General features: G+C 42.4%; 3 protein-coding genes across 13 annotated transcripts; 1 reads left to right on the forward strand and 2 right to left on the reverse strand.

Annotated features, from left to right (window-relative positions):
• Nucleotides 1–2090: 2090 nt before the first annotated feature.
• On the reverse strand, nucleotides 2091–9391 carry fbxo16 (F-box protein 16). Of its 3 annotated transcripts, none has more exons than XM_034579883.1 (10): nucleotides 9047–9391; nucleotides 6863–6960; nucleotides 6116–6151; nucleotides 5688–5894; nucleotides 5424–5588; nucleotides 5045–5310; nucleotides 3820–3931; nucleotides 3283–3354; nucleotides 3102–3240; nucleotides 2091–2419 (listed from the first exon to the last, which is right to left on the reverse strand). In XM_034579883.1, the coding sequence occupies exons 1-10, from the start codon at nucleotides 9150–9152 to the stop codon at nucleotides 2364–2366; spliced, it is 1257 nt and encodes a 418-aa protein (XP_034435774.1). In that variant the 5' UTR covers nucleotides 9153–9391; the 3' UTR covers nucleotides 2091–2363. The 3 variants fall into 3 exon arrangements, with proteins under 3 accessions (XP_034435774.1, XP_034435776.1, XP_034435775.1); XM_034579885.1 differs by lacking the exon at nucleotides 9047–9391 and adding an exon at nucleotides 7425–7576; XM_034579884.1 differs by lacking the exon at nucleotides 9047–9391 and adding an exon at nucleotides 7425–7575 and having other exon boundaries at nucleotides 6863–6989.
• Nucleotides 8995–30815, forward strand: fzd3a (frizzled class receptor 3a). The gene is made up of 9 exons (XM_034579882.1): nucleotides 8995–9115; nucleotides 10018–10589; nucleotides 21878–22074; nucleotides 23012–23474; nucleotides 23560–23859; nucleotides 24402–24653; nucleotides 27927–28075; nucleotides 28673–28930; nucleotides 29015–30815. Exons 2-9 carry the CDS (start codon nucleotides 10389–10391, stop codon nucleotides 29271–29273), a joined length of 2079 nt encoding a protein of 692 aa, XP_034435773.1. The 5' UTR covers nucleotides 8995–9115; nucleotides 10018–10388; the 3' UTR covers nucleotides 29274–30815.
• Nucleotides 30816–30869: 54 nt separating this feature from the next.
• On the reverse strand, nucleotides 30870–108021 carry cdc42bpab (CDC42 binding protein kinase alpha (DMPK-like) b). 9 transcript variants are annotated; one of them, XM_034579874.1, is made up of 44 exons: nucleotides 106512–108020; nucleotides 77080–77171; nucleotides 71865–71948; nucleotides 70103–70198; nucleotides 68991–69139; nucleotides 59765–59858; nucleotides 58707–58907; nucleotides 58479–58617; nucleotides 57442–57551; nucleotides 57217–57296; nucleotides 56260–56438; nucleotides 55933–56055; nucleotides 55632–55765; nucleotides 55326–55447; nucleotides 55063–55183; nucleotides 54575–54685; nucleotides 53656–53903; nucleotides 51993–52098; nucleotides 50863–50987; nucleotides 49447–49552; nucleotides 49091–49239; nucleotides 48838–48929; nucleotides 48229–48305; nucleotides 47920–47967; nucleotides 46179–46217; nucleotides 45367–45486; nucleotides 43850–43933; nucleotides 43332–43437; nucleotides 43024–43160; nucleotides 42609–42748; nucleotides 41968–42049; nucleotides 41606–41825; nucleotides 41196–41258; nucleotides 40807–41060; nucleotides 40484–40608; nucleotides 40154–40368; nucleotides 39914–40011; nucleotides 39561–39645; nucleotides 39080–39203; nucleotides 38874–38991; nucleotides 38228–38330; nucleotides 37966–38123; nucleotides 36949–37023; nucleotides 30870–34160 (listed from the first exon to the last, which is right to left on the reverse strand). In XM_034579874.1, exons 1-44 carry the CDS (start codon nucleotides 106687–106689, stop codon nucleotides 34029–34031), a joined length of 5442 nt encoding a protein of 1813 aa, XP_034435765.1. In that variant the 5' UTR covers nucleotides 106690–108020; the 3' UTR covers nucleotides 30870–34028. The 9 variants fall into 9 exon arrangements, with proteins under 9 accessions (XP_034435765.1, XP_034435763.1, XP_034435766.1 ...); XM_034579872.1 differs by having other exon boundaries at nucleotides 38228–38345; XM_034579875.1 differs by lacking the exon at nucleotides 47920–47967 and having other exon boundaries at nucleotides 38228–38345.
• Nucleotides 108022–113246: the final 5225 nt, after the last annotated feature.

The following is a 113246-nucleotide window of genomic DNA, read 5'->3' on the forward strand; positions in this document are numbered from 1 at the left end:
TATTGTTATTAATGAACTCATAAATATATGGTATACACCTGATTTCCATATTTTATTTGATCTAAAACCATAAGTTACCCTGTGGAGGATTAGGTTTGTATTCTACGTCTTTTTCCATTGCTTATATTAATTTCTTGCAAAAAGACTAGTTTGCAGATGCATCAACACGTTCCCCAAACTTCACACTTTTTCCTACCGTATTGAAGCACTGGTATCGACATACACCTTCCCGGAAACCTCAGGCACTTTGAACAAAATCAAAAGCAACTAACCCACCGCCAATGTGAACCATATGTTGCAGCACATGCTCTAAAGACAGCACTTGATCATTCATTGATGTATTCAATACATTCAAATTCAGCAACGCTGTGTTTTCAACCTTGAGAATGCAGAAAGTGCAAATGGAAGAAGAATAAAAACCAGAAAAGAGTTCTGCTCCACAGTGAATCCTTTTTAATGTTATGTAACACAGAAAAACACTGCATCTTTTTAGTCAATATCATACAAATACTTAAGCACTGAAGCCTCTACTTCAGCTTGAGTGTTTAAAAAGCATTTTCCCATCCAAATTTCATCCATTCAATATGTTTCACCAACAACATTGAGATGATATCTTAAAACCGTGTGAATGTAACACAATACAACATAGAACTGCTGAGTGTAGAGAAACGTGCTGAATATATATATATCATTTTAGGCTTAGCTGCTATAACTTCAATTTAAATTTGTAAAACAAATCTGGAAAACACTAGTCCATGATGACCTCATGGAGCACAAAAGAGATTATGCAAATGCAGAAAAATATTGTATGGACAAAGCCTCCGAAAAACAAATGTCCAACACGGGTGTCATCCACCATTAGAGACTTAGATGGTTAATAGAGAACAGGATCTTTCTAAGCCTAATGTATTTTCCCTCTGACACACAAAACAGCAAATAATACCTTATACCTTAGAATTTGAGTCTGCCTGCCTGTCTGTCTGTCTACCTCTCTGTCTGTCTGCCTGCCTGTCTTTCGGCCTGTCTGCCTGTCTTTCTGTCTGTCTGTCTGTCTGTCTGCATGCCTGCCTACCTGTCTGCATGCCTGCCTACCTGTCTGTCTGTCTGTCTGTCTGCATGCCTGCCTACCTGTCTGTCTGTCTGTCTGTCTGTCTGTCTGTCTGCCTGCCTGCCTGCCTGTCTGTCTGTCTGTCTGTCTCTATGCCTGCCTACCTGCCTGTCTGCCTGCCTGTCTTTCGGCCTGTCTGCCTGTCTTTCTGTCTCTCTGCCTGCCTGTCTGCCTGCCTGCCTGTCTTTCTGTCTGTCTGTCTGCCTGCCTGCCTGTCTTTCTGTCTGTCTACCTGCCTGCCTGTCTGCCTGTCTTTCTGTCTTTCTGTCTACCTGCCTACCTGCCTGCCTGTCTGCCTGTCTGCCTGTCTTTCTGTCTGTCTGTCTGTCTGCCTGCCTGCCTGCCTGCCTGTCTGCCTGTCTTTCTGCCTGCCTGCCTGCCTGCCTGCCTGCCTACCTGTCTGTCTGTCTCTCTGCCTGTTTGTCTGCCTGTCTTTCTGTCTGCCTGTCTTTCTGTCTGTCTGTCTGTCCAGTTGTGCATATTTGATGGTACCTGGGTAATATTGGTTGGTTTGATATCATTTAATAAAACAATGGTACTTTCAATGCCACAACCATGTTTCATGTGATATTCAGTGAATAAACTCTGGAATAGTATAACAATAATAGTATAGAAAGAAAAAGGTGATGAGGAACAGAGGCTTAATGTAGTTCGGCCTAAACTTGCTTATCCATCCCGTGATCAGGGTGTTTCCTCGCAAATCTGCTATGCAGATATGATTATTGCCTTATATCTGGAGGAAGGGTTCTTAATTGTCCATAATGATGAGTCTGAAGCCTTAAAGACAAGTAAAGGAAAACCAAAAATTATTTTGTAATTTGATTGATTTGACCGATATTACTAATAATAAAATATTAGCTTAGAGATTGTAAGAGTCAGCGATTTGTAACCCAATTTGTAATAAATTGTTAAATATCATACATCAAGAAAATATACGTATGTATGTATTATAGTCAGAAGTTGAAATTCCACAAACAACATGCACCCCTGGCAAAATGATTGATGTATGTATTAATTCAGCCAAAATAATAAAGAAATATCAAATGAAAATCTTGTTCATTCGTGTATTTTTATTAGAAATAGATTGAAACCTTGTCATCAGTCTCAAAAAAGTGAATGTAAATGTTCTTTACAATTGTTTGTCTCTCCATCCATCTAAAGAAATGGCACCTGTGAAACACAAAGTGCATTGGATTGTGTCCTAAAAACGTAGTTCTGATGTCTTCCTCATGGGGGCGGTGTGCTTTGCTCTTCATCATCTGGCTTGTGAAGCAGGCCAAATCCACGAAGGAACTTCAAACAGTGGTGCACCTGGGAATGATTTAGAGAAATCACAGAAATAACTATAAGAAAACTTATAGTTTAAAGAATGTACACAATAAACCAACATCTGAAGTAATTGTATCAACTTCACAAACATAAATGTGTGTGATCACAATCGACTTCCTGCTGTAATGATTTTTTTAGGTAAAATAAAACTAGCATACAAGAGAACAGTGAAATTATCATCTACTGTACCTGAATTAATTAAAGTTAACATTTATACAAGTACAAAGCAGAGACAGTGTTGTGCATGCTCTCTCTTCATTTTGAAAACTAAACTATATTTTTTGGAGGTGTGGATGGTTGATTGATGCCGAATTTAAAAAAAACTATACTCATAATTGTGTAGGGTTGTTTTAAAAGGTCCCATATTAAGACATATTTGCATTACAATTATTAACAGCTCAGCCTAATTGGACATCAATTTCTGAAAGAAAACCACTAAATATATATGTTTTTAATGTAATAACTGAATAACATCTGAAATTGGTTGCCAGATGCAGTATTCAAATACTTATGAAGCCTTAAGTTATAAAACACACAAACCGCATACAGGCTGGGACTTTCTTGCAGAATCAGTCATTTTTAATCCACAATTTTGTCCTGAATGCGTTGCTGTGTGGTTGCATCATATTCAGCCCAGAGGAGTGGAGGAGCTGTGATTACTCACTGGGAGAGCTCCGGTGTGAGCGTTGGGACGCCCTGAGAGCCGCCGCGCTCAGCCGGGGCACCGCCGACCTCACCGGCCCCGGACGGACCCCAGCATTCCACTGGGCCAGGCTCAGCAGGCTCCTGGTGGTCTCCTTGATGATGGGGTGGTTGACCCCGCAAGATGCTTGTCGAGGTTGAGTTTTGGCCTGATGAGGAGGAGGAGGAGGAGGAGGAGGAGGATGTTGGGGTTTGCAGCCAGAACTGAGGAACATCTAAGGAGGAGGATGAAAGCTCTCAGAGAACTGGGGTTACCTTGACAACCATGTGTTCAGTTAAAAAAGAAAACAAGTACTAAATTAAGTATCTAAGTGTGTTGGTATATTGGTTTATTTAACAATAGTTGCTGTGGGCTTTAAAATAAATGTAAGATGATTTCACCAAAGCCTGAATATTAAATTCGGTGGTGTCCTCTATCTCACCCTTTAACCCCCCCCCCCCCCCCTTCCTCAAACCCCATCATCAGCATGATTTGTGACCCCCCCTCCATCACCTCCCTCTCTGAGCAGCTCATCATTAACATGCATATCTGTGTAAATTCTGCTCCATAATACATGATGCCTGCTGGTTGCGCGGTCTCCAGAGAATCATCCACGTTTAATCGCCTCCTTTTGATTCAGGCAAGGAGGTCACAGTCACGGTGGGGCTATGGCGGCGATGATGAATGGAACGTGCTTTACCAGAGATTTGGCTTTGCGGAGCTTGTAAGTGGCCTCAGACAGCGATTTCCTTCTCCCGTCGACTGACGCCGATGTGTTACCTCTGCAGGTGGTAGCTGTGATGTTCGTTTGCCTGTAGAGAGAAGACAGCAGGATATGCACCGTCTTTGGAAAAGAATATGGCCTCTCAGCGATTTATTTCCATCAATAATATATTCATTATTTTGCACGCAACAAAGTTAAAACTTCTGTGACTTGAGGAAGGTGAAAACATCAGCACAGTGATACGCAAAGATTTTGGGACTATAGAACAAAAGTGCCCAAACTTTCCAGCCCAAAACCCCTACAAGGATCATGTCAGAGACTTGCGACCCCCATCACCCCAAAGGATATTGGAGATATTTGAGTTCACAAAAGAATTCCCCTACATGCTCATTTTGCAGTGTTTCTTGTGCTGCTGTAAATTCACCTGATGCAACTGATGCTGTCGTAACCCCCTTTTAGACTAAAAAAATCATAAGGCGGATGATTATTTGTGTGGTTTTACTTTAAATTTGACTATTGTGTTTTATTTTTGGAGCAGTTGTTGCTAAAATATGCTGATAATTGTTTTTAAATTGTATTTGAGTCCTGCAAATCATCTTGTGACCCTTTTTCTTGTCTTGTCTGACCCCTAGTAAGGGAACCACTGCTTTAGAAGACTACATTTATGAGCAGCACTTTATCTCTGAAAATTATTTTCCTATTCAGGTGAATGTGAAAGTGCACCCACTGTATGTAACTGTTGGTTGTGCTGTAGTTCATTCAATGTGTATTTATCTGGGGCTATATTGTAGAAATGCACACAGTCAAAATTCTGTTCAACATCTTTCCTTATTGGAACGAAAGTCAAATGTCAGCTGTGGATTGTATTTTGTGCTCTGAATCTGAATACCTGAGAACAAGTGGAAAACAGTTTCCTCCATCCAGTGTTTTTTTAATATATATTTGTTGCTGTTAGAACTTCTGTGTGCAGAATGATGGACATAACTGACACTACAGAGTTTTTCACGTTCACTACAAATTGTTTCCTTAAGGATCAATGTAAATTTCCACATCATATCACCGTTTCAAATGTTTTTATTCTGAAGAACTGGATCCTGATGTTATCCCTGAATTCTATCAAATGAATGTAGCTGTAATGTGCTTCATCAAGTCGATATGAGTTTATAGATGGTAAGTTTCTACCTGCTACAGACAGTCTTACCCTCTCAGGGCTTGTTGGACAGGCTCCAGGTTGTCCAGGTAGTTAAAGCGCAGTGTGTCTTTGGGACGTCTGTCTGAATCTCTCCATGGAGGAAGTGTAGTCAGCTGCTTGTCTTTACTCAACCCAAACCTGAGGCTGCTTCCAGCTGGGTGGACAGTGGAGACTGGACGCTCCTCTGTGAGGAGGGCCGCCTCTGCCAGATCTTCATGTCTGCTGTTGTTCGCTGTTGCCTCTGGAATCACAAACTGCTGTGGGGAGGGAGCAGTCTGGAGGTGGGCACAAGACTTTGTATAAACATTTGATCACTGTATTCTTACCCTGTACCGTGCATTATTATCCTCCTGAGCCACAGTATTGTTGGCATGTGTGATCTCCTGACCTGCAGCCGGGTGAGTCGCAGCTCCTGCACAGACTGGATGTAGTGTCTCTTCCAGGCGCCTTGCTCGAAGGGCGTGAGGGAGAAACTGATGCACCAGCCGAGCCTCAGACACTTGGGCATCCACAGCTGGTCCAGCTCCACGATGCTCTTCCAGTGCCAGCTCACCTGCCCACAGATGGGAAACGGGGCCAGAACGTTAGTTTTGACACCATTATCATCCATGTCTACAACCGTAGACAAAATATCATGTTCAGGCTGTGTTACCTGTGCACATCGACAGAGGCTGCGGGGGTCCAGGAAGGAGAAGATGTAGAGGCAGAGGGCTCTGGGCAGCTGGCAGGTGAAGTCTGCGGCCTGAAGGGGGAGCTGTCTGCTCACACTGACACTCAGGAACTTCAGCTGCTCCTGAGAACAGCTCAGCACAAAGTCCTGCAGCACGGCTCTCCTCTGGCTGTCAGACCATCTGTCGAACTGACCAACAAGAGAAAAAACACGATCCATCTCAGTTTAATTGAGTTGGACTCACAACAGACTCCACAGAGCACAAACTGTGATTCTGAGACACAACTCAAACTGTGATTCTGAGACACAACTCACACTGTGATTCTGAGACACAACTCACACTGTGCTCACTTACATTAACAATCCATCAGTGCAGTTAATAAATATCTGCTTGTGTGATTTAAGCTTACCCACTTTTTCAGCAGGGTCCGTCTCTCTTCAAACAACTGATGGAGGAGAGGATACAGGAAATTGTTTTAAATGGCATCAAACTTCACTGTTAGGATTAATATAATGACTAATTACATGCAATAAGGTTGATTTATTAAAAATAAATGGTTTCCAGACATTTGGACTGATCTATATGTGTAAAATTCAATTTTTTCAGTTCAATTTGATTTCTAAAGAGCCAAATCCCAACATGTGTCAAGGCACTTTACATATTAACATCGGGTGAGGCCGCCTGGCTCGACCAGTTGGGGTGAGTGGAGAAAAACGGGTGAGCGAGGAGAGAAGAGAGAGATAGGGGGGGGGGGAGAAGAGGGAGACCAGGGACAGCTGTGTATCTGTCATGTTTAAGCTCAAAAGACCTTTTGTCTCATACTGGCACAAACTGGAGACAATTTTTGTTCCTCATTACTGCATGAAAATCTTGTTACTAAAGTTTCTGAGCTTAACTTGACTAAATAATTGACTAAAAATTTAATTAAAAAAGCTTTTAGTTTAATCTTCAAAAATCTGTTGGCTATACTGAAAAGTCAAACTGCACCAAACTAGCAGTTTAACTATTTTCCACAGATGGTAATGATTCATATGATCTCTATGATGGGATCAAAGAACAAAAGAACTAAAGACTAATTTCATTGCGTGAATTTATTATCTTACTGCAAATAACGTGCTGTTTAGGAAATGTCCCAGGGGTGATGAGTGGCTCTAACCTTGCTGTTGGTCAGCGGGTGGTTCAGAGGAGTCCAGGCGCTCAGTTTTGTTTGCATCCCGGCACAGTTTGTCGGTGACCTTGGTGCATGTGGCATCTCTGGGTAATAGCCAGGGATTAGTGGTGGGCTAAATTACACAAAAAAACAAACTTCATTCTTGTGTTTGATGCTTTTTCTCACATTTTTGAGTGTGTGCAGCATACGTCTTACATTTCCACCATTGTTTACGATAGAGCTATATGCCACTTAACAGCGAGCACTTAAAGGCTTATGCTTATCCTGCTATAAATATGAAGTTGCATAACACACTAGCTTCTATCACTCTTACAATGGTCTTATAAATAATGCCAGATGTTTATCCTGGATCCCTGTCAGATGCTTTTGTTTAAATACCCTCCCCTGTTACCTAATAAACAATGCAGCTCAATCTTTATTTCTGCAGAATTCTGGGAAAAAACACTTGACACGCTCTCACAGTCAGACACACACACACACACACAAAATGGCAGTGTGATCAATGTGAATAAGACAGTAAAACACACTCCTGCGGTAGTTGACTCACCATCACTTCTCCTCAGCCGACTGAAAGAAATATATCCAACTCCTAAACATACTTTCTGTTCATGTTTCTCTCCGGACGGCCTCCTTTGTGTCCCTGCACCCAACTCCCCTCTTCTCTTCGGCTTCCCTCTTCCCTGTGCACAGTTTACTTGTATCCATAGTAACAGTAAGTGTACTCTGTCCCGGCCTGTCACACACAGAGGGTGGTGGGGGGGTGGGGGGGGTTACTGAAAAGCAAACCCTGGTGGAGTGGGCAGAGTGTGGAGTGTGCAGGCTTCAGCAGCTCTAATGATGACAAATGTATATCTCAGGAGGCCTGACACTGCATATAGAGACCAGCTGCCTCAGATACTCTGATGCTGCAAAAATATTATCTGTAGACGAGCCTTAGAATGTATTTATAGACATTGGATATACATAATGTTCTTATGCACTGTTTACGTATATCAAAAATCATCCTGAAGGTCGGTCGTAATAAATACCACATGCACAAATACAGTGGGTGAGTCTTGCAAATGTTTGATTTACAATTATTTATTTTAAAACATGTTATGTTTGTGTGTGTAATGATTACTATTGTATTATTAATGTTGTTATTATAATATTGTTATCATTATTATTAGTAGAGGTAGTAGTAGAGGTAGTAGTAGAGGTAGTAGTAGTATTAGTAGAAGTAGTAGAGGTGCTGTAGTTTTCCTACTGCTCGTGCGCGGATGGTCGATCGCGCGCAAGACAGAAAACCTGCTGTGAAGAAAGGAGGGTAGGGGGAGGGTGGGGGGGCGGTGTCAAGTTAAACATGCACAGACAGATCACAACCGGAAACCTGGAAATCTGTCCTTCAGAATAAGATTTGGAAATTTTTTGATCTTGAAATAAGGCAGGTGAAGCAAATATATATTTCCATCCTTCTAATACTGTCAGTATAAATATATATACTTCGTCTTTTTAACTGACAGTAAATACATATTTAAGTAGATAGTCTAAAGGTCTAAAGGTATTAGTTTGGTGCTCGTTTTTTTTTAATCTTTACTTTTTTCTAGATAATAAATAATTATAAATAGGTAAAAATAAAACAAAATTCATATGAAAAGGGTGGGGATATATATAAATATATAAAGACATAACACTGCTTCACCTCATTACGTTTATTTAGTACTGGTTATCTTAATTTTTTTTTTTTATGATGATGATAATTATAATAAAATAGTTATAAATAAACCCTGATTCAATTTCTATGAAAAGGGTGTTAATACATTAAGAAACATAACACTGCTACACCACCCTACACTTATACGTTTTATTTACAGTAAATAAAACTGTCAGTAAATGATCATTTATACTTCAATTAATTAAATGATAATTTTGCTGCTGGTTCTTGTTTGTTTGTTACTTTATTTAAATTCATTTTGATGCTGATTGTCTGCATATTTGAACCATGGAGTCAAGAGTGTCGGGGGGGGGGGGGGGGGGGGGCAATTTTTTTGAAGGTTTCGATTGGAAGCCATTTTTAAAATGTCTCCAACTTGACCGCCCGGAGGAAAGGAGGGAGAAAGAGGGAGAAAGAGGGAGGAGGAGGAGGAGGGAGGAGACCGGAGGAAGGTGCTGGCTGAACGGGACACTCACTCATTGTTAGCGGGCTGAGGAGCAGCGGAGAGCCCGGAGCTACACGTGAATTCCCGGCACAGCACTCAGGTAAAGTTGCAGCTAGTTCCCCCGGCTTGGCTAACATTTGTACCCGGTGTGTGTCTCGCTCGGCTCGGCGGCTCGCGGAGCCCCTCCACGCTGCACATGCTCCATCAGTTAGGATGAAGTCATCTTTTGTCTGCGCCGCTTCACGTTGAAATCGTTTTAATTCAACCAACCACTTCTCCTCCTTCCTGTTCCGGGGATAAACCGCGACGACTCCTCCGGTCACGTTCGCTAGCTTCTCCTTCGCGAGCAGCTGCGAGTCCGCGCGCTGCAGCGGGAGCCTGGTCACAGTGACTCAGGTAGAAGAGGATGAAGACCCCCCCCCCGACAACTGCGCTGGTTTAGTAACGTGTGTGTGAACAGACGAGGATTGTGCATCAGGACCGATCCTGTGTTGTTCTCCTGTTGGTCAGTGGACGAGAAGGTGTTGGCTTGTTGTGGGTGTGAACTGGCTCCTGTGTTAATGTGGCTGTTGTGAAAAAACTGCTTATTGACTGTTAGTAATCTATAAATAACAATCAATCAATACAGGAAAGTAATAACACCAATTATAATAAGCCACTTAAACAAACTAGCACAAAAGCCTTAGATATATATTTTAATTGACTAATGATTTGACTTTTCTTTAGTTGACCATGATTTATTGCTGTTAATTATTTCTGCTAATGTTCTAATTCATCCACCACCACAGTGACCTACAAAACAATTACCATCCCTCTTAAAGAATGTCCTGTGTGTGTTTTCCCCCTGTGGTCTGAATTTAGTCACGTTCTTCTGTAAGAAGAAGCTAATTTCTGGCTTTAGAAAAATGAAAATAGGTATACTATATATATATAACCTACTTAAAGGATTTATACAAATATGCACAACACATTGATTGACATTTTGTGGTTTTTATTTTTCAGATTGGAGACTGTTCATCATCTCTGTCCCTGCCTGTCATTGATAAGAGGCGTCATCGCAGAGGGAGGAGTGTGTGAGCCGTTCGCTCAGCATCTTAAAGGACCACAGCATCTCGCAGGTGATGGAGGTCCTCTGACACACAGCGATGGATGTAGCCAGCTTCCACCATGGCCGCCGCATTGGATTGTGCCGCCCAACCCAGGCTGTTTCCCTGTGAAGCTGACGAGGAGGAAGAGACAACCAGACGGTCCTTTAGCCTCGCAATTCCACCACCTTCCCCGTGAATGAGCCTGACGCTAACAGCGCTCAACCCCTTGTCCTAACCAGCCGTCACCTGGGTCCTTTCTTCCCCCCCTCCTGTAACGGACCAGTCATGGATCTCCTGTGGGTGCTGTCAGTGTCCATGCTGACGGTGTGCGTCGCCATTCCCATGGACGGGGCGGCAGAGAGCCACAGTCTGTTCACCTGTGAGCCCATCACCCTGCGGATGTGCCAGGGGCTGTCCTACAACTCCACCTTCATGCCCAACGTACTGAACCATTACGACCAGCAGACCGCCGCGCTCGCCATGGAGGTACAGTAAACGCTTTAATCAGGCTTCAGTTTGATTCTGAGGGTTAATATGTATATTCACTGATTTGTCGTGCTGATAATCAAATCAGAATATTGTTATTATGACCAGAAAAATATATTTTCCTCCTGTTAGTGTGGGACAACCTTTTCATACATGATCAGGGGACGGGCGTATGAAATTGTTTTAGGTTACGGCCTTGTCATCCACCACACGCGTAGAAAGACACATTGCATCACTTGACGCACTCATCTAAAATTTTGAAAAATAGAAAGACAATAAAAAAATCCGTCAAAAAATATAATTGCAAGGGTTTTGACCAAGTCACAGATAAACCTTTTAGCACATATTTGAACCTATTTGTATTTATTGCTTGTTCCAGCCTATATCAATTTTGTTAATTGCTTTTTTTGTGAAATTATTTTAGTTAAATTATGGATTGAGGACATAAATAGATGATTAAATGGTCAAAGTAATTTTTTTAATTCTATTTAGTCACATTTTGAGCAATGTAATAAAAACAATATTATTACTCTATTTTTTTTTTTAAACTCTTTTCATATAATTGCCTATAAACTCATTCAAAATCCTAGTGTGTAATTTAAAAGTATAAACTAGTTTTATTGCAGCTTTTCTGCTCCAAAAAAGCTGAAAAAACGATTGGATTTAGATGTGAAATAGTGTTTATTGTTCTCGCTGTTACTCGCCTTTTCGGAAAGATCGTCTATTCAAGAGCTGGAACATTTTCATTTATCAGTATATTAGTTAAATGACAGAAAATGAATTGGCTACTGTTTTGATCATCCATAAATAGTTTCAGTAATTTTCAAAGCAAAAATTCTGAACATTGAATTCAACTTGAATGACAGGTATCTGATACAGTACAAATATCGGCTGTAGATAGATTTTTAGCCCGCTTCTGCTCAAATTTATGGAATTGTGTTAAACCTGTGGATGAAGAACACACTTGGGAAATATATCCACTCTGCCGGCACCTGCACAAAGTAACAGTTTTACTCCAATAAATCATAATCTTATCTTTGGATCATATGCGCTCGAGTGTCTGCTGCATTGCCGGCCTCATGTGCCTCTCTTACACCAAAATTAGCAGGTAAATGCAGAGTTTTTTAAACCCTGGTAAACCCACTGATTACACCAAAATTAGCAGGTATATACATGTTTTTTAAACTCTGGTAAACCCACTAAAAAGGCGATTGAGTCATTTTCCATTGCTTATAGAGGAGATTGTCTTCCTATGTTTCCCCCCCCCGGTGAATCACGAGGCACTCTTTCACCTTGCTATCTTTCCAAGTTCACCTGATTGTCTCATTTCTAACACTGCCGATCGGAGCTGGAGCAGATACAAACCTGTGGTTACTGCGTAGTCATTTGACCCGGGAGTGAGTGCAGATTATATCCATTCTCTTTGCAGACAAAAGCCAGATGTTAGCGGGTGTTAGTGGGGTTTTTGACCAGTGGAAATAGGGGCTACAGACATCAGTAGCACAGATAGCTATTAACACAAAAACTTGGTATTTGCTGAGAGTTGGTTCTATGAAAGTGCTAGCGTCTTAAATTTGTTTCCTGTAGCTCCAGGGAGTGGAGGTTTATTACCAAAACATTAGGCAAAAAATTAAGTTTTAATATTTGTCCCTGAAGGCCATGAGAAACGTGCATTATTCAACTAGTTGTCCTAAAAAGATTTCTGGCCTGATGTCAGACAGAGCCATTTACCACCACATACATAAATCCTTTACACCAGAATTAGAAGGTATATGTAGGTTTTTAAAAATTTGGGTAAACCTGTTAAAAAAAGGCATTTCCCCCTTACCTGGCTATCTTGCCTGTGATCCATCTTGTATGATATGAAGAGAAAAATTGCTGTTGCACGTTGTTTCCAAGATGTAAAAAAGAGGTTCAGGAGAAGAGGTACAATCATGCACTTCAAAATGTCGCATTCACCCAGGTGTCATGTGTCCGTTACTGACGATCGTAGCCGGAGCTGATCAAAAACCTGTTTGACACGGCAGTGAATGCCGATTGTATCCATTCTGATCACGGACATTGAATCAAACCCATTTTACACAACAGGCTTTTTGAGCGAAGATGGCAAACTTTGATTCAGTTTGGTTTGTCTGTTGGATTAATGCTCATATTTCAGTGTTTAGTCCATGTTTTATTGTTTATACCGCTCAGATAATCTATAGATTACCAGCCACAACATCTGACTGCGTTTATCCTCTTTTAAATGTCATGTTGGGAATTCAAACACAATCACGGAGCAGATGCATCACCTCGTTAAGTTAATCCCGTCCTTTATGTAGGCTGATCTTTCTGGTAGCACAATCTATCGAGCAATTACTGGCCAGACTGCTCCAAAACTAGATTGGATGCTCCGTTCGCTGAACTATCTGCCCAACTGTGAGTGTGTGTATTTATTAGTCCATCCGTCTATATTTATCTCAGTTTATCCGATCTTCCAAGCTCCCGTTCCCTCTATCACTTTTACCCCTTGACCACACCCCTCCCCTGCCTGGCACAGCACTGATGTTGATGTGCGGAGCCCCGCTGACCATCTGTGCCTTGTCCACTTCACAGTGCTCAGTGTTGAGTACACATTGAGAGAGATGGAGGATGGGAGGAGCTGCGTGGCATGAAAATCCAGGGTTATGTAACCTCCGAACATGCCCTGCCCGGCTGAGGGAGCATGCAGCATCACAGGAAAATCGCACCACACCACAGCTGTACTTGGAAAAGATGCAAACATACTCCCGCTGTGTCCTTTCTTGTCATTGCTGATTTCTTCTGTCTCATCTGCTGCGTCTCCTCACTCTGCCATGTCTGTTTAAGATCTCCACTGTGTGGTTTTTAATGGAGACCTTCAGGAAAACACAAGTTGAATTTTGATGTGCAGACCAGATAGATGCGTGCAGTGTTGGTAGAATCACTTTCTAGCTGCTGAGATGCTATTAACCCGGCACCACGTTGTTTTGAGGCCTGGTGAGCTTTTTACACCACATCTCATTGTGTTGGTTGCAGCGAACAGAAAGAAGCACTCCTGGTTGAGACGGTGTTCACTTTGATTGGTCATGGATTTACAATTAAGTCTCTTTTAGTGCTCAGAAATGCTTGTTGGAAAACACACGAACACCAAATAGATTCCAAATAACGGAGACTGCGCCTCTGTCTGGCTCTTGTTTTCCAGATAACTCGCCCTAGATCCAGTTCATGGGAGAATTCAAAGCCTATAAGATGTTGAGGGCAGCCAAATGAGAATTGACAGTTGATTTTAAAGGGAATTAGCTCCACTGAATAGCCATGGTAATGATGAAGAATGCCTCGCACCATAGAGAAACTGGGATTTGGACGAGAACCAACGCCTGCGGTTCTTGCATTTTTTGCCTAAAAACCCCTGAAGTGCTTTCTTTTTGGATCTCTCCTTGCTTTTCAAGGTCTTTTCAAGGTTTTTGTCTTTTGGGAAAGTGGTCATAGTCTGTCTTAATGTTAGTTAAGACAGACTAGTTAATTTCTAAAACTAACGTCTAGTGGTGCTCATTACAATAATTGTAGATTGTGTGGTGAATCAGAAACAGGTTTTTTTACTCAGTTGCAATAATACATTTTGTATGGCTGTTTGAACATGAAACACCAGAAGCAAGGTAATTTCTAAATACAGGACTTTCTGTTATGGCATTCGTCTTTGCTCAGTCAGTCATCGCTGACCGACAGATGACCTCGCAGCTGAAGTGGGGCAACGGCCCTCGGGGCTGGGAATCTGCTAATTCTGTGCCACAATGATACTTTTCCACTCATAAGATAAGTGGGAGCGTGGCGGATTTTACTGGCATTACAAAAAGAAAAAAGAAAAGGGCTAAAATCCCCTTTATAGATAGATGCACAGTGTAGCTACCGGAAGACTGTAAAGCAGCTTGGGTTCCTTATAGTGAATCAATTCAGCTGCTATGAACTGTCCCTGGCATTCAAGAGAGATGGCAGCAGGAGACAGTGATGATATGCAGTTTGTCAGCTCTGCTCAGTTGTTGGATTTGTCTTTTAAGAAATTGTATTTCCTACGACTTTCTAGTTGTATGAGAAATGTTCTAACCACTTTATCAATATATATTTACTAGATTGATATATTCTGCTAGAAAGAACTAAATGATGCTGAATATTAGCTTGAATAATTAATTAATTAATTAATTATTGCCAGGTGAAAGTTTTATATTGCAGCCATGTGCCTTTTTGAGCAGTTAGCAGAAGACATCTTTGAACTGTTTCCTTAGCCTGGGATTAAAGCCCGATTGTAAATATCTTGCAATAGCCAAACCCTTGCATATGTTGGCACACTTTTCTCATTTGGTATGCTTCAGATATTTAGCAGGGAAAATATTGAAATGCAATCAGGGCGAGGAAGGGCTGTGATGGAGATGGTTTCAGAAAGATGGGTGTTAGAGAACATGGATTGCTTCTCCAAGGACAGATGAGACAAGCGTGGGTCAGGGTGAACTGAAGATGTTAAATCGATTAGATTGATAAGAGCGTTCGTTTACATGAAGTCAAAGCCAAGCCTGCAAATCATTTTGAATGGCTGCAAGATACAAGGATACAAAACAGAAAGTCACGTGAATGTCGTCCTGGGGGGAATTCAGTGAGCGCTTTTCCTTTGTCACAACTGTGGACGTTAAAAGATGATCTCAATCTCGTCTTTTCCTGTACATGTCGCGTTTTGTTTTGTTTGGGGCGGGGGGGTGCATTGACACAAACACTAATCAATTGTCTCTTTCTAATCTGCTCAGTCCCACTTCTACTCATTTCCTCCTCCTTTCAGGTCGTTAAATCAGCCTCTTGTCTCAGGTTTACAACTCGCCCAGATAAACTGTGTCATGTTACAGCTGCTGTTTGGCATAACCTAGATACTCCACCCATGCAGTGTGAATGGATTCGTAAAGGAGTGGTGAGGTGTGTGTGTGTGTGTGTAAAATGCTGATGTAGCTGCAAGTCTGTTAAAATGTGCTGCGGTGAACTAAAAAGTGCACCATTAAACATGCTTATTGTGTTAGCTAGTAAAGATGTATCCCTGCTAAGCACACACACTCACACAAACACACACATGCACTGAGACACATGCAGACACAACATGGTCTGATAAATCCTACCCAGCGTGACCCAGGATATAAAAGAGCCTCTTGTTTTATTTAATGTCCAACACCGTGTTTGTTGGCTGTGGAGTGAAAGAGAAGCGCATCCAGAGAGCAAGTCGCTGGTCCACAACAACCTGTGCGTGTGTGTGTGTGTGTATGTGTGTGCGTGTGTCATTAACACACTGTCAGAGCATGAGTTTTTTAAACACTTTCTCAGTGGTGAATGACACGGCTGAATCGGTCGACCCATCCCTCCTCTCGCGCTCTCTCTCTCTCTCTCGCTCTCCCTCTCGACTCCCCCCCTCACCCATCTCTTTTGTCCTCCCCCTCCCCCTACGCAGGGCTCACCCGTTGCCCAGGAAACGGTCCCAATTGTGCTGCTAACAAAGGGAGCTGAGGCTTTCTTGCCTCCCGGGAGGTGGTCCCCTCCGCCCCGCACCCTGACCTCCTCGAACCCTGCTCTCCTCCTTTTTCCTCCTCCTCCTTCCTCCTCCTCCTCCTCCTCCCTGGTGATGCATCACTCGTCACCATGGCGCTGAGCTTGGAAATTTGGAGAATTGGAATGGCAGTATAGGAGAAAGGAGAGTAACGGGGGGGGAGAGAGAGGGAGAGAAATTGTAGGAGGAAAAGGGGCTGAGGTGACTGGGAGGTTTTTAGAAGAGAACACATGGACACAGACCAGTTGACCGTGGTGGGCTTCTTTGTCACAGATTCATCAGTCACAGCATCTTAGCAGCCGTCTCAGAGCCTTTATTAAAAAGTAATTACTTAAGCATTAAGAAGATTCATACAGCGACACTTAAATGCACTTCTTTGGACTAGGACCTATTAATAATTAACATCACAACGATCTCAATATGATTCAAAACATGCTGGTTAATCTGAAAACTGAGGTGAAACTGAGGTCAAGGCTGTGACCTAGTTCTTCAAAGATTAGACAGATTAAAAATGCTTGATTATGCACAATTACATGATACATAAACAATGTATGCTCACCACATTGAACTGCATGTTAATAACCATTCAAAATCATATTTCCTACTTTTTTCATTTCATTAAATTCCGACCAGTGGTTTTCTGTCTCTCAGAACCTCCGATGCTTTCTTATTAGTCACAGACGATTTACGTCAACAACTAAAATGCACAACTATAAAGAACAAACCTGGGCAAAGCAAACTAGTTCTGTACAGTTCGATCTTTTACTCATTAAGAGGCCTGTTTCACTGATGATGATACAAGTCTAAATAATGACATTAATGGCTAAATTCTATTTAGCTGCTTCAGTTTCAGGGTCCTTGTATTGTGCATGTTGGCTCACAGTCACACTGTCATGACTTACCGGGACATTTGAATAGAATAGAATGGAACCATTGTTAATGTAATTTTTTATTACCTTGTTTTTTCTTACTATGACAAGGTAAAATGTCTGCAGAGAAAAATGCTGGCTTGAAATGTTATATAGAAACATTCTGATCAGATGGATATACGTGGTGTTTTCATCTTTTGATTAAATATTTAACACAATGATCAAATTACCAACATTGTGGTGTCTTGTTCAGGGCCGTCTGAGGTCTGCCTTTGGCTTTGTTCTCTTTATTTTCCTTCAGTTTTGTCTTTCACTTTTGCTTTAACTAGTATTAACTAGTATAGTTATACTTTCTACTAGGACTTTTACTGGGGCTGGGATATAAGTCCAAAAATGTTATCATCGGTATATATATCGTTATGACAATAAATTCTATTATTTCTTTCAACTTAAAGACTGATATTTGCTCCTGAGTGAAGGTTTTGGTTTTTAACTCTTCATCGGCAGAAAATGACAAACACTTGATAAACATTTTACTAATGGGAGGCAGAGCATTAAACTAATTACGTACTATAACTATACCTCATCAAAGTACTTGGATGCCTGTGGCTGAGGAGGTGGAGTGGTTTGTCCACTTATTGGAGGATAGTCGGTGGTTCGATTCACAGCTTTAGTGGTTGCTGAGACTAAAAAAGCTTTATATAACTACAGACCATTTACCATACTTGCACAATGTATTGGCAATGTAATGTTTTATTGCTATTCATAAAAAACATGTTGGAAAATCTGTTTATTACCCATTTTAAAGAACATTTGTGTTTAAATGTTTGTCAGTTTATTTTTAAAAACTGTGTAAAACAAATCTGCACATATGGTCAAATTTACCCCCTGTGTGAAATCTTCGATGGCCTTTGTTTGCAGTCCCAGAATCCACTGCTTCTCTAACCGCCATGTCTGACTGTGTGTGCGGCTGCTACTTCCAGAGTGGCATATTATTCCACATTTTCCGAGATCTAAAAATCCCTTAACAAACTCCCATGAATACGTAATGACTGTAGCAGTGGGATTGAAGCTGAAATTACATTAGCATACCGCCCTCCAGGCCCGCACCATTCGACAGAGTGGTGTATTACACGCTTGATTCTCCTTACACGGCTGGCTCTGGGGTCTACAGCGCCCTGATAAACCCCTGGCCATTCATCAGACCAGTGGTTCACCAGCTGTTTCTAGTGAGGCCATTAACACGGAGTCGCTGTGGAGAGTGAGGAGCCTCCGCGGGGCCTCAAGTTGTTGGTGTTGGTTGGAATTGTTTGGGCTGCTGTCTGTGGGGGTGAAGCGGCAACCGGCCATATGTCCCATCCACCAGCAGTTCAGTCCTACCCACACTGGCTCGCATGATGGGTTGACTGTCATAAAATGGCTGAATGGTGATACTGAGGAGATGGAGGAGGGGTAGGAGGAGGGGTAGGACGGGTGATGGAGGAGTATAAAAATAGAAAAATGGGAAGCACGATGAATAGGAGTTGGGATGAATAAGAAGAGAAGCGGAGCGTTTTTCCCCTGGTAGAGAATCACTTCTTGTAACCTATATATTTATTCAAGCGTTTCCCATGCCATCTCAGTTCTCAGTCCACCACAGTGGAGTACATTGTGTTCTACGGAGCATCCCAGTGGCCTGCGGCCTTCAAAACAGAGTGGAAGAGCAAAGATGCAAGTTCGCTTTAGCTCCATTAGATCATGTTCGAGTGGTTCAACCCATGCTGACGGGGCACTACTGATGAACTCATACATGTCACAGGAATTTGCACTTAGAGCAAGAAGCAAAGGGAGTGACGGGGAGGATGATGAGTACAGTTAACATCTTCTTCATTGTCAGGGTGGAGTGAACTTCAGGATTTAGTGCTTTTGTATGTTACTTCTCCAGAGACTGAAACAACATACTCCAGTTTCCTGTCTCTCTGTTTCTTTGACCTCGTTCTGCCTGTAGCTGAAATTTAATAGTCTACAAGGATTTTATTCAAAAAACAAGTCATTATTGTAGATTTTGTCTTTGTGATGGTTGTGTTCATCTTTATGATACCAACCACGACTCCTCTGTCTGTTTTGATGAAGTGCAGTTAACTGTGGGTGTTTGTGTGTTTTGGGTCTTTGACGCCGTAGTAGCTCTCTTCTTATGTTACCAGCAATAATTGAATAAAGTAATTTTTAAGGTGTCAAAACTGTGTTTCCATCTTCTCAAAAGTGAATATTTGCCGGTTGGGTCATCTCGCCATTTTATTATTATTATTAATAAAGATTTTTTCTGGGCATTTAGCCTTTATTGGATAGCACAGAATTAAGTGTGTGAAAACGGGACAGAGAGTGGGGAAGACATGCAGCAAAGGGCTGGGACAGAACCACACTTTATGGACCAAATATTAACAAATGAAGAAAACAATTCTCGCTAATTAATTAATATAAAATGTATCAGTTGCAGCCTAGTAAAACTCTGAAGTCAGTTATATCAGCTACAGAGGAAAATATTTTTGTGACAAATATTGAACATCAAAACAAATTTTTCATCTTGGACTTTTGGAAATAATCTGACCACCAGCGATAATAAAACTTGAATGTGAGTCTTGGAGTTAACAGTCTGTTGCAGAGCAGGCTGCCTGTACTGTTGACAGGCATGAATCAGTGATCAGCACTGATTGACCCATTTCAAGGTTTATAAATCATTCTCATGGAAGTGGTTTTTATGCTTCATAGATAATTCCAGCTCAAGCTACGGCTCCCTGTGTCACTGTGTCATCATACAGTGGTGCCCAGTGAGACGTGATGACTCCATTTGTTCGTGAATTACACGATCGAATAGTTGATTCATCTCAGTTATGACAGGCGTGTAAGTCACCTAAGTAACCTGCGTTTTAGCGAGGATATGAATACGCCGCTGAGCTAAGACTCTCGTTATGATCGTAATTCCTTGTCATCACCCACCCGTCCCTGATCCCTCACAGTGGAAGTGTCTTCCCAGTCTGGGTGCGTCCTGTGTGTCTCAGGATCACCGTCTTTCCTTCCACAGCAGCTGAATGTCCTCTCATCAGGAAGGTGATGTGAATGAGGCGACGACAAAAGCTGCGTGGATGTGGCAGCTTTGTGCTTTGAGGACCAGGCCTAATGCCCATTATAATCCTTTATACATGAAGACCTCACATGTGGGTGGCAGGCAAACATGCTGTCAGGAGGAGGACGTGTATCGATGTTGTGGACATATGGTGCACACACATTGCAATAATCTGTGCAAATTTGAATGAGGTTAAGGTAGCAGACAACCGAGAAGATCAATCAACACACAGAATAATCACCGCTGCGTTCTGAGCTGGAAAATATTCAGCGCATGAAAAGAGGCTTTAGAGATGTTTCATTTCTAAGACTGTGTATTAAATGTAGGATTTAAAAAATGAAGTGTGTTTCATCGGCTTGTCGACTCTGTCCTATCAATAAAAAACGACTTTATCCCCCTGAAAAATCAGATTTTAAGATTTCCTGGTATGTGACTCAGATATGTTGTATTTTTCATAGTCATATGCTCGTCTCCATTGTAGAGGAGAAGTAGAGGAGTGTGGACACCAGGCGAACCTGTAGCAGTGTTTTCAAATGAAAACGTAGTCATGTGGATGGCCCAGCTGCTCTGCCGGTGAAGCAGCTCTTCAGTGTTGCAGAATGGCCTCATGAGCTCAACACTATCTCTCTTAAAGTGTCTTTAAAAAATACACAGAGCTAAGCGTTGTCCTATTTGACCATCACTCAATTAGTTCAACAAACATCCGTTTACAGTTTGAACGACTGTCTCTGCATTTCCACTGAACTAAGTGTTTAACATGCTTTAAACCACAGTGCCTTGTCCTTAAATATCCACCCCTCTAACAAATACAGAGACAAATTGCCCCCTGCCTGTCCTCTCCTCACCCCTCCCCTCCCTTCCCTTCCCCCACCTCATCCCTGTCTGTCATACAGGCCTCTGTCTTTAAATTCTGGGGGAGGGCGGGTAGCGTTTGTCTGACTGACTTGGGTGTGGCAGGAGGCCTTGCTGTAATACACACAGACACACTAACAAACACACACCAGAGGTAAATGCAAATTCATGCACGCAGAGACTTGTAATCATGTCCTCCTGGATATATGGATTTGTATATGTACTTACCATTCGCACGCACGCACGCACGCACACACACACTCCTCTAGATATTTGCATATTAACAACATTCCCCATAGATGCTCCCTGCACTCACGCCGCCTCTTGGCTCGGTTTATATGTGAGAGATCATTGTTGTGCTGCTACATGGGTGTGTTAGCATGTAAATAATATACTTCCGTCGGTACTGTGGCTTATGTGTGAGTGCATGCACATTACTACAGTGTGTCAGTCAGTCACAGCGTGGTCCTCCCTCTCACACAAAGACCCTGTCAGCACCAGAAGAAGCCCTGTGTGTGTGTGTGTATTGGTGGGGGTTGCCCAGCTTGCAGTGTTCCTCCTCTGTGGAGGTTGGAGGGAAGGAATGGAGAGGAGATGGAGGATGGGGGATCTGAAATGATTGGGGTGGAGGGGATTATTGGGAAAGGGGCCAGAGTTGTTTTTATGGTCTCATCTCCAGAAACTGTCAGAGGACATGCTCCACTGATCTCTTTGTGCCTTTCTGTGACTCACATTGTGTGAAGTTGGAGAAACAAACTCGGGAGCTTGGTTTGGGAGTGTGGCCTTATCTTCCAGAACGTCCACATAAAAGAAAAGCATTATTTAGCCCTGGTGTTTGATGTAGTCATAAACTAAAAGTCGGTGTCTTTCTCTCTGTCTCTAACCACAGCCCTTCCATCCCATGGTGAACCTGCAGTGCTCTCCAGAGCTCCGGATGTTTCTCTGCGCGCTCTACGCTCCGGTGTGTACAGAGTATGGCCGAAAGACGCTGCCCTGTCGCCGCCTCTGTCTGCAGGCCAAGAGCGACTGCTACAAACTAATGGACATGTTTGGCGTCAGCTGGCCGGAGGAGATGGACTGCAACAGGTTGTCACAACAGTAATAATTCTTTTCCCCTGGATTTATTTTGGCACTAACAACCCTGCTGCATAAGTAGTTTGAGCAGATGGTCCTTTTGTAAGAGGAGTAATAACACAGCAGCAAGCATGTAAAATGAATGAATGAGTTCCACTAATAAATACTGCATGGCCTCTAAATACAAATCTGTTTGTAGACGTAAAACCTAAAACCAGGTTGTTATGATATCGTTAAAATGAAATTGAGAAGTGATGTGTGTTGTGTGTTGTATTTGATTACTAATGTGGAGCTGGTTTGAAGAGAACTGGCTGCTGAACTTCCTCTGTCCCAGAGAATAAAACCAGTTTAACAGTCAGATAATTGATTAAGTCGTCTGCACATTATCACATAAGAAACATCAGTGGCAGCACAAAAGCAAAAACAACACTGTGCTCAGGTTGTCACAAATGAAACCTGAAAAAAAAAAAGAATAATTCACATTTAAGGGATTGATATCTAAGAAACCTATGATAAATTTAAGGGAATTGTTTGGCCTTGGCGGAGGAATGTGCTTGACTTAGTGCTATTCTAGCTGTAAATAATCTTTTTATTTTTTTAATCTAAAAAATATTAGTAAGAAAAAAGATTTTACAAAATGCCAACGCCAGACAACTGAATAACATATAACACAGACAAAAACCCACACATGCATATACTAACCCATAAATGACTAATCAAGAAGGTTGTCAACTGACAAATAATGATACATAGACAAAAACCAAAACCAGGAATTAAGTTTTTTTTTTTTAATATAGTAAAATATTCTTTAAACAGATGTATTCATGGTGTCTTGGTGGGTAAAGATGGTTCCACATTGATGGTTCAGGTTTGGCTGACAGCAGTTACATGCTCAATGCTGAACAGCTGAAATAACCCCCTGAGGTCATCATGTGTCTTCTGCTCCCAGGTTCCCAGACTGTGACGAGCCCTACCCCCGTCCTGTTGACCTCCTGTCCAGCTCAGACACAACCGAGTCCCCCATCTCCGTCCAGAGGGACTACGGCTTCTGGTGTCCCCGGGAACTCAAGATCGACCCTGAACTGGGCTACTCTTTCATGGGGGTGCGGGACTGCTCGCCGCCCTGTCCCAACATGTACTTCACAAAGGAGGAGCTGGCGTTCGCCCGCTACTTCATCGGGGTGGTGTCCATCGTCTGTCTGTCTGCCACGCTCTTCACCTTCTTGACTTTTCTCATCGACGTGTCACGATTCCGCTACCCAGAGCGCCCGATCATATTTTACGCCGTGTGCTACATGATGGTGTCCCTGGTGTTCTTCCTGGGGTTTCTGTTGGAGGACAGAGTTTCCTGTAACGCTGCGAGTCCTGGGAGGTTTAGGGCTTCGACGGTGACTCAAGGCTCCCACAACAAGGTCAGAAATCAGCCCTTGACTTTGTATCATTTTCTGCTCTCCTGCTGCCTACATACTGATACTGTTGTTTTCCCCTGTGTCGCAGGCCTGCACTCTGCTCTTCATGGTGCTGTATTTCTTCACCATGGCCGGCAGCGTCTGGTGGGTCATCCTGACCATCACCTGGTTCCTGGCTGCTGTCCCCAAGTGGGGCAGTGAGGCTATCGAGAAGAAGGCTCTCCTCTTCCACGCCGGTGCGTGGGGCATCCCTGGCGTCCTCACTGTCACGCTGCTCGCCATGAACAAGATCGAGGGGGACAGCGTCAGTGGCGTTTGCTTCGTGGGACTCTACAACTTGACGGCACTGCGTTGGTTCATATTGGCCCCACTGGGACTGGACGTAGTGGTGAGGAGTTACACTGCAGAAACGTCTACATATTTAAACATGTACATAAATATTTTAAGCGCAGATGACTCAGAACTGGAGCGAAGCCTGTGAGCTCGTTCAAGCAGTCGACTGGAGCCGCACTGCTCTAATCTTCAGACGTGCTTCCCTCTCCACCGCCCTCTATCATACACACCCCCCCAATGTGGCAGTTGATTTAAGCTGCAAGGATTTACCATTTCGCCCTTTGCTTGTCAGTGCCTGTGCTGCCCTGCGTCAGTATCGCTGCCTGTCGCTTCAGCCCCTCCTCCACCCCACATCCACCTGTTGGCTCCGACAGCGGGGTTCAAGATATTTGCCCATCCCTCAACATCATACCAATGTAATACTATCTGAGCGAGTGATGAAATCAGAGCCGAGACCCCAAACTGTAACTGTGTTCAGTGAGTTATCTGACTGAACTTATACATCAGGACTTCATCAAGACCTGTCTTTTTAATATGGAGAGAATACCGCAGGTGATTTCTGTAGTTTAACCACGTCCCTCTCTCGTGTCACCTCAGGTCGGTGTGGCGTTGCTTCTGGCAGGCATAGCAGCGCTGAACCGAGTCCGAATGGAGATCCCGCTGGAGAAGGAGAACCAGGAGAAACTGGTGAAGTTCATGATACGTATCGGCGTGTTCTCCGTGCTCTACCTGGTCCCTCTGCTGACCGTTCTGGCCTGCTACCTGTATGAGAGCAGCTACAGAGCCGTGTGGGAGACGACCTGGGTGCAGGAGCGCTGCAGAGACTACCACATCCCCTGCCCCTACCAGGTGATACACTCAACTCTAGTTTATTAAAGGAGCAGTGAAATGTATTTTTACATGAATAATTGACTCTATGCAGCCAGTACTGGTCCTACCTGAAATCTGCTTTGGGCACAGACTGAAAATATTTTTACTTTTAAGCTAAAAATAAACAGATGGTTTCTTTGTTGCAGGATAATAATAGCCGAGCTTGTCTTCATGAATATTTGCTTTCATCTGCTGGTGTCATCATTTCTTACACTCTTCATTAAAACAAATGCACAGTGTAAGGATATGATGACACATTTTTGCAACACATACATGTTCACATCACACATGAGTTACACATTTAAACATGAAATTAGTCTGCTTGTTATTATTGCAACAATATATTTCGGTGGTGCTGTATGTATGCATAATACACAAAGATCCAGAAAATACAGATGAGCACTTACTCACAACCTCAGAAAACCAAACACGATCACAGGTGCTAATAGTAGCTGAGATACTGTCGTCACCGTCTGCACAGATGTTCTCGCACATTAAATTCACCACTGGGACAAAGAGGCTAGAAGACGGAGCAGGAGGTAACAGCTGGAGAGCGCTGCTCACCGCCAGATGTGTTTGCACACAGAGATGTTGAGGAGCAGCTACTCGGGGAGGTAGCGTGTCCCAAATACACAGGCGCCGTCCAACATAGACCAAGATGCTCACACGCTGACTCGTCTTCACAGAGCTGCGTTAGCCTCCAGCATCAGAAACACACTGCAGCTCATTTGACAGAGCTGTGAATAATTCAGACAGCTCTCCCTCTCTGCTCTCCTCTGCTCCTCTCAGCCAGGTACAAGCTCCCGCGTGAGCAGCTGCCTCTGCACATCCGCTCGTACCGCTGCATGTGCACAGTGGATTCTGTTAGAGCAGAGAGTATAACAGTGTTGAAGGTGTGCAGTGGTGTGTACTTCATCAGGAACTCAGTATTCTGTGGCAGAAGTAAACGGTCTGTCTTGATGACCACTCAAAGCTCTTGACTGTACAGTTTATCCATTCACACACACATTCATACAGTGCCTCTGTTTGCAGCACTTCCTCTATCACACATCAGTCACACACACTGCTGGTAATTTGGGGTTCAGTATCTTGCCCAAGTACACTACTGCACAGAGAATGGTGGAGACTGGGATTGAGTGGATAACCCGCTCTACCCCCTGAGCCACAGCCGCCCCCAGTATCCTCAGTTTAGGTGCTGCCTCACTTAATCTGGACTTCAGCCATTGTAAAATTGGTGATGTGGCTTCATGTCTTTGTAGCTACTAGACAGTTGAACTGATGATAATAGTGACACAGAGGTGCAGCTGTGGAGAGAGATGCTGCAGCACTGAGCAGGACTAAGATCAGATGCATTTTGCTGCAGAGTCCTGCTCTTAATCTGTCCCATAAACACTGCATTGTGTAAGAGAGCAGCGCAGTAATCCAGTGTGTGTTCCTGCAGGGAGAGGACGGGGGTCGTCAGGGTCGAGCTGCTCCACATCATAGTTGCAGCAGATCTGAACACACACACTGCACGTTCTGCACAGCTCTTACACACCACACTGTACTGTGGAGATGCTCCTAGCTGGAACACCACAAAGACTCAACATTGCAGCCAACCCCCAACTCCACACGTACATGAAAGAACACACGTTTGTGTTCGCACACAAACATACACAAAGTCCATAACATGCCCCAATAGATGGCTCAGACTTAAAGTGCCGTACTATATTTAACTTAAAAGCCTTCCCTGAGGCTCAAACCTCCCTCTGCTGCACACATCCTGAGTGATGCTCGACCCATCCTCAACAAGCACGCACGCACGCACGCACGCACGCACGCACGCACCATGAGATAAAATAAGCAAGAAACCCAAAGACTGTGTTTTTTGTCTAACAGATCATTTTCGGCATAGTTATATTAAGTACATGTCACAGTTTGTGTGTTTTTGTGTGTGTGTGTTTGTGTGTTTGACACAGAAGCTTTAAGCCGCTCGTTGACATAATGAGGATGTCGTTCACTCTCTTATCTCTCCGCTGTAATGGGTGTATCTGTGGATGGCTGAGCCTTGGGGCTCTCTGCCTGGCCCCCTCATAATGAGGCCGTCATGACTACACGTGTGTGCGAGTGCATGTCTGAAGGCGTGTGTGTGTGTGTGTGCGCGTGTGTGACAAAGAGAGAGAGAGAGAGAAGGAGGGAGATGTGGTTCGCAGTTGAAATATTGTTGCTATGGCAGAAAGCAGCAGTGATGTAAATCTGCAATGTCTAAAACTTTGCCTGGAAATACATGACCTTATTTTTATTGACAAAAAAATCTTTTTAGATTTGTGGTTATGGGTTTAAAACAATATTCATAACTCGTGTAGGCTTTTCTCTGTGTCTGTGTGTGTGTGCGTGTGTGCGTGCGTGCGTTCATGTACAGATATCTTTGTGAAGACCATTTTGAGCTGAGAACTCAAAGGGCTGATTTTAGGTTTGGAATTAGGTTTAAATTGGGGTAGGGTAAGATTAGGGATAGGCATTTAGTTGCATTGGTTGGGATTAGGGGTAAAATGTGAAGTGTGGTTAGGGTGTTAGGGTTAGGATTAGGATTAGGCATGATTCAGTCTTAGTTAAAGTCAGGGATAAGGTTTTGGTTAGGCTGTCTACAATGAACGGTAAGATATTTTGTAAGCAGAAAAACCATAAAAAAAAGAAAGCCTACGAGTCAGATATGAAATTTAGTTCAGTTTTATTTGTGCTAAGTCACGACATACACTATGTTGAATGAATGACGTGTGTCGGCTGCTGTTGTGTTTACGCCTCAACCCGATCTGTTGTCAGTGATGATGTGGAGAAGACTGGGAATGACTGAAACCACTGTGAGCAGGAGTGAAGTTTTCATATGATGTTTACATACATGGTGTCTCTTGTGTTTCTGTGTCAGGTTTGGCTTGTTCACATATTAATGAAAATAACTGGATAATTTTCTGGATGATAAAGCTGCAGATAGTATGGTTTTTAAAGATTAAAATATGAGATTTGCAATAGGAAGTCAGTGTCTGCAACAACTATTCCACACACACACTCGTACACACACACTCGTACACACACACCTGCCTTCAGGCCATATGTGGGTGTATTAGCTGCATAACTTCTCTTATTCTGTCTCAACCTCCAGCTCTTCCTCCCACATCCAAACCTACAGAAACTGATGCAATATTCTCTGTTTCTGTGCTCAACACCAACCTATACCTCTCAACCAATAACCACATCTTCTGTGTGTGTGTGTAGGTGGAGAGCAACAGTCGTCCTGACCTGGTCCTGTTCCTCATCAAGTACCTGATGATGCTGATTGTAGGAATCCCCTCTGTGTTCTGGGTGGGCAGCAAGAAGACCTGCTTCGAGTGGGCCAGCTTCTTCCACGGCAAGAGACGCAAAGAGTATGTACTTTATATACACACGCACACACACAAGCTGTAGTGTACACAATAAGAATTGTTTTTAAAATATGATAAATATTTAATATTATATTTAATATTATAAAATAATATTTTATAATAATAATATACTAAATATTTTAGTGACAAACTACCTTTAAATCATCTTTCAAATCTCCTGTGCAGTAAAACTAGAAATGTTGCTAAATACTGAGTCGACATTGGAGCTTGAGATCAACATTACTGCTGCGACTCAAACATCATCCTGGAGTTTTGGAACTCAGTGTGTGTCTGTGATTGTTGTCAGTCACTCAGCTTCAGTCTGAGTGAAGTGTGTCTCTAGTGTGTGTAGACGTGTGTGTGTGTAGACGTGTGGCTTGTCGGTGAACACAGGCCCCTCTCTGCGCTCACTCCCCGCCCCTCCAAATTCAGAGCATTAACCCCCTCTCCCACCGCCTGCTCCACACATTCCTCCATCCTCCACTACTTCACCCACCACTCCACCACCTTCCCCCTCTCCCTCCCCACCCTCCTGCGCCTCTCCCTGCCCACACTGCCCCTCTCCTCCTCCTCCACGCCCTCCTCCATCCCGTGTTGCAGTGCGATGGTCAACGAGAGCCGCCAGGTGCTGCAGGAGCCCGACTTCGCCCAGCTGCTGCTCAGGGACCCCAACATGCCCATCGTGAGGAAGTCGAGGGGCACGTCCACCCAGGGGACCTCCACCCACGCCTCCTCCACCCACCTGGCCATGCTGGACGAGCCGCCCAGCGCCAGCACCAGCCGGGCCGGCTCGCTCCGCAGCGCCCGCTCCAAAGTGAGCAGTTACCACGGCAGCCTGCACCGCAACAGAGACGACAGGTGGGTTCACATTTCCACTTCACACTTTCTAATGCGCTCTACAGAACATTTCACCTCTGACGCTCGTCTCTGTTCTGATCTCAGATACACAGCCTCCAGTTTCCGGGCCATAGATGACCGACTGCCCTACGGTAGCATGCCTCGCCTCAACGACCAATCGCAGCCCAGGCACTGCAGCACCAATCGTCTGGACGGCCTATCGCGACACGGCTCCACGCAGCTCCTGGAGAGCCAGTCGCGGCACAGCAGCGTCAGGGACCTGAGCAGCGCCACTCAGGCTGTTCTCTGTAACCCTGGAAACGGGATCCACAAAGTCCTGGAGGAGGACGGCGCCACAGCCTGAACTGTGATTCTATCTGTGAAGAACACGTGACTGGAAGCTTTGAACTGAGGAGGAGGAAAAACTGAATTTCTGTCTTTTTCTAGAAGGATGAAGAATGTGTGAGGATCCAGTGTGAGCGGGACAGAACACTGATGTAGTTTCACTGTGGGATCCACTCTTGTGCTCAGAGCTGCAGCACCTGACTGTTGGCGTTAGCTCGGCGACGGCTCCATCCGTCCAAATTCAGGGGACTGAGTGTGGATCAATGCCTTAAAACGTTCTCTCACCTTTACCTGATCCACGAGCTGATCCCCAAACACTGAAGCTCAAAGTCCAGACTCCTGATGGTGACGACGACGCTTCACTGTGGGACCAACTGAGCTGAAACTGGGACCAACGCTGACAGACTGCAATGGACTGGCTCTTACTATTTCAATACTACTGTGTATAAAGGACTCTGAACGTAGGACATTACAAACCTCCTCCTCCAGTCGGTGCTCTGGGTCTGAGGCGCTCACTCATCCACTTCATCTTATTTCTAAGTGCTTTACGAAGGACACTGGACTTGGTTGAGGTTCTTTGAGACGTTTCCCTTGTGGACTTCCAAGTCCAGTCACCTTCAGAAAACACTTAGAAGCAAACAGAGAAGCAGGGTATTCTTTTTTTTTTAAACTTACCTTTTTTTAAAGATTTTTATTTTTTACTTCAGCTTCTGATGTTTCACAATTATTTTTCAGCTTCATTTGTCTTAAGTTCTGTTAAATTAACCTGCTGCAACTTTTATTTATGAAAGCACTCAATTCAAAAGGTAACACAACTTTACAGAACCAACAAGTGAGTGTGGATTTTTGCCTTAAAACGTCCTTATGTCAGCTTTACTTGACCCGCGAGCTAATCCCAACACTGAAGGTCAGAATGACGTCAGTCCAGGTTACAGTGGATCTTTTGGTCTCCATGGCGACGTCCTGATGGCATCTGCTCTCTACAAACACTGTATGTGTCTGCTGACCTTTTTTAAAAAGCCTTGTCTCATTTAAAACTGTTTCTAATATTGAGGTACGTCCCTGCACCTGTGCAGCTTTGTATGTGATGATGAGGGGAAAAGTCTGTTGTTCGCCAGTTTGTGTCAAAGGGCTGAAATACAGGGACAAGAGCTGAATCCAAACTCCTGCCTTATCATGACCATGTGTTCAGACAGAAAGACGCAGCGATCTTTACAAGTGGAAATCGTTTGGACTCGACACGTGTCCGGATCCTTTGTCATAAACGTACAGAGAAGAAAAGCAAAATGGAAACAACGTTGAATTGATAGAACTGACCACAGGAAGGTCCCGTGTCCATTTCGCTTCAGTTTCTGTCTGAACACACGTTTACACTTTGAAACAGATAGAACGCCCTTAAATTAGTCAAACACTGAATAGTCTCTCCTGCTACTTGTGTCCTTACTGTAGAGCTACTGTAAATGTTAGAGCAACATTTCCTCTAGTGGCAAAACCTGTGCATAGATGTATAAACTGAATTTTGTTGTTCATTTGAAATAAAGTTGTTTTTTTAAAGAAAGGACAAAAAGGATGTTTGTTTTTTTCAAATCAGAAGAAATGACGACACAGAAACACATTTCCTGTTGTATTTGTAACAGCCCTCCGCTTTATTGAAATACATCGGAGTCAGGTTAATATAATGAGTTGTCCACATAAGTGTGGCAGCCAGTTCCATACATTATTTTTTGTTTTGACCTTACACCTTAAATATTTTTTTTGTGCAAAAAAGAATCTACATCACCTGTAGTGGGTTATCCTCAGTAAAACGCCCAAACTGTTCAAAAAGGAGCAAGTCCAAGTAAAACAACAAACCGAAAAACAAAAATGATTACATCTATAACATGCAAAACTGTACAAATTATTACAAAGCAATCCTAGAAAAAAAAACAAAGTGTAATATGATATGAAAGAGCAAAATAATATAGAAGGTACTGTGGATAAGACCTCACTGAAATGCAAAGGCGTTTGATTTTTTATTTTATTTTGAAGATCTTTCTTCCTCTTAAACGTTACGACTGTGGCACGTCCGCCATCAAACCGCCCGTCGCCCTTCACCCCTGAAACTTTTCAACTCTCTCTCTCTTCCTGCTGTCTCCACCTGGGTCATATCTACTGTACATTACAGCCAGATTCCCTCACTCACGCCTTCATCCATCCGTCGATCCTCTAACACGCTCATTCTCTCATCTAAATGAAAATAATTCATTGGTTCTGACATTTCCTGAGTTTCTCTTCCCCCTCTCTCTACACTGGGAAATCTGGGATCAGCTTCTCTGTACAATATTGGCCGATAATAAAACCGTTTCCTCTCGCCCAGCGAATACATTCTACACACAAACTCCAGCAGGAACTGAGGAGAGTCACTAGCTTAAAAAAAAAAAGTCTCCGAGGAGGTGGTTTGTTCGGAATGAAAACCAGCTTAGTCGCACTCGGGCGCTCCACACGTCCCTCGCTTAATAAAACACTTGGAATGGGTCGTTTGGAACTACTTTGTCGTGTTTCAACCGGGCAGGATCGGCAGGAATGTGCACCGAAGTACTTAAAGTTTTTGTTTCCCTTTCTGACAAACGAGACAAGCGTAATAAAACCGGAGGATTCCGACCCAGGACGCTTCACTGTAAAAGCATTCAGCGGCTCCTGAAGAGAGCATCTGAGACAAAAGGGGCCTCGGCACTGTCACAACACAGTGAGCGCCTTCTTCTTTTACACATAATACCACATTAAAACCACATCGCAGTTGGTGGACAGTTTTCACATTGGGCCCTGCGAGCGTTTTCCTCCAGTGAGATGCTTTTTTTTCAGTGTCTGTGAAGTGAAGGGGATTGAGCAGAGGTAACAGGTTTTTTGGCCGTGAACGCTCCTCCGCTCTGCAGCCGGGAGCCGCCACTCCGATCAAAACGCTCTTTCAAAAGGCCTTTTTCATTCTGCCAGAGGAGAACCTGCCTGGAGGGAGGTTCAGAGGTGCAGCCCTGTTCATTCTACACAACAACAGGTAGCACTAAGGTTATTGTATCTGGACTCACAGAGATCCAAGTGCAGACGTAGTGTCTACATTCTTATTTTAGCATTTGTTTAAATTTTGAAATCAACATGTAGCTTTTAGATCATGAAAACATTCTTCAGAAGAAGCTGAGAAAACTCCTGTCACCACCCTTCTTTTTGTCCTTTTTTTTGGTAAAATGGAGCTGATCTCGAAACAGAAGCACTGACCGTCTCCTTCTGGGTACCACAGTGAATTTTAGAAACACACACTCGTTACACACTGTCGATTAACTGATCAGAGCCGCTTCCCCTCCGACAGCCAGAGGAGGAGCAGGACAAGGCCTCTGCTGCGTGAAAACACCACCTCAGTGCGTGGATAACATGTGTGAGAAATGCTCGTGTTCACTCTACAGTACGGGTAGTAGTGTCGATCCATACATCGCTTTTTTCTTCACTCAAATGCAAAACGAGTGGGGGGGAAAAAAACACACACACACACACACAACGCGTGTCATACATACGATAAAAAACAAAAAAAAACAAATCTAAAATCAAAAGTTAAAAAAAGAAAACTGGAAAGTTGTTTAAAATGGCTTTTGTGTGTGAATACAACCTCAAATCACTCAAAAAAGAAAACAAAGAAAAGTCAAAAGGGGATTTTTTTTCCTTTCCCGTGTAGTTTTCTACATTATCATATATTACTCTCTACTTTGAAACCTATGTACATTATTGTGATGGAGCCTGTGAGTTGGTCAGTTTGGTTTTACAGCAAAGTGGAACATCTACGCTACGATGGCGAGGACACGTCCAGGGGCTGCTGGATGACGCCACTCCCGCTGGACCGATGCGGAGGAAGAGGAGCACAGTGGGAGGCGCGATGGCGTCACGCGAGCCGCCGTTATTAATGCTGCTTGTAGCTTTTTACTGATGGTCAAAATAAAAAATATTATAAAGTCACTGCACTTAGTATTCATGAGCAAAATAAAGAAAAAAAAAAAAAATCATTGCTATCCTTACTTTCTCTTTCTCGCTCTTTTTTTTTAACCTTTTAGATTTTTGCAGCACCCAAAGAGAAAGCGACTGAGGGAAGTGAGGGGGGGGTTAAACTCCACCCGTCTGCTTCAGGCCAGAAAGAAGCAAACCTCCCTTTCCTTGTCTAAGATTGATAAATAAATTAAAATATCGTCCCCTTAAAACCCAAAGGGTCCTATGTACAAGTACAAATCATTTTCTCTCGACAGTAATCCTCCTCTGGTGGTTTTGTTTTCGTTGCATCGTGACGTGTTGGAGTCTGAATGTGAACAGGGGCTGTGAGCAGAGGTTTTTCTTTCCTATATCATGTGCCCTTTCTGAATAAACACATGCACACGCAGGCAAACGCAATACAGCTTCTCTCAAACACACGCACACGCACACACACACACACGCACACCTTCAAACATCAGCACCCACATGTACACTACCACTGTTTGCAGATGAATCCTCCGTCAGTCTCAGTGTTTCTGCTCGGCGTCGGGGGGGGGAAGAGAGACAAACAGAGGTTGTAAAGTGGGACAAATGTTCATGAGGAGGGGGGGGGGTGGGAGCTGCAGTTCTCTGGGCAGTGAGGGGGGGAGTTCTGAGAGGGGGTGAGAGGCTGCGGTGGAGGAAGTAGAGAAGGAAGAAGAAGAGGAGGGTCTGGAGTCCTGTGCTGTGGGCCGGTCGGTTGGATGGTGGGGGGGGGGAATTGGGCGGGCGACAGGCTGCAGGGGGCTCATGTGTCCCAGCCCATCCGGTCTGTGCTCTCCAGGGACAGGGACTTGGTCTTGTGTGGGGAGGCCGGGCTGGGGGGGCTGCTGAAGGTGGAGCTGTTGGAGGCCGTGGAGTGACGGGGGGAGTCCGAGTCCTGGAGGAGGGGACAGAAAGAAGAGAGGAGAGGGAGATAGACATGAAAGGAAGAGGGAGGAAACACAGGGAGGGGCAAAATAAAACACTAGTTAGATGATGCAGACTTTCATTGAGTTCATCTAAAATCTTTACAGAGACTAAAGTGATTCAGATTCACCAAACTAGAGACTGTGCCTCTGTCTGTAATACAATGAGTAATTATGATGTGACCCCCCCCCCCCCCCCCCCCCTTTAAGACCCCTGACAACAAACCAGCAGCTCCCAGGCTACATCCATACCACTTCGTTTTAGTTTGAAAAAACGGTTTTCAAATTAAAACAATCTCTTTCTGCACAACAACGTTTTGGCTCCGTATCAGAAAACGTACTTCTCATGTACGGTGGACATGCAGCTGCCAGTGTAAATAGGAATTGTTGGAATAACAGCTCATGTCCTACACATGTAATGAGTTGTGTTGTTGCAAAATGCAGAATTCAACTGCACAACAGCTGTTAGAAAAGACAACAGGGTCAGCAACATTGAGTTGTTCACTGGTAGTCGAGGCTGCCGCTGGTGGTTTTCTTCTGGAAATGGGTCGTGTGATAGAAGCCCAACGAATCAGCGAAGGCTAAATCGTGACCGAAAGATCCAATCAGAAAGCAGTAAGGAGTATCTATCGTTTCCAAACGTCTCAGTTTCTGCCGGTCCAGACTAAAATGCTGCTCCAAAGTTTTCAAACTAAAACGGGGCCAAACTTCTCTGTTTTAGTGGCTCTAGAACTAGAAAACTAAAAGTAGTGTGGAGGCCTGGTGCATCTGTAACAGAGGTAATGCATCAAACTAAAACGTAGTAACGTGGATCTAGCCTCAGTGAGGAAGGGATCACTGACGGCTGCAGGCCTGCGTTCACTTCGAGCCTGCTGGGTTTTTATGAATCTGCTGTTTTGGGGTGGAGCGCAGATGTGAAGTCAGAATGCAGCGCATCGTTCACGCCCCCCCCACCCCCCCGCTTCCACTACATTCCACATCATCAGCACATCAACAGCTCAATTGAGCAGAAATTATCAGCTCAGGGAAAACAAACATGCAGGCGAGGGCAGAGGAGGGAGAGTGTGTGTGTGTGTGTTGAACTCATACTGTACAACACACAGACTCTTACACAGCCCTTTTATGAGTAAACATGTAATAATATGTAGAACTTAATTAGAGCACTGGGCATGAGTGGATGTGGGATCATTCAGACGGACGCTGTAGCTCATTGTGTGTGTGCGTTATGTTATTTCTACTTCAGTGATCATGTCCTCAGGTCGAGGGAATCTCTGGAATCGTTGTGTTTCCACTTCAGTGACCCCACTTGATTTCCCTTCATGTGCAACAGTCTCCTGTTTGGATCCAAATCTAAACTCAGACAAACACATTTGGCCTGAAAATACCACAGAGCACAGTCACCCCTCTGACTCTTTTCTACCATCTATGGCTACAGCAAAACACAGCGTGACTAGTAGAAACCACAACGTACTGAAGCAAACCTCGACACTGTTGTTGTGGGAAAAACTAGAGTAGACATCACATTTCTGTCTCACGCAAAGAAGCTGCTTTCAGACATGCACTGAGCTCCAGACAATATCGTGACATTCTCCAGAGGGGCGGAATGGGAGAACGCAAATGTAACACGCGACAGATGCAAAAACAAATAAAACAAAAAGAATACAAATTAGTCAGGATGCAAAAGAGGAGCCGTACGCGTAGAAGACACTGACGATGATGTCAACTTGGAAAAACTAAGTTCAAGAGGTTTTGGTGATAAGAACTGATGTTGGTGTCGATGTGCTGTAAATAAATAAAAAAGATCTCCGTGGAATTTATACGTTACATCCCGCCTCCTGCACCACGACTCGCCCAAAGGCTCTGGAGAAACTCTGGACCCCAACTTGCGGAGATTATCTGGCATTCATATCTGATAACAGCCACACACACACACACACACACACACACTTTCACAAGTCAATGTAGATGGGCAGCTGTGTCTTTTTCTGTCAGTCCTAATTCCTCTGCTCTTACAGAAGGCAAAGGTTCTACAGAGTTTATGTTTGAGAATCACTGCCCAGCTACATTGTCTCAGATTGTCTAAGTCTAAGACACATCTGTGTCTGTGTGAGGTTGTGTTATTAACTCATCAGTCTTATGAGTGAGAGATGTGACTGAGGATTCACTCCAAACCATGCAGCTGTTGTGATGTATCAAGTATCACTGTTTCATTAGAGGAAGATCATTGGTGGGACCATGAGAACAGACAATACAGTGAACTTCTTATAAGTCGCTCTGGCCTAGTTGTGCTCTGAACTGGACAGCTCATGGGTACAGGGTTGCCATGGAGCTGTAAGGAAGCAGACATGCTCTGTGATTGGCTGGTTGGGCCGCGGCGGGAAAGGCGTATGCAGAATGGCCGAACAGCAGCAGCAGCAGCAGCAGCAGCAGCAGCGTTGTCCTCGTTCCATCAGATACAAAAATATGGACTCAGGTGGGGTGGGGGACAGAGCGCTGGTGCAGCTGATGCTCCAGTGAAAGATGTGAGAAGCCGCCCGGTGCTGCTGACATGACGGGGCTGGAAATGGTGCAGCGAGGGCCCGTTGGACGGCAGAGTTATGATGACAGCCTGTGTGTGTGTGTGTGTGTTCATGTTCTGAATGCTCCTCATGCTGCTGTGTCGTGTTTGCCTACAGATGCAGAACCTGTGTGTGCACACTCAGTGACACGATGCTCTCAGGTGTGTGTTTGGTGCAAAGTCGTTGCAGCTGTTGACATTACCTTCATCTTACTAAGCAGGGTCCTTAAAGCCCTTTTCAGATCGGGGGTCTTCTCCGACGGTGAGACCGCCTGCCACTGCAGAGGAGAGTTCAGACTCAGCGCCCAGCCCACAGTCAACATGCTGGGTTGGGAGAGGGCAGGCGGGGAGGGGGAGGGGGGGGGCACAGCTGGGGTGAGGGTGGAGGGAGACGAGGAATGGGGCAGAAATGAGGCGCTAATGGAGTTGATTAGGGTCCAGGCTTGTGGGTAATGGGGGATGAGGAGCCACGGGAAGGATGGCGGGCAGTTTGAAGGTGGGTGGTTGTGGGTTGGGCTTGAACGCAAAACCTAAGGTTTGATGCCAGTGAATTTTTTTTTTTAACAGAAGCTTCATGACCAAGGTTACTGGAGGGTCATTTTCATAAATCATTATAATTCAGGAACAGTTTTTCACTACTGCCTGACACCATTAACGTTTTATCTATCAACTCATTAAGGGACATAACAAACATTAGTCAGCTACAACAACCTAAAGCAGGTTTTTATGGGGAGGAATCGACCGCGTCAACACTGGGAGAGAGGAGAAGGCCAGAAGACCCTACGATCCGTTTACTATGAAGCGCTGACATCACAGAGATCTAACCAATCGACTGTAGGAGTGGGATGAGGTGAGAGGCCTGCACGCGGAGGCCGGGATGTTTGTGACTGATGGGATACAGGGAGGAGGTTTTTTTCCAATGGGGAACAATGTGATTTGTTTTCAAGTATTTAAGAACTACTTTGTCTATTGTCTACAATCAAATGACAAGGAAACAACCATGATCTTGATTTGGATGTGTCCATACAAAGCTGATGTTGGGATGACATTAACTTCACATTGAGATTCATAATGTGGCTGTAGATCTGCCCTGTTTAGCTGTTTAGAGTTTTCCAAAATCCCACTCATCTCTACAGAGATGATATTTTACATCAAATGCTTTAATGGTTAGACTCAACCGCACATGAAGCTGCATGTTCAGAGTTAATGTATTTACTGACCTCTCTGTCAAACTGTGAGAGTGGAGCGTCACCACAGTCCATTCCTCCACCAGAGGACAGGGAGCTCTCCGAGGGAGACGTCATGGTCTGACGTTTGGAGCCGTAGCTTCCTCCTGACAGTTCTCTGCGCAGAGCGCTGCCGTTCTGAGAGGATGAGCCTGAGAAACGAGAATCTATGTGAAAACGCTTCATCCTGAAGGTCTAACGATGCCAAAGCTACTTTGATTCTGAGAGGATTTATGAACTCCTGTTAATCACTCACGGATGCCCAGTCCACTGCTGGCGCTCATGGAGCGGCCTGGCTCGGCACGGTTCTTGGTGATGGAGGGGATGCTGACCGAACCGCTGAAACCCGCACGGCTCTCCTGAACACGAACGTTCTGGTTTTAAACACGCACAGAGCAAATACACATATACACCAACAGAGCAGTGCAGGGTAGAGGAGTGAGGAGGGTGCACAGTGAGACACACTACATGCTCCGACGACGCAACACAAACGTGGCCCATGTGTGTTTGTAAGGTTTAAGCAGAAAACATGCAGACATGCAGTTTATTAACACACAATGGGTCAGGTGGGATGAGGATCAATGAACCTAAGTGGGTAATAATAATAATAACAATACTACTACTACTACTACTAATAATAATAATAATCATATATATATATCAATATATATAATATCTGTGCTAAGGTTCATTATGTGATTTGACTCATCTGTTCAGGTCAGGATAGAAAACAGGGAATAACACAGAAACTAGTTTTGTGTTAAGATCATACTGTGCTGATTGTGTAATTGATGCATGAATGTGTCATTCAACTACAACAGCCAAGTTTTCCAGGATGCTTGCATGTCTAAATGTGTGTATTTACTGTTTATAAATGTGTGTGTGAGTGTGTGTGTGTATACCATGGGCAGGTCTTTAAGGATCTGGATCCCGTCTCCTGGTCCCATGTGGGCCACATGGTTGAAGTTGGTGGGGTTGGAGATCAGCTTGTTCCTCATCTCGGGGTCTCGCAGCATCTCCCTGGAATCACACACAACCGAAGCATAAAAATACACACAGGACAGAAAGACATTTAAGGGTGTGTTGCCTAGTGCCGCTGGTAAACTACCTCCTCTGCTGGAGTCGCTCTTCCTCAGGCACCCTGAAGGAGAAGCGTCTCTTGTTGTTTATGCTGCGCACCATCTGCTTCCTGCTGTTGTCTGACGTCTCCGGGACGACCAGCTCATCACCCTCTGGAACATCACAACAAAGCGTCAGATACGTTGACACAAGTGACTACAAAGCACTTCAGATTTACTCTGGTGGCTGAGAGCAGCATGTCAAACTTTATACATTTACTGATGTCACTATTGTGATATAGCACATAGAATATTGTACACAAACTGAATAGTTTAAAAGCCAGAGCAATGAAAACTGCATCTATCAGCAGCCAGTCAGAATATCCTGCTGGAACTGATATAGTTTATATGAACCCAACATTTACGATATGAACCATTTAATTTTTACACCAGAACAGAAATAAACCTCAACACTTTGTTGTGAGTTTTTATCTTTGTGATACTTTACACAGTAAACTTGTGACTTCTTACCGGCCGTCTTGTTTCTAAAGTAGATGAGCCGGACTGTCTCCAGCCCCAGCAGGTTCAGGGAGCCGTCAATGTTCAGAGGCCGCACCTGAAGAAGAATCAGAAATTTATCATCATTAAACTTTCAATCTAATTTACTCTGTTCTTTTTTATTCGTTTAGTCTAAAGATGCAATCTAATATTGCTACTCTTAATCTGAAAATGATTTGATAAAGATTTTGTTAATCTTAATCGGACAGTGCTGCAATCCCAAAAATGAGTGGTTACTATGGTGATGAGACGAACAGAATTAATTAATTTGAGCCAGCAGGTGGAGCCAGAGATATCTCAGATTGTCTCCTCATCACAGCACTGACCTTCTTGAGAGGCATGGTCTGAATCCACTCCATGGTGTTGACGTCAAACACATCCACAGCGTTCTCACTGTACACTGACAGGTAGGGGGCGTTGTAGCCTGGACAGATAATCAGTTTCAAGTGTCAGTCCTCTGGAGTATCTTAATAATGTTAAAATCTTCTCACTGATGTGTATGTTAGGATTTATATTATTTCTAACACATTAGAGAGCATGCTAGCAAACATAGTTGTTTGACTCACAGGCAGAGTTTGGCACAGCCGGCCACATCAGCTCCTGCTGACGCGACCTGCGGCCCTGGGAGTCCACATAGACTCCAATGGAACTGAAGCACAGCAGCAGTTCTTTGCTGGAGATCTCCACAGCACAGAGAGCTTCCAGGCCCTGCTGCGGGATGAAGGCCAGGGTGTGGTCCTCGTGATGGAGAAGGTTGACCGGGGATATGTCACCATGAACACTGCAGAGGACATTGGAAACACAAAGTTATCATAACAATCTTATTTTAAAAGCAAAAATGGAACCATTAGCGGAAAAGCTGCTCTGAATTTAGATCAGATAAAAAGAAAGAGCACCTGTAGCGGGTGAAGCCAGACGTATAGCCCACATAGAGACGCTCATTGAGAAGACCTATCCACTGAATGGGGCCCGGGGCCTGCACCTCTCGCAACCGACGGTGACGACTTTTATTCTTATTCACCTGGAGGACAAATTAAAAAATCGTTTTATTTTTATCTCATTTATAAAAGTTAAAACCATATCATAAAGGTTAAAGGAGTAAACAAGCTTGAAACATTTAGGTAAAGAAACAGAACGAACAACATCTAAAGCTGACGGGCCTTTGCACACTGTTGTTCATCATATTATCTGACAAAGATGTGTTGAAGTGTTTTCTTACCTCGTAGCAGATGATCTGTCTCTTCATGGCCACACAGAGGCAGGTGAGCGAGCCGTTGCGGACAGGGCCGGAGACGATGGTCTGGCAGCCTTTTGTCTCGGCCAGCTTGTACGAGTCGATCTCGCGGCCATCCAGGGCCTGTGTGGGGAAGAGCCGCACATGGCGGTTCCTGCCGGAGATGACGGCCAGCAGCTGCTCCTGGGCGATCAGGTCGATATGGTGCACTTTCTTATTGTCTCCCACCCGGATTATTTCTGAAGGTGGTGGGAGAAGAGGAAAAAAGTGGTGAAGATAAGAAAGGACCAGAGAAAGTGGCATCAAATCAGGTCATCAGTCCAACTACTGTAGGAAACAAATGAAGAAGAAGAGAGCGTTTAAGTGGATCTTACCATCTTTGGTGACATGGATGACAAAAAGGCCTTCCTCATTGCCCAGGGCGACGCGCTCGTGATCTGGGGGCAGAGGGGATAAACGGAGAATTCTATTTTAGTGCCGGTGAGGGGACGTTTCAATCTATTAGTTTCTATTTTCACCGAGCATAGAGGGTTACTCATATCCGATTGGTTATCTGAGAGAATAGCTCTTGCTGAGAACACACAAACATGGAGGTATTTATTTTTGAGAGAACAACATAGATCTGATTACAAAGAAAAAATAAAAAGTGAGAGGGTGCATCTGGGATCTCGAATGACAGCGACATATTTCAGTTGCTTCCTGTTATACCTCGGGCTTGTTCTGTGAACCTCTCTGACAAGGTGCTGTGTCTTTTGAACTGGGATGTGAAGTGTTGCGTGCCCACCTATGATAGCAGCAGATTGTGTTGTCTTGATGAGCGGCAGCGTGCTGTCGTAAGCCTCCTTGGGGATGTAGACGAAGCGCTCCTTGAGCTTGTTCTTCTTGAGGATGCGATGGAGCTCGTTGAGGAGACCCACCCATTTGTTCCTCTCCTGGTCGCTGTCTGCCAGGATTAAGATGGAGGGCTTGTGGCTGCTGGAGGGGGAGAGTTGGGACGCCGTCACCTGAGGAGAGAGAGAGAGGGGACAAACACCGGGGGAAAGGTCACATTAGATGTGGATGGTTATTAATCATTTATGCCCATGACATAAACAATAACATAACAATAAATCAAATAAGTGCTTATAATGAATCAATTTAACTTACTCTGAATATACAGGGGATGTCTTTGCGGCTGGCGTGGATGACGTCAGAGGCCAGGACAGAACTGACTGAAAACTCTTCATCCCTGAATGACAGCATGAGATTTAAAGTTAAACATGCAGGACTTGCTTTCAGACAATTAACCATCCTGGGTTGAGCTCAGCCACAAGAATATCTGAATAAAATCTAACTATAACATAATATAACAATGATTTTATATTGATTAATAATACAATCATTGTTATTATTATTAATAAGAATGACTAATTTCTCTATTAATCAATTAATTGATTTTGGTGCACAAAAAAAAAAAATCACAATTTCCCAAAGCTTCTCATGAACAATCAAAAAAGTTACATTTGTATTTCAAAATTTGTCTCATAGGACTTAATGTGTACAACGTATGACATCCTTCGTCCTTAACCCTCAACTGAGATGAGGAAAAACTTAAAAGAATCAGCTTCTTAACAGAAAAAAAAAAAAGCAGAAACCTCATGTTATAGAACTTGTCTGAAGAACAGAGCAAAACTCAAGATATTCAGTTTAGTTAAGAGGACAAAGAAAACCAGGAATTTCTCCCATGTGTAATTGCTTAAGCTCAGATAATTACAGCACCTATGAGGAGCTGGTAGTGCTGGTTTTACCTCATATCTATGACTTGGCTGACGACTACACTTGGTAGTGTTGCTTTTCCTTCTCCCAGTTCGTAGAGAAACAGTTTGAAGTCGCACACCACGGCCATTGCCCTCTGCCAACCCTTCTTCACCCCGGTGGGTTTGGGCACCTGGAGTAGACAGAGACACAGCTCAGTGTTACACATCAACCAGAACATTCACCAGGAACTTTCAACAGTGTAATTTAGAAGTGCCGATTCAGAACTAAACGTTAACCTTTGTGTGACTGAAGGACAACAAGAGAGAGAGTGAAAGTCGAGGTTCATTTGCATTCGAAAACCAAAAACCAAGGCCTGTCCCAAGGTTTTCAAAAATCTGCATTCTTTGTTGATTATTGATTGCTCAATGTTTGCAGTGTTCATGGTGATAACCGAGTCTCACTCACCCTGACATGCCCTTCGTACGCAGTCCCGATGCCCCTCTGAGGGTCAATACCCAACGGGCCCTTGGTCTGGTCCTGGGGCACGGGACACACAGCCGGAGCCTTGTCCGCACACGTTACATGGCAGGAGAAGTTACACACTGGGCGAGGAGACAGAGGGGACAATTAGGAGAAAAGTTTCAAGTTTGTCATAACAGAGAATGTACTCGAACTAGTGTCATTCAAATCAGAAACAACAGTTCACAGGTAGAGAATCCATCTACTGTATTTTCTGACAACACCTTAATTCATCAACTTCCTTTGTTTCTTACCTTCACAGGTACAACCCTGACGTATGAGCCCCACCATGAGGGAAGTGCACTGGTTACACTTAGTGGGCGTGCTGAATGACTTCACCACAAACTGATGTGCTTTGGGCTGTGGAGAATACAAGAGAGAGACATAAGCAGTTTTCAGATATGACCTGTGGGTGAAGTCTGGAGATTACCAAGAGTTTGCCTTTCACACATGCACAATGCGATTCCTTCTCATTATTCAGGTGAGAGCTTGGGCAGCCGGGTGCAGCAGAGGCAGGAAATAACGTATTAATTCCGCAACGGCGATTATGTGATCATGTTTACAAGACCCCAACACTGTCATTGGCTCTTATCAAACTCTCTAGAGCTCTCCGTCAGTGTTTTCTATGTGTGTGTCACCACTTTTTCACAGGGAGATATTTGTTAACTTTTTGTTTCTTTCATTGTCGTGTTTTTTCCATTTGGTCGCATGTTAGAAATGTTATCAACCCTTCCCGCTCTGGCATAATATGAGGTCGACTGAGAACAGTTACCTTAGGTGAGGAGCGTCCAATACTGCCGTACCCTCCTGACCGCATGGTGGGCGTCTGGACTGTACGAGGAGGATGGTCTATTAACTGTGAAGACACAGAAACAGAAACCAAGTTTATCACTGGGACTTGGTGGACAGGCCAAAGCCTTCCAGGAAACAAGCTGAGGAAAATGGATTCTGTGATGCAAGATCTCAGACAAAGTTTCAACATTGTGTGTCACTTAAGTTACAAGAAGTTTCAAGATGGACGACAAAACAGGGTTTAGGTGGATTTATATTTTTTAATACTGTATTTGGTGATGCTGATCGCAGTTCTACAACTTTTAGGCAACAGAACCATCTGCCTTCTGATTGGGCTGTGTTTCGTAAGTTGATTGTCATTGCCCAATCACATTCAGGTATAGAGGTAGGTTAAGGGCACAGTCACACGAATTCCACACGAAGCCACGCTTCAGATCTGCCTTGCAACAGGAAATGAGTGTTTAATTCGCCCCTCACTCACACAGATGGAAAAGAACGGGAGGCGAAGGATCGCCACTGCTACATGTGTGACCGTGCCCTAAAAATTCAGACTTGTGACTTCAGTGTCACGCACACAGCCTTCTGTCTTGGTGTGATCTCACTGCTGATATTCATTGACATGGTCTGTTTTTTCCAGCACATGAACAAATTTTGATTTCTCGTGCAGATGTATGTTACAGGTTTTCAACTATGAACTCTGGAATAATCACTTTATTGCACAAACGTATGTGTGTTAGAAGGACGCCAATATAATTTATTATTTTGACAACAGTCTGATAACATGTTAATAAGTTCAGTTCAGACTGGAGTCCAATGTTGGCGTCAATGTTTGTCTTCCTCTCGTACTGCTGTTCCTTGTATTACCCCATATATATGTTACTTGTGCTGAACTATTTAACAGTCTCAGTATTGTGAGCTGAACCTTGTTAATTGTCAACTGATTTTGTTATAGGGAATATTTACACCTGTTTGCCAGAAATACAGATGGCAATGACAGGAGCTCCTGAAGCTAAATTACTTAGAGATCCTTTTCACTTCTCCTATTTAAAAATAACCTTGATCAGGCTTTTTAACGGTGGAAAACAGTGTGGCAAATTCCACCTGGCTGGAGTAGTTATCCACTAGATTAGGTGATCAAAAGTCAGAATTGGATTACTAGAGTCGCAGCAGTTTCTTATACAGACTAAAGCCCATTTTCCAGTGGTCAAAAAACCCACAAACATCAGGCTTTTGACTGCAATGGAAAATGGATGCAATCAGCATTCCCTCCTGGGTCAAATGACTCAGGCTCTGATCGGCAGTGATGACACATGACAGCGGGGTGGACGTCTAGACGTTAGTGCGGCACTTTTTCTGCGCAACATTATGAGGCACATTGAACCTTTGGGTGTTGGTCACATAAATGTTTGTGTACTTACTGATTTGTACACCTTGGGAACAACATATAAAGTAAACCTGTGACTTTTGGTGTAAAAGAGGTATAAGGGGTTTTCTGACCTCTATAGGCTCCATATCACTAGCCATTGAGGGTGAACGTGAACGGGACTTGAGGTGGGACTTGGGGTCATCTTCCCGGGATGGAGTGTTGGAGGGGGTGAAGTTATCCATAGAGTCCACCTGAGGATAGAGAGGGCGGAGAATGAGAGGACAGAGGGATGAGTAAGAAGGTATCAGTGCGAAGGGGAGGACAAAAGGAGGGAGATGGAAGTATAAAAGAGGAGGATGACGGCAGGAGGAAAGGCAGAAGAGAAGTAGAGAGGTGGTGATGAGGGAAATGGAAAGAGAGCGAAAGAAGAAATAAGTGTTAGTTAAAACTAACCAGAGAACAATATGCAGCATCCATGCTAATACAGAAGTGCAAGCACCACAATAAACAAATGAATAACAGAATAAAGTAATGCTGTGGTCGAGATATGTGTTGTATCTGTTAAAGTGACCACAACTCTAATGCACCTCATGTACCAACACAAGGCTACACATCACAACCCAACAACCACGCTAATGTAAGGCACCGCGAGACATCATACACCATGCACAGCCATTCACAAAGCTACACTGCAGAATATACACAGACTCAAGTGCAGACACCCAGCAACAGCATATGAAAGATCCACATCATAAATGTAAAAAAAATAAAAATAAAAAAGAGCTGTTCATTTTTAAACCCCTGCCATGCAACAACCAGACAGCCACAGGAAACAAACACACAGGAAATGCACACACAAATTACATCACTGTGAAAAAGGACAACACGGTACATTCAGAAAGGCTCAATGACAGCAATCACAGAGCGCAGTGATGGAGCTTACACGTCTGCCTTTGCTAGTTGGGCCAACGGATGGCGAGCGCTTCAGTGGCAGGAGAAGAGGCAGAGAGTGGCAGAGACACAGAGATGAGTGAATTATCAAAAGGCTGAAAACACGTTCAGACATTTAGAAGAGAAACATGAACATAAAGGGATCAAAGCCTGTGTTGCTCTACACCAGTGGTTCCCAACCTTTTATTGTCTGATGTGGCTTTACCACCGCAGCCCACCAGAGGAGCTCAAGTACAACTTCATCAGCCACAATCAGGTGTGTTCTTATAAACAGACTCTAAACAAACTATAAAGGTGGATAATCTTCCAATATTTGAATACAACCAATATAAAACCAGTCACCCTTTATGTTTAGTAAAGTATTAACATAAATATATATATTTTTTTTTATTAAAACACTTTACATCTTTTCTCTCTTTGGATATTTTTTTCTATTTATTTCTCTTTTGTCCATTTTATTTAATCTTTGCTATATAGAATTGTATTCGCTTTTATTCTGCCTCTGGTGTTTCCTCATTGGTATCATCAGGAGTTGTGCAGGCTGGATGGGGATGCTTTTGTTTTTTGGGGATGTTTCGCCTTTTGTCCGGGAGCAATTAGTTTTAGCTAACAATATTGTGTTCATCCATTAATACAACCTATATATATATATATATATATATATATATATATATATATATATATATATATATATATATATATATATATATATATATATATATATATATATATATATATATCTCAACTGTTTACTGATTACTTTTAGATAACTGCTTCAAAATGTCCATCACCTTTAGCTTCTATTATCTGATCATTTCAACTTCTCTGCTTTCTAACTAGTCTTCACACACTCTTAGTGACAACGTGTCTTAATGTGGTACAATTCACTCAGATTGAAAATCTTTGAAGATTGCAACACTTTAATTTGGCTGTTTATACAACGTGAAAATCTGAGTTTTTTTCTTTATAATATAATAATTTATATATAATATAGTCTATAATTCAGTTTCAGCTGAGGTTTCCAGTTTTCCAGTACAACAGGTTGAGAATCACTGTATAACACTACTGCATATCCACCAGGGTTTCACTGAGGACAGAGGCTGAACAGTGTGGATGGAGGCTGATGGGAAAAAATGCACATAGTCATGGGGAGGGAGCTGCTTGGGAAAAGTCTGCATGGAGCATAGTTACTACTCAAGTTCTCTTTATGGCTGGAAAAAGGGATAAACAGTAGAGTAATGATTTAAATAATGTACTTTGTGTTCAACCTAGGTCTTGGAGGCAAAGTATTTAAAGTAACGAGGATGAGTAAGCACCTGAATACAGGGGCAGCACACTGCAAAACATTTCCACCAGATCAACTGATTGTATTTAAGATTAAGCACCTTATTTTTCTTTAAGCAAAAAATAAAGCACTTTCAATATGGTAAAACTATTTGACTCTCCTCAGTGTAAGTGCCATAATACAATGATAAAACACATTGTATTCACTGGAAGAGACTAATGTTTTAATAATAAGAATTTCAATCTTGTTGACAGGACTCTCATTTTTTGCAGTGGATCAACGCTTCCTCATAGTTACACTGATGCACAGGCATAAACTCACAGATGCACGTTCTCACACATCACATCTACGCTGTGTTAGGTCTATACACCCACAGTTCTACAGCTTACAGCTACTGTTACAGGTATGTACACACACACTGAGCTCCACCTGACCGAGATAAACTTACGTCTTCCCAAAACTCTATTAAAGAGGATGAGGATGAGGAATAAGAGTCCTGACGTACCAGAGAGTGAAGCAAAGAAAGAGCCAAAAAAAGATAAAACAAAAATAAAGATCTGGGAAAATTCATGTGAACATAAAATGATAAAAGCATGCAGAAAAACAGATGTGACTTAGTGAACTGCAGCTTCATGAGATTTATGATTTCCAGGTTGATCATGGATTTAAATTCTGTAAATCCAGACAGATGTATGGTTTCGCACATCAACTATACAATGAATCCAGCTGCTGTAAGAAACGCTGATGTAATACTTACATCAAACTGGTCTAGCGCTGAGGTGGGGGCATTGAGAAAAGCCAAGAAGGAATTCTGGGAATCCTGGTGCTTGACACCTAAAGATACAGAACAAAATCACACAACCGTAGTTAAGTACATGATATTAAAACATCAAAGGCTGACTTAAACAAAATCAGTCACAGGACTGTTTCTAAGAAGAGGGGGGCTCGTTCATATGACCCAAGTAACAATACATTTTCATGTACATAGCACATGATTTTATTTCTCAAACATGGGGGCTGATGCAAAACCTTCTAATTTGGGTTCCTGATTGTAGTATAACCCTCTTTTACAGCGATAATCTCTAACGAAATGTTTCACAGTGTTAATTTAACCATTAGTTTCCAATATATAGAGAGAAACTGTACATTGAACTGTTTCATTGCAGATAGTGTTTAAAGATTGCAAATTTGTATTTTCTGTAAGTCTGCAGTGGGAGTGACATTAATTAAAGCAGCAACAGCGTCTTTTTGTCTGAATCAATGTGCCATTAGTATTCATGGGCTAAAAATAGACAATTTTGCTCTTCAAAGTGATTATTGCAATGTCATTTTTACTGCATTTTGGTGAATCATCTGAATTATTTACCCCTTCGTAGCCGAAGCTCCTCGGTCTCCTTTTTCAGCCGGTCGATCTCAGCCAGGAGTTCCTGGTTTTTACTCTCCACCTCCTGCAGTTTACTGGAGGATCACAGACAGAAATGAATCAAATATTAACCAGAGGTTTGAGATGATTTTTTATTTAAAATTACTGAAACAATTGCATAAAATTAACAGTCTTGAAATGAGAGAACTAGATTATGAAAAGGTTTTCTTTGGCTGCTGCTGTAAAGTAGTCGTACCATTCTGAGGAGATGTTGTTGGCCTTGACTTTGTTCAGTTCATCCTGGATGCCCTGCTTGGCCCTGATCTCAGCATCCAAGGCCGACTGCAGCTCCAGACGGGCCGACATGTCCAGCTTGGCGAAGCGCCGCATCTTCCATGGCATGTCCTGAAACAGAGAGGAAGAAAAGTTAGCTAATGAAGAACTGTGAAAGACGGCGTCCAAAGGAAAATGAGATGGGAGGAACTATCATGCTTCTTATGATGTTCCTGAACCATTGTCAACATTATATAAATCAAAAATGTAATGGAGCGACAAATATGCCGTTTGTCTCAGCAGCATCTACAGCAGTTATAAACAGTGTTTGTGTTGTACCGTGGATCTGGCTCCCAGGCTGGTGTTTCTCAGTCCCTCCAGCTCTTCTGTCATCTTAGTGGCCAGAGCCTGCAGGTATCCCCGAGCATCCTTCTCATCACTCACCCTGCAGAAAACACAAACAAGCATTAGCTCGCACGCAAAGACCTATTTCATACTTATCAATAGCCTAAAAACAGGACCTGATGAGAACTGAACTTGTTAAACTCAGAATTGTTACCGTCCCTTGGCATCTTTAAAAGTCTTTTAAAATCCCTTATCATACAACAATTTCATTGTTTTTAATAAGTGTCTTTTATTTTCTGAAAATCATTTTAGCCACCGATTCCTATTCATTTCTTTTCATGTTCTTTGTTTTAACTGCTTCGCTTTGTGTATGTATGTGAGTGTATTTATTGTATATATATTTTAAAGTTTTTTTTTACTTCATTGCTGCCCATCGTGATCAGGACTCCCCTACAGAAAAGATATTGCATCTAAAAGACACCTTTCTGGTTAAATAAATTATATAAGTTTTCGCTCTTATTTTAAAGCCTTTCTCCAAACATCCTTCAGAAGTACAAATAAACACAGTCTATGTAAATACTGCCTTAAAGAAAGTCTGACATTACTGTATGCTCTATAGGTACCATCACTTCTACATAATGTTGTGCTCACACACCCACACACAGACACATGTTTAGTCTTCCAGTCGCTCTGGGCAGTTCACTAATCCCCAACTGTTTCAACAGTGAATAAAAACTAACTCAAACATATACTGACTTTCACACGCACACAAAAACTAAACACTGAAGTTGTAGACAAATTGGATTTTAAAATCTCAGATTAAAAAAAGTTATAAGATTTCATATAATATTTTACCACTATGGCATAATGTTGCCCTGTTTATCTACTGTAGTAGCACAGCATCTCCACCAGAGGGCAATATGGCTAACTGAATACTTTTTAAAGTTTATTCCAGGCTACATTTGTATGTACATGTTTGCAGTGTGAGTGAGTGTGTGTGTGTGTGTGTGTGTGTGTTTGTGTGTGCTTGGTATGTGAACTATGTGAGGACTGCAGGCTCTTCCAACAGAGGGAGGCCAAGCAGCTGGCGAGGTGTCAGCTGCAAAGGGAAGTGATCTGAGCGAAAGGGAGGGTCAACAATCTCTAAGAACTTCCGAGGCATGTAAGACATGCTGCAGTTATACTGTATGGAGGAAACCCAATACACTACTAGACAACATAGCAGTGTGTGTGGGTGTGTGTGTGTGTGTGTGTGTGTGTGCGCGCGCACGAGTCTGTGTGCAATTTAGATGCTGACTTTCAGTTTGTGCTATAGCATAGATAAGAAAGTACAGCATATAGCTTAGAAAGTATTTACCATATCGAGAAAGTGCTTGTTTGCATGTATTCGTGTTTATGCGACTGTCTCACCATTGGATGATTTCTGTGATTTGAGCCTCCCAGTGGGCGACGCTCTCCTTTTTGTCAGCCAGCTCCCTCATCTCATCCTCCAGCTGTCGGTTGGAGCCGCTCACCTTCTCAAACATGCTCGTCAGCTGAGGAAATGCACGCACACACATATGTACATTATAGAATTATACTACATATCGTTAGTTGGTAAAAGGGTTTAAATGAACAATGAGGAGACGTTTTAAACATCTAGTTGAACCACTGTTCACAGATCTCGTCTTTCTGCATCCTCCCTCCACATTCATCGCCAATTTGATCCTGTCAGCAGGGACATTTTAACTGCAGACATTTTACCCGATCACTCTCCCTCACTGACAACTCGCATGAAAATCCAATAGAGCTGAAGATGGATTGGCCTCGTTTCACTACTAAGCAAACAAGGCGAAACATTTTCGCCGCCTTTCAAAAACAAAACTAGTCAAACAATAATATTTTCAGACTCTTTTGAGACCTATATTGTGCAAAGACTCGCACACAGACGGATCAAATCCATCCTGAGAGCTTTATCTTTTAAGCATACAATTTTTCAGGAAGTGAAACAACAGAATAATACATTAAATTACTGCAGTGATATGTGCTGTCGCTCCCGTGGCAACCACATCCATATTCTTTCCATTTCATCATTTGCAGACTATAAAAATAACACTCTCACATTTTATTCCATATGTCAGAATGCCTTTCACCTTGGAGACACTGTTTAAATTGGGAGCCTTTTTTGAACTTCCAAAGGCCATTTCCAAAATCAACAGAGCGTAATCCAGAGAGTTATTCCATCTGAGTGAGTAGGAGGCTACAGGGTGTTTTTTATGGGGGATATTGAACAGTGATTTCTTTGGCGTTGCTGAGTGAGAGGGGGTGGAGTAAGGAATGTGATGAAAGCGTTTGGGCCGACCGAGAAGGTTACCTGGGGTTAGGGAAATGTGTTTTTCTGCAAATTTGTGTGAGAGAGAGGGAGATAGATATTACACTAAAATGCTGAGAAAGCAAGACAGAAAAAACATTGATGGAAAGAAGGAGAGAACAAGAGAAACCTGACCTGTGTTACAGTGGAGTGTCCTTTCATTATGTGTATAAATGAGCAGATATCATACCTTATCCAATTCACTGGACAACTTCTTGTTTTCCTCAGAGAGCAGGATTCTATCCCTCTCATACTTCTGCTTGTACTCGGTCTCAAACTCTTCCCGTTCGCTTTGGCTGGAGGAAGCACGAACACATGGATTGTTAAACTTGTGACATTGTATAAACTTACATTTATTCTGACCATAATTTACAACTGGAAATCCAGTCTTGATTTGTGCCTTTTTCATTTTTACATGCATGCTACCTCTATCTTTCAGAAGTAGGATTTTATTCAGACATTTTGGTTTTGTGGAATGGTTTTCTGCCCCCTAAACTGAAACACTGGTCTTTGAACAGCCACTCTACATTAAAGTAACATCAAATAATCTTGGTGCAGTGGTTTTATAACAACAAAAGTACAAACATATCATATATACAATCAAACACTCACAATTTTCACAGTCAACCTCTCTCAGAAAGCCTCATCTATCCGCCTACCTTTTGTCTTGTGTGGGCCTCAGGCTCTATTTCTAGATTTCATACAAAATCTAAATCCAAGGCTTGTTACTAAGACCTGATACACATTATTCAACCCAAACACATTAACTCAGTTAGAATCTGATACAGCTCTGTGTTTAGAAATGAATTAGAAAGTAGCGGGAATAATATGTCTGTAACACCAGACAAGAAGGCTGGGCTGGTGGCTACAAAAACAAAGCTCTCAAGTTTTCTACTCAAAAACAAAATTCTTTGAAAATTTGATTGAACCAGTAGATCTCAAAGTGGGATCAGATGCCCTGGAGTACCAACCAGTGGGTCTACAGCAGAAAAATAAGTTAACTTCTTTCCATGGCTTGATTTTTTATATCTGAGTTGACACATTTTGACTGTCTGAAATTCAGTATGATGGACTTAATTCAATTGTTAACATTTAAAGGCATCAGTTAATATGTGTTTCAGAAATATACCCCTCAATTTAGTGCACATTACTAACTCTAAGTGGACTGACTTTAACATTGTGGCTCAGAAATGTGACTAACTGAGGTAAACATGAGACTAATGCTGAGTCATTAAGCTACATACACAGTCACATTAGTTGGGAGGGAGAGCTACAGTCAGTATGACTGTCTGTATGGTTTCCTTTTGGAAACTGTGAACAAGAGTGGAAAAAGACATGCTGTGGGGACACTGGTGTGTGCTTTGAAAGAAGAGATTAATTCTACTGAGCTAAATGTCATTTTCATTCTTTTGCCACCAGAAAGTAAATCTTCCATACTTCAACTCTCATTCTAACCTTATCCACTTCAAGACCACTTATACCATCAACTATTTCATTAGGATATCCAAACCCCTATAAAACAGGCCAGAAGTCAACTCTAGCTGGGTTAGGCTAAAAGTATTTTTTTCAAATTATGGGAGATAGATTTAGATCAACTGTAAAAGAAACATCACTTCACAGTTACTACATATTTATACCAGACAGGGGACTGAGCTATTTTTAACTGTAATTACCTCATGAAATCGCCACTGAAAAAAGACAATGAAGAAAAATAATACAATAACGATTTAGACATTTATGAAATAGGATAGTGGCAGAAATAATGATCTAGAACCAGACAATAAAAGAGGAGCAAAAAATGTGGTCCTAAATCAGACAAGGCTGTTGATATGAAATAAAATGAGATAAAATACCTCTCTCGACGAGTCTTATCCAGCTTGTCTTTGAGCATCAGGATTTCTTTCTGCAGAGCGAGATGCTGGCTCTCAGCATCCCTTAGCTCCTTACGCAGGGCCTTCAGCTCGCTGCTGTGCTGCGCCTCCCTACGAGTCAACTCCTCCTCGTATAGGACTGTCTTCTTCTCCAAGTCTCCCCGCAGGCGTCCTACCTCCTGGGTCTGATCAGCTGAAGCCGGAGTGGCAGAGGGACCGGTCTGCTTCAACTGGGTGGAGGGAATATGAAGAAAGTTTGTGAGGCTGAGTGACAAAGATGAGGAAACATTTGAAAGAAACTCAAAAAGCTTCCAGCTTCACTAGAGCAGAAATACTTATTGAAGCAGAACGAGTGTCAGCCAGGCAAGAGCCAACCATCATGATTCCAGTGGACACAGAAACACAAAGCTGTTTACTACTCCAATATGAAAAATAACTTTTAAATAACTATTTAAACTTCAGCCAAATAAAAGGAGCTGATGGCTGCAGTCTGCAACTTTACAATTATTACAACTATACGTCTTACACCTGTTACTAAAAAAAGACAAAAGGATGAGCGGTAACAAATTGCAATTAACATTTGATGTGTCTGGTGGTCGTGGATATGTCAGAAACTGTCCAGTTAGAGCAGAGAGTACAAGTAATACAAGTACAAGTAAGAACAACACAACCTATCTAAAGAACTAGATTCCATAACACTGATTCATCAACGGAGGATTGCAAGGAGGTGCTCAACCTCCCTCCAAACACCCCACTTTCAAATTTAGCAGGTGTTTGTCATTGTAAAAACTTCACACAAGGTTTTGCCGTTTTATAATTAATTAGTATAAATTGCTATCTTATCAGATGCAGCCAACTATTAAGTACCAGGAGAAGGACGGGTTAATGTCTGCAAACTTACCTTAAGCCCTTCCAGCTCCTCCTCCAGCTGTCGGCTGTACTGCTCATTCCTCTCTCTCAGCTTCCTCTCTTTCTGAGCCTCTCCTGACTGCTCCTCCGCCTGCGCCTCCATCTGATGATGGACACACGCAAACTCAGTTGATTGGATGAAATCATGCCATACACAATTTTTTCTTCATGTTCCCAACACACGAGTAGAAGTAGCTATCTTTTTTATCTCAAAAATATGCAAAAGCTAAACATTGCAACTCACACGTGACAACTGCACCAATACACAACAGGGGGAAACAATATCTGTATAATATTGTACATTAGAACAAAGCTTCTACAAGAGTGTTTCTGATCTACTGTATATTCAAGGAGCTCTATGAAAATTCTAGAGGTGATGCAGATGTAACACAAAGACAGCAACAGAAGTGTGAATTGTGCACCAACCAATGACTGGACACAGAACAGGGTGTGCTAGCAACCACAGGGCGACTACTCTACCTCCTTCTTGGCCCTCTCGGCCTTTCGCACCTCAAGGCGGAGAGCCTCAACCTTTTGACTGTGGCTCTCCATCTCCTCCTCCTTATCGCGCAACTGGCGAACCAGGCGCTGCTTCGCCGACCTGGGTTCAGTCACAACAGAGAGCAAATGTTAGGAGGGAATTGGAAAAAGTATGGGTATGATTTTTACATGTCAATATCAATATGTATTAAAATTTTCATTAACTGTGATTTTGAGACAATGGTAAATGGCAGTGGTTTTACCTGAGGTCTGTTAGTCTCTCATTGAGCTCTGAAAATTCCTGCATGGCCAGTTTTCTCTGACTGTGAGCTTCCTTCAGGTCCTTCGACTGACCCTTCATCTTCTCAGTTGCATCCGTAAGGTCCTGACCACAACAGAGACCAAGTAGATAAGATTCCAACAGCGACATTCCTCAAGATCAAAAGCTTCAAAGCTGCATTTTGTCGCTTTGTGTCGTTTTTGTGGCATTACTATATACTATTTATATGAATATGAACAAAACACTGGTTCTTAAACAGTGATATACACAAAGGTAATACTGTTTCTACCTTGTGCATATCATCCCTCTCCTGTGTAATGCTCTTCATCTGTTTCTCCAGGGTTTTAATGTATTTAGATGAGTCCTCCAGGTCTCTGCGAGCCAACGATACATCCTCCAGCTGCTTCTCCAGTTGTCCCGAGTCTGACAAACAAATATACGTGACATTTTGAGTTCAAATGAAAATGGTTGTGAAACTTGACCTGTTTATATTAATCACAGACAGATATCCCATATAACCCTTCAGTGGTTTCTCTCTTAAACTCAAATTTGGGTGATTAGGTTGTGAAAGCAGAAAACGAATGCCTTACCAGCGATCTGCTTCTTGAGGATGTCGATCTCGCTCTTCAGACTCCTGATCTCCACCTCCTTGTTGGCGCTGGGGGGGCCCTCGCCTGTTGGATGCTGCAGGGCCTGCACCGTCTGAGTCGACTCTGTAACAGCCCAAGACAAATCAGCAACGTTTTTTCTTTGTAAACCAAATATTAAAAATAACCATATGAATGTGGGATTGGTTTTATGCATACCTTTAACATGTGTACAATAAAGGTTTCAACATATGTCATCTCTCTCTCTCTCAGTGTCAAATTGCAGTGTGGATGTTTACATGTTTACTCTTAGTCTTTTTTCAGCCTCACCTTGCAGTTTGCGGCACAGCTCTACTTTCTCTTGCTCCAGCCGACGGATTCTCCTCTCATAGGCCTCGGTGGCCAGGCTGTCTTCCAGACCGCGCTTGACATCCATGTCCAACTGATCCTGACCTGCTCTACCCGGCTCCACTGCCAGTTGCCGCAGGCAACCCCGGTCAGATAGGGTACTATAGGGTGAGACAGGAGTAAGACAATGATCATGGATAAAAATAGCAGAGAGGATTTATAATTAAGGAAGAAAAAACACTTGAGGAGTTGAGCAAAGGCCATAATGGTGTCGACAAAAAAATGGACAAAAATCCAATATAAAAAGGGTTTGGTTAAGGGAGCACAAGAGCCAAGAAGGAAATGCCAGAGTAACAGCAGGGGAGGGGAAACAGGAAAAAGAAGAGGACGACAGAGTGATGAGTTGAAAGATGGGAGGATGTTGAGTCATGGAAGAAGGGGGTAAAGGGAGGGTGGAGAAGGAATGACAGGGACATAAAGGAAGATGGGAGATAGAAAGAGACACAGGGAGACAGAGTGGGGGAGAGGGAAAGACAGAAAGGAAGAGTGGGCAGGGCCATAATCACTGAGCCATGAAGAGATAAGAGATAAGTAACTTGGTGCTTTCTCACGGGTACCACTTCACTGTGTAGATCTACAGTGAGTCATGAACAACACCTTATTAGGGAGGGAAGCCAATTTAACTTAAGATGCAGGGATGAGATTGCTATGCAGTGACTTGTCTGGGAAATATGTCTGTTTTACATGACTACACATGACACAAAGTATAGAAATAGCCACACTTTTTTCATCTCTCCTGATTCTTATTAATTTTGACTTTTTGAATAACTTTTGCTAGAAACTACAATAACACCGGTGGAGAATAGTGTCTCAACACCCACTTATAATCAGAACCCTTCTAAAATGATCTATACATCTATTCCCCTTGGTAGCACTCACCATTTACTTGTGTAAGTGAAGCCCACAAAGGGCAGGTGGTGGCCAGAGAAGGCAGTGTGAGAGGGAGGGGGCATGGTCTCCTGAAAAATGATTAAAAAACATGATGAAAAAAAATCCAACATCATTTCAGATACATGTGACTATAAATATATATTAATACAGCTGTAGGCAGACAGAATGGACAAACAATGTGAGTTTCTGTCTGTCCTTAAGCAACCTCCTTACCGAGTTCTTTAGACAGTCGTCATCCACGTCAAAATTGGAGGTATCTGTGGGACTGCTGACTTCTGGGATATATGGGGCCTCACATGTGCGGATGTTTTCCCAGTCGATGCCTGATTATAAAGAGAGGTTACAAGTTACATTACACCTGTTTAATACTGTGAAGTCAAAGTATTCATTATGCTTTTCAACTTGTGTTTAAGAGGCATGCTAGCACTATGGTTCTTCAATATAAGCAGTAAAGAAAACTGCATGGGACACAAAAATAGTTGTTTCTTCATAATAAGCATAACAAATGCCACTGCAGATAATTTTTTTTAAATAAAGACATAAAATATGAAAACGTTTATCAGTAAATACAATCTTCGAACAATATTAGAACTGGTTTAACATAACCATTGAGTATTAAATAAATTTACGCAGGTACGAGAAATCCATACTCCTCCCTCCTCTTATTGTTGTCAAATGGAACATCCCAGCTGAGACAATACCAAGTCACTCAATGTACAGGGGCTTAAAGTCGGCTGGAATATCAAACCACACCATAACACACAACTGTTTGCAGGATGCAGAGTGATGTATCATAATTCTCATTCTGATCTCATCCATCTTGTTTGTAAGAGACATTGAGATGGTTAGGAACAGACTCTGGAGCGTTGGTCTGTACGGGTTAGCCTTTAGCCTAGCTTTTAGTTAGTAGCCACGCTCGCTTTCCCCACTTCTGTTTCCTCTCCTTTCACCTAAACATAGGCTTTCCCAGCCTGACTGTCTTAAATCGTTGCTCTGACTTCACAGGGAATCTGAATCTGAATTTTCTCCCTGATTGTCTCATTTGCTGTTGTAAGTCATAAAGAGGCAGCAATATTAAAATAAGACTGATTAAAAAACGTTTTTAAATTTCTTGTAGGGGCTTTAAATTATAAATTTGGGAGAAACCAAGATGTTTTTTTCAATAAAATATTATTGAAAGATCAATATTATTCCACAGCTGAGCTCCCCTGTGACTGATAGAGTAATGACAAAGTGTTCTAAAAATGTACCAGTGAAGAAGGGGTGATGCTTGAAGTCCTCAATGCCATTCTGACCCAATCGGTGCTCTCGACTGCAAATGAGCCTGCGAACCAGATCCTTTGCGTCCTCTGACACATCTGATATCTGCTGTGGGAACTGAAATCGCTCCTGCACGAATAAACAAATTGAAGATGAGACATTTCACTTAAAGAAAAACATTGTTTCAATCGAGTGAAGTATTCTGCTCGAGCATTCACCTTGTGGTTCATGATCTTCCCGTAGGTTTCCACCAGGGACTCTGCATAGAAAGGGGTCTCGCCGTACAACATTTCATACATGCAGACGCCCAGGGACCACCAGTCGCACTCAGGACCGTACTTGCCTTTCCCGTCCTCCATGGCCTGGAGGATTTCTGGGGAGATGTAGTCTGGAGTCCCCACCGCCACGGAGGACTGGACCTAGTGGAGGGACAACACTAAAGTCAATGACTGATCCCAAGAATGTCGCAAATGAAAAAAGATCTCACACACAAGCAAGCACAGACTAGACATTTAAAGTTCAGTCTCCATGCTACAGTGATGATGAAGAGTTACAAGCTGAAGTCTTGGAAACATGCAACATAAATACCACCAGTCCAGCAACAGCAAACAACCAAACAAAGAGCATAATGGACTTTCAGACCCCCAGTACAGGATGAATTCATTATTTAATTGTTACTTTTCTTTGGGGGGGGGAATTTGATGCCGAGTCATATATAAATATCAAAGCTGTAAATTTCTAAATGCAATGAATGTTATGAATTTTCAGAAAAGTGCCAAAGTGGAAGACAAAAAGCAGATGTCACAGTTGGATCCATCATACGTCCATTATTAACCAATAACTTCCCCATTATTCAGGAAGTTGCTTAATTGCAGATGATACACAAATGTGATTCACTGTTCTCGGCACACAAAGCTTTAATCCAGACATTGCAGTCTATAACACAGAACCAAGGAGAGCACAACAACCACCAAACTTGTTTCTTTAAATGGTCATATAACCTCATCACTGTATCAGAACTGGGGGAAGAAAACCAGGCACTTCTGTGATAATCGACTTCATCCTTTCAATTGATCTTTTATATAAACCCTGAGAGGAAGGTTTTTTTTTGGGGGAGAGTTGTCTGAATCATAAACTGCAGGCAGAGCCAAGCAGCTGAACCACACACACTCCTCCTGAGAGACCCCTGGGGGTTGACGAGGAGGTCAGTAAAGCTCTGGTATGTTTGCTTTGGACCAGAGGAGGAGGCATCAGCAGCAGTGTGGTAAAAACCTACCGTCCCGTCCTCCATGAGTTTGAGGCAGGAGCCGAAGTCTGCCAGGCGGATGTGGCCATTCATATCCAGAAGAATGTTGTCTGGCTTAATGTCCCTGAAAGTCGACAGAAAGACAAGAGAGAAAGAAAGAAACAAATTGACCAAGGGATTCCTCAGAAAAGAACGTGGAAAATGAAGAAAACAAGACACTCTTCCAAACATAACAACACTATAAGGACATCCAAAACACACACGCACAAGCCTGATCTCATATTACCATGCAATTCACCATCAATTATCATCAAACTGAATTACATAACCTGTGGAAGCTGATGAATAATAACCGAGATATATTTGTGATTCAAATAAATGTAATTTCCCCCGATCAATTTATCAGTAGCAAATTTAAATTGACCAAAAGAAAGAATGAATGCTGGAAATAGCTAGAGAGCTGTGTTATTGGAATTAGCGATACAGAATGGGTGTGTGTGTGTGCGTGTGTGTTCATGTGTGGGACAGATTCAAAGCACACACAAACATGCCCCCTCTTTGAGGAAATATGCAGTGCAAAAACACACTCCCACTCCCCAAAAAAGGGAAAAAAGAAAAACCCTGTCCTAAACCGACACACTCCCTTGTTCCCTTTTCCTACAATATTTGTTTGTGAACAGAGACGGCCCGGGGGGGAGGTGGGCGGGGGGGGGGGGGGGGGAGTTACTGACAACACATTCCTTTACAGATGTGGTCACGGTGGCCACAGTAGACTTTCTTGTGAACCTGAATCTGTTCTGCATTACTACTGCTGACGATATGTTTGTAATATTAGATACAGACCGTGGCTTGTTTCCAGTTACCAGAAGTTTGCCTATTACCAGCAACAACCCGCTGGAAAATCCCAGTATTCAGCTATTTCCACTACATAACCAGTTAACAAGGTGTTTTCAAAGTGGAACAGGGACATTAGATTGGCTTGAAGATTTATTAACCATGCACAAATGGAGCAGGATTTGGTGGCCACGAGGGCTTCAACCAAAGAGTTATTTTCCTCATTAACTGTTGGTTTGGTTTGTTAAATGTCACACATATTCAAAATACTGAGCACACTGCCCTTAAGCCCAGGGTGATGTCTGAATGAGCCCATGTGTGAATACAGCAGGAGATTATCCAGAGGATTCACCGTGAGCGATTGGGCAGGTTGATAACTTTTTTAAGACACAAAACAACAACAAAAACTCAAAAAGAAAACGCAGACAAAAATGTCAACTTGGAAAGACAACGGGATAGAAGAGCTTTTGTTGATAAGGGCCAACAGGGTAAACAAAAACACTTGATATCTGCAGCAGAGTGAAGATGTTATGTCTTGCCTCCTGCACCACTGCTCACCTGAACACTCAGGTGAAAAAACAGATTTTCATGTTCTTGTGAACGTTTCTGTGTCTGAGCGGAGAATCTCTTGCTGCATTTTTCATAACTGAAACTCGAGAACCCATTGTCCACACATTTTTCTGGAGTTCATGTCTAAAAACAGCTTCAATGTCTTGTTTGCCTAACTCACAGTTCAATACCGAAATAAACTGGGTTAAATATCAGACAAAACGGAAAAGCAACAAATCCTCCGACTGTGAAATAATTTTTGCTTGAAAATAGTAATCGATAAACCAAATACAATAATTGTTGTTATTGTTAACATGATGGTTTAATGATTGTCATCTTCTGTAAAATAGGGAAATTCAATAAATATGTAGTAAAACAATCTAAATAACTAATTGTTGAAGCTATAGGGAATATTCATTCACATTCTCAACTTTGTGAAACAGTTGCCTAATTCCTGTAGGATGCAGCTTTAATTTCTAAGTCTCTACAAACTATTAGGATAATGTAGAGGACATCTTCCAGCACGTCAAACAGGTGGTCGCCAACAGGTGGTTTATGTTTGGCTGCTGGTGCTATTGTCTTACATGGCAGTGTGCTTGTGTAGATGCCAGGTCTGGCCCTATTGCCAGGTCTGGTCTAATCCAGCCTCTTCTGCAGTAATTCCAGTAACAGTTAAGTCCCTTTGTTTCATCTGTGACCTTTTCCTGTCGGTGTTTATATTTATTGATCTGTGTTTATATTTAGTTGGAATCCACTTTATTAATAATTGTAAAAACATACTAAATAACCCTGGTGATTGTTGGCCTGAATATGACAGAGACATCACTGTATCCCACCATCATGGCTCAATATAGTCTTTGTCCTTGTCTGACCATTCCAGTGATTTCCCCTTAGGGCAGACCCTGTCGAGCCCTGTGTCTGTGCCCTCGTATCAACACATTGAACCACGATATGCCTCAATACACATGCTATAGAGGGCACATCAAAAAAAAACACTCTGTATTGGTGTTAAAACACACACACACACACACACACACACTAACACAAACACAAAGAGATGCACCTACGTAATGCAGCAACTCCCACACACACTGGTTAAGGGGATGATGTGTAAATCATAAGTCAGCTAAACAGTTGCTGATGTAACAGGTTACAGAACTGAGCTGGTGCTATTTCTGTCCAGTGATATGAGCAAGGCTCTGCTTAAAATAATAAATCTGATGTCCAACACAAGAGCACACACCCTCGCTCCCTAACCCTAACTCATGCACAAACAAACCAACTGTAAAGATGTTTGGATACCAAGTTTGACATGAAATATCACCAAATTGCTGGAAATCACTTCTACGTCTTCTTTGACGCTCTATAAACAGTATTTGCCATAGAGTGCAGCGCAACTGCTGTTTTGAAGCAGCAAAGAAAAAGTGGCCTCCAGGAAAAGAAACTTGTACTTTTATGTAGGTGAAGCTAATATAGTTAAAAGATGTGGTATCGGATCGGTAAAGATATTCGGGTAATCGCGGATGCCAAACTCTGCCTTTTCAGCAGTATCAGAAGCATTTCCGATGTCGGTTTGGGTATCGGAACATCTCTCGTTGACAATATGAAAGGTTTATAGAATAAAACAACAAGGACATAAAAACAGAGACATGGCCTTCTAAGGTCAACATATTAAAAATAGGTTCTCAAGTTACACTCAATAAAATCCAGTGTCTCCTAACAGACAATAACCAAGGTAATATTGTTGCCTGGCAAAACAATCTATATTTTTCAAGTCTTTCTGGTAACGCTCAAGAAATTCCCACATTCCTCATAACATTTTTCTTAAATCCGCTCTAAACTACTTAATAAAGACATGAGACTACTTCCCAGGCCTGAGACATTTAGAGTACTGACATAAGTTGGGTTTGTAGCTGCTTTTGATGTTTGTGTCTTCAGCAAGAGATTTGTTCAAAGCCAGATGTGAAGCCTCTGTCATTTTGCCGAAGTGTTAATAGTCCTATCTCATGGGGCTTGAGCGAGGGTGGGCTGAGTATCTCTGTGCTTCAGAGACACCATCAAATCACCAACCTATAAAACCATGGATTGAAGTAACAACTGCACATATGTGACGCGTGCAGACACATAAAAGTCGGGCTCCAAAAAAGTGTCACTTTATTTCAACTGTACATAAACTGACACTCACTTTCACCCAATCTTTTTGCGTCGTGGGTTACTTAGAAGTATTTTTAAAGAGCTTGACTGCTCACTGATGAGTTCCAGATTGGACATCACTTTCCAAACTGCATATAGCCTTCTAGATCGAAACCACAAACTGTACCCAAGTGCATACATTCACGCAACCAATGTGGGGTTACATGGACTTGGCAGACACGAACACATAAACAACTGATGGGACGTAGACTCAAGGTCAGAGCATAAAACTTAGAGATGAGGGGATTGAGATTCCTCAGATACAATTTTAATGTCTCTAAAAGGACATTTCCCTTGGACCATACACCGCTCTGCTGGAACCTTCACCTCAACTCTAACAACTCAAAACCTAGACATGAAGTCAGGCTTTAGCATTAGGACCAAAAGTTGGGGTGGGAAAAAAATTTGTGGCTGTTGGCTTGTAACTGTAGAATGTTATAAATAGCACCTCTGGAATCTTCTTCACCTTTTTAGAGGAGATGTTTGCCCTGTTTAACAGCATTCGGCTTAAATGGCAAATCTTAATAGTAATGGCCAGCACGAAAATTGGCCAATATGAGCTTTTCACAGACAGGGGTGTTGGCGTTTATGTTTGCCGATATGCACCGGTATGAAAACTTTGATTTTACAGAATAAACAATGCAGGAAAGATCTGCATTTATGTTTATATTTTACATAAAATAAAGTATCTACATAATTCACATTCTATATGTTTGGTTGTATTTGTGTTTTCTTTTTATTTATATTTAAATTTTAAGTTTAAATGTAAAATATCAAGCCTCAATAACATTTATCTGTCATAATGTTCTCTTGGTAATCACTGCCATTTGTTTGTTATTACATATATAAGCCGATACATCGGTATCTGTAATTTTTTACTCCCTTATATCCGCATCAACTCCCAAAAATGTTTTTTGGCTAGCTAGCATCCTAAACTTGATTTTCGAATCACTTCATGGAGACCATGCTTTAAACAGGTAATAAGGCATGTGCTTGAATAAATAAAAATCCATCTAATAAGATATATACGTTCAACTTTCACAGTAATCTATTACCCTGACAGGCACACGGCCTGTGCACAAAGAATCTGAATCACATTGACAGAATGTGTTGACCTCACAAATCATGAGTGACGACCGTAACACTTTAGAGGCAGCACGTGTATCTGTATGTGTATGTGTGTGTGCATGTTCACATACAGGTGCCTCGGTTGCTTGAAGGCCTTAATCTGCTCTGAAGACGTCTGGTCTGCCAAAGAGCAGACAACGCAAGTTGACCCTTGCCTTGACATACATGTGAGTGGCAGACGAACAGCATGATGGAGAGTAAGGGAGTGGGCTGCTGCTACTGGTTAGTCCTTTAATACTAAGCCCTTGCATGCCCAGTCCCCTCTTTTCCCCATCAACAACAGACTCTAGCACCTTTCTCTGTTACTAACATCTTCTCTCTCAGATCCCAAAAGTCAAAATGACAAGCCTACGGATGGTCAGCCACACAAAAGCTGCCAGCTAGCACCACAGGAAACTAAGGGTTAGACATTTAGCCTTCCATGCATCAACACACAAAGAAAGGTCGCAATGCTACGCTAATGCTAGGCTAGTTAGTGTAGCTAACTGGGCTACTGTGTCACAGGGCTCCTGTGGTCTTAAGGCGCAACACAGAGACTAGAATAGAGGGAGGTAATCTCTTTTAAGACCACAGCATCCATCTGTGAGGGCCATCTGGACGCCACCTCCCAACACACACACACACACACACACACACACACACACACACACACACACACACACACACACACACACACACACACACACACACACACACACACACACACACACACACACACACACACACACACACACACACACACACACACAAAACTGCACAGACAAGGCATGTCCACATGGTTCTAGCAGTGTTTGCTAACTAATGGTTGAAAGAACTGCTGCCTGTGCAACTTCTGGCATCACTTAATAATGTCTCTCACACACACACCAACACCGAAAAGGGTCCTCTGGAGTCAAACTGAAGGATACCTCTAACATCCAAGAAGTCAGACATGTGAATGAAGCTCTGTGATAAATAATGGTTTGAGTGTGTGTACATCGCTGTATATATATATATATATGTGTGTGAGAGAGTCTTGTTGTAGCTTAGATCACTGGGCTATGAAGAGACACATGGTCCAGATCAATAAAACACACAATGGCTGCAGTCAATAGGAAGACACACACACACACACACACACACACACACACACACACACACACACACACACACACACACACACACACACACACACACACACACACACACACACACACACACACACACACACACACACACACACACACACACACACACACACACACACCTCTACAGTAGATAGACCCCACTCAGATGCTAACTGCCACACCTTCACATAACATCATATTTGTACGTTCTTATCTGTCTTCCTCTCTTTATGGTCACAACAAATCTCCTCCACTTGCTATCCACACACTTCTGTCCCAACCCCCCCTCTCCACTCACTATTGGACTCCCCCAATCTCAAAAAGTGTCTCTCAGACACAGACACACACACACACACACACTCACACTCACACGGCAGACAGATGCGGTGCTAGGCAGCACAAAGCCATGCTGAGTTGGCCTATTGAAACGTTTGCCAGGCCCCCCTGGGAGGCCACGCAGATCACTGACCACTGAATAAATGAACACACTCAACCATACACACACACACACACACACACACACACAGTCTCCCCTGTGCGTCTGACTCCAGCACACTTAGCCTCTCAAGGGACTCAGCTGAAGGGGACAGAAGGTTGACCTCAGCGCTCTTTGCTCATCATTTCTTTCATCTGGGCTCTTTTCAACTTCATCAGCTTCAACAGAGATGCAGATACTGTTTTTAAATTGAGCCGACAATGTGCCAAGGTCAGCTTCTCCACAAAAAAAGGAAAAGCACACACCGGGTGCACTACAACGCCATAATTACAATCACAGGGTAATTAGGATTGTAGCACAAACGTTAGAATGGCGAAATGAGTGAGGAGGTGATTGATATCATGGTAGTTGTCAGGGTAAAATGAGAAATTGTATAATGCTGTTTATGCTGATAAATATCTATAAATATGCATGTATAAGGCAATGTTTGAAATCAATAAGTTTTCCACATTTCCAGTACAACTTTTACTCCATACACAGACACACAACATAAACAGTGAAATAAACAACCATTCTATTTTATTATTTTACATATTGTTATCCATTTTATTTGTACTATTTAAGGAGCTGATACTTCTTGTTGGCAGCTTTTAATGTTGCTATGCCAGTGAGTTTCTTCACGTCTGCTCATGCCGAGTCGGTTAGAGTTAGTCAGCACCAATAGTGTGTAACTAGCCCAGTTTAACCACAGAAGTTTCCCATGGCTATTCTAACGTGCTTTGCTGCCACAAATAAATACATTTTTAATGACTAAATAAAAGTCCCCAGTCTTTTCTAGACGAGGAACACACCAGGGACACATGATCTGTCAAACTGCCAGGAATTAAGGCATCACAGAGGAATGCTGAACAGTTGAAAAAGACAGTCAGAAAAATACTAAAAATTTTAATTCTGAACGCTCCCCTAATTGAGGGCATGAGAATGATGATGATTAAAAGAAGCGAAACAAGGGAAAAAACATAAACATACTCTGTGAGGCCATCGTGCCCTTGACCGTTGGCTACCAAAACCAAATCTGTTCATCCTTAAGTCCAAGTGAATATCTGTACCAAATTTGATTTTTAGTATATTTTACTTGTGTTTTTATTTGTGAAGCACTTTACAACTATTTTTTGAGAAGTGCTTTATAAATTATTATTTTTATTTTTAATCTGCGCTATTATCAAAATGTGTCTTTTCTGAAAAAAAAGTGATTTTCTAAAAATGGTGTTGGAAAAGCATGGGTGGTCTTATAAACACCTTTGTCTTGTATTTTGGTCAATGTGGCTTTTCATGGACTGGAATCAAATATCACTTTTTGCCGTCTGGATAAGGACCTGACATTTAGTCGCATGAAAGTGGGACCTTACATATTTTTCCCAGGAAAAACTGGCAAACACCGGCCACCGAAGAATGTCCCAGGGGGAAAATTGGGCTACTATTGTCCTGCAGTACAGCCACAACCTGTCCATTAATATTCACTAATAGGGGCCTAATTATTTGTGTTTGAAAGTGAACCATCAGAGTGGGCTGGTCGGATGGGATGGATGTTTTTTGTGTTTAATGGACATTAAAGACCTTGAATTATAGGGTTAACTCATTGTCCTTTGACTCAGTCATAAGATTAGGAAACACACTAAACACACACACACACATCATCATCACGAAGATAAACACACACCCTCAATCACGTACACCCAAACTCACACACTCAGACAGTACGAGTCAGCAGGACACACCCTCCTCAGGGGACCTGGCCGTCTCCACCCTCTACAAAGCGAGCGCACAAATCTCCCACAAGTAAGTGAGAGCAAAGGAGGAGTTGGGGGGTTGGTACATTGGGGGGAGGTAGAAGCACCACACCCCCACCCACGCACCATACCCCATCATTACTGTCCCAAAGCATCCACGAGGGGACTTAAAGAGAAACGGTGCCGTCCCCTCCTCCCTGTCCTTTTTTCCTTCCATCCACTTCTCCGTCTCGGCTGCCAACCCCCACCCACGGCCTCCAGATAACACCATGCAATTAGTGGCTCCCCACTCTCTTCTCATTCATTCCCTTTCTTTACTTATACATTTATACATACATCTCTCCATCACTGTCGTCCTCTCTTTCTGTCTCACTTTCCAGAGACCAGACCCACGACAGACACACCCATCGATGTTATCCCACCAATCTACTCCCTTCTGTCCTTTATCTTTCTCTGACCCTCCCTTACTTTCTGCACACCTCTCATCTTTCCTCATTTGGCCATACTTCCCTTGCTTCTCGTGCAAAGTTTCTGTGATAAGCCTCTGCTGAAAGCAAGACTGTATTTATGTCAACAGGCCGATATGTCCTCTTCCTGTCTGGTACAGCCTTGTTTCCTGCTCCCAAGAGCATTTTCTATTGGCTGAAAAATGATTTAAGCTTCAACGTCAGAGAAGAAAAAAGGTTTGAAGAGTTGTGGCCTGCGACGGCTCTTTTGGTGGTTAGTTTGTTTTTAAATTCAGAGAAATAAGAAAAAAGAAACTGACGTGTCTGTAACTGGAAACGAGGTCGTGTAGGTGAAATGAGCAATAACAGCAGACATGACAGCTACACAAACATTACACAAGAGTACAACTGTTATTTTCTAAAACACTGAAAACCTGCTTCACAAACACACATTCCCACAACCTCAGATGTCAAGTTTCAAGAGTGAAATAATAACACACACAGGAACACAAACTAATATACACTGTAATTAGTCAGTGGTACCTTCTACCTTCGGTGATGAATGAACACAGACCTGTGCACACACACACCCTCCACTGTTTTCATTAAACTGCAGTGGCTCCCCACAGCTGGGAACTTGCCAACAGAGCAGTAATAATGTAAATACACTGATCTATCAACAAGACTTATTTCTTAATCTGTTTCTGTCAGAAAATAATTTCTCTGACACATTTGTAGCCTCAAATAAGCACCCAAACCCTGCCGGCTTCTCACCTGTGGACGTAGTGAAGCTGGTGAACTGAGTCAATGGCGAGCACCATCTCCGCCAGGTAGAACTTGGCCATCTCCTCCGGCAGTCGGTCCTCAAACTTACTGAGCAGAGTCAACAGGTCACCACCCACATAGTAGTCCATGACCAGATACTAGAGAGACAAAGAGACAGACGAACAGTCAGGACATGTGAGACAGAAACACTGTAGCAGCACAGTAATGTCACGTAATAATCAGAAATGATAATATATTGTTTTTAGACAATGGCTGATGATCCTAGAGAGGTACAATGTACCTGCTAACCTGCTGATCAAGACTCAGTCAGTGAGAGACATGTTTGAGAAGTAGGAAGTTTGAAAAAGGCAATGATTTACAATGAAACCAAATGTTTGAGCCATTAAATGTTATTTGTATTTTGTTTATTTCAGAGGCTGAGAAATTTAAGTTTTGTAAATGTTAGCAATTCTGTCAGCTCTTCAGAAAACCAGTTTTGTGTGGTTGTTTTCAAACACTGCTTAGGTTTTAGAGTGCATTTTTGTTTGGTGACTTAGGTCTTAATTGGTTCATGTAGGAAACAAAACACACGCAAAATGGTCTAAATATGGCACTCTTGTTTCCCCCTCCCTCTGTCATCTCTCCATTCCCTTTTTTCTCACAGTATCATTATTACAGAGGGGCACAGAGGCAGCGAGTGCCTAAAGGGTTCTTTACTTTTGAGGGTTTTCCTAAAAATAGACGACTGGTGGGGCACTGGAGTATATTTTTAAAAGCCTTGGGGAGTGTCCATGGTAAAGCATTTGTTGTGAGAATGTGGGATATGGAATGACAAGCAGTCCTGGCATTTGGGCTCGGGGTCAAAGAGAGAGGGCACATAGTCTACTTAGAGGGAGAGGACTAATCTTGACTCCAAGTCAGTGGAAGTCGAGAAGAGTTTGGCTCACAACCAGTCACCTCGCTGCAAAGGCATTTATGTAAGTGTTTTTAGGCCGCGTCAACTTCTGTTGCATAGTTTCCTACAATGCTAAGTCATGTTGTGTTTTGTGGTCAGAGTTGAATGTGCTAGTCAGTGTCAGGTAGGGCATCGATCAAAACGTGAGAAAGAGAACGTATTTTACCAAATTATTGTCATCCTGGAAGGCATAGTGCAGGGTGGTGATCCACTGGCAGTCTCCGTTTACCAACACATCACGCTCCTCCCGGAAACACGCCGTCTGAAGGAAGATTTAGAAAAAATTACAATTGGCAAAAGAATTGCACAACACATTCACTGGCATCATGAGAGAATGGCAATTAAAACTTCACTTGTAGGTGTCGGAATAAAGAGTAAGTGCCAGATATCCATATTTATCAACTATGTTATACCTCTAACATTTTAACTTCTGTCAGAGACTATTTTTGATGCTTTAATGTTTACTAGGCAATACTTGTATCATTTAAATTTGGTTTAATGTTGTTATTTGAGTAACATACAGTATATTATTTAACTACAACAGTACAAATGAAAACAGGATTATTTTCTCATCAATGTCGCACAATCCTGGAGCCCACGCTCTGTGTTGCGTGTACAAGTGTAATATACTATGTCACACATCTGGCCCCGTCCATTAGGAGGTCAAAGGTCAGGAACTTCTACAGAACTGCATACTTGGAATTCACAAGGATTCTGTGTCTTAGCTCAAGGACAGTTCAACATGGATGCCTAAAAAAACCTTTTAGTGCTTGGTGCTCTTTGACAGGACAGTTTTCGTCTTGTAAGATGTCTAGGTGTGTCAGCATTCTGCAACAACCTTTCAAAACTCTTAACTACAGAAACCGGATTTTTTTGTCATGCGTCAAGTAAATTGGTGTCTTAAAAGGCTTTAACAAAAGTGAATTGACACAATAATGAGACGTGACGTAAAAACTAGACTGGAATGCACCTAGAAAAAAAAGGAGAGATCATTGCTTGCACTGGTGGATCCTTATGTTCGCTATAAATCGATAAAAAAAAAATATTTTTTTTCAGAAAAAAAGTTTTTTTTAAATAAGTCGATCTCCACAGCTGAGAAGGAGGTTGTTTTGTAAAAATCAATCACATGTATGAACAGAAAAAAAACATGTGATGTCTCAGAAGGCACCCTGACCTCTCACTGCTCCATCAGTCCAAATGTGATGACCAAAAAAACTAATAATGAAAAAAGAAAACTTCTCAGGCAACAATATTTGAACCCCCTAGTTCAAAATTCCCAGAACTAGATAGACATCTGATTACAGATCAGCTGAACAAGGTCAAGTCAGGTTTTCAGAGTAAACCAAATTTTAGAATATTTTCCTGTGAATGAATACTCACTTGAGAACAAAAATAAACACCCCATGCAAAATGAAACCTGATCTTATACCCGGAGAGAAGGAATGTCAATATGTAAAATATCCCCACTGGTTTTGATGTATAAGCATTTAACAGTCTACAAGCGTAGTTACATGCTCATTGTATGCACCGTCTACAGTACATTTACAGTATGTCTCTACATCTGTTCCCTTTTCCAGGCGTTTGCACACGCACAGCAGGGACCAGTTTTGGCCCGTGACGTGTGAGGCATGAAGATTGAAGACCCGGGGGACCAACAGGAATGTCAGACTGTCAGGAAGAGGTCGATGTGAAAAACATGCATCAACAGCTTGTGCAGCTCAGGCACTGACATGTTCTGCAAACATCTATCAACCAGGGCCTGATTTGAAGGTTGATAGTCCAGGGCTGTAGTTTTGTTTGACACTTTTAATAAATCATCAATCCATGTGACCATTTACTTTAAATATCTCTTCTTTACTGCTGCACTGGCCCAGTATCTGTAACCAGAAGCAGGCCCACATCAGAGGACCTCAGCGGGTGACACTCACCTCAGCTCGCTTCAGCATCTCCCACTTGTTGAGAATCTTCATAGCGAATACCTTGTCAGTGTTTTTCACTTTTACGACTGCAACCTGCACCAAGGACAAAAAGGTTGCAGTGTTAAAAAAAAACCACAGTCTTAATCATTTGTGTGACAGCAAAGACAGTCAAAGAATGTGAAGCATGTTAAAAACAGACACATAGGAAAATACCAAACACATTTTAGATCATATCCTTGAATGTAGGAAAAAGTTAAAATGACAAGAACTGAACTGTGATAATTCAAGTATGATCACATTTTAATACTTCCATTAACAATAATCACGCAGTTCAAGCAACAGTTAAAAAATGATAATTAAGACAATACTTCAATATAAAAACATTTGTCCCTCTTTGAAAAAGTTTTATTGTAGAATAATCAATAACAGAACAAGTGGGACATGTCTCTGCTCTTAATCATTATCTATAGGTGATCTAAATGATGGTGTGAATACATCCCATCTGAGAAAATAAAACAGAAGTAGACCAAAACGGAAGAAATCTAAAATGAAGAAAACATTTAACTGCATATAATAAGGGCAAAATTTGTATGTAAGGGAAGGAAAATGAGAAGCAAATAAAAAAGAAGGAAAATGATGGGTTTGGTTGGAATAAGGAAAGTATGAATAGGAGTGAGGAAAGAAGAAGATAGAGGAATGATTTACTTTTACATTGGAAAATGAAGCACTGCACTTTCAAACTCCTTCACCACAATCACAGAGGCACCATGTGAGTGTGTTGCCATTTAAACCAAAATATGAGTGAGCCCACAATGAACTTGACAAATTATGTTGATAGTAAAGATTTGTTGTTACTTGTTAGTCTTTTTAGATACTTTCACACTGCCATTGTGTTTCTCAAACCCTCTTGTACAATATTAATAACAACTGCCAACTTGCCCTTCCCTGATAATTGCGGACCATTACAATGATAAACTTTCTCAGCTCTGGCTTCACATTTTTGCCAAAAAAGGAGCTGCACACTCTGCTGTGAGAAACCGGTGCGAGCTGCCAGCCAGCGGCCATGTTCATGCAAATGTGATGTCTAGGTTCATCTTCTTTAGCCTCTTTAATAGTTTGTAATCTTCACCTTTGTTGGAATCCAACTTAATTTGCTCCTTTAAATGGTTAATTACACACAGAAATATGCATAAACAAGATAGAGAAATTGCACACAAGTAAACAGACAGACAGGAATTTCTAAGTGCATTGCGTGCACACGCAGTCACACACGCACACACAGATGAGTAGTGAAACAAACACAGGCGCCCTATGCAGCAGAGGGGTCTGTAGTCTATTAAATGAGCTGGGGAATGCTGCTAATGCAATACAATGATAACATTCCTGCAGTGTTTGGATTTCCCCTAGTGATCCCTCACCAGAGGAGAGGGGGAATGGATGAGGAAGAGAGGAGGACATGGGGGGAGCGCACTGTTCTTGGCAAAGCCTGGCTGTTTTTGTCCTTGTGTCTCCTTTCTTCTCTGTCTCTACTGTTCCTTCCTTAATCTTGTCCTCCCTCTTGGATATGGTGTCAAATATAGGGCCCATGCAAGACCAAGTAGAGTTTAATTCATAATTCCTGTCTACACTCAACTAAATTGTGTATTATAAGTGGGTTTTTTACCATGCGCTGCCACTGAGCTTGATTTGTTAGCATAGAGAATCGACTTTGCCTTTGAAATTTGTTTTATTCACAGGCATGTAACAAACCATGACAGTTCATCTAATCATTACCTTGCCGTATTGCTCTCCCGCATGTCCTCCCTCCCCCCCACTGACGTGCGCTCACTTTGCAAGTGGACGGTGGACACCAGATTAGAGGTTCTTGGGCCTGTGCAGTGCTTGGGGTTTGCTTTGTGTTTATAAAAGGAGTGTGATTTATAGTACATAGGATTTATTGTTTTGTTTTTGTTTTTTGCACTGCTATGCGATTGGGTATCGAGAATGGTGGACATTTCTTGGTATCAGTATCGACCACAAAATTTTAGGTATCGTGACATCCCTAATGTCAATAAAATATTGTGATATCGTAATATCAGCAGATATTCTTTATTGCACATATATTGTAGATCGGAATGTTGTTGGTCAACTTGCAATGGAGACGATATGTTTTATTTTTCCACTTTCACCTTTCCCTGGGAAGGGCACTACAAATGAAAATGATCTTAGTACAAACTATCTTCGCTTTTAGCTTGATCTATTTATGGATTTTCACAATTTCTAAGTTACTCAAACTCTTTTTCTGCATTATGTTGAGTTAAAGTTAGGGTTGGTAATCCTGGAAAGGGAAGCAAAAGCAGCCACATGCATCCTGCCCCTTCCCATCGGCCCTCTCCTCAAAGCTAGGCCCCCAAAACAACTGCTAAAAGACGACATTTCTGTGACTCGCTCACAGTGCTTATTAAAACCATTATTGCGAGGGCCACAGACACAGGCTTTTTTTTTCAGACAACTTTATTTATTGATCGCTGTCAAATAAGATAAAAAAATGCTTCCGAAACAAATTACCAACCCTACCTTTCAAGTTAAATGCTTTAATATGGACACATATCTAACATCATATTCACAAAAACTGATGCAGGCCAATATCATCTTTACTGGTCATTCCACAGGACATTTACTGTCAGAGTGGAAGAGAGAGAATGAAACACACAAGGTCTGTGCTAAAAATGGCTGTATTTTCAAGAATGTGGCAACTGACCACAACTGACCACAGTGACCTAACGTGACAAGCTGTACAGTGACATGTAACTCTGTCTGATGGTCAGTGACTCCAGAGAGACTTATGATGACACAGCGACATCCACCTTAAGCAAAATCAGCCTCTGGAAATGAAAAAGTTCACCCTGTCATTGTCTGTGTCACATGTTGTCCGCTGAGCTACACCAGACTGAGCACCGTTTGGACCATTTGTGTCAGTGAAGAAGCAACTGAGTCCTAATGGAAGCTTTTTCACAGGCAGTCGGCCAGTACACACTGGACCATTCATCAGACAAACTCTGCAACGTCATGCACCCGCACCATTCCTCTGCCTGCTGCTGACAATGGGAGGATGAAATCAAAACATCCTGCACTCAGCCTCTCTCGCCTCCCTATCTGACTCAAGTATTTTTTTTTAGCTTTGTTTTCCTGCGTCTGTGTCTGCCCATCTGGGTCTGTCTGCCTTTGTCTTTTTTTAATCTCTGACTCAATGTTCCAATGTCTCAGCCGCGCTTTTCTTAAAAATGTTCAAAATTTACAATATAAAAAGGCAAATACCAAAACACACTCTCTGCGTTTGCTAGATCCAACCTCACTCCAGATGAACTATTATTACGCTCATCCGACTGGAATTTTAGTACAACTACTTGACTTAACAGTGTTACCTGCTCCCTGACAATGACAGTGTTAGCACTTTTCAGGTGTCTAAAAGTAGCAGCGCTGGACAAAAACCTGCAGAACGCTATGTTGTCATACAGCTGGTGAGTACAGTGCTTGGGGCATTACTCTGTGCTATTTAAATGGTCCGCCTTCTCCATTTGTCTTCATTACATATACTTCTGGACTTAATAGAATATAAACTTGTCCCTGCCTGGACTATTAATTATAGTGACAAGTCATCTTACAGTTTCAGCAAGACCTTCCCTTGATCGGATTACTCTTTAAAATGAGCAAAGGGAAGGAAAGGTGGAAACAAAGGAGATAAACTAATCATGCAGTCAAAAAATGAGTATAAACTGGTGGTGCAACCTTCCGCACAATTTCATCTTCTTTTACCATTGAACCAAATTGATATCTAACTAGTTCTTTATCTTTCTGCTGCATTTTTCTGTTTACTGCACTATCATGGTAACAAACTCCAACACAATGTACCAAGTATGTCTCCATCGGGTGGTTAAAAGGTGGAGCCATGGGACAATCGTGATGTTTCTCAGGCTAACTTAATTTTGCTGTCATGTTAAACTCGTACAAGCACAGCTGGCCGAGAGAAAGGGCGCTGGAATGTTACCACAAGGTAGCACCATTCAAGGGTCACACCACATTGCTGAGAAGAAGCCTATAACACACACAGATAGACACATGTCTCTCTCTCTCACACACACACACACACACACACACACACACACACACACACACACACACACACACACACACACACACACACACACACACACACACACACACACACACACACACACACACACACACACACACACACACACACACACCAGCAGTCCTCGCAGTGGCTCAAGTGTGCACATTAGCGTGCTGTCGTTGTGTTGCTACATGCTGGGAGGTGTGTCCAATCTATCTACAACCACAAATCTATCACTTTCCTGACTTCTTTCTGTCTATCTCCACCTACCACAGCATTTTCAAAGGAATTTGCTAACTTGTTTGTGCAGATGCTGGATAACAATTTCACAGATCAAATGATTGGAAGTGCGTATCATGGCTCAAGAATAACCACTGAATGTTGACACCTCGACAATCTATCGAGGAGGCACTGTCAAAGAGATTATGTGCAATGATAAAAGGTTCAGGACACTGACATTATGCAAGACTCTTGGCCGAGGGACTACAATACCTGTCGCTCCAACATTCCCCAGCTTTTACATCATCACCTGAAACCCAGTGACAAATGTATTTCACCCTCCCTACAGGCACATATTCAAGATACACAGAACAAACAAAGACACATGTTAACCCACATGAACTGGTTTCGCTGACACCAACTCATATTCACTTCATGGGTTACATATGAGAGGAGATTTCAAAAGTTTTGTTCGACTTGCAAGTAGAGTCATGCTCGTGTGGCAGACCAATACTACGCACCGCTGCTGGAATGCAGCAGAAAGCAATCCACTATTAAATGCAGCAACAGTCTTGCCTTTTATAACTCAGGTATGAAGGTGTGAGGGTACAAGAAGAATAGCCTTTTACTGACATTCATCTCCCGAGGATCTACTGAAAAATCTTTGCCTCAAGGAAGAAGTTCCAGGTATTGAGATGTCTCCTGCTAATATGGACAAGTAGACCTAAAATATTCACTGCTGATGATGTACCCATAAGAAAATGCCCCAAGCTAACTACAATTCCTGTCCAAAGAGAGAGAAAAGGGAAGAAACCATCTAGCAGATTGTCAATTTGTACGGTGATGGATTATTCTTGGTTAGATTGAATGTGAAATAAAAGGGTGTATTACCTCTCCGAAGGCTCCTCGTCCAATCACCTTAAGGATTTCAAAGTCTTCTTTGTGGAGGCGCATCTGCTTCACTTTGGATGTGAAGGGTTTGGCTGTGGAGAGGAAGAGAGGAGAATAAGTCACATATACTTAAAGCAGGATTTAAAGCAAATAGCACTGTTTTTATAACTAAACATTTAGGGCACAAACCTTATAATCATATGATTTTCTTATGAAACATTGGAAAGAGGTGGAGAGTATAAACCGAATCTAGTGAATGAAATGACCCACAGAATATAATCTGGATAACACAGAAAAACAGCAAATAAACCTAGGCAAGATTATGAATGGTTCCTTCAAATATCATTACTATCAGAGTAACCCAAAGCCTTTTACGATAATGCCTGATTTTAACAGTGTGTCCACTAATGTCAGAAAAAACGTTAACTTTTTATTTATAATATTAGGGTCATTAGGCTTCCAAAAAAGTTGCATCACACAACAAAGGCAACATAATCAATTATGGTAAAACAGAGAAGTATAAACCATGAGCTAGTCAATATTTTGATGATGAGCTTAGATGAATCAGGATCAGAATCCAGTGGGGGCTCCCCTGCTGTGTTCACACATCGGATTCTGCTGACTTTCTGCTGACTGAACACTAAGAGGCCAGGCGGAGAAAGTCTGCAGAAACTGCAGAGGCTCTCACTCGGACATTTGCGTTCACACATGCACAATCCTCTGGGAGTAAATACAGAGGATGAGCAGAGTTCAGTGCATGTCTGAAAGCAGCTCATCATTCAGCAAAGAATCGTGAGGATGGAAGTAGATAAGTGCTGCTGTTTAAGATGCAAAGTGCAAAGACAGAACCCCAATTTAGGCCAGAAAGGGTATGAGGAGTGATGTCTATTGTTGTTGGAATATGGCATGACCTCTATTGATCACAAAGCTCTAGCCACAAATAAGTGTGATAATTACTAGCTTTGATAATCACTGGCTGGAGATCAATGGCTGTGATCAGACGGGGAGGGGAGTATCTGCTCACCATTCTCCTGGGGAATGATTTGATTTATCGTTTACATTTTCTGCTTATCGGCAAAATCACGAATAGTAAGTGGTGTGAGAAACCCAAAATGCGAAAAATGTACTTTTATCCTCTAACCTAGGCTTATGGAAATATACTTGTGCTACTCATGTGGTAAGCCACCAGGAACTCACCATTTTCCCCACAACTCAATAAAAGCTGCCATGCTACTTGAAATTAACGTTATCAAAGTGCTAGTGACCACCTGGAGGTCTTTACAGCACATGACACCGGACACAAAAGGGGCTGAATGAGAAAGCTGGCTATTGTTTCCCCTTCAGTTATGGTTCCTGGTGGGAAAGGGACTTGGGAGGGAAAAGCGCAAGTTCAGCAAATTGTTTACACTGAAACACAGATTTCCTGATAAGACAGAGAAATATCACATAACTATTTTTTTTATAAGAATTCACTGTATGTCGATATTTAGGCCGTGTTTTAATGCTTTTTAACAGGAGGATTAGCCCAGTTTAGCATTATCTATATTAGCATGAAGACAAGCAACACCCACATACAAATACACTTCGACGTTTGACTTTTACATACAGTAGCTGTTTTGGTTAACAAAAGACACTATCTTCATCTACTACAAAAACTACTACTGCAGTGTGTGCGTGTGTGTGTGTGTCTGTGTGTGTGTGTGTAGTGACAACCAGCCAAGCTGACACTCTTGGTCTGTCTGCAATCCCTCACTGGCCAAACATCATGCTAAACTCATCTGGTCGCCATGACTTAACACAACCTCCAGAGAAAAAAACTCAGTGAAACAGGGAAATGACTGTTGAAATTAAACAAACAGGCCACTCATGGCTCCACAACCTCTCGCTCTCAGTCTCTCTTGCACCGACTCCACTAACAGCTGACCTGGCCTACTATGACCACAGGGCAGAGGGAAAGTAGGGGCCAGTGCAGTGTGCCACGTCCTGGTTCACATAACTACACACCAGAAATACACACAGGCAACTCAGCCATCACACTCAGGGAGACTGACATGGGAAATATGATTAGTCATATCAGACCAGTTACAGCAGAAACAGACATGAAACTTTGAAGTCTAGTGGTTGATCAAGCCTGTTGTGACTGGACTGGTGAGCCAACTTCAGGCGATTGGTGAAAACACCCCTACAAGTCTGCAAGGATTATGACAAACAATACGACACACACAATTGAATTGGACTTTGTCACAGTGCTTCCCCCTCTTCATGCAAACCACTCGGCAGTACAACTTCCAATGAAAACACAAAGTCTGGACCAGAGAATGATACATGCTATTCGGAACTGGAAAGACCCAAGATTCACTGCTAGAAGCAACGAATCACATCCAAACAGCAGTCGAGTCAACAGTCCAGATGGTTGGCTGGCTAAAGGCCTTCTCGGAATTGAATTTACTGCAATGTCACCCACAAACGAATCTCAACCTCTGAAAAATTGTGAAATTAGGTCGTTTCCAAGGAAGATTGTCTTGCATAAGACCACGTGTCAGCGTGTCATTGTTAGATGTGACAATTACCTCATGTGTTTCATTCATAACAGGTTGACTGCAGGTTAACTGCCAAAGGGACTGGCAGACAAACTCATAAGTAACTATTCAAATCTACAACCATTTGGCTCGAGGCCTGAGGTTATTTCCTATTCTGCTTTCCACAGCACATCCAATTCTCTTCTATCTCTGCCAAAGTGTTCTATTTTGGCCAACATCTCGAGCCAGTCAAGGCTTGTTTTCCATGGTGAAGATAACATCTGGTAAGTAAATCCCTTTGGATTCATATTAATTCATGAATCAAAGCCACACAAATATGCTGGAGTAGCAAAAGATTATCCAAGAGATTAAATCTATTTAACATTGATGTTTTTTAATGTTTAAGCACAGAAGGAAATTTATTTTCTGTTTACTTTTTTCAGTCTGAAGAACCAAAAATTATTTTATATATTTATATTGTATTACAGACTTTTTCTTAAATTGATTCATACATTTCAGTTTACATGTATGAGTTTCACCCTATTTACGCCAGTAAATGAATTAATGTTTCCTCAGAAATGTAATTATAATCCTCAACACCCAGGGCTCCAGACTAACTTCTTTCACTAGGAGCACTGTAGCCCCTTACTGAAAATTTTAGGAGCACAAGCAGAAAATTTAGGGGCACATCATGAATCGTCTTACAATGTAATTATTCACATTTTCCCCCACAAATAGACAACTTACAGGAATTACAATGTTAGGGGTTCCGACTAACCTTTTCCACTAGTAGAGCAAAAAATGTAGGCGTACCACTTTCAACGACATACAACGCAAACATTCATACTTTTCCCATCTCAACTGTTTTACTAATACATTTTATGGTAATAAATAAATAACAACAACCACAAAAACAACAAGTAAACATGGAACTTCTATTACAGAATGCCTCTCTGTAGAGCACATCCCCGTGAGGACCACTACGACATGCCACCTCTGAAAGTCAACCCTTGTAGTTGGGCCTTGTAGTTTTTTTTTTTTTGCCCTGACTGAACCTAGTCTGTACAGCCTCCTTGGCATCAACCTCCTCCAAGCTAGTTCACTCAACACTTATTCTAGTCAGGTCCTCCCACCGTCTCCACTTGCAGGGACCCTCTGACATAAGATTTACTCCTCTTCTGTGCTGAGAATCCTGTCATATATTATTATTATTATTACCACTGAAAAAATTATAATATTAGAGCATAATCCTGCAAGTACAGCCTTTCAAAGAGCAATGAACTTTGAATTCTTAAGAATTTTCAGTCTGACATTTGAATTAAAAATATTATATCCTCAAAAAATAAACCATAAATAAACTTAACTACACACACAACCAGGACTATCTGGCTCGGTTCACAAAAATTGCTCTTGAATAAATATTAGGCATTTGGCACAGACTATGTGTAACCAGCACGTAAACAGGATGGGATTGTTATAATTTAGATGACAAACTTACAATGATGATCATCACAGTGAGGATTTTAACAAAATCATCAGGGGGCATATTTGCAAGTCGCAGTGGTGTGAGTAGTTGTAAAATTTACTTGCGCTTTCTACAAACATAGTCTCTATACCCCTTCTGTAGCTTATATTGACATCCCGGATTAATGACGCCAATATCAATAAATGCTATTATCTCGGGTAAAGGGATCCATTAATTCTGCAGTGGATACAAACTTGGACGCCCCTCAAATTCACTATGAATACAAAAAGTAGTATCTGTCTGAAGGCATTACAGCTACTTAGTTAAAAGAGAGACAAAGATATTACTTGTTTAGAGCCAAATGAAACCAGCACATTGCCGCCCCAGTGTATGAGTGGTTCAGGAAGTCAAAATCCCATTAATTATTTAATAGAAATTTTGATTATCAGCAATAATAATGTTCCAGGGTAGACATAACCATAAGCTCCTGTAGAAACCACATCACCATGTATTATCAACTTAGTTTTAAGAAAAAGGTGTTTTATTTGTGATGAAATAATACACTACCCACAATCCCCAGATGTAACTGCGACATCTCTGATTGGTAGAGCTCATTGTTACCATGGAAGTATTTACCACAACTGCGACAAGTCATGCCAGTTACGATCGGATGGTTTGTCGTAGATTACGTTTACCACAGAGTGACCAGGATTACCTTTTCTAACATGTTCACTGGAAGAGGTTGGAAAGGGACCATTTGCAATGGTTTATGGGATGCGTTGTTTCTTAACTCTTGCAATTATGTATACAGTTTTGTTGCTTTGCCGTTTTTACATTTTCCAATCATTTGTTGCTCCAAATCAAATGTTTAATGGTCACGATTAATCTAATAGCTGTTTGGCCTGGATCCAGGCTTACAACCCTTTTAATAAGAATTTTCTAAAATATAAAGAGAAAATAAATTGCAAATTTACTTCCCAAATCAAAGCCATTCTTAAAGTGGGCTGTAATGTAAGGCTCTATGGCTGAAACAACAATGTCCCCAAATTCTGTGTTTGTACCTTTTAGACAGGACAGCGACGTGAAAGAAAGGCACAACATTCCCGCCTCTAACAGGCTGTGGAAAATTGGGCTTAGAACTGATTGTTGACAAATCTACTTTTTAGAGACAAAACCTTGGACCCTGCAGGTGCTTTCCATTCAGTTGTCATCCCAACTCCACAATGTTTATAGTCACAGTCTTCAACAACAAAGGTCAGTGCTGTAGGGAAGACAACTAGGCCATCTCTCAGTAAGCTTAGATTCCATTCCTCTTCACCCCATCTTCTTCATCTGAACTGCTCTGACAAGGTTGAGTGGCATTAACCCCTAAGGCTCAAGGCTAAAATACATACATTATATCCAATTCACTTGTGATTTCATTCTTAATCATACAAGTCAGGCTATAGAGTAGGGGTAGGGGGGTGGAGTCAGGCTAGCTGAGAGGGAGAAAATACTGATTAGTAGCTGCATGCTGACTCAGGAGCTCCACTAAACAAGCCACATGAGAAATGTCTTTCATCTCTGAGCCAGGAGCCCACAGGCCCTGTCCACAACAAAGCACACGTACCAACATAGACACATACAACTTTGTGCACATACACACAGACTAGTAGATCTAGTTCCCCACATCTACATCTGACACATAATTGGTGGCTGTGTCTTGCTCTGGCCTTGGCAGAAATACCACAGCCGGACAGATAATATGAGCTGCTTTTCAGAAGAGTAAAAAAGGAACATCAGTCCAACAGCAGGTGGTTTATAAGCCCAAAGCAACATTTAACCTGTCATTCTGGCCTGTGATGTGAATGGAAATCAATTGTATGGGGTGTGTGCGTGTGTGAGTGTGAGTGTGAGGGGGAAATACTGGGTCCATATGACAGTATGCAGGGTCAACATATAAAACACAATGACTGGAACCTGTAAGCTCACCTACTTTTACCCAGGTATAAATGCATCTGTACTTTTCCTGTAGCTGGGATGGATTAATACCAACATGCCATACAGTTTGGTAATACATCTTTACTCACTAGCAAAATATACAGGGAGGCCTAAACATAGAAACGGTTGCTAACACAAGGTGTGGTCGGAACCCCTGGCAATGCTTGGAAAGGTGGCTGTCCAAGCTTTAGCATGAGTGGAGCTCTTTGTTTTCAGATGGTTTTGCAATGTGTCGGGCGGGTGAGCCAACATGACATGTTAGTCACATTCATGTAGTGCGTGATTTGTGCAAAAGACGTCCACCAACACATTATGAGAGCACAAACGCAGGCATGACCAGTGACACATACACTTCTCATGACCACACATACACTTCTCATGACCACACATACACTTCTCATGACCACACATACACTTCTCATGACCACACACACTTCTCATGACCACACACACACACACACACACACACACACACACACACACACACACACACACACACACACACACACACACACACACACACACACACACACACACACACACACACACACACACACACACACACACACACACACACACACACACACACACACACACACACACACACACACACACACTTTAGGATGTAGTGAAACTGGAAAAACATGAGTGATGCCAGCTAATCCACATAGCCAGACTGGTTTAACCCAAAATGTTGAGCACTTATCAGGCCCGTCCTGCTCCATACCAGCAAGAACAGTGTCAGCCATGTTTGTGAGAAACTTGGGAAACTGCAGGCAAGTGTGTTCATTTAGCAGCCGACCTGCAAATGATATGCTCGGTGATCACAACAGGCCTCAGCCTCAGTCTCTTCCATGCAATGTCTCCAGGGCATGCTCATGTGAAATTTGTCAGAAGGATTGTGTGTGTACATAGTCACACACATATAGTGTCTGTAAATGACTCAATGCTGGGTGTAGCTGAAAGTAACTTATTTTTATCATGCAACTTAATTATTACTTATTATACCTTTTTGTGAACTTAATTATTTTCACAAATGTAAATGTTGTTACTTTTTCCTCTTGTTCCATTACATTTTTTTAACAAATTTGAAGCGTTGAACTACATTGCCACAGCGCTGACTGTTCAGAGACTGCTAGGGTAGTTTACATGTGCTGTGCTCTTCAATGCAAAATGACACACCCATTCCTAAGTCAATATTTCAGGAAAACACCTCAAAGTCACCTCAATACAATACATACAGTCTGTCTAATACATTCACTTAGCCCCCAAACAAATGTGACAGCCTGTGATGGACTGAAACGCCAGTCTCCACCAAGTGTAGTCTTTAAAAACACTACCAGTTAAATGGTTTAGGACCTCCAGTTGGGACAAAAATGTTCAAGGTGTTTCTGAAATTAAAGCATAGAACCAATAAATAATGCATACTGAAAGAAAGAAAAGGAATTGGATACTTAAATCTACATTTTTGACTCATTCAGCAGCTGAAAACCCTATCATTCTTTCAAGGAAGGAAATTAAAGATGATATGTTAAGTTCTACCAACACTGTTGCAGAAGCTCTTACAAAAGTGTGAGGTTTATGTCTGGATCCTGAGCAGCTCTTCATTTCGGGAAGACACTGTCTAATTCGTTTTTTGTCAATACCTTGCTGTAGGATGAGACCTTGAACAACCAGTCTGTTTTTGTAGCTTGCTTTTGTTTCAACTTTTCGAGTGGCAGTGTTCTCTCAAGAAGAAAATTGCAGCAGAATCAATCATGCAAAAGAACCACAACACATGTTCAAAAGCACCCTTTTCCAACACTGGCACCTGTGTGTATATTATATAGTGTATGCACATTGCAGAGGGATTGTTTGTGTGTGGTTTGGAGCTAATTTGTATGTGTTAGATGTGAAGCAAGCATCTCCAAGTATCTACATATTGCTAATGTTTTGGCCTTTCAGCCGACAGTGAATCTCAGAGGAGTAATGACAAACAAAAAAGTGGGAAGCAGTGCAGGCCATTGTTTGGAAAATAGAGACAGCTAGGTCTAACTTATTGAATGTTTACCAAAATTTACTTGAAGTCAGCTCCAAACTTATTGACACCGTGTGAATGAAGTCATCGATCTGGTATCAGCTCTAAAACCAAAATGGAACATCATCTAAAAATAGTAAGCTAACTCATCTGGGTTAGAAAGCTCTGTCAACTTTGTGTTTAACAAAATATCAGAATTGGCATTTTTCAATATGATTGGACTATTAGTGGGGCTGTGGCTGAGGGGTAGAGCGGTCGTCCTCCAACCAGAAGGTCGGCAATTCGATCCCCAGTCTTCCCCATCTGCATGCCAAAGTGTCCTTGGGCAAGATGCTGAACCATGAATTGCCCCTCATAGAACAAAAAAGTGCTGCTAAAAGATGCACTGTATGAATGTGTGTGTGAATGGCAAACTGTACTGTAAAGCGCTTTGAGCGCATCAAGACTAGAAAAGCTCCATATAAATACAAATTTACTATTAATCAAGTAAAAATGATATGATACAAATTCTAGCTTTTTATGCTTATTTATAATGAATATATTTTAATAAGGCCAACAGTGCACTCAGAGCAGGGAGCTGTGATACTGAAAGGTCAGCAGATTCTGAGACCACTGATGACAGTAAAGGAGGTAGGCATAGTCAGGAGTTACGCTAAATGGATGGACAATTCCACAGCACTTGTGGTCTAAATTCAAGAAATTGAGAAACTAAACAAAATTGAGGTAGAACAGAAGACAACTGTGGATTAAAACAGTTGGGGGAAAAAAGCATAGGACATAAACAAAACATAACTGAGACAGAGCAGGAAAAAAAAAGGCAACCAAGTGCATCTCATGGGAGAAAGACTAAGAAAGTAAGAGAGAAGATTGGGAGACAAAAAAAGCATCACATACTCAGGCCCAGTCAGCAGCTGAGGCAGTTACAGTAAGTGTCCAACCCTTACACCCCCACTGCGCTCCAACCTCATCCTCAAATCCAGAGTAGGATGGAGGGACATCTGGAAGCCATAATGGGGATTATTTACAACCACAGTGAGGTAACGACACAAAAATGCCGCTTGCGAGAAAGACGAGGGAGATGGAGGGATGGAGAGAGAGAGAGAGAGAGAGAGAGAGAGAGAGAGAGAGAGAGAGAGGGATAGTGGCTGACATGAACAGGGTTACAGGAAGAGAGGAGAGAAAGAGACCCGGGGATGGCCCTTCCTCCATCTGACCGTGGTTGGACCACTGGAGGGGGCGAACTTATCACATCATGAGCTGGCTGGGAGTTTTCCTAGACTGTGTAAACCTTTGCAGAGGAAATACTCTGCATCATAAAAAAGAAGCAAATGATAGGCCTGGATAACTCTGGCCTATGACGATGCCAGGGTCATAAATGGCCAGTCATGAGGGAGGCCTGATTTTTGTTCCTGATTTATTATGATAGCCGGTGAATACATATTGTCGGAAAAAAACTTGGAGTCACTGTCTCTAAGAATCTGGTATTTAACAATCACTAAATCTGTTCCTTTTCCTTTCGGTGAATGTAAGTCGTATAAATAAAAATGTACCAGTCTGCAGTTTCCTGTGAGGTCACATGGCTTCTCCTGGACTGCTGCCGGCCAGGCGGTTAGATAACATTACATTATCCTCAGATTCAAAATGGCTATGTATGTGACATTTCACTGCTACTGTGTCAGCACAAACCACGAAACCAAATCAAACAGAGCCTTCTAACTCCTGTATGATTTCCCTGCCACAGCCCCAGAAATCAGACCATCATCCCACCACTCCTGACATAAAGTGCATTAGAGTGCTGAGTTCATACAAGTCCAGATAATAGTATCTTGAAATTACTAACCTCATTCACATCCAAAATGTCCCCAAAATACAAGACTTTGATCTCCTTGCAGTAACAAATTATTACAAAAGTAGTTCCTGGTTAAATAAAAGCCAAATAAATGCAACAAAGTTATGGCGGACTCAATAGCACACAGAGGTCCTCAGAGGACAAATTAAAGCTGTGTGATTCTAATAACATAGTCCTTAAAAGGGAAAGTGACTCATTGCCAAAGGCGCTTCAAAAACACGGCCCTTTGAGCAATTCAATTGCAAGTAGCCTAAAAACATCCAGTAAATTACCGAAATTACAGATGGAAATAGAACCAGGCCCCTTTATGTCACAGGCAGAGGTTCTCCCAGCAGCTGTGTTAAGGGAGGCACGACCAACCCCAATAAAAAGTATTTTTCCATGTTTAACCCTCCTAGATCACACTTGCACAGCTGTCCAATCCCCACAGGCAGTGCCCCAACACATATGGTGCATGTATCAGAGAGGTGAGGGTGTGCCACTAAATCATTGATTAGCACAGGAAATTCATGAGGAACAAACATGGAATCACATACAAGGCATGTAAACATGCCGTACAGCATTAAATTGCATTTAATGCTCAGCTGCACACCAGTGACACCAGAATTCTCAATGGTGTATTCTGTCCCGTCACACCAATAAGAGCATGAACAGTGGGCTTAAATTTAACAATCTGTGCCTCGCAGCATGAAACGCACAAACAGGATGTTCCCAAAATATTAAGAAACCACAAACACCAAAGAAAAGCAGTAAGGCAGGGCTTGACAAAACAATAGACCCGATCTAGTGTGTGTGTTACAGCTCAAAGACTGCTGCAGTGAGTGTACAACCAGGTAGGCAAACGTGACAAAAACCATCTTGGAGAGGCTCAACTACACCAGTTTCTGCTGTCGGTAAGAGTTCCCTATACATCAAAGGTTTCTCAGAGATCACACATCGACCTGTTAAACCCATATCGCAAACAAGCTGATTTACACAATTCTATGTCAACACAGCCGCCTGATACCATCTGGAGATGAAGGCCGAATATGGAAGGAGCCTGCCAGGCCCTGTTACCCAGGCTGGGTTTCCTCACCGTCACTGCCGGTGGTGAAAGCACCAGGTGCTGCATTGTTTCTCTGCTGGGCATTGATAGGAACAGAGTGATGGCGGTAATAAGACGGGGGGATGTCTAGAATAAAAATGTGCCACACAATTAAAGTCACAGAGCGAAACCTGTCTATTACAAGATATGGATCATAAATAATGATATTAAAGGCAATAAAATCAACATTATTATTTGTAGGGCTGGGTGATACAGCTAAAAACTATATCAAGATAAAAGTTGTCTTATCAGTCAATAGCGACAGTCACAATAAATGACACATTATTGTTTGCGTTTAAAGATTAACTTCTGCTCCTGAGTGAAGGTTGTGGTTTAGAAACTCTTCTTGATGGGCAGAGAATGCCCAACGCTTGATAAACAGCAAAACATTTTACAAATCTGAGGAAGATCAATGTGTTACGCCTCCTCACTGTACTTGCACTATGCATAAGCATTAAACCTATGTATATTTAACTATATTTTTGTATATTTTGTATATATTTATTGCCCAGCTCTAATCATTGGTCATACTTGGATCGTGTATCATCAACTGAAACACTGTCAACTTCAGTGTTAGTGTAAGTGAAGTGAGTTAGACCTTCTGTTTAGCTGGAGTTGGAAGGTGGGGTTCTAAAAAAGTGGGATCGATCTAGACAATCTTTACTCAAAATGATCTCAACCATTCAATATTTTAACTGGTTGTCAAAGAAGAGGAATCAAGTAAAGGAAAGAGTATCATTTCAACAAGCGGTCACATACTTCTAATTATGTTAAATAATAAGTGTGTTGTAAAAGGCCAATTATTTTCTAAACTTGCAATTAGATCATCAATAATAATAATATCTTATTTCTTAACTTACTTAATTGTAAAATTATCCTGTAATTAAAATAATGCTACCTGTAATGACTCCCCATTAACTGTGCAGCCCTGCTTTATAGAGAGCATTAATATATATGCCTTCAGCTGCCATCATTGCAAATGAACAAACCTTTTAGCAAATATATTGTTTACCGTCACTGGCATGAAGGGTCATGTGACAGAAGCTTGACAAATCAGGGAAGGATACAATGTGATGAGAGCCAATCAGGAAGTGACTGTTAGTGTCTGCATCATTGTTTCCAAACGTCTCTGTTTGTTCTGACTAAAGTGCATCGCTGGAGTTTTCAAACTTCAACAAGGCCAGCAGCATTTCCAAAGGGCTCTTTTAAAAAGGGGCTAGAAAAAAACCTGTGGACAAGTGTGAACGTCAGGAGTAAATGTAGCAAGTGATGTATTCTATAACTAAAACGTATTAGTGTCAATGCAGCCTGGAGATGGCCACCAGAGAAACAGACACTGACAGCTGTATGAATCTTCCGCTTTTACTGCCAGCAGAAACACTTGCTGTTCAGCCCCAGGAACAAATGACTTTATGGCAGCCTGTGAGCGCCTTCACAGGCTAAAGCTCCCACATCAACCTGAAAGGAAAAACACTACAGGTCCGTTACAAGAGCCAAAGCTACAAATACTGGGCATGTGCTGTGGGAATGTTCAGTAACCCAGACATCATTTTCCAATACCAAACGCGTAAAGCTCCGGGCTGGCACGGTGGACCTACAAGAATGTGGCTGTACTGTGGCACCTCGTCAAGTTCCAACAGCACCATATAAATTTTGGGATCAGTCAAATTAAAGTCACCAATCACTTAAACAAAAGTAAGACTTTACTGCCAGTGGTGTTCCAGCACCTACATGTCACAACATTCTGACATATATTATAGCACAAGTTTCCTACTGCCTTTTCTGGGCTCATCCTCTGACTGTTTTTTTTCCCTCTCTGGATGTCGTCAGCTTGTGGAAAATGAGGGGGGTTGTTACCATGCTACGGGCCCTCTGCGGCTCGACTGGTACAGCCCAGCACTGACATTGCACCATTTAAGGGTTTGATTCCCATTGGGACCACCCATACTATAAATGGATCCACCAGAATGTATGAAAGCATCCGTGAGGCATTCAATAAAAGTGTTTTGGAGAACTAGTGAATGGGATAACAATAATAAGAAAAGGAACTAACATAGATGGAGAGGGAGTTTCAGGTCTAAAGTAAAGGAGATGAGAGACATAAGCTGTAGAGAGTTGGTACACTAAGAAAATCTACACTGGAAGAAAAGGTGGACAGAGAAATAGGAAAGAAGAGGATGGCGAGATAGGGTGGAAAGAAATAGAAGGGGGAGCAGCAAAGAGAGGAGTTGTAAGAGGAGAGAAAATCAAATAAATCTGGGACTGGAAAGAGGGATGTATAAAAAAAACAACTGAGATGTCTGTGAGGATAAAGCTACACTGTACATAGACACACATGAAAGGGTAATCTCACAGGCGGACACACACGCACATGCACCTGAGGTCACTGGAGAAAACTACCAGTCCATTTAGTCCATGGATGATCCAGGTCTTTTCTATACAAAATTAAGATGTCTTCACCTGTGGGCACCCTGTGGCAATATGTGTCATGATGGAGGTAACCCAAGATCCCTTTCATTCTCTGGAAACCTGCCCAGCAAGGTTTGCTCATGCTGAGGCCGGCAGGACGACAACGAGAGGGGGGGGGACAGGCCAAGGTTGCACACATTTTCAGAGTGGATGCTTAAATGAGCACTGATTACTAATACCCGACGGGTAAATGTCATTATGTGTTTTCGTAATTAAAATTGCCCTGTGGTGCACACCGAATGTGTGTGACTAATCACAACCCTTGAATGAACGATGGGACCATAAACAAAACAGACGGGTAGCTCAGGTGGGAGTAAGCTAGAGATACTTTATAAACTTTGCTTTAGTTAGCCTCAACAGCATTCCAGCCTAGCTTAGATTGTTTGTCAGTGAGGTCTGCTTTAAAGTTGCAGTGAGCTCAATCACATCACATTAGCAGTCCTCAAATCATGCTATTGTGTATAATACTTAAAGATAAGATCAATTAACACTAGCATTAGCAGCTAATGCTACTGCTCCCAACTCCTCCCAGACATTAGAGCCATGTTCTGTACATGCACATAGACATGCACCAATTCAGTTTTACTGAAACTACCACATTCAGACAGATGACAATGAAACAGGAAAGAAGATGAATGAAACACATCAACAGCATTTAAACGATATAATCTTAAGAGGCCGGTGAAACAGTTACCCAGTGTGTTTGTTTGCATGTTAATAACCATTTATGTTGCACAACACAGTTTTCTGGGGCATCTTTGATCCAGTATTTGAAATAAAAAACCTATATGATTTCAAATAAAAGAAAAAACTACTACCATAATAAAAGTCTAAGTTATATTCTAGTAATTCTAGTTTAACATCGTGTGTGGTATTGATGCAAATAATCGGATTATGATCTCTGTGGCCACATATTTGAATAACTGACAGCCCAAACTACAGACAATTGGGTTAAAAGGGGTTATTACATAAAATAAGCTCTTCCTGGTTGTGTCCCTACACATATGCATGAGGAAACAACCTAAAACATAAAATGGTAGTATAAAAGGTAGCAAAACTGACCATCTAAGGAAATCATTGACAAGTTATGTAACCTAAAAAGGATAAACATGTAACTCTGATCTGATACCACAACAGTGCAACAAAGTCCACTTTTCCAATGCAGGTTGTTTTCCTCTCCTGTTACAAAAGAACTGTGAACAGGCTGTGAATCTCACTGACACTAATATCTGGGGGGAAAAAACTAAAAACTACTAAAATACCACCTTCGGCTCCCAAAAATAAATGGAGGGGACTGAAAATCCACGCTATATATAAACTTCCCCATCGGCTGAAGCCACGTACAACAGACACTTTCTAGGCCACAACGAGGCCCCGCCACTACATAAAGGACTAGCTTGGTTACTAATTATAAACTCCGGAAGAAAGGTGTCAGTGCTGGGACTTGTAACTAAAAGCATCCTGAAAATATTCATCTGGCAACAGCTGGGCGTGTTAGGACACGCTGCCTGCTCAGAGCAGGAGGGAGGTGGACGCGACCACTACAAAAAGAGAATGGTCTTCACCATTTTGATATAAAACAATCCAGGTTTCTATCACTAACATAAAACAAATTCTGTCTCCTTTTTGAAAAATTATCTTACCTACACAAACACTAGTAGAAAATGGACATATAAAGCACCAAACCAACCTTCAGAACAAATCTGAGCTTTGGCATCCATTCATAAGATCCATAGATATGTATTCATTCAATTAACTGGCTGTCCAATGAAAGAATCTTTTCAAGAGTAAACTGGGCAGGGAAAACTTCAACCTTATCCATTTAGGACTTATCTGAGAGCTCAGGCCCATTGGTCTAAGCTGCGAGAACAAACAGCGGCCACGTAGTTACAAGCAGACACCTAGATAACTGTTACGAGACTAATGACCTCACTGATAAGCAGATTGAGTCGCCGTGGGAGGCTACAGGGAGACAGGCCCTTGTTTTGACGAGGACATGAGACATCTAGGTAAACGTAGACACCGAATCTCTCAGCAGGCCGATAAACCGCAGACTGCACTTCGTCTGTTTCCACAGTAATGTGTTGAACTTGTTATAGAGTAGCACTCAGCACCGGTGGCTACGGTATTGTCTCCACACACACGTGGAGTTAACACCTGTAATTTCCTCATGTGGGTAATCCCACCTCCACAACTTCTCACAACTAATTTATTGCTCGACAGATCAGAGCATTGAAAAAAAAAAAAAGTGTAAAGAAGTATCAGGGTGTGTGTACACAGTGTTTCTATGGCAGGAACATATCCAGGCCTGGATAAACAGACACAGCCATAACAATTGTCTCCTGCATTTTTGTTACCTCAATGACAAGTATCATTGCATCTTGTATCGTTGACTGAAGAGGAGCTACATTGACGACACCAGCACCTTTGTGAAAAGGTCAGACATTGCACACTGCACCAAGAAGGCTGAGTGAGCACTTTGAACGGGAAAAAAACATTGGGTACATTCCTTTAAATCAATGAAACTGCATACACATGCAATCTCTCCTTTTTCAACAACTGAAAAAACATTATATAGACACACACCCTTATAGAGTTAATTCCAAGTGGGCCATTCAAAGCTAACTGTTCTCATGGTAAAGACACAAGGAGTAAATTTCTGGTGAAGAAAAAGAGCCACTGACCCTGAAGATCCTGTTGACAAAAAGTGAGCACATGACTCAGATTAACCTTAAGTCTAATGCTGGTTTGTCTCTCAAACAAAAATCAATACTATAGTGTCAATGAAACCAACATAGATACTTCAGAGTCACACAAAAATCCACAAACCATCAGGAATTATAAACAATGTGTTTCTCCATCCACGGCTCCAGACTAACTTTTTACATTGGTTGCACTGGTGCACCTAACTTTTAAATTCAGGTGCACCAGCACATAATTTAGGTGCACCCACAGGTTAGCAGGAGTGTGGAGGGAGCTGCTGCTTCTGCTCTGATTCCGAAGCAGCAGCGCAAATAATTTATCATTGGCAGTCTGTCATGGAAACCTTGTATTCACCCTTTTTGTCGCCAATGTTAGAAATTTACCGCCTCGCTCACCACCTCTTCTCTGTCATTTCCGCCCTGCCATCAAGGATTGAATGACTGATGAGGATCTGCATTTACGGCAAACTGAACGGTCGATAAACCCACTTCCGAAACAGCTATTGTCCAGTCATTTGCTGAGCAACTAAAGCCAAGCATTGCAAACCTATCACACTTTGAATTGTTAAAGCAGTATGCATGGGGCTGTGGTGAGAGATACATGGCTCATATGAGAGTTGCTGACCTTTTGCCTAGGGCTTACAGCTTTAGCCTCAGTCTTCTTGCATATCATGTGTGCTAGCCATCGTTATGCATATATAAGAGCGTTTTACAAAGTCCTCACTTCAGTACATGTCCGCCTTACTTGGCGGCTATAACCAAACTCATAGAGCTAGCTAGTATCAGCAAACTAGCTAGCAATAAAATATGCTACCGACAATAAGTGCATACATGTACTATGCTAGGCAGAGGCATAGTAACAGTAAGCAGGGCAGATGGTAGCAAATGGTGAGTTCCACTGTCAATAGTGTTGCCTTATTAGTAGATTATTAATAGACATTATATATTGAATGCTGCTTAAGTAAACATACAGAAAGTTCCAACATAACATTTCTATAACATCAGTAACCATAAAGTTCACACTTAAATGCTGTACACTGCAAAATTCTGACTTGAAACAACATCAAGCGGGAAGACACTCAATTCACTGTTAACTGCACCTCTTATTCTGTAGTTGATGTTACCCACTCAGGCTAATAACTGCCCCAGCTAAGGCATTTGACGACCTTGGGAATATTGTTCTAATAATAAATGGAAATGCCTCATTTACGGCATTTCCTTATCTGATGAGGCCTAAGTCTGGAGGAAACAGATTTGCACAAATAAGGCAATTTGAAAACAGATGGGAGCCCAAGAAAGCAATTAAGGCAAAGCATCTGGCTAGAAGGGCTCAAGCATCTAGAGCATATGTAAAGCAATTATTACGTAATATTGGTGAATTAGGTGCTTTGAACAGAAAACTGCATTAAGAGCTAATTGTATTTAATCATAGGCATTACCGATAATGAAGAATGAGTTCATTTTCCTCTTTGTTCATGACCACATTGGGGTTATTAGGAAAGAAAAGGGGAGGATGAGTGTGTGTGCACATGTATGTGTGGCAATAATTAACAGAGGGTAAATAAAGATAGTGACAGTAGATACCAATATGTGTAATGTGTAACATTTCCTTTTAGAACTAAATAGAATTAGGTCGTGCTAAACTGCCTCACAACAAATGCCCCTATATTGATGACCATAAAATATGTGCAATCAACAAACAGGAAGGATGAAAAATAAATTTGGCATCTATGGCACTTATTAGTCTTGTTTTAAATGCCTAAAGGGGGGAGCAATTGGATTTCGGGGAGATGAAATTTACTCATCAGCACCATGTCAAATTGTTGTGTCTGTAACGTGACCTTCAGCACAGAGAGGAAACAGTGTGAGATCATATATATATATATATATATATATATATATATATATATATATATATATATATATATATATATATATATATATATATATATATATATATGAGGTGAACAGTGGAAGACAATTGAGATGACAATTAGAGCTACCACAGGATTTCCTCAGCAGAGACGTCTCGGGAGGGAGAGAGAGGACAGCGACGGCAGAGGATACAGGCTAGTAAAACCACATATAAAACTCACCGAAATATAAAGGGGAACTTACAAAACATCCATTTATAGTCACACACAAACAGGTCTCCAGTACTCAAGTCTCTCACTTGTGCACATAATCAGTCACCAACTTGCTCTCACACACTTCCCCACAACCCACAGAACCCCTCTCAAAACCGATACCACAAAACCACAAAATCTCTGTCTGAATGCAGCAGTGCTGAGGAGGAAACATGCCTGCATGTGAATGTGTAAACAGATTGCCAGGTGCTGCACAGTGCCTTCCTTTTATCACAGAGATTCTACCCAGACAACACCGTGATTCAGACTCAAGCGGAAGGAATGAGGGACAATCAGATCAGTTGCATGTGAGACCGACTGGCGTGAATGACAGCCATTCACGTGGAAGATGGATGAATGGTGCTGACAAACTGTTGACAATCTGACATTATTCGGGTCATGCGTCTACACTGTGAACACTGGGAGGTGGGAATAGCGAGTACAAGAGGCAAGCACGCACACTGCAGTGTACTGTAGGTACAGTGTATAGCTAGGCCTAAGAATAGATCAGGTCACCGTCAAATGTGCAACCACACCGAGAGCCAAGGTCAGTGCTCCATCACGATCAGCAAATGTACGCAGCACTAAGGCAGAGGAACAAAGACGACATCAGCTAGACAAAATGACTTTAACTTAGTTCTTCTTCAGCACATCCAAGCCCATCTAATCCATTTCAACAATTTCAATTCATCCCAATCTTTATCTCTCTCACGCTCTTTGCCTAATTTCTCACATGTCCTCTCTCATTATCTAATTAAGAGGACTGAGCAGATATACCACAAAATGCAAGTTTGAAAGCATACGTGTCCAGGAAAGTTTGACTGAGTGTCCATGCTGTTTTAATTAAGTTGAAATTTGCTTTAAACTCAATTACAATATGTTCTTTGGACCAGTTTTGCACAAGGAAATAAGGAGAAATTTAATAATGGCTGATTATTACAGACAAACAAATATGCTAGGAAACAATAGGACAGTATTTAAGAAGTGATAATGTGCCCATTTTTACATCCACCAAGAGGTTATGTTTTTGTCAGATTTCTTTTGTTAGCCGTATAACCCAAAGACTACTCGACAGATTTCCATGGAACTTTGTGGAAGGGAGGGACACGGCACAAGGAAGAACCCATTACATTTTGGAGCAGATCCGATTAAATCAGACAGATCCATGGGTATTTTTTCACTTTCCCACCGAATGAATTAAATGACTTCAAGACAGAAACTGAAACTCGATTTCTCAAAGGATTTAAAAAACAGTTTGGGATGCACTGCAGCCAGATACTTATAAAAAGGTGTATGTGGGATTCAAAGCTGCTGCTTGTGTAACTTGTAGGCTGCTGCAGCACAGTTCTGATAGTCATGCTAGCACGCCAATTTAGCCACTGGAGTGGAGCAAATACCAACTTGACTTGGCACGAAGTTCCCTTGTATGACAGCATGGGATAGAAGATCAAAGTCTGTATGTGTGAGTGGTGAAGCAGCAGCAGAGCTGTATTAGGGATGCTGCTCAGCTCTGTGCTGTCAGGATGTTGCTGGTTGAACCCAGTGTGCTGCCTGATCGACTCTGCACGTGTGTCCCCTTTTGCACACGCTATCACATGCAAACATACCCAAAACAAGACAAGTATGTACACAATACATAATACTACCGGTACATGCCCTACACAGACACACCAACCCTGCATTCTCTGTCACTAGGCAAAGCTGGGGTCCAGCAGTAGGCTACAGCAAGGGAGGGGGCAGAGGAGAGACAGGAAGGGGAGGGAGAGGACAGGAGCAGAGAGAGGAAACAGTGGAAGTAAAAGAGGGAAAGAGGAGATGATACTGAGACAGAGGGCCAAATAATCAAAAAGAGGTGTGCGACATTACAATGTATGAAAGAAGTGAAGACTGAGTGAAGGGGGGGAAACACTATATTGTCAGAGCGACACGGATCGAACAATGAGAGCAAAAGAGATAGCAGAGGCTGACAGGCAGACAGGGAGAATGAATGGGGCGGGTGGCACTGGTGGACAAAGAGACGGACCTGGCCTCATCTAAACAGCTGCTACTCGCCCGAACGTTGCACCTCGGCTCCAAATTCCACAGGCAGCCCGGCCATGAGGGGCTGGGGCCTGAGTCAGCGCTTTTTATTCACATATACATACACACACACACAGCTGAGCCTTGTGCTCCAAGCAGCCAGGGGATGTGCTGTCTAAAGCACATGCAATGGGGCAAGAAGCAGTCACAACCAGAGGCTTGGAGTTCTGCCTAACACTCCTGCACCTAAACCATGAACTATGGTTCAAATATTCTGCTGCAAAATTAATGATATTTGGATTTTTTTTTAGCACTAAACAAGTGCATGACTTAAATTATGCCAGATTTTATATTTTTCCACATTTAAAAAGCTACTGAAAATGTTGTAATAAATGTGCTGCTGCATTATGACAAGGTTTCAAACTATATATCTACAGTGAAAGAGAGTCTAGGCATAAACGCAGCGGCAAAGCCGTTGCAGTGAGAGCAGGACAACATCCTTATTAATAAAACATGACAGAAGCACCAAACATGGCTGACTAACTGGTTTGAAAAAACATCTAAAATTAATGCTAACTGTTGCCATGCTAAAGCTAATCAGAAGTAACATTTAGACACCACAAAACAATGGGACCGACAGAGAAAATGTGAAAAGTGAACAAGTACGAAGACCTTTTCAATTAGGAAATAAAGAAAATAAACAGAATTCCCCTGCTAACATATCCAGGGAGCACAAGTCTCCAGTAGACACAAGAAAGAGGTGAAAAGCATTCCTTATATCCCCATACTACCACAGCCGCGGTTCCATGGCAAACTTTACGGCTGTTTCTCTGTGTCTCCTTGAGAAACATCCTGTGATAGAAAAAGAGTGAAGGGAGGGAGAATTGAAACTGGAAGAGGAGAAAGCGAGAGGATAACATGCTGCAGTTTTCTTCCATGTTATTTATGAACTTGGGCCCTGACGGGGGTCCTGGGGGCTCTGGGTTTAAGAGAAGCTAATAGGTTTTATCCTGGGGTCGAAGACAGTGGAGGGTCGGACAGAAGGCACACTCCCTTGCTGATGGATTTACATGAGACACAATGCAAATTCTGCCCATTGTGTTATTGGCCTCCATTTTTATCAATCCGTCTTTAGCTGTCCTCCTAGACGGATTAGTATAGCAAAGAAAATCTGTTCATTTATAAATGCTACATAAATCATGTAAAGCTGTGTATACACAGTTTGAGTAGCATCTAGTAGAAACTGTATGGAAGCCAAATTGTGTCAATGGCTACTGCCCAAAAGATATTTTGCTAATCCCCAGATTTAACTGTGGTTAAACTTTTAAGATCTGCATTTTATAAAGCTCTTTTCCCAATCAAGTGCATCACAATACACACAACATGAAATCCACTATCAGTGAATATGTGGTGTACATGGAACATGCAGTACAACTAAAATAGGATAAGTAGTTTTAGTATGATATTGATATTAAAGGTAGGGTTGGTCATTTGTTTCTGAAACATGCCCCGATAATCATCAATAAATAAAGTCTTAGTCGGATCTAAATTTGCAACCAATTAAATTATTTGCTGGCGTAACTGTCTGCCACTAACTGACCTGCCCGCCTGTGCCCACTGTGGCTATGCTCTCACTGTGCATGGACGGAGTCTTCAGAGGCCAGAGAGACACAAAGGAAGTTAGCTAGCGAGTTACGGAAAACTTGACCTCTAGCAGTTGTCAGGCAGTGCGCGTTCATATAGTGTAGCTGTGACGAGAGGGCCGATGGGAGAAGTTGGGATGTATCGATAGCATTTTTCTTTCAGTGTAGCCTGCTCTCGCTAGCTTTTCCAGGATTACCAACCCCAGCTTTAAGCAGTAAAACGTTTCATCATTTAGAGGCTTTTTACTACAACAGACACAAAGCGCAACAAGATAAACCTTCAGGAATATTCCTTGTATCTGCTGTGGTAATGGATTCTAAACAGTTTTATGAATGAAGAATAGGAGGAATGTCTGTGCTATGCATTTTCTGCTGGTGGTGTTTTGTATTGGCTAGTGCTGACATTTTTGCTCAGTAGGACCAGTTTGGATTTACCAACACAAACTCCCCAGTCCAGTGAGTATGGGAAGAGACAAAACTATGCAAGGAAGCGCCTTGGCCAGCTGGCTGTGGGACTGTTTCAGCTGAACGGGTGGGGGAGGAGGGGAAGAAAACCCTTTGACAACGTGAAAAAAAACCTTGTGAGAAACAATGTTGCTCTGTATTAGCCGTTTGTGTGTTTGTGTGTTCGAGACAGACGGAAAGAAGGGCTTGCCAATTGCTCCTCTGAGCTGAAGAGTATTACAAGGCGAGCAGACCAACATTTTTCCTTCAGTATTTATAGAAAAACATACTTACAAATTTGTAGCAGAAATCAAAGTCATCTTGGCTGCTAATGCCAGGAGCCTAATATCTTCAGTTATTACTTCAGTAAGAGCATTGGTTGTTGATATTAGATTTTATACACTTCCGTCTGTATCCATGTAAGTCAAGCGGACTTCTGACAAGCCAGAAATAATGACATAACTTGTGCTTATGCAAGAACATAGCATATGCTTCGTGCTAAAATAGTTCCAACCAACAGAGGTTGACTTATTTTGAAAAGCTGCAGTGGGAAGGGAGAAATTATAATGAGCTAAGAATAGCCAACTGAGCAGCTTCATTTCCATTTGATCAGACTGAAGTGACTGACAGACAGCTAAGCAGAAGTCAGCCAAACCCCAGTAACAGACACTGCAGGGGGAAATGAGGAAGAAAAAAGAAAGACGACAGGAGAGGGATGGTAGAAAGGCAAGAAGGGAAGGTAAAGAAAAGAGAGAAAAGGGATGAGGGGGGAGGAGAGGCCATTTGCAGTCAGATCCCGAGGGTACTGAGGGGCTGGCTAATGACCTGCGCAGCAGTGTGTCCTCTGGGAGACGGAGAAAGGAAGCCAAACCTTCCCCTGCCACTTTCTGATGACACAGCACAATTAGCAGCAGGCATCTCTTTGCCTACAAAAGCTTCCAGACACATTGACTCAGTGGTTTTAAAAGGCCACCTGTGAATATTCTGGTGCTGCCAATGCAATGCACAAATTCACATGTTTTGCTGGCAAAGGTCCAGGTATATCCTCAGCATGGACTGTAACTACTAAAAACACACTGATTGTACTCGAAGGACTGGTCCTGCTATCAATTAAGCATACATCACTATTCATCTCACAAGAACTTCAATGCTTTGGGGGAAAGAAATCACTGGTTTCTTTTCAATTAGGGAAAACCCAATGGAGGCAACTAATTTCATCAGAACAACAGAGTTGGTATTGAACAGCAGTTAGATATTTTAAAAGGGGCACTCTACCAAGGTCAGTGTATTCATCGTACTGCTCAGCCTGTGGTAAGTGTTCTACAATTTCTTTTGTGGCTATGTCGGGTGTTTACTAAAGTCTGAGAAGATAACTGATGATGTTATTAGGGTTCCCTAAACTGGGTTTTGGAGGCTGATTTTAAAAAGTTGCAGTATGAGGGGGTCTCCTGAGAGACAACATTGGTTTTATTTGCATTATGGGAGTTATAATTATAATACAAGATGTGAGCAATAAAATAAAAGATATACTGGACTGCAAACTACCTCTCACTCTGGCCACAACCTTATGGAGGTACATCACTAAACTGCCTCTTTAAAGATGAAGTATACCATTCATACAGTGTGTTTTATAAAATCATTAGAAACTGTATTATATTCCAAACATATTTCCTATAACTGCATGCAATAATCCAACTGATCCTTTCAAGATGGAGTAATGACTTCGGTAATTGACATGTAAATGCCTGATCTATCTTCATTTCCATCATCGGGCAGATTTGTTTGGTGCACTGCAGGGTTAATTTAGGCTGAAAGTAAATGAAATGTGGAGGGCCAAAAAAGCATAATAAAAAGTAAGTCTCAGCTGGACTGCTCCATTTGGGATAATAAATTAGTGTGAAACAGAAGGCACAAGGAGAGGGTCTGCATGGGCCCCTCTGCTTTGTCTTGTTTGTGAGTCTACTCAAGACAATAGAAAAAGCTTTTTGTGTGTGATGTGAGTTGTGCTGTATGTTTGCTGGTGTGATGAGGGAAATGAAGGGAAATAAACATGCTGGCGACCTTGCGCCTTCCCAACAACAGCAAAATGTTGGGAACGAGTGAGCCACAGAGTACACAATGACACAATGCGATACAGCTGCCCCACTTCCTCGTATGACATCATGTACCCGTTGGGTCCGGGCTAGCTCACTGAGTCCTTGTAGTTCCTTCCTGCTCTCTGTGCCTGCCACAACCACCGGACAGCCAGCCAGGAAATGGCAGAACAACCAGAGGGGTAACAAGGATGTCCGGAGAGACTCCTGGCCATACCGGTTTTTAACATCCAATATTAATACACTAAAAGATATTGATGATACAGGTTACTGATACAGACAACCAGTGATCACTGTTGCATTTATCTAAACATAACAGTCCCATGATTACCAACTATTTCAATAACTTTAAAATCTTCTTCATGGATTTATTATAATCTAATAGCACCAATCATGGCCATAACATCATTAATACACTGATTCACAATCACCTCTCCACTCTGTCTTTATCATCCACCCCAAGCTGCCTAAAATTAATGCAATAGTGCATTTCCTGCCTCATCTGTCTCTCATAAATAGGGCACACTGTGCAGCATCACTGATGTTACTTATTGCTACAACACAATGGTCAAAGCATCTAACAGTCCGTTAGCTTAAACTGGTTCAAACACATGTTTATCACTGCAGTAGGAAAGTGGACAGAGTACAAGGCAAGAGGTTTGAATAGATGGCGGTTGTTTTTTTTGTGGGTTGGGTATTGGCCTCCGAGCAGAATTTAAATCCATGTAACACAAAAACTCTGGAAGCATTACAACTCAAATTCTTACAAGCATAATGGCAGCTTTTCTGGTCTGTTCAACGGGAAGAACAGGGAGGGACTGCAGTCTGTGCACTGTGAGGTAGCCTAGTTAGGCAAAACCACAATAATAAGAGTGTGTCTCTCCACTGTGAGTAGTGTGTGAGGCATGCTGCCAATGAAAGCCTTGCAGGGTGGAGCACACATCAGCTGCAGCTGAACAGCTGGCCACTGCGGGCTAACACTGAATCTGGATTGAGACGAGGTCAGGCTGCCTCCCCCATGTTTGCCAAATGTGGGCTGGCATGGCTGAGCGTTTTCATTCAGCTGCCCTGCAATCCATTTCCCAAAACAGGGAGGGAGATTAGGACAAAAAACAAAGCAGGAAATGTAGGGGAAAATGTATGAAAACAGGACAAAATAAGTGTTATCTCCACAGAAAACGGAGGAAACAGAAATTTCATTGAAAACACTGATTAAATGAGAAACAAGTAAGATGTTGACATATGTTGGCTGGCTTACAGTAAATGTCACAAGCCAGCTTGTTAGAAACTGGATACAAGCGCAGGTCTGAGCTGGTGGAATTGGTAGACACAGAACTTGTGCGGTATATGTGAGGAGTCGGAATACAGTGTACTTTCCCATGTTCATTTCGCCTGTGGCTGCAGGTCATGTAAGGGTCTCCATTTCAGCTTAAATGAGGTCACCAAACAAGAGGAGAAGCAAAACCCACTACAAATGTTTGTCTTTCTCTCTGGCTCATAAACATTCTCAGAAAGAAAAAGAAAGACCGCTGCAGCTATGTTACGTCCGGGCTACTGGATTAAAAAAAAAGGTACACAGACCGTGTGACTACGATACGATGATGTATCATTTCACTCAAAGTACACTGCAGCTGTAGAGAGGTCCTTTGGTTTCCTTTGACCCATCTTGAGCCATTTTTCTCCAAGTAGGATTAATGAGGAGTTATTATACTTTTTCCAATTTTCTGTGATTATATATAATGTAACAATGTCCATATCAAACATGGCCAAAGTTTAAAATAATGAGCTACATGTATGTAAAGGGGATCCCTGTAAGACATAAGATCATGTGTCACACTGCTCCAAATACTACGTTCCAATATTTTTCTCTACTTGAGTGTCGAGCTAAAGCCTGTTGGTCATATTTCTATGTATGGACACTCCTAACGCAGCCCATACCCATCTACTTGCATAGCATTATATACCTTTAGTGTATGCCGATTGTATTCCACTGTAGTTGGCATCTAAGCACATTTTCTACACTTACAGCTAATAGCAAGAGTATTACAAGAGATTGTATGGTGATTCTGAATTGAGGACTCAACCCAATATCATATCACAAAATAACCAGGTAACCGGAGTAATGTTTACCAAACAGACATGTCCTGCTATACTCTTTGTTGCTGCAGATGTTAGAGTTCTCCACTCTCATATTCAGGATCAGATTTGGGATCAAACAAGTACGGATGGATTTGAGAAGTTGTCATTTTGAATCAATTATCTTCTGTTACTTACTGTTAAAGCTTTCTTTCAGAACCTTCAAACTGGTAAAGGGATACGCCAGAGCTCAAAAGCACTGGGTGAGATGCCACTCGGCAAGTTTCCAGATGTTGAATAAGAAAACAATTAGCAGAGCTGTAAATGAGCATAACAGGGCCCCCTTAAACCGTGTTGACAGAATGGTTTTTTTTTAAGATTATTGTATATTATTTTTGCTGTTATTTGAGAGTCCAGTGCAAACAGGAGATAATGGTATAGGAAGAGGATGTGTGACATGGAGCAAAAGTCCAACGCAATCCAACCATGGCTGCTGCTTTTATACGACTTCTTCAGCTAATATGTAGCTTTTAATTGTCTAACTACTCCAGAAGGGGTTGCATCTGTAACAGGTGTGCGTTTCTCTTAGACCCTCTGGCTGGCGGCTCTGCCAGGAAAAAGAAAACATGGGAGTGGTGACACTCCGAAAAACTTTAGAGGGCAAGACTTGGCCTGTATTATACCATTTTTTGTAGATGGTTACACCACAAGAGGTGTGGTCTACCATTATGTGGACGTGCATTATCACAATGTTAAAATCATGCTAAAGCAAGCAATTTCATCCCCTCCCAAAAGAAGGAGATCTACTCATCAGTTTGGACTACCATCACATCCAGCAGTCTATGGCTCAGTGTTTGTGTCTGACTGCTGATGAAACACAAAAACCTTTTCCCAAAACACATAATCACTCTATCTTCAATTCACCCCACTTAGCCCAAATGCACCAAAAAAAAACTGTTTTTAAAAATTCACCATTGTAATAGTGTTGCCTCTGGATAATTTCAGGAGATTATCCAGAGTTCAGTGCATGTCTGAAAGCAGCACAACCAAAATGAGCACAGGCTTTTGTATCAGAGCTGCCTGATAAAGATTATCAACCAACTTAGTTCACATAACTTGAGCTTCATTGCACAAACTCTGCTATATTAAATTTATTGATATTAAATTGTAGAAGGTGAAGGATTCTCATGCAAACCTCTCTGGACAGGAATAAAACAATGCAACAACAACCCTTACACGACCATGACAGCGACAACACATCTGCACTTTGTGTGTTGTGTCTGGTCGAGCTCAGGCCGGGAGTTTCAAGTGTCAACACAGGAAAAATGTCAGCATGAAGTCACCACTTGGCACCCAAGCCCCGGACACCTCTCCTTAAAGGCCAGGGCACACGGGCATTGTTTCAGGGACAGCTGCATGGGCAGGTTTTCTGCAGCGCATCGGCCTTGAGCCAGCAACTCTGGTAAAAATGTGGGGGCTCAGAAGGAAACAATACATGTGTAATGAACAAACATGGCTGGATAAGACTTTGGACGGAGAGGAAAGCTATCACTTTATCCCCACACAAATCCAGCCACTTCTAGTTCTTTACCAGCCAGGATAGCTCCATTTTTAGCCCAGAATTGGTTGTCCAGATGGTGGCTGGTGGGGAGAGCAGCCACCAGTCAGAATATACCACCATTTGACTGATTTAACTGCCATCCTGTCCGTCTTTGACACTGCCATCCTAATATGGGCCAAACTGCAGCCTGTTTAACATTGTAGTTTAAACTGTTTCAGCTATTAAACTGGGGGAAAAGACATGAGCAAATATGCCAAACCTAATTTTCTTTCCTTAATACATTTTCTTTTATTTTCTTATTGCCTGTTGTAATATTAATTTAACTTGACCCAGGACAATGGTTTGCTCTTGCTTTGCCTCAAAGGGGAGGCTTCCTTCAGGGTTTTAAAGCACGAGTGGGCCAGGCATGCTCTGGCAGTGAGCTGGGCCTCTGCGCCAGATAAAAAAGGTGAGTTGTTCACATTCCTGCTTCATGCACAAACCAAACCCCCGGTGTCACTCACACACAGTCCTTTTGCACAGATGATTGAGCTGTGTGTGTGTGTGTGTGTGTGTGTGTGTGTGTGGTCCTCCTGACTCTTTTGTTGTTTTTTTCTAATCTTGCTTTAACCAGAGAAGTGGGAAAGTTAGAAAACTAACCTCTGCTCCCCATTATTAACAAATCAAACGCTGAGTAAAACATTAATACGACTAATCTCTGGTGCATCAGACAGCAAGAAAAAACAACAATGCTGTTTTTCTTTATTTACAACAGCAGCAATGTCAGCTACTGACAGCTAGGTAGGTTATCAACAAGCTTTCTCCTACTCTCCCATGAAAAAGGAAAACTAGCTAATGTGCAAAGTAGTCGTGAAAACCAAAGTGAACTGAATAGGGTTGTTGGTACGATGACAGAAAGGCATCTACTTTATGTGATGGTGTATTTTCAGAAGAACAAATGGTGGCCTGGAGCACGGGTCATCTTTATGAGATCTTTCCTGGATTCATGTCAAAACTTTTAAAAGTGTCTGCTTAACATCACCCTCACCACACTTAATGTCCCGCATATTTGTTTTTCTCCTTCTCATTGTCAACTGATTTCTAACACGACGTGACTTCTTTTGTGTCCTTTTGTAACTGCGGCATGCTGACATGTAATATGCCCATATTAAACATTTAAGTGCACCAGGATACAAGTGGCCCTGTTCATAGTTTCAGGGAGGGTTTGGAGTGAGAGGAGAGCAGGCCAACACAGCTCCACTACTACTATAAAAGGAATGTGATGGGGAAGGGAGGGCCACTGCACCACACAACACTATGAGCCTATCATCTTACCAAAAAGACAGGGAGGCTGGATGCACAGGCCAAACAAGAGGAATTAATAAAAAGGGAAGAAATGAGCTTACCCCAGTCCAAAAACTCCAGGATATTCTTCTCTCTCCTGAGTGGGGAGTTGTTGCACTCATCGTAGAGGCACACCAGGATATCCAGCAGGGTCTCCACACTCAGACACTGGCCATTGGACTGAGGTGGCCCGTCCAGGATCAGCTTCTCCAGCTTCTTCAAACGCACCTCTCCCGACATTATTCCGGCTTGTTGGGGTTTGAAGTAATGATGGCGGAGAAGCTGGGAGAGTCCGGGTTAACAAGCACCTCCCGGGCCTGTTAGTTAGCGCAGAGGGGCCCGCGAAGAGAAGTTTTTCTCACCTTGAATACGTCTTGAAAAATAATAGTGTTTTGAGTAGAGGGCAAGCCGAGGGCTAATTCCGAGGTAACACCGACCTATTCATGATCTCCCTCCCGAGATCCAGCATCTAGGAGGCGTATAAGACCCGCAGCACTTCCCCATTTCACAAGACCTAACCCCACAGAGTACATAAGAAAAGAAGTGGTCGCGATTCAGAGACCCCGGCTGCCCCGGGGCGGCTAATGCTGATCAAATCCCAGCGTTTAGCCTGAACTTTCCTGTCCTTCTCCTTGCGGGGAAACAATCGAGTGGGTTCGGTTTCAGCAGATCCCCCCGAGTTGCTGTGGCAGATTTCTGGGGGTCTCCATTCCTGCAGCAAACCCAAATTTTTTTTTGTTGCAAAGGCAGGTCTGCAATGCTACAAAGCCCCAGCGCCCCTCCTCTGCTCCAGGAATGGAAGGGCGACACAGGCTTAGTTAGCAGCCTGCTAGGTTAGCACGGTTAGCTAGCCAGCGAGCTAACGTTAACGCTACTTTTCTCCGCTCATAAATGCCATCGTCGCCCCCTTTTTTCCAGGAGTTGACATGTGATACCGCGACGCGTTAACAAAGCTGAACTCAATCCAACCAGTTCGGACGGTGTTTGGAATTTTGTGGGGGTTTTCATCCAAGTGGAAAAGAAGAAGAAGGAAAAAAAAAAAAAAAATTATCCGCTTGTTCTCCCAACTCAGCGCAGGCAGATATGTTCTTTAAATCCCATTCCTCGTCCGGAAATGTCTCTCGAGCTTCTCCCCCGGGCTCCAGACCGCGGCTCGCTCAGGAGTCCCCCCGCAGCCCCGATAAGTTAGCCGTCAAAAAAAAAAAAGAAGAAGCAGCGGGTCCTTTCCTGAAGGTTAACACGGGCGCTGGTGTCGCGTCAAGGAGGAAAAGCTGCAGTCTGGTCTCGCTCGTTCCAAATGCGGGACACAGCCAGAACTCCCCTTGTCGTTGCCTTCCTCCGCCGCCGGTCGCTCGCTCGCTTCTTACACAGTCTCTGCTCAGTCCGGGCAGCAGCAGCGGCGGCCCCCTGCCAGAGACTCTGCGCGCGGGGGGAGAGGCTCCACTAGACAGCTCTGCGCGCAACGCCGCGGTGGATTCTGGGAAGCGGGGCCCGGCCGTGGAATGTCAACGGGCCGCAAATGGACGCGTTAGCCCAGCTGGTTGGCGCTCCACACAATTTAATCCGTCACCGCCTTTTTAATGTAATTCGTCACGTTTGATAAAAGTTAGCTGTTCACCCCCCCACAAACTTTCACCGCACACACACACCCCCCTGGAATCCTCAAAATCCGCCATCTTTGTTGTGTTTCAACGTGAACGCGGCGAGTCCCTCTCCGGCCCGCGGCCCGTCTTCAGGCGCTTGTAGCATCTCCGGTCGGTGCTGCAGGCAAAATCCCAGATCATCATCATGGCGCCCGTCACAGCATCTGCTGTGCGGAGGGGAGGGGGGGGGGGGGGGGCTGTCAGGACTGTGAATGGAGCCTGTCTGTCAGTGAGGCTGCTGCCGCTGCTGAGGTGCGGACAGGATCACAGTCTCTTCAGGGCTGCTGTCCCTTTAACACTGTGCGTCACTGCAATAACCTGCTGCTGCTGCTGCTGCGGGCCTCATTCACACGACCGTGCCCAGTCTGGCCTGTGCGCTGCATTCATGCACATGCACGTCGCAGGTCGTGGATCCCTGGCGACAACTGGCTCATTCAGTTCGTGTATTTCATTGGGAATGTGCCCACATGTCCACACTGACAGCTTGACTGCACCGCACACACCGCATCACACCTTCATGGATCAGAGACAGCCACTTTCAACCTGTGTCTCACCTGCAGGCCTCTGACTGCAACGTCCTTGCAGGGCTGCAACATCTAGTGTGTGTGTGTGGGGGGGGGGGGGGGCTAGTGCTTGTCTTTCTGAAGTTGTGAGTATTATTAAGGTTAGAACTAGGTTAGGGTTAGGCTTTTAACTGTGATGGCTAAGGGAGGTTAGGGTAAAGGGCTAGGGAATGCACTATGCCAATTTGTGTCTACACAACTATAGAGAGACAAGTGTGTGTGTGTGCATGTCTATAGTTATGAGGGACAATTTTGGTTCAATACCATCATTTTGAGGACATTTTGACTGGTCCTCACAAATTAAATTGGCTGTTTGAGGGTTAGAATTAGGTTAAGGTTAGAGTTAGGCATTTAGTTGTTTAGTTAATTGTATGGTTAAGGTTAGGGTAAGGGGCTAGGGTATGCATTAGGCCAATGAGTGTCCTCACAAGAGAGATGTGTGTGTGTGTGTGTGTGTGTGTGTGTGTGTGTGTGTGTGTGTGTGTGTGTGTGTGTGTGTGTGTGTGTGTGTGTGGCTAAAAGCAAGCTAAACCACCCTTGCAGGCTACAGCAGGATTTTCATATCTGCTTCCTATCTGTTTGTTCACTCACCTCTGGAAAAAGAGCAATATCTTATTTATACACATGGTTTGACATTTGCATCTTCCAATGTGTACGGTATTGTATTGGATTTTATTTGATAATGAGCTCTTTTACTTCCTTTTAATTAACTTTATCTAAAGATTCTTACTTTATATTCTCTATGACATTGCTCTTATTGCATCACTGAGCTCGCCCGTCCCTCTCGTCCAACACGTTTCATTGTACCTTTGACCCTGTGTTAACTTACATATGACACATAAAACTTGAAACTCGAACTTGCTGAGTACGAGTGAGTCAGACTTCAAATATGAGAACCAAGAGAGGTCATAACATGGGCATCAGTCTGTGTATGGATCTGTGATTGACTCTCATACGTGTAGTTTTTACTTGTTGTCTTGACATGCTCTATGTGCCTTAGAATTGTCCACCGGGAGAAAATAAAGTTTTTGGCATTTAATTGAATTTAATTGAAACAGAGTCAAACTTTCTTCAACAACTTCACCCACACTTGCAGCATATAGAGCAACTTGTTATGACCGCTTGTGGCCTCCATCTTTCGGCTTGTGGCCTCCATCAGACCTGGCAACCCCGATCAGACCCCGACTAACGCCACAAGCTGAAACATGTTCGTTGAACAGTAAGTTTGTTTAACGTATTGCAAGTGTTGCTGGAGTTTAGTTCTCCACTTAAATCTGTTTCCTTCCCCATGCAACTTGGAAGTAATGTAAAAAATATATGAGGATCAGATAAATATGATATTTATAACAATAATTACTTTTTTAATAGAGCATTTTTCAACAGAAAGTACAAAGTGCTGCACAACAAGAAAACAAACTACATAAATAATGAAAATAATAATAGAGCAGTACTGTAGAACAATAATAAGCTGTCACCCCAGGTTCCAGGAATATGCTTTTCCAAAAAAAAAACACAGTCTCAGACAGATCCACACAGAAAATCCTCCATTTAACAAATACTATCATACTTTGTGTCATCTAGTGAGCAAAAGGAACCCAGTTGCATGAAACCTGTTCCGCATGGAGCTCACTTTGCTATCTTACATTATACTGTATGGAAACACTGGTCATCAAGCCCTAAATCTCATCATACCACTCAGTAGAGAAGCATTATGTCAGAAGTGATATGTGACAGTATAATCCAGCTCTATTAGCCAACTGCTCGACCACACACAATGAGTGGGCTTCCATGCAGTTTCACAGTGTGTGACTCTGAACTCATTATCGGGTCTTCCTTGGAAATGTCCCATCCTTTTGAAGTGAGGTGCATATCGCTGCTCAAAGTACAACCAATAATGATTAACAGCCTTAGGGGGTGTGCAGCAGGAAGCCTTTGTGCTTTTGAGTGTGGGTGTATGTGTGTGTGTGTGTGTGTAACAGCAGCAGAGACCAATATAAAAATAATAAACTTTTATATTTCACAACATATTCAAATGAATAGGTCTTTTTGCCATCCATTTTCTTCCATACCAGGGAGAAAAGAGGCCCAAAGAGACACTTAGCACGCAAGATGTGTCCAATAATCTCGGTCTAGATGGTGACCAAGATCTAATTTGAAACATGCCGTCTCAGCGGGACTGTTTATCAGATCCAGCCCGACAATAGTTGAAATGCTCTACAATGTGTAACCGCCATGAGATGATTGATTATGTGGGTCTAGAAATATCATCTGTGTGAAAGGCCCATGAGCAACAGCAGCAGATAACAACATAATAACTCTTGCGAAGACGAGAACACGTCTTTGCTCTTCCTCTTTATTGCAGTGTTTATGACTTTCTCCTGTGTGGCACTGCAGAACCAGGTCACATTAGCAAAGACAAAACTTATATCTGTCATGTTGAGCAATTTGTGAATATGTTGGATTTAATAGTGTTATATTTATTTCATTTTTCTTTCCATGTAACTATATGGATATATTTATGATACATCTGACGTATTCTTGATGTATTTGATGTATTATTGATGTCCTTCTGAGTCTTTTGTAATATGTATTTCTGTTCAGTCAGCTGTTATAAGGTGTTTATCACACTGGGTGTGTTACATGGTTAATCACATCTGTTGTCATTGATATGTAACCTACAGTATGCTAATAGTAAATAATGTATATGGGCGTGGCAGCCATTTTTCAGCAGTTTGACCTGAGAAGAGCCTTCTGGGATGAAACGTTTCAATTTAAATAAATGAATGGGCAGGTGTAACACTTCTCTTCAGATCTGAATGAGTTTAATAACAGAGGTCACTGCTAAAGATTTTATGACACAAATAACATAAATAATAGGAGCATATTATACTACATGCAGAAGTGACCTTATTACTGGGATATCTTGACTGACAACAGGAAGTGTTCCATTAAAGACAAATCTCAAAATATCTAATACATTTATTTGATATGTCTTTTGCAGTCTTGTAAATGAGACGAAGAAATGCATTAGACATTTCTTTAGAAACACAATACAAAGGGAGATACAATAAAAGCAGGGACACAAGACTGGACCAGGTAAACATAGACTTTTTTTAATGAATAACTCAAAGACTATGCCAGCAAATGTTTACCGATCAATATTAATTCATTAATTCAATCTGAGCTTGATGGGTGAAGACAGCTGTCTATTGAATTAAACTGTGAGTTAACCATAAACACTGTATTTTGGGCGGATGTTCCCTTTAAAGCCTCGAGTTGCTTGAATAACACTACTATAGCGCCGTCTGGTGGACAACATGTCTTACCACAGTTTAGTGCAAGTCAATGCAACTCTCTTGTATTCATTCTTATTTATCCCTGATTTGTATTTAGTATTTTTTTGTCAAATATATGTGAATACATATTTATCGATGTTATCCTTTAACAGACACATGCATATTCATATATTCACTCTGACCTATTAATGAGTTATCATTCATTCCCTACTGTTTAGAGACATCCTGCACACTGAAAGTCCCCCCCCGTGTGTCGATTAATTAAAAGTTCATGAAAATATTTATGGTCAGCCCTATCTAATCATGTCTGATCCCATTTGGGTGAGTCTGCACAGCCGGGATTAAACCCTCCTCCTCCTCCTCTGCGCCGATTGGCTCGTCTGCGTGAAATGCAATTAGACTGTCCTGCACTCTGTCTACATGTGGAGGCCATTGAGCAATAATCGTGTTGTCCCTGCACAGGTCTGGCGCTTCCCCCCCCCCCCCCCCCCCCCCCCCACTTCCCACAGACTGAGCGATGATTATTGGCAGCTGGATGGATCGGATGCGTGTATAACACAGGCCTGGTTGCAGAACCACAGCTCGTGTGTGTACGGGGCCATTAAGGTGCAAAGCAGCGCGGCTCACAAATATTTGACGTAGAGATAAAGCAGATCAGGAAGTGGCTTCCATGTGAATGAGGAGGAATTCGTGGGTGACCACCAACGACACAAGTTCAATATTGACTCAGTGCAGCAGGCAGCGGCTCCGCCTCGTTCCCTGGGAGACGTCTTTAATGAGATGCTGTAATGTGATGTGCAAACCTCAGGACTTTCAAGAGTGTTTGACAACATCTCCAGTCGCTCCTCCGCAAACACAAGCACTTTTGGGGTCTTTCTCCCGCGGGCGGAGGGGATTTCATGTTTCACAAATGGAAGGGAATGACCTATAAATTGGACTGCTTTTGAATGCAAATGGCTGGATGTTAATTAACACCTTCGTTGTTGATTGTGGGAGCTCGTTGGCCTTTGATTGAAAAGAAATGGCACCTCGGAGCATCAGATGCAGCTTTGAACTGCGGGGCAACTTGGCTTTGATTGGGATGGGAAGGAAGAAAGACTGAGAAATATCACACAAAAGGCCATCTTAATTTCCCGAATTAGCGGTTGTAATGTGAGGGGAAGGAGGGCAGCACACAGGCCTCAGGAGAACAGGCCCTGTTTAGACTGTGGCCTCATGGACTGGACAATGGAGGAGCTCTGAATTTACATGTCTGCACTGATGCTGCTGCCATCAGACACTGTGGTAGACCTGTT

This window comes from Hippoglossus hippoglossus, chromosome 24 (genome assembly GCF_009819705.1).
Source record: "Hippoglossus hippoglossus isolate fHipHip1 chromosome 24, fHipHip1.pri, whole genome shotgun sequence".
NCBI lineage: Eukaryota > Metazoa > Chordata > Actinopteri > Pleuronectiformes > Pleuronectidae > Hippoglossus > Hippoglossus hippoglossus.

What these genes read in the sequence shown, in the direction of transcription:
- fbxo16 (XM_034579883.1), bottom strand. Translation starts at nt 9,152, where the DNA reads ATGTTAGCCAAGCCGGGGGAACTAGCTGCAACTTTACCTGAGTGCTGT. An exon ending in GGACCCTGCTGAAAAAGTGG is followed by an intron (nt 5,895 to 6,115) that starts GTAAGCTTAAAT and finishes CTTGTTGGTCAG; the next exon opens with TTCGACAGATGGTCTGACAG. An exon ending in TGCGACTCACCCGGCTGCAG is followed by an intron (nt 5,311 to 5,423) that starts GTCAGGAGATCA and finishes GCCCACCTCCAG; the next exon opens with ACTGCTCCCTCCCCACAGCA.
- fzd3a (XM_034579882.1), top strand. Translation starts at nt 10,389, where the DNA reads ATGGATCTCCTGTGGGTGCTGTCAGTGTCCATGCTGACGGTGTGCGTC. An exon ending in CACTGGGACTGGACGTAGTG is followed by an intron (nt 23,860 to 24,401) that starts GTGAGGAGTTAC and finishes GTGTCACCTCAG; the next exon opens with GTCGGTGTGGCGTTGCTTCT. An exon ending in ACATCCCCTGCCCCTACCAG is followed by an intron (nt 24,654 to 27,926) that starts GTGATACACTCA and finishes GTGTGTGTGTAG; the next exon opens with GTGGAGAGCAACAGTCGTCC.
- cdc42bpab (XM_034579872.1), bottom strand. Translation starts at nt 106,689, where the DNA reads ATGTCGGGAGAGGTGCGTTTGAAGAAGCTGGAGAAGCTGATCCTGGAC. An exon ending in GCTGTGCCGCAAACTGCAAG is followed by an intron (nt 56,056 to 56,259) that starts GTGAGGCTGAAA and finishes GGGCTGTTACAG; the next exon opens with AGTCGACTCAGACGGTGCAG. An exon ending in CCGAGAGGGCCAAGAAGGAG is followed by an intron (nt 54,686 to 55,062) that starts GTAGAGTAGTCG and finishes GTCCATCATCAG; the next exon opens with ATGGAGGCGCAGGCGGAGGA.